The sequence below is a fragment of the Arvicanthis niloticus genome, chromosome 8, assembly GCF_011762505.2.
Source record: "Arvicanthis niloticus isolate mArvNil1 chromosome 8, mArvNil1.pat.X, whole genome shotgun sequence".
Lineage (NCBI taxonomy): Eukaryota > Metazoa > Chordata > Mammalia > Rodentia > Muridae > Arvicanthis > Arvicanthis niloticus.
In genome coordinates this window covers 32,218,779-32,362,957 of record NC_047665.1, presented here as the reverse complement: position 1 = coordinate 32,362,957, position 144,179 = coordinate 32,218,779, and the positions used below count along the sequence as shown (strand labels likewise).

At 43.3% G+C, this 144,179-nt stretch overlaps 1 protein-coding gene, 1 long non-coding RNA gene and 2 pseudogenes across 5 annotated transcripts; 2 read left to right on the top strand and 2 right to left on the bottom strand.

Moving 5' to 3' along the window:
* The first annotated feature begins 35,063 nt into the window (after window positions 1–35,063).
* Window positions 35,064–138,085, top strand: Mboat1 (membrane bound glycerophospholipid O-acyltransferase 1). Of its 4 annotated transcripts, none has more exons than XM_076939211.1 (14): window positions 35,064–35,329; window positions 88,057–88,202; window positions 89,228–89,305; window positions 95,706–95,801; window positions 109,402–109,457; window positions 113,656–113,710; window positions 115,297–115,480; window positions 116,987–117,179; window positions 122,736–122,839; window positions 126,783–126,847; window positions 129,546–129,678; window positions 132,736–132,887; window positions 136,561–136,652; window positions 136,758–138,085. In XM_076939211.1, the coding sequence occupies exons 1-14, from the start codon at window positions 35,234–35,236 to the stop codon at window positions 136,793–136,795; spliced, it is 1,488 nt and encodes a 495-aa protein (XP_076795326.1). In that variant the 5' UTR covers window positions 35,064–35,233; the 3' UTR covers window positions 136,796–138,085. The 4 variants fall into 4 exon arrangements, with proteins under 4 accessions (XP_076795326.1, XP_034366528.1, XP_076795327.1 ...); XM_076939212.1 differs by lacking the exon at window positions 35,064–35,329 and adding an exon at window positions 41,635–41,775; XM_076939213.1 differs by lacking the exon at window positions 35,064–35,329 and adding an exon at window positions 41,949–41,965.
* On the bottom strand, window positions 47,851–48,027 carry LOC117714469 (U2 spliceosomal RNA; annotated as a pseudogene).
* LOC117714034 (non-POU domain-containing octamer-binding protein pseudogene) lies at window positions 79,129–80,390 on the top strand (annotated as a pseudogene).
* On the bottom strand, window positions 106,445–126,277 carry LOC143443326 (uncharacterized). Its single transcript, XR_013112200.1, has 3 exons — window positions 126,197–126,277; window positions 122,003–122,160; window positions 106,445–108,739 (listed from the first exon to the last, which is right to left on the bottom strand). It is a non-coding gene; the product is annotated as an uncharacterized LOC143443326 (long non-coding RNA).
* Window positions 138,086–144,179: the final 6,094 nt, after the last annotated feature.

Sequence of the window (144,179 nt, the reverse complement as noted above, 5' to 3'; positions counted from 1 at the left end):
GGTAGACCAGGCTGGCCTTGAACTCAGAGATTCACATGCCTATCTTCTGAGTGCTGAGATTAAAGGCATGTGCTACCACACTCAGCTCAGATTGGAGTCTTAGATCTACCTCTTAGACAGTCGCTGGGGCTGGGTAGTTAGCCCATATTAAAAATATTTATTGTGACTCCACTAGCATAGGTGTCCCTAAAATAACAACATAAAGACAACTCACTCAGTAAGGACAGGTTTCATGCCGCCTTATACGCACTCCATTTTCCTCATTGTCCGTTGCTCAGGAAACACTGTCTCCACTCCCTGACAGGTGCTACCACTTGGCTTCTGCCCAAACCTGGGTGTCTTTCTCCTTTTATGATCTCAAGCAATTTTGTTCCTGAATTACTTTTCTCCTCACTGTGATAAAGTGCCTGGAAGAAGCAACTTAAAGGAAGGATGCTTCCTTTTAGCTCACGTTTGGGGAGGGTACAGTCCATCATGGCGGAGAAGGCAGAGTGTGTTCAATGGTATTGCTGTCTTTGGCCTGGGAACACAAGGCTGCTTGCGTACATCCCAGGAAGCAGAGAGCTTATGAGGAAGATAGTCTGGTCTATAATATACCTTAGTGCTAGTTGCTAGCTGACTCATTTCCTCCAGTTGGACTCCACCTTCTAAAGGTTCCACAACCTTCCTAAGCCAGCACCGTCAACAGAAACCAAGCGTTCAATCACACGAGCCTACGAGCAGCATTTCCTATTAAACCATAATATTCTTCAAAGTCAAGGTTCTTTCAGGACTTCAGAGGGACAGCCAAACTTACCGCATACAATGAATGAAGTGTAGCAGGCTTGATTGGACAGGTCTGTCTGTCTGTCTGTCTGACACACACACACACACACACACACACACACACACACACACACCCCTCCCTACAGCAATGGCTCCTCATCACTCTGGTGACTTTAAGTCCATCCTCCTTTACATGTCACATAGTCCAGTCATCCCTATGTTATAAAACTTTCCATTCCGAGTGCCTGTGTCCTTTACCTTTTTTTTTGTTAAGATTTGTTTTCTCTTTGCTTTACTACACAAGATGCTTCCATCTTGATCCAGCTCAATTCAACAAATGCTACCTGAGGTTCTACTATATCCCGATATTATGCTTCATATTATTCCTTCTCTCTCCATCCTTCTTCAGTCTCCTGGTCTCTCTTTTCTAAAGATTTCCTCCACAGAGAGAGTGACAGCCCTCAAGTACACTCATATACTTGAAACAGAATTCTCCTGCTGAAAAAAAGTATTTCAAAATAAACCTTTTCCTTTGATGTGAAGGGATGTCAGCTGGGGTCGGGGTATGTAGATCAGACTCTGTGTCTGCAGACAATATGCTCTACACTGTAATTTCATAGTGTGGGTTCTTTATTCCCAGTTGAACTTTTTGTTCCTAGCTTTTGAAGACATACTTTCAAATACCTTTTGTGAGAATAGCTAGGTCAGGCTGTTCTACCAACTTTTATGCTTCCTTTCATGGAGAAGAGCACAGAAAGATTGTAAGAGCCAGAGGTTGGGGAGGATGGAGTGTAACTGTCGGGACATTTCAGGAGCCCTGTACTCATGAACTCACAGCAGTGTGGCTGCCTGCACAAGTGCAAGCCAGTCAATGTTTCAGCAAGGAGCAGGAGGGCTCCTGAGATCCATCCCTAGCAGAGAAGCTATTATGGATGGCGACTGGATCAGGAGGCTGTTTTCTTTAAGAGAAAGGCTCCTGGTAAGTTGACCATGCTCCAGTGATTGGCCCCAAAACCCATGAATATATGGGCAGCACGAATTGAACTAGGTTGGTTATTTAAAACAAATGGGTGGGTATAGTAGCACATACTTTTAATTCTAGCACCCAGAAGACAGAAGCAGTTAGATCTCTGAATTTGGAGGCAGACAGGTCTACATAGAGAGACTATATCTAAAACAACAACAACAACAACAAACCAAGACATAAAGTTGAGAGAAGAGGGGGTGGGAAATTGGGGGTATCTGGGAGAGGCTAGGAGAAAGAAAAGGAGGGGAATACAGTAAACATATATTGAATGCATGTATCAAATTCTTGAAGAGTTAATAGAGATATTTTAAAAACATTGCTAGGGGTCCTGGTGGTAGTGGCACACACCTTTAATCCCAGTACTGAGAGGCAGATCTCCGAGTTCCAGGCAAGCCATGTCTACATAAGTGAGTTCCAGGACATCTAGGGCTATACAGAAAAATCCTGTCTCTAAAACCCCAAACAAACAAACACAAAACAAAACCTAAACAACTCCCTTCACCAAAAATCCCAAACATTTATGGTCTCTACTTGGTTTCCAAAGGTGGGGGAATCCAGTAATAACAAGTGGATGCCTCACAAGGAATCATTCCTGCCCAAACATGACATCTACACTTCAATGACTCTTAAGTGGCAATAATAATCTTCTAGACTAGAAAGAAACAGGTCAGTTAGATGGAGGTAAAACTATTTATGTTGCTATGTAGCTAAAGAAAGTCATGATTATTAAGTAACTTTTTATATAGACAGAATCACTGGGAAGACAAGGATCTACAAATCATACATTTGTAGAAATGCTCTATTTTATTGTCTCCATATCTATATCACAAATATTATACACACACTCATTTTTCAATCTTTAGTCAAGCATCTTCTATGTGACATGTACCATGCTCTGAGCTGAAGAATCAACAACACAGTGATATCTCAATCCCACAGCACCACACAGACACACAAAACACTTTTTGGTCACTGATACAATTGTTTACCTTTTTATGAGGAGTAATCTTGTTTGTCAACTTGACTATGTCTTGAATCAACTGAAAGCCAAGCAATTGGGTATACCAGTAAGAGATTGTCTTGATTGGATCATCAAGGTATGAAGACCCACCCTAAATCTACTAGCACCCCACATTTAAGGGCATGGACAAAGGAGCATCTGCTTTGTTGCCTGCTTGTCCTGACTCTCAGTGACAAGGTCATAGATCCTGCTGATGAGCCATTTCTTGGCTGGTATTAGAACCTCTTTCTTTGGGGGCTCCAACATGGATAAAGACCAACTGAGACCTCCATCCTCACAGATGGAACAATTATGAGAACCTTGGTCTTTCTTTTGAGAGAAGGTATATTGTTGGACAAGTCAGACCATAGCCTGTAAGCCACCACTCTAATAAATCTTCTTTAATTATATAAATATTTATACCATCAGTTCTTTTCTTGAGAACCCCACTAATATACCTCCCAGTCGTAAGAATTAATTTACTTTTACAGTGTTTATCTTTTGAGAGTCTACTATGTCTTAGACACTGCTGTAGGCACAATGTTTTTATGCAGTGTATAAAGATTATCCTTGTATTATTTAAATGCTGATTTCTCTGCTCCCATATCTTGTGGCAATCTGGACATGGCATGGTAATGCTTATTCTAAGTATCTCTTGTTTCAAGTTTATGTAAATATTGTTCCCCGTTTATTCTCTGACTTGTCAATAAAAGCTGATTAGCCAGTGGCTCGGCAGAAAAGAGAATAGGGTTGGACTTCCCATCCTAGCCTGGGAAGGAGTAGAGAGAAGAGGAAGAGAGGGCTCACCACAGAAAGTCAAGAGGAGGTACCTGGAGGGGACAGAGCCAGATCATTATTGAAATGCAAATATCTTGGGGATTTTGGCTGGGAGATAGCCAGATTATCTCAGAGGATTAGAATAGATCAAAGACTGCCCAGTTATTGTGCCATAATGCTTGATTAAATACGTCTTATAGTCTCTGTCTCATTTATTTGGGAGCTAGCCTGCATAGAGAAAAATTATAACTTTGAATATTGTTTTTACACACAGCAGACAGAGAAACAAACAAGGCTGGTGTCTGAGTCACTGTTCTATTGCTATGAAGACATGCCACAACCACAGCAACTCAAGTAAGGATGGTGTCTCAGTCAGTATTCTAGCATTGTGAAGAGACACCATGACCATGGCAATTCTTATAAAAAATGTATTTAAATGGGACTAGCTTACAGTTTTACAGGTTTAGTCCATTATCTTCATGGTGGGGAGCATGATAGCACACAGGCAGACATGGTAGCTGAGAGTTCTACATCTGGATTCACAAGCAACAAGAAGAGACCTGTGTCTGGCTGGTTTTTGAAACTCCAAAGGCAACCCCAGTGACACACTTCCCCAACAAGGCCACACCTCCTAATCCCTCTTAAGTAGCACCATTCCCTAATGACCAAGCATTCAAATATAGGAGCCCATGGGGCCATTCTTATTCAAACCACCACAGAGAGCAAGGTCTGTGCCCCATGGAAGTTCATTACTTCCAATATAGGAATGCATCCAGAAATCTATGCATCCTTAAGTGGTGTGTAAGGAGGTGGTGAGACGCCTCAACAAGTGATGGCACTTTCAACCAAACCTAACAACCTGAGGTCAATGCCTAGAACCCACATAATGGAAGGAGGCAACTGACTCCTTCCCATAAGGACACACACACACACACACACACACCACACCACACACCACACCACACACATGCACCGATCAATAAATGTAAGAGTAAAAAGGCATGTGAGTGGACTCCGACTTATAGGCAAATGTTTATCACACAGGCATGAGGATCTGAGTTTAATCTCCACCTTTCACATAAAAACCTGAGTGCGTTAGCACATGCTTGGGAGCGCTAGGAGATGGAGATAAGTTGAGTCTTGGATTTATCAGTGAGCCTCAGGTCTCCTCTCTCAAAAAGAGAGGTAGATGGAACTGAGGAACAGCCCCTGAGGTTGGCTTCTGGCTTCCACATACATATGCACATATGTGCACATACATACATACATACATACATACATACATACAAAGTTGTGTGAGATGGATAGCTTAAGGCTATACCTGGATGGAATTTAGCTTTGTGTTCAGAATACAGTTGACTATGTGGTCTTTCCTCTTACTGTTGCCCAACTGCAGAACCTGGGGCATACCAAGCTGACTCTTTGGATCTTAACATGCACAGAAGCCTCTTCCCAGAATGCCTCTGCTCACTTCCCCCTCAGTGCTGGCTATCAAGGCTGAGTTAAAGCATGAATTTTCAAAACCCTCCTAACACTCCCACAGTTTGATTAGGTATATTTTTTTTTTAAAATTCTAAACACTTCTCTGAGCCCTGAGTACAGTTCTATCATAAAACTTGTCAAGTAAAAACACTGTAGTTATGAATTTAGTTGCCTTTTTCAGCCTTAGCTGCCTGGGCCTAGGTACTGCATCTTCTCACGGATGATGTCAAAGGCTCCTTGTGAAAACGAATTTATAAACAGTCATAACAATTATGCAAATACTTTCTGTGGCCTCGAAGAACAAGTCCCATCTACTCAGAACAATAAAGTTATTCAACTTGCCTTGGTCAGTCTGATTTTACTCAGACAAAAATTAATTCTGAGGGCTGGAAAGATGGCTCTGTGGTTAAATGGACTTGCTGTGCAATCTCACGGACCAGAGCACAGATCCCAGCACCCACATAACAATCTAGTAAACACACACACACACACACACACACACACACACACACACACACACACACACACCCCTGAAACCCCAGCGCCAAGGAGGATGGGGACAGGAGGACCAGGCGGGCTCGATAGCTTCCATCCTAGTCAGGAAAACGGGAACTCCAGAACCAAGGAGAGATTCTGCCTCAAGTGAATACTAGGCTGAGGATGACAGTGGACACCTGGAGCTTTCTTCCAGCCTCTACATGTACACAGGCATGTGTTTAACTATGCATACACATATGAAGATTCTCTTTCTTACACACATAATTATATAAAACGATTTTTAAAAGAAAAGACAATCTGTATACAATCACCTGTTAACCTAAATGCTGGAAAAAGTTAGAGTCAAGCCTTGATAGAGGATAAAACTTGATCATGTAGTTAACCACAGCTTTATTGGAATAAGAATTAGAGGAGTCTGAGAAGCTCTGTTAGTTTTTAAAAAAATAACAATGTTTTATTTTTAAGTGTGTGCATGCACATGTGTGTGTGTGTGTGTGTTGGGGTGTATGTGTGAGGTTGTGTGTGACGGTGCATGCGTGCATGTGTATGTGCGTGTGTGCATGCCTACGTGTGTGTATGTGTACGTGTGTGTATGTGTGTGTGCATGCATGCATGTGTGTGTATGTTCGTGTGCATGCCTGTGTGTGTATGTGTGTGTGTATGTGTACGTGTGTGCATGCCTGAGTGTGTGTGTGTGTGTTAGGGTGTACGTGGTATGTGTATGTGAGTTCAGGTGCCTGTGAAAAGCTGGAAAAGGGTCCTCTGCAAGAACAGTATTCACTCTAATGGCTGGGCCATTTCTCCAGCCCTGTAAGCATCCCTCTTCTGCACAGCATCCTTTCACTCCGTTTTATGTAGCCAGTTCTCTTGCTATCATCTTCAGCCCTAGCCAAGCTCAGAGAAGAGGCAATGGGGTCACATACAGCTGTGGCTCTTAACCAGGGGGAGATGGCTTCCAGAGTAGAGAGCTTAGGCTGTTCCCCATGCTGTACCCAGGCAGAAGTGTTCCTCCCCCTCCTACCCTAGTTCTAGTTTTGAGTAGGCACATTCAATGTGGAGCCAAGGCCTAACATGCAGCCTACCCACTCAGCGCAATTTGCCTATGCCTTGGGAGCTTTGGGCGTCTGAGACTAGAGCCTGTTTCAAGTGGTGAGTGGGTTTCTCATTGACTATAATGAGATTGTGAGGCTGGGAAGACAAAAAGGCTCTTGAAAGGAAGATGATTTTACATAAAGAATTTGTGTACGATTGTCCTGAACTTCCTCCCCCCACCCCCCAACCTCAGTGCCAAGATAATTGAACCTATGGCCCTGTACATGGTAGGGCAGTGCTCTAACACTGAGCTACAGCCCAAGTCTAAACTTCTGAAGCTTTACTCAGTTAAGGAACTTCTACAGAACTCTCAGAATGCTGTGGGACTTAGTTCTAGAGATACACACATCTTACAGTGCTGTGAACAACAACAAAAAAATACAAGAAAAGAAGACAAGAGTGATTATGACCTTGTGGTCTTATGAATGAGTGTCTTGGACAAGATGATACTCCACCCTGGCAGTCAGAGGAAATGAATGGAAATGTGCAGCCCTTCTGACAGAACCATAAAATGTTGCCTTAAGTCCAAAGACAGCATGATATCTACCCACTGTCCAGCTAGACCTGGTTTCCAAGGTTCTCCAAGGAGCTAGTGCTGCAAAAACAAGGAGCTCCTGTGCTGGTAAAACCAATGATGACAGGCAAGGGTGAGTGCCAGGGGTGTGATTGTCAGGAGTGCAGATGTGTTGTATCTGTGGAAGGAGTCAAATCGGAGACAGCCTGTTTGCTATTTATGAAGGCTGCAAATTGGGCTGTGGGTATTTGTGGAAGTTAGAATAGGTATGACCTTCATGGACTCATGTGTTTGAATGCTTAGGCCATAGGGAGTGACACTATTAGGAGGTGTGGCCTTGTTGGAGGAAGTGTGTCACTGTAGAGGTGGACTTTGAGGTCTCACATATAAGCCCAAGTTATGCCCAGTGAGGACGAGAGTCTCCTCCTGGCTGCCTACAGATCAAGGTGTAGAACTCTCAGCTCCTCCAACACCATGTCTGCCTGCATGTTGCCATGCTTCCTGCCATGATGATAATGGACTAAACCTCTGAAACTGTACACCAGTCCCAGTTAAATGTTTGCCTTTGTAAGATTTGTCTTGGTCATGGTATCCCTTCACAGCAACAGAACACTCACGAAGACAGTATTTAAACAGTAAAAGGAGAAATTTTGATTCATTGTCCCTCATCTGTAAAGTGAATGGATTCATTCTCGCCAGGCCATTTTTAACCATCATGCCACGCATGACCAACAGCAGAACATGTTGTCCACCTCAGAATCACCAAATGAACAAAGGAAGTTCAAGTAAATATGTTTGATGAAGCTAAAAAGAGGGGAAGTTATCAGGATCACATACTTTGTTTTTGAATAGTTTCACATAGTCTGGGCTAGCCTCCAACTCCTTAGGTAGCCGAGGATGCCCTTGAACTTCAGGTCTTCTTGCCTATATCTCCTAAGTGCTGAGATCATAGACATTCTCCACCAAGCCTACTTCATGCAGTGTTGGGGCTCAATCCCAGGGCTTCCTGCATGCTAGGTGGTTACTCTACCCACTCAGCTTCATCTCCAGTATCATCAGATAACTCTCCTGTGTCATCTAAACAGGCTTTGAAGATACTTTTATTCACCATAACTGGCAGTTTGTGGTGATGCTCTTTCTGTGTGTTCACTGGGGGCTCCAGAGACATGCCTTTGATAACGAGGTTCCTTGGCAACGAACCCCCTTCCACAGTGTTGGCGTCAGGCTGTGTAATGGATTTCTGTACTGTGTCACGGAGCATTTAAAAAGCCTTTGGTATTGCTTTGCTATCCTGAGGGTTTGTAGAGCAGTAAAGAAAGCTACCTTAGCATCCCTGGGTGTTTCTATAGTAATAACTAGAGTAAAATTTGAGCTCCAATAGAATATTTATAGAATTAAAGTTGTTTAAATATTTTGATAGTGCTTTCTCTAAAATAGACCAAAACACAGGAAACTCATTAATTTGCTAAATATTGAATTTTACAGAGTCCTTTGTTAAAGAAACCTGGGAAGAGTAGCTAGAAATTTAAAGCAGATGAGGTTAGAGACATTGGAAAACAAATCTAACCTGACACCTCCATTTTTTTTCTATCAAAGACTACAGCCCCTTTTTTTCTATTGTCATGAATTATTGACACCAGGTTAGATATATCTTTGCTAGGGAAAGCATAATAATCTCCTTGAAAGACTGAGAAAATGCTATGGGTCAAAGAGGCAACTCCTCAGTGTTGACCAAATCTAAATTACTGGGAAAGCCATAAATAGCCAACGTTGTATGGAAACACATAGTGTGTCCATCCACTTCCACCATGTTCAAGCAAGAGTACAAACATGATAGGTCTAAAAGTTGTAAACCAACTTAACAAATTGTTAGATAAAATAGAGGCTTCTCTCCTGCCTTCCTTCTTACGTACCCAGCCTCCTCCCCTCCTTCCCTCCTCCCCTCCTCCCCTCCTTCCCTCCTTTCTTCTTTCTTTCCTTCCTTCCTCTTCTTCCTCTTCCTTTTCTTCCTCCTCCTTCTCCCCATGTTCCCCTTCTGCTCTCTGGTAATTTGAATAAGAATGCTCCACCCTTCCATAGGCTCATATATTTGAATTCTCAGTCACTAGGAAGTGGCACTACTTGAAAGGATTACAATGATTAGGACGTCTGTCTTAAGGTTTTATTGCTGTGAAGAGACACCATGACAACAGCAACTCTTATAAAGAAAACCATTTAATTGGGACTGGCTTACAGTTTCCATTATCACTGTGGCAGGGAGCATAGCAGCATGTAGACATGGATGGTGCTGGAGAAGGAGCTGAGAGTTCTTCATCTAGATTCTAAGGGAGCAGAAGACTTAGCTTCCAACAAGGCTATACCTCCAAATACCGCCACTCCTTATGGGCAAAGCATTCAAACACATGAGTCTGTGGGGACTATTCTTATTCAAGCCACCACCAGGTGTGTCCCTAGGTGGATTTGAGGTTTCAAAAGCTCACACCAGTACCAGTCTCTCAGGATGGGGCTCCCAGCTACTGCTCCAGTATCACATGTGCCACCAGGGTGATAATGGACTAAACTTCGGAAACTGTAAGCAATCCCCCAGTTGAATTCTTCCTTTTACAAGAGTTGCCTTGATCGTGGTGTCTCCTCGTAGCAATGGAACAGTGACTAAGACCCACCTCCCCCCTTTTCTTTTTCTGTGGTGAGACAGGACCTCATGTTGCTTAGGCTGTCCTCAAATTTGCTGTATAGTTAAGGATAACCTTGAACTCCTGATTCTTCTGTGTCAGCTTCCTGAGGGTTGGGAATGTAGTTATGAGTCATGATGCCTAGTTTATGGGGCACAGGAAATGGAATCCAAGGTTTTATGCATAGTAAGCAAACACTCCACCAAGTACCCAAATCCGGATTACCTTCTATTGATAAGAATGCTTTCTTGACAACTGAAAGGTAAAGTCTGATTTTACATTTTGAAATTACTTAATGGGGCTGCCCATGGGTTTGTGGTCATCGGGGGATAGGTGATACAGTTCCCTGCTACTCCAGTACTCAAGAGGCTCTGTGGCACCTGGGATCTATAGAAACACCCCAGCCTCACATATAAAGTTCCACCCACCTGCTAACAGCTGCTCACAGACACCTATACCTTACATGTTGGGGTGGATACTCCAGTTAGACACAGAGAAGACACTAGTGTAAAGTTGAACCAGAAGAGGGCTCAGGGCCATTTGAGAAGAAGAATCTTGGGTAGCTGGAGTAAGATTTAGAAGTAAGAATACTTGGTGTGTGTGTGCAAAGAGGAGGTAGAGTTAATTCTCTAAAGCATGTGGTCATGGCTCTGACATCTTACCCATACCATAGGTCAGGGACCAGAAGTCTCCATGAGCTAACACTAAGGACTGAAACCATCCTCCCCATGCTGAACTGTTATCTTTTTTCCAGAGTGAACTGTTTGCTTTTCTAGCTTGACTACTTTTATGGGCTTCTGGATGTGCCATCAACCATGGTGAAATAGGCAGCAAAAGGCGAAAGGGTTCCTAGGAAGGTGCCAGATGTTACCAGAAGCTTGGGTTGCAGAGAAAATACTAAAAGCAGGGCCCCAAGACCAGACTTTTCTTCTAGGATGTTTTCAAACCAACTATTACTTCCTTATTTGATTCTGAACCCTTTGCCAAGGATGCCCATAACTTCTGTTCCTCTGCCTCCTTTCCCCATTTAAAGGATTCCAGCAGGGCCAGCTGAGATAGATTCATCTCCTCTCTAGTGGTGATCCATCTATCCATGCATCCATCCACCCATCCATCCACTCACCCATCCATCTACCCACCCATCCACCCACCCATCCACCCATCCATCCACCCATTCACCCACCCACCCACCCACCCATTCATCCACTCATCCACCTACCCACCCACCCATTCATCCACCCATCCACCCACCCACCCACCCACCCATTCATCCACCCATCCACCTACCCACCCACCCATTCATCCACCCATCCACCCATCCACCCACCCACCCACCCACCCACCCACCCATCCATCCACCCACCCACCCACTCATCTATTCATACATCCATCTCTCCCCATCTGATGTTAATGATTTTGTGTTTTAGTGTGGGTGGGCTCAAGGATGGATCCCTCTCTGCTAACCTCTGTATAGTGACTCATCTGGGGGTGGAGTGGGAGGTGAGCCACACCTGAGAAATGTGCTTTTGGAATACTGGAGATTGAATTACTCTGTACTTTGCACTTGATTTAACTATTTCAAACATGGTAACTGGGGTAATGAGAGTGAAACTGCTGTTGACATTTCCTCATGTCACACTAGGAACTTAGAAGAGGCTCCTCCCCCCTCCTCTCCCAAGCCTCTCCCTTCCACTCAGTCTATGTTCCTTAGCTCATTTCCTGCAGGGGGATTTCAGGTTCAACCTGTTTTTAAGTTTATGAATCATATCAGTGACTCAAGGCCAATCTGGGTGAAAAAAAAAAAAAAGGTTAGCTTCTATAAGACACCAAACCTAGAAAGGAATGTGGGCTATTATTCTCAGAACCTTTGGCAAACACCCACTAAAGCATTATTCATCTATTGATTCAGCAAAACTATGCTGTGGGCACACTCAATGGCACTATATAGAAAGGCAATTAAAAGCTTTTATCTGAATGGCACTAGGTTGTCTTTAAAGATATATATTAAATAAATATAAATAATATATAGTGAATACATATGTATATATAAATATAAATTATATATACACAGAGCGGGAACCATACTGTATATTATAAACCAGTTAAGAGAGGGCCAGGCATGATGATGTATGCCTTTAATCTCAGCACCTAGGTGGTGCAGAGGCAGAGGCAGAGGCAGAGGCAGAGGCAGAGGCAGAGGCAGAGGCAGAGGCAGAGGCAGAGGCAGAGGCAGAGGCAGAGGCAGAGGCAGAGGCAGAGGCAGAGGCAGAGGCAGAGGCAGAGGCAGAGGCAGAGGCAGAGGCAGAGGCAGAGGCAGAGGCAGAGGCAGGAGTCTCTGTGACTTTGAGGCTAGTCTGGTCTCACCCGAAGTTCCAGGCCAGACATCCTACTTCACAGATCCTTGCTCAGCCATATTCATTGCTGCTCTAATCACAATAGATAGGAAATGAAAAATAACCCAAATATAAATATACTTCAAGTGGTGAATGGATATACCCTGTGGAATGCTGTTCAGTTTTAAAGAAAAATGAAATCATGGATGGATTTAGAAAAAATTATCCCAAGTGAGGTAAGCCAGACTTGGAAAGACAAATATGGTATCAAATATGGCATGCTTTCCCTTATCTAGGACTGGAAGATCAGGCAGAGAAGAGGCTGGAACTGGGGGATCAAATGGAAAAGAGGGGCCTGGGAAGAAATATGGGAGAGACAGTTAAAATTAAGGTCTGTTTGAGGGATTGCATGGAAATTTAATACAGTAAAAGCTTCACAAAACAAATGCACATGTGAAGGTAATGTAAATGAAATTGCCAAATAAAGGAGGAAACACAGCCCCAGCTGGACATCTCTTGCAACCAAATGAAGCTTCCAGTGCTAGGAATTGGTTACATCTAATTGAATTGTTGGCCAAAGGGGTCCCATGGGACTCCCTGAACAGCCAGGCTGTGCCAAGGCTATAGGTTGTTTTATACAAACTGATGGCAAGGTTGTGTTGCTGCAGACAGCACTTACACAATTTCCTGAACACAGAGAAATCAAGCTGGTGCCTACCTAGAACCTTCGTCTCTATTGTTAGGTGTCCTTGGTATTTGAAGAAACTCTGCACACTACCAAAGGAGAAAAGTAAACATCAACCACAAACCCTTCCATCTAAAAGGGCGTTCTGCCTAGCAGATATGCTAGTGCAACGGTGGCACAAAGCCTGTAGGAGTGACCAACCAACATCTGATGTGACTTAAGGCTCACTGCACGAATTGGGATATATACCCAATGCTGCTTGAATAACCAAGAACATGAGACCAGATAGATAGCCCAGGGACCTAGAGCAAAACCAAATCTACTGTTCCACTAAAAGAACCTAACAATAGAATGACTCCTAATGACATTCTGCTGTACTCACAGAGTCAAGCCTTAAGCTCAGTCATCATCAGAGAAGCTTCCTCCTGCAGCAGATGGGAGCGAATATCCACAACCAGACAATATGCTAAGACCGTGGAACACTCTGACCTAAGCAGGATGTCTCTATCAGATCCCTCCCACCCCCCTTCAGGGCTCAGTGAACCCTGCAGAAGAGGAGGCCAGAGGGAATGGAGAGCCCCCAGGAAACAAGACCTTACAAACACAGCAGGACCAGCACACCCATAGCTCACAGAGACTGAGGCAGCATGTGCAGGGCCTGCTGTTACCTGCACCAGATGGGGGTCCTAGAGCTGAGACGAGAAGTAGACACACACACTTATCCTTTACCCAGAAGCTATGTCCAGTTGATAGCCACTTGCAAATGAAAGTTTACTATTCTCCAAGGGACGCTTACTGGGGAAGCAGACTACTCTTAAGGGTAGGCCACATGTCCAGCAGGAGATACCAGCAAAAAATGAAGTCAATGGCTTCTTTGGTGGTTCCTTGTCTTATAATGTCATGTCAGAGCTTTTAAAAATGTTTATGTTTTTGAATTTTTATTTTTATACAGGTCCTTTGCATATATATATTCTGGCTTTCAGTTTGGGGGTTAATAGTGCAAATAAGTGACTCTCTGTCTGTGCCTGTCTCTTGTGCCTTTTCTTTGCCTTCTCCTCCTGCTTGTTTTGGCCTATTCTGATGTGGTTTTTTTTTTCTTCTTTATCCTATTTATTTATTTATTTATTTATTATTTTTATTTATAGACAGGGTTTGTCTGTGTAGCCCTGGCTGTCCTTGAATTTTCTCTGTAGACCAGGCTGGCCTCGAATTCACAGAGATCCACCTATTTCTGCCTCCCATGTGCTGGGATTAAAGGCATAGGCCACCACTGTCCAGTGGTATTTGATTTTATTATTATCCCTTAAAAGTGTTTTTGTTTTCTAATGAGAGATAGAAGGTGGAGGGGGGGCTCTGAATGGGGGAGAAGAGGAGGAGGTTCGGGGAGGAGGAGAAACCATAAACAGGATATATTCTTTTAAAAAGAAATATTTTCAATAAAGGAAAAAAGAAAAATGAAATCATAAAATTTGCAGGGAAATAGATGGAACTAGACAAGATCAAACTGTGTGATGTAAACCAGAGCCAGAAAGACAGATGTCACATGTCCTCTCTCATCTGAGGCTCCTGGTTCCAAATCTTCAGATGTGAGTACATATCCTGGAGTAATTGTAGAAACCAGTGAAGTAAAAAGAGACCATTGCTAGAGTTGGGGGTGGGGCAACAGAGAAGGAGAAAACAAAAAACTCTACAGCGTGTCTAATTAGGGAGGGTCCAGGAAGAAGACAAATGCAGAAGAAAAAAGGGTAAAATAACAGTGAGAATGTCTAGAAAAGTTATTAAAAAACATCCTATTTCAATATCTACCTAAAATACCTATGATACATGTAAATCAGTGTATAAATGTATAAGTACAGTTTAGATGAAAATTTCACATCTGGGCTGACAATGCTGCCTTCAAGAGCTAAAGCCCATCTAACAAAAACCCAACACCAGACATGAGAAGCCCTCTTTTGAGCTATTGATCAGGATGTCCAGAAGACCCCCCAAATCATTACAGGATATTGTTGCTGCCCTTGGTTGGCCCCTAGAGGTGGAAGCTAAGTCCCTATTGCTAAAGACACCATGCACTTCAGACACAGGGCCTAGAGGCCCCTGAGCTGGAACTGACCTGAGAGCCAGCCCTGAGGTCTAGCTTTCATGGTACCAGAAGGGCCATGCAAGGCTCCAAAGGAGGGAAGCATCCAGTAGTCCTACCCAGCCATGATGCCTACGAAGTACAGCAGTGACCAGCATGGCATAGTAACCCGACAGGTGCAATAATGGCATAGTGGTTCACATATCTTAGTGTTAACCAACAACTCTCTTATTGAACTTAAGACTGGCTGCAAAGGAGGGAAATCTACTCAACTACCCAGGGCTAGTGAATCACTGATCATGGAGGAAAGCCTACAACTTCTGTTTTACAAAATCAGCATAGCCTCTAACTACATTCTAAATATTCATTCTCATACTCCCCCGGTAACTGTACTCCTCATCCCACACCAAGGAAACTTTTCTTTGCAACAGATGGAGACCGCTACCGAAAACCAGGACCAATAAAAATGCAGAGTTGTGGAACTCTGTCCAAACCAGTCCGTCTACAATATGACTCCTGCATGTATGGCTGAGAGGTCACTGTGGAAGAGGGAGGCAGAAAGATTGTAAGTGCCAAAGGAACAGCGAGTTTGCTGTCGGATTGTGTCTCATAGGCCAGAAGTTACACTTAGAAGTCGCACCAAAATGACTGCCTGAACTTGAGGTGAACAATGTCAATGTGGAGTCCACAAGGACCCAACCCTTCCGTAAGAGTTGCAGTCTACTAAGGAATGCTGAGATAGGAAGAAAACAGGCGTACCCAAGGGAACAGCACTTCAGGTTGTTATCACATATCAAATACCAGATGCCCAGGCCTCAAAACATATACATACAAGTAACTAAGCAGGTTGTATTTAGGAGTGTGTGTGTGTGTGTGTGTGTGTGTGTGTGTATGTGTGTGCGCACACACACACACACATGCACACACACACATGTATATATTAATCACTAATGGTAAGGAGGCCGTGAATTGGAAAGAGAGCAGGGGGACGGTATGTGGGAAAGAGGAGAACTGTTGTGCTTCAAGTTTATAGAGAAAAACAAGAGAGAGAACACAGCTTTCCAACCCAAATATGGTTTGGTGGTGAACTGACTGCTAAACTTTATTTTCTAAGCCACAGATCAGGCAGAGATCCTAGGCAGACCTGGGAAGGACTGGCACGGGGTTGCACAATGGCTCAGTGGTAGGAGAGCCGAAGCCTGGAGTCACATCTCTGATCTTTCTGTGAGCAAGTGCCTGCTCCAGGTGCAATCGTGATAGCTGTGAAAAATGTCATTTTTATATATTATGAAGGCAAAGCATCATAGATACTTTTAAATTTATTCTTTAAGAGTTTCTACACATACACAATGTATTTTGAGCATAACCCGCCTGTTGCCCCCTCCAACCCAACTCCCTTACCATGTCCTCCTTCCAACTTGTCTTTTTTATTTTAACAAATGAATCCAACTAGTGCTGCTCTATGTGCATGGACACTTTTTGAAATGCCACACTACTATATATATATATATATATATATATATATATATATATATCACACTACTTAATCCATATATATGTGTGTGTGTATACAAATATATATATGTGTGTATATATATACATATATATACAAATATATATACAAATATATATATTTGGAGAAATAGATATCAAAACTCTGAGACAAGCCTTTAAAACAAAACTTTCCTGATTGTCCCTGTCCCAAGGATGATTGTACAAGGCAAGAATCTGATCCCTGGGGACTGGGGAGATGGCTCTGCTGGTGAAGTCCTGCTGCTGAAGCCCGAGGCCTGAGTTCAGATCCCAAGGCCCCATCATAAAAGCCAGGCATAGTGGGGGCATCTGGGACCTTAGTGCTGGGAGGGCAGGGATGGGCAGACCTTTGCATTTCAGAGGACAGTCTAACCAGCTGGTGATGTTTGTATGTAGTGAGAAACACAGTTTCAAAAAAACAAAGCAGGAAGTGATAGAAAACACTTCTGGCTTTCACATGTACACACACACACACACACACACACACACACACACGGGCATACATGCACACACGCATGTGTCCTCGCACCCCGCACACGATTTGATCCCAAGATCAAAACATGTACCACCCACTCCCACCCTTTTATCTCACCCTATGAGTACACTGATGTGCTTGCAGTCAGGGGCACTTGAGGCTGGATAAGAATCTGCCCCAGGTTAATGTTTGCCATTCAAACTTTCTTTGATTCATTTTCTTCTGTGCAAAATATTCAGTTATGCCTTGAAGAATTTGGGGTTGCCATCCCAGTCAGAACTCTGACTCATAATTGTTCCTGTTTGAAAGAACTGCAGGAATGGAAATGGAGAGAAGCCTGAGGGGGAAAAAAAAAGGTCCAGTGACAGATACAAAGTGGGATCCAGCTCAAGGAGAGGCCTCAAGGCCTGACACTATTACTGAGGCTGTGGAGCCCTCACAGAAAGGGACCTATCATGACTGCCCTCTGAAAAACCCAACAAGCTGCTGAAAGAGTCAGATACAGATATTTGCACCCAATCAATGGACAGAAACTGCTGACCCCTGTGGTTGAATTAGGGAAAAGCTGGAAGAATCTGAGGAAGAGGGTGACCCTGAAGGAGGACCAACACTCTCAATTAACCTGGACTCCTGAGATCTCTCAAACACTAGACCACCAAAAAGGCAGCATACACCAGCTAATATGAGGCCCCCAACAGAGGACTGCCAGGTCTGGATTCAGAAGATGTACCTAACCCTTAAGAGACTGGAGGCCCCAGGGAGTTTAAAGGTCTGGTGGGGTGGGTGTGGGGGGTGGGGACATCCTCGTGGAGACAGGGGTGAGGAGAGGAGGTATGGGATGTGGAACAGCTAGAGGGTGGACCGGGGAGGGAATAAAATCTGGAGTGTAAAATAAATAAATTAATAAAAGGTTAGAAAAAAATAAAGAAAAAGAAGTAGGCATCCCTTCTGGTACTCAGTATCCAAGGATGACTAAGGGCTTGCTCCCTTACAGAAGATACACTGCGGCAACAGAAGAAGTAGGAAGTGCTGCAGGGTGCAGTGTTAGAAAAGTAGAAACAGGTTGTATAATTTAGAAGCTTTCAGAGCTCTGGGGAGGATACATATTAAAAAGATTATGGGTTATTTTTTTCCTTTGGCATTTGTGTGATTTTTCTCTGTAGAGAGAGGCTGTAATGGTTTGTCAAATAATAATTTGTTGTAAAATTTATATGTATAATGTGAAACGACTAAATCAAGCAAACTAGCGTATGTATCACCAAAAGTACCTATCATTTTCTGTGGTTAGGACGTCTGAATTTTACTCAGTTAGCCATTTTGAATATTAACTACAGTACTGTTAACTAGTGTTACCCCTTATATAATTAATCTTGAAACTTATTTCTGTTTCTTTGGGCTAACTAACATTCTGTCCCCTTTGACCAGCATTCTCCCATCCGTCCTGTCTACACTCTCCTGTGAGCTTGCTTTTTAAGATTCCATGTGTACGTGAGGAAGTCCAGTTCTTATACACAATACCTGGTAGTCTGGATATTGACATTTTCTCCACAGTTCACCTGTGTTGCAATTATTAAAACCAATGGAGGAAACAAATTTACCCTTCCCGGGAAACCATTAACTGCCAGCATTCCTCAAGGAGAAGTGGGGGTCTTATGAGTGGTTCCCCCAACTCTCATGAAGATTGATGGGCTCCACCTTGTGCAGGTTACTTCAGATGCTGAGTTCATAAGGGCAGGAGACATATTGTGTCCTGAAGACAACATTTCACAGCAGCCTTCCCAAACTCTGATTCTTTTCTTCTTCTTCTTCTTCTTCTTCTTCTTCTTCTTCTTCTTCTTCTTCTTCTTCTTCTTCTTCTTCTTCTTCTTCTTCTTCTTCTTCTTCTTCTTCTTCTTCTTCTTCTTCTTCTTCTTCTGTCATGTTCCTAGGTCTTGGAGGGTATGAGAGAAAGAGGCTCCATTTAGTGCCCAGTGCTTGGGAGTTACTCGTTCTTAGCCCTCGTTTTGGTTTGGTTTGCTCTCCCCGACCTCTCTCTATCACTGTCTCTGTCTCTCTGTCTCTCTGTCTCTCTCTACCTCTCTGTCTCTATCTATCTATCTATCTATCTATCTATCTATCTATCTCACACTAAATTCTATCTTGCTACAGGTCTAACTTTCATTTTCATACTAATATATGATTTTGAGAAAGTTTTCATAAAAACCAACTATTCATTGTTTTCTTTTAAGCAATATCTATTTAGGGGATTTGCTCATGTTTTTTCTTAAAAAAAAATCAGTTTATTTATTTTTCTTACTATTGAGAAATTTCAGTTCTGCATCCATTTTAGACATTGACTCTTTACCAGCCGTGTGACTCAGAGAAATCTCCTATCTGCCAGTTTCCTCTTTCCTGTCCTTTGTCATACAGCTGCTTTCCAGCGTGTTGCAAATGTGTGTCTGTTTTTCTTCTGTTGCCTAAGCTTTGAGGTCAGATTAAAAATTCTTTGCTTGAATCAATGTTGGGTAATTTCCCCTGTTTCCTTCTAGTAATGTTATACTTTCATATCTCATGTTTAAACTTAAAATCAATTTTTTATTAATCTATTAACACTGTTGGCTTTGTTTTGAGGAAGAGTCTCTATGTGATGCTGGCTGTCCTGGAACACTGTGTGTGTTCCACTGTGGCACTGATGTGTGGCACTGGCCTTGGATTCACAGATCTGCCTGCCTCTGTGTCCCAAATGCTAGGGTCCAAGGCATACACCAGTATACCCAGCTTTAACTTTGTATTATTTTTCGTATGGTATAAGATTGAGGTTCGATTTCATCCTTACATGTATATCTGGTTTTCCTCATTCTCTCATAGAGACCATTCTTATTCCATTATGCTAATTGACCATGAACGTGAGGGTTCATTTCTTAGCAATTTGTAGTGTTCCACTGGCTGTAGTCACTGTAGTTATTGGCTCTGTCAGCACTGTGTTATTTTAATTATTATAACTTTGTAGATAGTTTGAAGTGAGAAAGTAAGATATCTTTAGCTTTGTTCTTTTTGCTCAAGATTTCCTTGAGCTAAGTTTTGCTGATAGCAAAGTATTAACTATGTTTTATGTTTTCCAGGTAAATTTTGGGATCATTGTTTATATTTCTGTAAAAAAATAAAATATTATTGGAATTTTGTTAGGGTTTGCACTGTATCTGTAGATTGCTTCGGTTAGCATAAATTTCTTAATATTAACTGTTATATAGGTTAATATATAGTTTATTTTTCTATTTATTTGAGTTTTCATCTATTTCTAGTGCTAAAATTTTACTATTTTGAGTGGATAAGTCTTTTATTGCTCCAGTTAAAATAATTTCTAATTGCTGTGGTAAATGAGATTACTTTCTTGACTTTTAAAAATTCTTTGTATATACCATATAGACCACATGTATATATGGTATTTTGGTTCATTTTAATTGCCTATCACCCCTTCCCAGTACCTTCCATGGTGTTTCATGTGTCTCAGGGGGTCTCTTTGTGTGCACTATTTTGTTTGCTTTCAAACTACACTTAAATACAACTTCTTCCTTATTTAAATAACAATAAAATAACATTCATCATAGCTCTTGTTTTGAGCCCCGAGTACACACACACACACACACACACACACACACACACACACACACACTTCAAATTGTCTGATATGGTTACATAGAAAATAATTTGAGTCAAGATTTGAAGGTTGTAAGTCTGATGGCATAGGTCGTGCTGTTTGAAGGCAGCCCATACCATGCTTTCCCATAGTTTTCAGGGTCATTTTCCCTCACAGGTCTGTGTGCTAAAAGTTTGGTCCCTGGAGTGGTCCAACTGGGAGGTGGTAGAACCTGTCTTCTCCATCTCTGCTTTCTATACTTCCACTTCTCTCCTCTTCCTCCCCGTTCCCTCCCTGATTTCTACTTCCTTATTTTTTATTCTTCTTCACCCTTCTCTTCCTCTTCCTTCTCCCTCTCCTTTTTCTCTTCATTCTTCCTGTTTCCTTTCTTTCTCCTCTTCTTCCTCATCCCATGTTATTTTTTTCCTCTTTCTCCTCCTCTTCCTAGACAATGAAGTGTACAGTTTGCTCTGCTATGTACCTTTTTAACTCTTTACAGTCGTGGGCTGCTGTATCAGCAGACATCCCTCATGAAATCATTGAGTCACTCAAGTCCCTTATAGAACTTAGCCCTGTGTGTCCTTTCTCTTACTTGGTAAATATATACTTCTATATATTATATATAATTATATAATTATGTATATAAATAAAAATTATATATGAAAGTACATATACATATATATGTGTATATATATGTGTATATGATATATGTATATACATATATATACATATAAACATATATGCATATTATATATTCATAAAATATATGAAAGCATATATGTATATATACTTATATATGTATGTATATATTTATATATAATATGTGACTATAAGTATATATACTTATATACTTTCATATATAAGTATATATACATATATATGTATATATACATATGCACACACACATATATCCTTATATCCTTTTATATAAACTGGTAATGGTTGCTATAGCGTTATCATAAATTTTATGGGCCTTCTAGGAACCATTCAGTATGAGGATGGGGCCAGGGAAACTCAGACTGACAGCCAGTGACTCTCAAGTTCAGTTTCCAGCACCCACACAGGGGAGCTCAAAACTGCCCATAACTCCAACTCCAGTGGGTCTCTCTCCCTCTTCTGGCCTTTGGGAGCACTGCACTCATGTGTGCATACCTCCCCACAGACACACATAATTAAAAATAAACTAAAATCCTTTCAAGAAAAGAAAGAAAATTGAAAGAGCAGGTGTATCTAAGAAAATGGGCCACATAATGAAACTAGTTAATTAACTAATTTGTAAATGTTTATATGCTTTGATGTATGTGCAGAGGTCAGAGGACAACTTATAAGAATTCTTTCTTTCTACCATGTGGGGCTTGGGAATCAAATACAGGTCTTCAGGCTTGGCAGCAAGCACATTTCCCTGTGAGCAGTCTCACTCACCCTGTGATGCGAGATATAAACATTGGGAAGGTTGGGATACAGGTAGGAAAAAGTGCCCCTCACCTGAAGTCTGAGTGAGACTTTCACCATCTCAGAGGTAGAACTGCAGCCCAGCAAATCCTTGCTGTGAAGGCTGGCACATGTGGACAATCTCCTTTTATATGGATTTTCAAATAAGACTGTTTAAATAGCAATGAGTCAAGCTTAAGGCCTGGGCATGCATGGCTCTTTCCCTTCTCCAGCAGTAAACCTGATAATTTCTAGGAATTTTCTAAGGACCCCCGTTTACGGTAAAGGACACATTTTATCTCTTTGTCCAACCTTTGTATCTCATGATTTCACAGTGTCATATTGTAAGTCCATCTAAGGCAGAGCTATTCTATAATCCCATTCATCAAAAACTGGAACAAAAGGAGATAAAAGAGAAGGAGTTTTTTAGAAAGTCTTTTAAAATATAGACTCAAAATTCCTATTCCAGCTAAGGCACTAAGAGCAGCCCTCTCTTGAGAAGCCACACCCACAAAGTTGGGTTGTATTTTATTGTTTCTTTGAGTATCTCTTTCTTAATCCCCTTGCTTGGATCCATGCTAAAATCTCTTCTTAAGAAATTGTAACTCCTTTCTTTTGTACAGACAGTTCCCCAAATCCTTTTTGGTGGTGCAGTCAAGAATCCAGTCTTCACCTGGGGAGGGGCCTGTGAAAAGCAAGTCTCAGGCTGCTCAGTCGGCAGCACGAAGCTGTGTTTGTAGCCCACGTGGCCATGTGATACTAAATGTCTCATTTCAGACAAGCCATTAATGAGAATTTTTGTTTTGTTTTGTTTTGTTTTGTTTTTCGAGACAGGGTTTCTCTGTGTAGCCCTGGCTGTCCTGGAACTCACGCTGTAGACCAGGCCGGCCTCGAACTCAGAAATCTGCCTGCCTCTGCCTCCCAAGTGCTGGGATTAAAGGCGTGCGCCACAACTGCCCAGCCTAATGGGAATGTTTCAGATCCGATCTGTTGGTAGAAGACGGGAATCTTCTGAAGGTCAAGGACTATTTATATTGTCCCATTCTTTTGAGATAAGAATGTGCTTTCTGCGAGTGAGCAAATAGATGAAGTGGGTTGGGGGCTTCCTTCAGTTCTGCAGCCTGCAAAGCTGAGAGGAGGATGTCCAGCACATGGGCCAAGGCCTTATTTTCTTTTTATACACATCATGCCATGTTTCATGATGTGGACTCAGATAATGGAGTTGTGCATTTGCTGCTACACGATATACACTGTGTTCGCTACTTTTCCCATCACTGTCACGAGCTCAATGTCATAATGTCATTTTGTCAGGTACGACAAAATACCCAACAGAAGCAGTTTAAGAGAGGAAGGTTCATTTTGGTAGGGAAGGCATGGTGGCTGCAGTAACTCTCTTCACAGCAGTAGAGACATGATGCAGTTAGTCGTATGGTGGTAGACAAGAGGCAGAGAGAGCTTGGACTGAAAGCAGGCTCAGCTGTGACCTTCATGACTTCTGTGGGCCACGCTTCCTACCCCAGGGGTTCCCCAACCACTCCAAATAGCTGGAGATGAAGTGTTTTAGTTCATGAACCTGGGGAGTACATTTCACATTTCAAATTAACACACACACACACAGACACACACACATACACACTCATGCACGCACACACACATATGCACCCATACATATGCATTTGATTTCACAGGTCTTGTTTGATTAATGAGTTTTTTTTAAAAAATCTGAATTATGGGCCAGTGAGATGGCTCAGTAGTTAAAGGCTCTTTCCCTGTAAACTAGATGACCTGGCTTCCACTGGGACCCACATAGTTGACAAGAGCCCCAATTCCCACAATTTTCTTCCTTCCTCCACATGTCCACTACGGCAAGTGTGTGCCCACATACATAGACAAGTGTGTGCCCACATACATAGACACAGAAAATAAATGTAATAAAAACATTTGATAGCGGAATCACAAAAAGCCTGTACTTTAAATCTATTTCTGTCTCTTTAGTCGTCATCTTCTTTCACCCTTGTGGGGTCATGTATAATTATTAAATCAGATTTTTTTTTTCCTCCTGAGTACTTTCCGAGAGTCCTTCGCATCTATAAGAGTTTGCTCGGTAATTGATCTGAGGTATTTATTGCTAGAATTTAATTTAGGCGTTCTTGGGGAGCTGGTATAAACTTTACAGCCACAAGAATGTTAATTTCATCACTGCTTTCTGTTGGACTACATTTCAAAGTCTCCCTCTCTTCACTCACTTAACGTGTATATCAAAAATGAGTGAATTAAGAATGGAAATAGCCTTGGTAATTATTTTACCTTCTTCTTCATGCTACAGTGAGTAAATTAATTCAAAGAGGGTAACTAATTTAGTCAAAACCAGAGAGGGAGCTCTTGAAGATACTAACAGAATCAGGAGAGGAATTAATACATATAAAATTCAGAGCTGAAGTAGATGTCTGTTTTTATAAAAAGCTTGCTGTTTGTTTCCTGTATGTTGATTGCAGAGCCCTGTTTACTACCCCTTCTCTACTTTCAGTCCAAAAGGATCCAGTTCTATCTTCAGCCCCATAGAAGGGTATATATGGTACAAATTAGAGTGGTACAGCCATTCCTTGGTTCAGAGGTCGGCACGTGACCCACCCAGGGCCAATGAGAGTCCATCCTGGGATTTCACCTGGTATGACAGAACAAGTCTAATTCCTGAGTGTCCTGGTTAGTTTAACTGCCAACTTAACAGTCTAGAGTCATGTGAGAGGAACTGTCTAAGCCAGCTTGGCTTGTGGGCATGTCTGTGGGGAGGACAGGGAGTGTCTTGATTGTTAATTCATGTAGGGGGATCCAGCCCAATGTGGGTAGTACTATTCCCTGGGCAAGTGGCCCTGGACTATGCCAGAAAGTAAGTTAAGTATAAGCCAGTCTGTGATCCAGTTAGCAACCAGAAGCTATAGTTCCCTGTGAAGTGAGTTCTGTGGTGCATTACAGAGTAATCCTGTGTGGAATATGGAGCAGTCTGCCTTTAACTTCCTGTTCAGATTTCTGCCTTGACTTTCTTCACTGGCAGACCATAACATGTAGGATGAAGTAAATGTTTTTATCCCCTAAGTTGGTATGGATCAGAATGTTTTATCCTAGCCCCAGAAATCAAACTATGAAAGAATGTTAGGCAATCTTGTCAGCTGAAAGGGGGTAGATAGGAGACAGTGTGAGAAAGAAACATTCACAGAAGACTTCAGTATTAAAGATGGTTGATGGCTAATCCTTAAAACACAGAGACTGTGGGTGGAGCTTTGTCTTTTATGGAGCTTCTGGGGACTGAACTCAGGACACCAGGCTTACATAGCAATCTCTTTACTCACTGAGAGGCCTTGCTACCTCTGAAATTAGTTATTTTTTGGATTTCTGTGACAAAATACTTGACAAGAGACACTTGAGGAAGGAAGGGTTTGTTTTGGCTCCTAGCTTTATGTTAGAGTCTATTATGATGGAGAAAGATGGAGCTGAAGGCAGGTGGTCATATTGCACCTAGCACTGTGAAGTGGAGAGACAAATGCTGGTGGGTAACTCACTTTCTTCTTTTACTTCAGTCCTGAATCCATGGGATAATGCCGACCACAGTCAGGATGGATCATCTCTCCTCAGACTCTTTGAGAATACACAGGTACACCTGAGGTGTGTTTCTTAGGTGATTCAAATTCAGCCAAGTTGACAGTGAAGAAGAACCATTATGACCACACTTTCCTCCCCCATCATTATTCCTGTGTTTTACTTAAGGAAATAGTGTTCAAAGAGGATGCAGTCTTTGGGTATGAGAACCTGCCACCGAAGGTAAGGAATATCAAAGGGCCAAAGACAGAGGTGGTAGAACCAGGGTCACACTCGTCAATTTTATGAGGGACTTATGTACAGAACTGAGACATGAGTCCCAGAACTCCAAGGCAGGAGGAAGTGGTCTATATGCTGAATTAGACAGATGATCAAAACTAGTTGGAATGTGACCTTTCTAAAACACTGAGCATTTCCAAGGTCCATTAAAAAACTGTTCAGACATCAGTGGCCAGCACACTACACCAGGCTGGCTGCTTAACAATGTTGACCTAAAGGGCTTGTGACACACACCAAGGTCACGTGACATGCAAAATGAAGGTTATAGCCAAGATGGCAACAGTCATACCAAGTTAGATGGTTCTAGACACACAGCTTATAGCCTCTGTTTTTGTTTTCTATAGTTTTTCTCTTTAATGTAGTAGCTGAAATGGTTAATATTGTTGTGAAACTGACAGGATCTAGAGCCACCAAGGAGACAAACCTCTGAGCATGTCTGTAAGAGGATTTCTAGATTGGGTTACCCAAGGTGGAAAAGTAACACCAAACTGTGGAAAATCCAGAGGCTGGGGCCCAAGATTGAATAAGTAGAAGAACGTGAGTTGAGCCCCAGCGCTCTTCTCTCTCAGACCAGAGGTACAGTGTAGCCAGCTGTCCTGAGCTTCTGCCACCAGGCCTTCCCCACCATCATGGACTGTTAAATCAAACTATAATCTAAAAGAAACCCTTCCTTCTTTGAGCTGCTTTTGGCCAGCAGTTTGTCACAGCAGTCAGAAAGGGTAAAGGAAAAAGCCAGCTGAGCAACAGTGTTCCCTTTCTCAGCCTCCTTATCATGGACCAATGTGACTACATCACCAGCTGTCTCATATACTGAGAAAAAGAAGAGAAATCTGCCTGGTCAGTCATTTCCTTCCTACAGGTCTTGTTCATTTGGACCAGTGGTAACTACTCTGCTAAACACTGCCATGTATATGTGATTTGAAGTTCACAGGGGAAAAGCCCCACCCATGTTAGAGATGCTCCAAGGCTGACTAAGAATCACATTGCTGTGGAGAGTTGGAAGGCTGCAATCAAAGTTGTCCTGAAGTTGAACCAAGTTGTCCTGGGCCATCTGTACCCCCATCATAGCCACTCATTGTCTACCTCTACGTCAGATCTAATACCTTCATGACTTCCATGTGACACCTTTTTGGACATACGAACTTACTGGACCGCTGGCTTCCATCAGAATGACATCTGATAGCATCAGAGGCCAGAGCAGAGTTTTACTCTTAGCTATTGGCTGTTGGCCTGATGGTTCTACCACCATTTTGAGGAAGAGCTTTGATTTATGACTTTCTCTTGTCGTACAATTGTAAAAACTGTAAAACCTTCATGAAACGTAACACATTAGAGCAGGGTACACGGGCTGACTGTAATCTGTTTTCATTCATAGGCTGTGATCACTCAGACTCAGCTCTAGAATGAGCTCTCCCTTTATTCTTTGGTGGTTAGAGCTGTTTTTGCATTGACCCATGTAACCCACCAAACCCTCTTCATGCTATAATTTTTCTTTTTTTCTATATACTTATCACTGTCTGGTAAGTAGCACTGATTTTCAGTGGTTTGTTGGCTGTTTGGAGATGGCATTAGGGGATGGATTTTTTTTGGGGGGGGGGGTAGGAGCTGCTTCCTGTGAATCTGTGGCCCAGAGAACAGAGCTTTACAAATCATAGCCCTGCCCTGATTAGTGGCATAAGCCTTTAATCCCAGTACTCAGCACATGGAGAAAGGCAACTCTGTGAGTTGGAGGCTGGCCTGATCTACACAGTAGGTTCCAGGTTGGATAGGGCTATACTGTAAGACCTTACCTTAAAAACAAACAAACCCATCAAAACCAACCAACCAAGCAACAACAACAACAAACCAGAGCCTCTTAAAATAAGTATTTGCTGAATATAGAATCAGTGTTCATAAAAGGAGGCAGGACTCTCCAAGTGTGATATGTGGGATGTGCATCAGGAGGCAAGTCATGCAGACAAAGCTGTGGTTGGATCGTTTTGAAGGCGCTTCTTGAAAACAGACACAAGAAGTATTCCCTGGTATCTCCCATGATGTAGGCCTATACTCCCAACACTTGGGAAAGAGGAGGCAGGAGGATGGTGATCTAAAGTTTAGCCTGGGTCACATAGTGAAACCCTGTTACAAACAGAACCAAATATAACAACCACTAAAACCAACAATAACGGACAAAGCTAGATAGTTAGAATATCGATTGATGTTTGAATGATCGAAAACATCTAAAATAAAATGCAAGGTTAAGATATGGTACATTAGGTGTACATGAAAAGAGCCAGTGGTTGGGGTATATGAGTGCCAGTCCTATAGACATGCAGTGTCTGTGCTGGCCACTCTAATGTGCTGACTGACCACATACAGTAGTAGAACAATGAGTTAGGTCAGGAGGATTATAGAGAACAATAGAAGAGACAGACATGAGTCTGGTTGGCTATGTTGATTGCCAGGAAGCATCCATTGATTTGTATCGCAACACTGCCATGCTTGGTTCTAACATTGGCTCTGAAGAGTGAGGTTGCTGAGCAGAGAATGAAGAATAGAGTAAAATCTAAGAGTCAAAAGCGATTCTGAATAACCCCTAAGAACACAGTCTGGGGTTGAAGGACTTATTCTACAGAGCTCTGTGAAGCTGAAGACAACAGTGGTTTCACCACCAACACCCCTGGAGGGGTGGGAAGGCAGTAAGAATGAGACATGTCAGGTCCAAGCATCTTAGGATATTCCAAAGCTTCAGGGATTTTAGTGAAACCTAGATGCTTTGTGAAGATGAACCTAAGCCATGAATAGTGGTTCATGTTTGTAATCATTACACCTTGGAAGTCTGATGCAGGGGGATTATAAATAGTTCATTGTCAGCCTAGGGCATATAGCAAGATCCTGTGTGAATCCTTCCTTTAAACAACCACCACCACCACCACCACCACCACCACCACCACCACCACCACCACCACTCCAACAAGAATGCCCCGTCAAAACCAGTAAAACAAAACCAAAACCCAGCTCTTCCCCATAGCCTACCTCAGATTTTGGCTATATCAGTTTCTATTTCTAGATTCTGAAGCATTGTGTAAAATAGCATTTTACTATTCACAGGATTTTTTTTTAAAAAAAAACAAAAATTATCTGGGACTCTGACAAAGCATCAGTTATGTGACACAGGACAGGGTGGAGTTAATCTTGAGATGAAATACTTTCTCCAATAACCCACTGGGTGCTCTGCCAATGCTTGCTACTTTGTGGTGATCTGTAGGGTTCCCCAGACCCAAAAGAGCAGGTAGGTGACAACTGAAGACTGAGGGAAAACGCTGATGAGTCTCTGATGAAGTCAACAGAGAGCAGAGGTGTTGTTGAGAGTACTGACCACCCTGGGCCAGTTAGTGCAAAAACAAACGTAACAAGTCACTGGTTGCCAATCTCCCTGGACCGAAGGCTGAGTTTTTCTTCACAGCAATAACCAACTTGGTAATGATAATTCAGTTATGGTCACTAGCTCTATTTAAGTATGAGAAAGCATGAGAAACAACTCTTTGTCCTCAAAGACTAAAAAATAGCAGAAGTTAGTTCTGAGGGCTGGTGAGATGGTTCAGTGGCTAAGAGTACTGACTGTTCTTCCAGAGGACATGGATTTGATTCCCAGCACCCACCTGGTGACTCACAACCACCTGTAACTCCAGTTTCAGGAAACACAGTGCCCTCTTATGATCTTGTAAACATCAGGTATGCATGTGGTACATAGACACACATGTAGGTAAGACATCCATGTACATTAATTACATTAAAAAAAAAGTTCACCAAGGGCACCAACTAAGCAGGGTTAATATTGAACAATTATCACTCGACATGTTATTTTACATAACTTTTCCCTCACTTCTCATCCCAGACATGATAGGTCTTCATCTTAGGGGTGTGTGTGTGTGTGTGTGTGTGTGTGTGTGTGTACACGCATATGGAAATCAGAGAACACGCTCAATTGTTGTTTCTCAGGTACTGTTTCCCTTTACTCTTTTTGAGACAAGGTGTCTCATTAGCCTGGAACTCTCCAAGTGGGCTTGGCTGACTGGCCAGTGAGCTCCAGTGATCTGCCTGTCTCTGCTTTCCTGGTGGTAGCGTTGTAAGCATGCGCAGCTTAGTTTATGTGGGTTCTGGGGACTCAGGTTCTTGGGTTTGCAAGGCAAGCACTTTATCAACATACACTTTCCCAGCTCTCTTTCCCTTCTCTTCCTTCTTCCCTTCCCTTTCTTTCCTTTCTTCTTTCACTCCTTCCTTCATTCCTTTCTTCCCCTCCCCTCCCCTCCCCTCCCCTCCCCTCCCCTCCCCTCCCCTCCCCTCCCCTCCCCTCCCCTCCCCTCCCCTCCCCTCCCCTCCCCTCCCCTCCCCTCCCCTTTCTTTCCTCTCCTCCTTTTTCAGAAAACATCTCTCTATGTAGCCCAGGCTGGCCTGGTACTTGCAGTTCCCCTGCTCTGCCTTCCCTAGCTCTGGCGTTGTAGGTCTATGCCACCACATTGGGCAAAAGCATTGTTCTAATGCTGACTTTGTAATGAAGGAAGCTGAGGCTTGAAACGTGGATGGCTCAAAGTCACCATAGGGGGTGAGGGTGGGGGGAAGTTGAACCTCCCCACTAGCCCTTCAGGATAGAGGGATTTCATTACCTGCCTTCTATAGTATATTTGGGCTCATATGATGACTACTCAGATACACAGAATTATATCTTAAAACATAGTTCTGTATATTCTAATGAAGAGTGTTTTTTTTTTTTTTTTAAATTAAGGCTTGCTCTCAGCATTTGTCTTTTGCTTTGCATTTCTCATGACTGAGTTTCTTGACCTTATTATAGATTCTGTTGTCTTTGGTTTTATCAGTATCTCCTGGGTGTCGGAGGCTAGCTCACTGAAATAACTGGTGTTGCTATATCTCAAATGCCGACATGTACAACGTATTCTTAAGGAGAAAAAAATGTGGTAACTATGGTAGAAGTACATTGGATAGCGTTTTAGTTTTATTAGTTTCTTCCATTTTCGAACATGTGAAAACAGAAAAGGGGTGTTATCTTTGATCTCCAGCCTGGAAAACTATGCTTGGCCAGCAGACGATAAAAGTCTAAGCACACACCTATCAGTTGTGCTAAAACATGAAGAAACAGGAGCACGGGTTGCAAAATTCAAGTTCCTTGCAGCTTTGTAGGTAATGTTGAAACCACTCAAAGTCCAAAGACAGTGCTCATGTGGGGGGTCTCCACCCTCTCCAGATGACTCCTCTCCGGTTTAACATCACAGGCAAACAGTATCTGCTTTTTCCTGAAGGTGGACTCCTAGCATAATAAAAAGATCTCTAGATAATTAAAAGTTGAAATGAGATCATAGATTTTATTTGCATCTTTGCATGTACTAGCTGAATAAGCCTGGAGACATCTGCAAGTCACCAGTAACTTGGTATTCTTAAGAATAAAAACAGAGATGACATGGTAATAGAAGTGTGACCATCCTAGAGTCACTGGGAGGATCAAAAAAACCATAACAAAACAAAATCAAAACCAAAAAGCCTAAAACCCCATACAAATGCTAGCGCTCTGTAACTCCGTGCTAGCATTGTATAGACACATCAAGAGGTTTAGCTTGACACAGGATGTGAAAATAGTTTTCATTGTCTTTTTAGGGGGTTGTATCTTTGAAAACATTGAAGATGGCCTTAAACTCTGTTGTCCTTTGATTACTTCAGGCTAGGTAGGACAAGTGTAAAACTGGTGTTATTTCTGTATGTGTGTGGGGGAGGGTGGGGGAGAGGGTGGAGAGGAGGGAAGACAGTGGGACTTGCTCTGTAGCCCCATGTGGCCTAGAACTCATAATCCTCTTCTGTTTTAGCCCACTGGATGTTGGGATTACAGTCCAGCGCCACTGATGTGGTCCCTCCAACAGCGGTAGCATGGACCTTTCATGAACAGGTTACAATCTTTATCAGAGCCTTTTGTACCTGACCTTTAGTTTTTATCTTCATGTGCTGTGGTAGATTCATGGAGCTCCCCCCACCCCCTCACCTTCTCCTCTTCCTCCTCCTTTAGTTCTCTTGTTTGTTTGCTTATGATTTTGAGTGCGTGTGCCCTTGGAGGCCAGAAGATTAGATTCCCTGGAGCTGGAGCGACAGGCAGTTGTGAACTGTTGACCTGGGTGTCGGGAAACCAACTCAGGACTTCAGGTACTCTGGAAGTACAGCAAGCGCTCTGAATGACTGAGCCACCTTTCTTGCTAGAGGACAATTGCTACAAGTTCAAGGAACCTACCTAACCTTATTTATGGAAAATATTTGCTTGAGAACACGAAGCCAAGGTCTACTTCTGTCTGTTCTTATCTAAAATTTTCCCCCCTTTCTTTAGACAAGGTCTAGATATATCCTAGGCTGTCTCCAGACTTCTGGGCTCAAGGATGATCCTGCTCAGGTAAGGTGAGTGTTATTTCAGGTTGGCTATCTTCCAGGGTTGCTGCTTGGTGACTCTGACTTGCCTCGTTAGCTTCCAGCATATTCCTGTGTGTCTCCTTCTCTGTGTATGTATGTGCATATATGTGTGTTTATGTGTATGCATGTGCACTTATGTGTGTACAGGTATGTGTGTGAATGGCCTGTGTTATGAGTCTGCTTGAGAGTAGCATAGTGTAAACTTTCCCCCTTGTTCCTTGGCAGAGGACATGGGTCTAAAACCTGTGGGCTATCAGATTAGTGTTGGCTATGGTTTTCTAGAAATGGTATTTCTAAACATCAACAGTAAAGCCTAACGTCTCTGGGAGGAAGTTGTTAGTGTTTTACGGGGAATCCATTTCATTTGAAACCTGAGTCCACACTCATAAAATCTACCTAAAGTCACTGACTACATCTCTGGTTGGATATTTCTGCCAGCCAATCCTTGACTGGCAGCTTCCAGGAGCTTCACTTGGGCCCACAAAGCCCATTTCTCCATTGGCTTTCTATACATCAGCCCAGTGCCCTGCGGTCCTGAAAGTCTCTTTTAACATTTAGTGTTTCCTGGAAAGGGTGTTTATTATTATTATTTTTTAATGGAGTCTCAGGATATTGCCCAAGCTGGTCACCAACTTCAGGCTCAAATAATCCTGTGGCCTCAGCCTTTCACATAGCAAGGACTACAGGTGTGTGACAGCATGTCAGGCTTAGAGTGTTCATGTTTCTCTATTTTCACATTTTACTCTCATATTAGGTGGAGAAAGGAGCCATCAGCAGTGAAAGTGCACAATTCTGCAGTTCTTTAGAAAACAACAGTGTTTCTGTTGTCTCCATTGCAGGTCTGGATGGGCACAGAGCATTGCTTGGGCTTTCCTGGGCCAAAGGCAGGAAACAGGTATGGAACTTCCCATGGAAGACTCATGTTTCATGGCTCACTCCAGGGTGCTAGATGACCCCCTCATGATGATGGATCATGGGTGATGGGGGTCACTGGAACTTCATAAACGGAGCAGAGATGTTATAGTCCTGAAGCAGGTACAGAGGTTGGAGGGACACAGGCTGGAGGGACACGGAGGCTGCAGGGACACACATGTGGCAGGAACACTGGAGGCGGAGGTCATATGGGGGGTATGAGGTCAGCAGTGTCATCACACACAGGGGTGTCCACATCCCAGGATTTGGCTCACATCTCTCCAGAGGACAAAGCACTGGTTTACTCCATAGTCTTTCATTCGCTGCATGATTAGTAGAGTGGAGCTCCTGTCAGCTCACAGGCACATGGCAACATCTCCAGTTCATCATCAGCATCATCTTGTAAAGATGCTGAGAAATAGCTTCAGCCTCAGTGTGGATCTTCTCTTCTCTGAGACAGACTTCATGCTCAACTACTTCCCACTCCTACAGAAAGGCTCTGAGTTCCAGTCACTCCACGGCCTAAGCAAAGGGCTGCAGGGGCTGATAAGATGGCTCAGTGGTTAAGAATGTTTCCAGCTCTCCCAGAGGACTGGACTTCAGATGCCAGCACCCACGATGAACTGCTCACTACTGCTGTAACTTCAGGTCTGACTCTCTCTTCACACACACACACACACACACACACACACACACACACACACACACATCTTTTAAAAGGTGTGCATGTACAGAGGGATCTCTTGATTTCTGACTTCCTTTCCCTGGGTGTTTCTCAAACTTCCCATGTGAACAGCTACTTTGACATTGGGGTTAGATGCAGCAGAGACCTCTGGGGTGCTGGAAGGGTCTTTCTGATGTTTTAAAATGTCTATTAGGGAGCTGAAAAGGATTTTCCAAGCAATAGTGATACAGAGCTGTTGCAGCAAGTGAAAGACGTGTCACTACGTGCATAGTAAACAGTAAACAGAGCTTACTGGAGAGAAACAGATCAGATTAACATGAGACAAGTCACAGAAGCTGTGTGTCTGCAGTATCTGCTTGAAGGAAGCAGGGGTAATGAGTTGGGGTGCTTGAAACTGAGGCTTAACCAGACAAGGTTAAGAAAGACAACCTTGGGTGCTGGAGAGATAGCTCAGGACTTGAGAGCCATTTCCCTTGCTGCAGAGGACCTGAGTTCTAATTCCAGCACCCACATGGTGACTCAATCACCTGTAACTCCATGGTCTCTTCCAGTCTCCAGTGGCATCCACTCACAAGTACATATATACATGTAAAGAGAGAGAGAGAGAGAGAGAGAGAGAGAGAGAGAGAGAGAGAGAGAGAGAGAGAGAGAGAGAGAGAGAGAGAGAGAGGAGGATCAGGAATGCAGAACACAATCAAACAACAACACACAGAGACACAGAGAGAAACAGGGAAGGAGGGAGAAAGGGAAGGAGAAGGAGAAAAGAGAAGGGGAGAAGAATAATCTGGAGTGGAGTTTTATGGTTGATGCACACCTGCAATTCGAATATTTGGGAGTTTAGGGACAGTCTGGGCTACAGGAGATTCTACCTCTAAATAAATCTGTAAAATGTGAGCAGAATGGCGGTGTTGCCTAACTCTAAGGTCTCTTCTGGCTTCTGGAGTAGCATCAGGAGCCGGGTTTGAAAAAAGAGCACAGGACACCTCGGCCGCCTGGGAGGAAGGTGAGCCGGCTTCGGAGGAATCCGGATCGGCCCGCTGAGCGCCGGGGAAAGGCTGGGGAGCGGGCAGGGCGTCTCCCGGCCGCCCGGGGCCGGCCTCCTGGGGATCCGCGCCCCTCTCTGCTCGGCTCCTCCTCTGGGGCGTCCCCGGCCGCTGGCCAATGGGCGGCAGGCGGCGCGGAGCGGGAAGCAGAACGCGGGGGCCCTGCCCTCCCAGGCGCGGGGTCCCGCAGCGCCAGGTCCGCGCCCTGGAGTCAGCGCCAGGTTCCCGCGAGGTCCTCAGGAGCCCTCAAGGTGGCCAGTGTGCAGCTCCCGGGCGACAGAGCACCCTGAAGATGCAGAATGGCAGCGCGGCCGCCCGCCAGCCTCTCCTACCGCACCACGGGCTCCACCTGCCTGCACCCGCTCAGCCAGCTCCTCGGCATCCCGCTAGATCAGGTAACAGCGTCCCACCCGCTACCCAGACCCTCTGTCTGGGGACAGGATTGTGACTAGGTCTTCGCTCACAGCCCAGTTTATGGTTATGAACCCTACACATGCGAGGGCTTTTTCTTTCTTTTTTCTTTTTCTTCTCTGAGTTGGTTGCTTTTTCTGTGTGAAAACTATCTGTCCACCTAAGCTAGCAAGTTGGACTGGACTTAAGTTTTGGTCTGTGATTGAATTCTTTAGTGGCGTGATTCATGAATCTAGCATTTTCCCCCACCAGTGTAGTCTTTGTGATTTTTAAATTTAGGCCATCCTACTTTAAGAATAAGTCTGATCAAGCTGGGTGTGGTGGATCACGCCTTTAATCCCAGTTCTTCAGAGCCCGGGGCAGGAAAATTGCAGCGAGTTCCAATCTTCTCTAAGATGCTGAGTGAGACGCCTCAATCCCCAAACCAAACCAAAAGTAAAAAGCCTGACTAACCAGATGTGTAGCTATAGAGTATAGCATATTGTGATGACGTTTTTTTGTTTCGTTTGTTGTGATAGCATCTGACCCTGTAGCCAAGACTGTCTTGGCACTCACTCTGAAGTTCAGGCTGGCATCGAAGTCTCTATTTTGTCTAGACTGGGTTAGAACTTGTGGTGATCCTCCCTCCCCAGTGTTGAGATGCTTCTCAGAGAGCCTTTGTTACTCAGTCCTCATTCATCCCTGCTGTGTGAAGCTGGTGTGTGTGTGTGTGTGTGTGTGTGTGGGGTGGTCCTGGGAGGAGAGAGGTTGTAGGGAAGTATTTGGAACTGTTCAGGAATTGCCTGCTACATTACAGGTGAAACTGGCAACAGTAACCTGGTAAAGAATCTTGTAAAAGACAGCTGGAGTGCAGTTCAGTAGTGGAGTTTGTAGTATCCTGGAGGGTCTGGTCTGGCTATTGGCCTCAGTATTTTCCTGAGGTGTTTGCAGTCTTGCTTTATTTCTTTCAGTGCCTCAGGCTATGTCCCCTGTGTAGGACGCCTAATGGTTTAAATGGAATCAGGCAGGACAGGTTGAGCAGTGAGACCCACTGCTCTCCTTACTAATCTGTTTCCGATGAGTTTCCCCAGTTTAGTTTCCCTTCCTTTGCTGGGTATAGAGGTGCATGCTTGTATTTCCAGTACTAGCGAGACAGGCAGGAAGATTGCTTCAAGTTGGAGACCTGCCTAGGCCATGCGGAGAGTACCAAGCCATCCTAGGCTACATAGTAAAATCCTGGCTCAAAGAATGCAAAGCAAAACAAAAATTGTCCTGTTTTCTTAGAGCTGTTTCCATCTTTCCTTTTCTCCTTCCTTCCTTCCCTCCTTCCTTCCTTCCTTTTCATACTAGGGCTACCTGTACCTGAAGCCTCTTCTGTTTGCATTCTTTTGACAATGAGGAAGTGGGCCCTGTCTGTTTGCCTTGCTCATCCTAACTCTTGGGTTCTGACTGCTGCCTTAACATCAGTTGCAAAACCTCGAGAATCAGGAACTTGGTAGAAGTGTCAGATATTAAGTCAATTACTCATCACTTTGTAGTCAAGGCTGGGAGTCCCAGGGACCCCGGCGGGGGTGGGGGGGCAGCACAAGAGCGAATCCTTTCATTCAGAAACTAAATGTATTTGTGTATTTGCTGAATTCCCATAGGATGAGTTCATCTTGCATTGACTCTGTAATTACTACTAGAACCTATAGTCACTGCATTTTCTTTTGTATAATAATCTATTTTACAAAAATAGAAAGTATTACAACAATCTATTTTACAGGGTGGGCTTTCCCGCCCCTCCCCTCCCCCCAGCCCCCATATGGAAGTAAATGTACTGATGATGGATGAGAAGCTGAGTGGGGAGGTGCTGGTGTGGCATTAAGCCTCTGGCTACATCTATCTCTGTCCCCAATCTCCAGAGGTTTTGTAAAAGTTACCTTGGTTTTTAGAAGAAACTTACTACTTTACATTGTGTGTGTGTGTCCATGTGTGGGTATGTACATGAGTGTCCACCAAGGTCAGAAGAGGGTCTTGGATCCCCTGAAGCTAAAGTTACAAGCCTTTGTGAGCTGCTGGATGTGGGTGCTGGGAATTGAACTGGGACCTCTGAAAGAGCGGTCTTTGTTTTTAATCTCTGAGCCCTCAAAGTAGCCCTGGTTTTAGTGTATGAAAATGAAGAAAAGATTTAATCCCAGCACTTGGGAGGCAGAGACAGGCAGATTTCTGAGTTCGAGGCCAGCCTGGTCTACAGAGTGAGTTCCAGGACAGCCAGGGCTACACAGAGAAACCCTGTCTCAAAAAACCAAAAAAAGAAAGAAAAAAAAAAAAAGAAAGAAAGAAAAGAATACTCCAGATATGATGGATTTTAGTTCATTCCATAAGTGAATTCAGATTATCATGGGATGGATGGAAAATCATAAGGACCACTTGGTGTCTCTGAGATCCTGGGTCAGTCTGAGCAATTTGATAGAAGTGTTAATCATATGACACCCCAAATCACTTGTTTTCAGTCTGGGGAAAATCCCAAGCCATAAATAGTATGATTTGGGGGCAAACTGTAGCAGTAGGTTTGTCTTTGAAGCCTTTTCCCAGTGTCTTAAGATTTCATGTTCCTAACTGGAACAGGGCCTGTCCCAAAAGCTGTTGCCTGCCTGTGGGATAGGCTCTTCTAGCTGGGCTGCCTTGTCTGGCCTCAGTGGGAGAGGAAGTGCCTAGCCTCCTAGAGACTTGAAATGCCAGGGTTGGGGTATACCAAGGAGGAACCTCACTCAGAGGAGGAGAGGGGGGAGGGGAAGGAGGAAGGGGTACGGAGGGAGGAGGCAGTGAGCAGGATGTAAAGAGAATAAGTAAAAGATTAAATAAAAAGAGATTTCATGTTCTTGTTTGTAACTTCTAGGAAATTGCCATTTCTACGATTGCCTTCAGTCTCTGGGATTCTCTGCATCGAGAACTTTATTACTGGGGTTGAAGAGATAGCTGAGCAGTTGCCAGTGCTTGCTGCTCTCCCAGAGAACCAGACTTTGGTTTCCTTCAACTGTACCAGACAACTCACTAAGTCCAGCTCTAGAGGATCCCATACTCTCTGTTCCATGGTCACCCACGTGCATGAGTCTGCACACGTCCACATACGGATCTCCATACCTCCATTTACAGGAACACACACACACACACACACACACACACACACACACACACTAGTCAAAAGAAAAGAAATCTTTTTAGTTTCTTATCTGCAGCCTCCTGGACTATGCTCTGTGTTCTGGCTTGTGAGAGAATCTCTTTGTTGCTGCTCACCAGTGTGACTGTGTACCTATTCCTCTGGGCAGTGTGAATTAGGAATGCTGTGTGCAGTTATGTCTGTGATGGAAGTCTATAGCTTTTTCCTCTGGGGACTTGGCTAGCCTGACAAGATCCTGAGGCTGATACGTGTAAAACTCTTATTTAAGAAGAGACACTGCAATTCAAATGAAGTACAGGAACTGGGGATGTCTCAGGGTTTCCAGAGTGTGCATCTGCTGGCTGAAAACTGTATTATAGGGTCCAGACAGATGGCTCAGTGTGGGTAAAGGCACTTGAGGCTAGTCTGATGGCTTGAGCTTCATCTCAGGAACTCATCTGATGAGAGGAGAAAACTGACTTCTCAAAGTATTCTCTTGTATACACACTTGCATTTAATATAAATGAAGACAATCTGAAACTGTGATTTTAAATGAGCCTTTGTGTGGACATAGGATTATCTAGACACCAAGCTTCACCGACTCAGGAAATGATTCTGAGACTAAAGTAGCCAGGGCTTAAGGGTTTAAGTTAGGCCTGTAAACGAGGACTCATGAGGCTGGAGAGATGACTCAGCGGTTAAGAGTGCTTGCTACTCTAGCCGAGGATCTGGGTTCTGTTCCACCCCCCATGCAGTGGCTCACAACTACCTTGTAACTCTAGTTACAGGGGATTCTGACCTTCTCTTCTGACCTCTGAGGGTACAGGGCATGCATGTGCTGTATGTAGGCACATGCAGGCAAAACACTCATACACATGAAAATAATATTGTTGTTATTATTATTATTTTGCAAGTGCACTCATGAAGACCAACCAGCCTTGGAGACCTGGCACTAGACTTATGGTGACACAGCAGAAAATTATTACGCTGAGATCTGTGACTTTATGTTTCCTGCAGCTTTCGGTCACCTGATTGAAGTCCTTGGGTATGCTTGGAAAATGCAGCCTTCGGTTCTGTTCTTATCTAAGTCTTGCCCTGCGTTAAAAATCTTGGCTCAAATTCCACAGCCATTGTTAAATCCATTAAATATTTATTTAATCCTGTTAGTACCAGGTACTTGGCTGTGTGTCGAAATCTAATTGAAGTCCCCATTCCAGAAGAGTATACACCAGCAGAGGAGAGGCCCACAGGACTAAACAGGCGGAGTGGATTACAAAGATTGCAGTTGGTACCTCAGGGGAGCAGGAAGGGAATTGCCCAGGACACATTTGACTCCTGTAAGATTTACTGTGTACAATCAAGGCACTGGGTGATAGTCACCTTATATTGTGACCTTGCTAAGAGTTTGTAGTCTTGATTTCATAGTCTAGTCTTCTCATGAGTTTAGATTTTGCCCTTCCTCCAAGGGATTTTAGATGTCCAACAAGTGTCTGTTGTTCATAACAGTAGATGCCAATGTTGTCATTAAAGTCCCATGCAGAACACAGTGTTTTGATTTTGTGATTTTTTGGTCCGGGAGACTAAACGCAGGGCCTAGAAAACACTAGGGCCCAGTCTCCACCAAAGAGACATTCCCAGCCTAGGGACCGTATATTTAAAGGGGACAGAGGTTGGTTGGCTTTCTGGAAGAAGGTGCCTCATTCTAACACAGCTGTTATCTGCAGCCTCCAAACTGTGACCTGGGTTTGTTTCAGTTCACCTCAGCTCAGGATGGGTGTGAGGACCGAGGGCTTCCCACCCCCAGCTCCCCTCCTCTCCATCCTTCCTTCTCTTTTTCATGATTCTTCTTTGGCTTCAGTCATTTTTTTTTTCTAAGTCAGATCTCTTCCCAGTTAATTTTCCTGTCACTGGCGGATGTCAAAAATGACAGGGTTACAGGAGGAAATTAATCTAGGTAGACCACAGACCACGCCCTTCAAGTTTCTGCTGTGTTCTGAGGGTTTCCAGAGTCATGGGAGGCAGTGATTCAAGCCTGAGCAAAATGATGCTAACCCTAAAAGTTCATTTTGGGTGAGGCGGGGATGCATTTCCTGGGTGCCACCTGGACTAACAGAGCCCTCCTCAGGCTTGTTAGACAGGTGTGGCAGCTCACATCTGTAATTTTACCAGTTAGAGGCTAAGGCAGGAGGATTTCTGAGACTCCCAAGTCCATCTGGTCTATGGAGGAAATCCGAGGGAAGTCATGGAAGGGCTTAAAGTATGAAAAGATGGCCATATTATCAATGACACAGGAGATCATTGCTGGAGGAAGCAAGAACGCAGGGCGGAGCAAGGGCTTTGAGGGCGGCGAAGGTTTGCAGAGATCGTTAAGGGGCTGTATTCCTTACCATTCTCATCTCTGTGATTAAATACCTGAAAAGAAGCAACTTGTGTGAGGAAGGACTTGCGTGAAGGTATAGTCTATCATGGCAGGGAAGGGAGGTGACAAAAGAGACTTAGTGGAAACATTAGATCCAGTCCATCAAGGCAGGGAAGGCAGATGGTGGGAGAGACTCTGTGGAAAGAGGAGCTTGTGATAGTTGCTTCTTCACATCCACAGGGATGGGGAAAACAGACAACAAGAAACGATGTCAGACTGTCAACTTCAGGGCCTGCCACTCAGCACCCCATTTTCTCTAGTGATACTTCACCTCCCTAAGGTTTCAAACCAGTACCACCTTCTGGGGACCAAGCATTCAATCATAGGAACCTGTGGGGGGACATTACACAGCCAAACCACAACAAGGGGATTAGAGGAAGAGGTCAATTTAGTGGGCATTAATCAACTTGCTGGGAATTAAATTTTAAGTTGCTTACTATATCTGTGTGTATACGTACATGTGTGCAGGCCAACCTGCGTGTGCGTGCATGCGTGTGAATGTGTGTGTGTGTTCAGAGGCATAAATGTGTCTGTGGAAGCCAGAGCACACCTCCAGTGTCATTCTCAGGGTCACCATGCATGAGACTGGGGCTTTCACTGGCTTAGAGCGCACCAATTAAGCTGGGTCGAATGACCAGCCAGCCTCTCCTGTCTCTGCGTCACCAAGGCTGCATGCGGAACTTATAAGTGTGCCGCCACTTCAGGTCCTAATGCTTCTAAGGAATGCGTTTTACTGACTGAGCCATTTTGTCTGGCCATGCGGCTTTTAGAGCATGAATCACACGTTTGTGTCTCTTTCAGCAGCTCCTTCCGGGAGCAATATGGATCAGATGAGGTTTTCAGAGAAGGCTATTGCAGAGTTCAGCAGGGATGTTGAAGGCCGTTGACAGGTAAACAGTGAAGAGGGAGAGAGAGCCATGAAGGACTTGAAGGACTAGGTGCAGGGCAAGCTAGAGCGGGATGTGTACATGGGGGTCAGGGTAAAAATCAGGTCGGCTCCGCAAGCCGGAGGTACTGGGGTGCTTCACGGTTGAAGTTGCTCATTCGTACTTGGGGCTTTGAGATGGAGAAGATCCTGAGGTATGTAAACTCTCCGGAGTGGTGAAGGTTTAAGGTAGCAGAAGAAAGACTAGAGGAGGATATATAACCCACTCGGCCAGCCTCCCTGCGTTCATTATCTCATAGCAGTGGGAGGACTCTGAAAGGAGGAGGGGCTTTGCAGAATGCGGAAGAAAAATGATCTCAGGCAGCCGTGGGGGTTTTGGAAAAGCACTGACCTGGTTCTCTAGACATTGACTTTTCAGTTTTAATGGTATTTGGGAGCAAAGTGAGGTTAGCAGTGGGTTGGAGGAGGGAGGAGGGAGGCGGAAGGATGAGTCACGGAGGAGGAGGTCAGGAACTCCGCACTGGTGAAAGTTGAGAACTGGAGCTCCCATGCCCTGTCTGGTGTTAGAGTAATGGCTTGCATCTAGAAAGGTGCAGGTGTCTCCCTGAAACCTCAGAATCCAGTGAGTCCAGTGATCTACCACTGAGGTTGCAGTCTTTCTTAGAGCAGTACTTGACTGTGGTGGAAAGTCCCCAGTGGGGAGGTAGAAGGTGGCTTTGGGGAGCAGCTAGACCATCCTGTGGGCGTATTGTGACCACAGAGGTATAAGCTTTCTGTTCCATGCGGTTGGAGAGGACAAGGCTGGTGGGGTGAGGATACCCTCCCCACCCCCATTCTAGCCCTCTCCCTTTAGACAAGGACCCTGTACCCATGGAACAGAACAGGAGGATGAATTGTCTCCATCCTAGGGTCTCCAGGATGTCCCTCGTGCAGAATATTGATTTATATCACAGTGTAGTGGTCTGAAGGTAGGCCCTGGCATTTTAAGCAGTGACCCTGGGATTTTAACTTTCCTGTTGTGAATAAGAGATAGTCTTTAAGTCTTAGCTTCTGCTTACCTGTTTGGCTTAAGGACACTCCTCAACTCCACATATTAAAGGTTTATGTCATTGACATCTAGCCAACTGTTCTGGATCCATGTACTCAACTGATATGCAAAACTAAATAACCAGAAGTCAGGGGCTGGGAAGACAGCTCGTTTGGTAAAAGTGCTTGCTGTGCATGCAGACATCAGGACCTGTGCTAGAGGCCATGAACTCCTGTAAAAGCTGGGCACACTTGTAATTTCAGTGTTAGAGAGCTGGGGAGAGGCAGATGTCTGGGGCTCACTGGCTAGCCAGCCTAGCCCACTTGGCAAGCCCTAGGGCCTAGCAAGAGACCCATTTTCAATAACCTAAATAGTCCTAAGGGATAATACCCAGAGTTGACTCTTGGCCTTCTCATGCACACCTGTATGTGTACACATTAGTATGACACTTGCAAACATATGTACACACACACACACACACCACAGACACACACTCACACTATTCAGAGGTATTTCCCATATTTCAAACCAAACCTAGGATTTGTGGGGCTTATCTGTAGTTCTTCAGGAAGAAAAGAGAGGGGCAGGGTTTGAACCCAGCACTGTGGCTAAAGGCTCTGTGTCCTCACCACATGGTGTCCCAGCCACACTGAGCCATCCTCTCTCCACAGTGGATGGTTGATATCCTGTCCCTCCAATGTCTTCTCAGCTTTCTGCCTCTGTGCACACACTTCCCCCACCCCCAACGTTATTCCTTGTCTGTGCCTTCCTGTCTACTACCTCCCTTCCCCCGTTCTCCTGTACCCCAAGGCCTGGAAGAGCTCTTGGTTTTTCCTGAGGTTCTTTTTGTGACTGTCATGATTATTATATTTCAAAATTTATACAGATACCTGAGGATTGCTCAGCTGGGCACAGCATCTTGGAATTTGAAACCAGCTAAGTTTGAATGAGAATATAGTCACTGGACTAGAAAAAGGACTAAAACAGAGGATGTCATCCTGTATAAATGGCTGCATTCATGCCTAAGGCACATTTGGTTTTCTAATAAGAAAATCATGCAGGGTATGGTGTCACATGCCTTTAATCTCAGCATGAGGCAGAGGCAGCGTCAGAGGAGCAGAGGAGGGCAGAGGCAGAGGGGCAGAGAGGGAGGGGCAGAGGGGCAGAGAGAGGGAGGGGCAGAGGGGGTGGGGCAGAGAGGCAGGGAGTCAGAGAAGCAGAGGATCTCTGTGAATTTGTGGTTAACCTGGTTTACAAAGTGAGTTCCAGGACAGCCAGGGCTATAGAGAGAGATGTTTCCCTCAAGTGTCAAAAAAACAACCAACCAACCAACCAACCAATGAATGAATGAATGAACAACAACAACAAAAAAATCCAAAACCAAAATAACAAAACCAAAAATTATAATCTTGCCTCTGGTTTATATTTTATTGGCATTCACAATGAATGGCAGATACTATTGCAGCTGATTTGCTTTTTTATTGTAGTTTATATAATACAATAGCAATAAGCACCAAGCAACGTTTCCTTCAAAAATTTCAACTTATAAAATATAGTCAGTTATTTTTTTTTTTCTGTGCTGAGAATTGAACCCATGGCCTAGCCACACCTCTAAGCCCTCACTCTTGGTTCTTCAGACACCCTTTTTCTTATTATTGGGCCACTTCCCTCATGTCTTAGGTATGCATTTATTATTCAGTGTTTTCTGCCCTGCCCAACACTGACAGGCTTACTTGCAAAGTTATGCACTGAGTACCCTAAGTGCTCCGTGTCCAAGTACACCTCGGCCTGGTGTGAGGTACAGAGATTAAGGTGATCTGTGCCCTCCAGTAGGACCTGCAGATGCTTGTTGAACTGCTCTCATGGTGTGTCAAAGTATTTAGTATGTGTGTGCTCCCTAGGCAGCCCAGGGCTAGAAGGAATGCTCTAGGAGAAGGCGAGAGGAAAGAAGAATTTGTGGGGGAGATCTGGGCTAGGTGGGATTAGCAGAATATTCAGAAAGAAGCTCTTTCAGCACAGGCCTGGAGACTTCAGAAAGAGTCACATTCTTTGTGGGTTGTGATCGCCGTCACAGAGTAGAATGTCAGCAAACTGAGTTTAAAAACCCGATTGTCTTTTATTAGTAGTTTAGAAATCTGAGTTGTACAGAGGGGGTGGCTTTACAGACAGAAAAACCAAGGGAAGCAGAAACAAGAAACAAAAACAGGCCTATCATATCAGGGGAAACTTTTCAGGCTCAGTGAGATGGAGCAGCAGGTAAAGGTGCTTGCCACCAAGCCTGACTGTAAACACACACACACACACACACACACACACACACACACACTACACAAATTAAAAAAACCAATAGTAAACTCAAAAAAATTACTTTACATACAAGGTTAAATAAAGGAAGGTTAAATAAAGGCAGGACTTTCTTGCCAAGTAGCTTAGATTTCCTGAATTGGGAGGTCTGGTTTTTTTTTTTTTTTTTTTGAAGCACAAGGTGGTTGCTAGAAATTGAACCCAGGGCTTCATGCGTGTTAGTCAAGTATCCTCGGAGACCTATGTAAGCATTGCTTGCTGCAAGCCCTCCTTAAACAAACAAACAAACAAACAAACAGCCACCAGTCTGCTGTGATGTTGGTATTTGCATGTGCCTTCTCACACCGGTGGCCCTCATCTGGTTTATAAGATGTGGAGCTAATGTTCAACAAAGGCCTCGGTAAATATTTTAAGTAACATCAGTGAGAGCGAGTGTGAGGTGCTGTGTGCTTACAGCAAAGTAGGACCTAACCTATGACGGAATTTTATTTACATTCTTGGTCTGGAATGAATGACTAAGTTGGGATAAATTTGGGAAGCAGGTTTGGTGTTTGGTTTGGTTTTTTTTTTTTTTTCAAGGACATTAGGCTAGAACCTGAATTTCATTCTAATTAGATCCATCTCTGGTTTCTGGCCTGGTTACTAGTAATTTGTGCTTAGTTTTAACACCGTCCGTTCCTGCTCTCAGTGTGTGCAGTTGAAGTACCACACCTGGATAGCACTGTTGGTTTCTGTGCTGTTTCTGGATAAGTTGTCTCTGATTTATGTTGTCCTATGTGTAATGCTTTTCTTTTCTGTCTGGGGTCAAATCACACCTAAAATATATGTCTCAAATATTCTATGACATGGTCCTTGATCGAACACTATAAGCAAAATTGCAGGGAGAGATAATGCTTGAAGACACAGAATCTGGAAATAGCTTTGGTGACAGCAACTTGTATACATTCAGTGTGTGTCATTCAGAAAAGTGGTTATGGATTTTGGAGGTCTCCTGTTTATTCACGTTAGGCCTCGGAGAAGATAAGATATAGGAAAACTTCCATCATTTTAATGACAGTTTCTAAAAATTTTGCCAGGAGCACAAGACTAGGCTTCGAGTAAAAATGTGTTTCATTACAAGATTGCCATCCCCCAGGCTGTACTTCGACTGTGCCGACGACTGGACTCATTAACCCATTTCTAATGTGCTTTTTAGTTCTCTTTAAAAAAAAAAAAAATGTGAGCTTGGTGAATCATTGACCAGCTTCCTTGTAATACCAGTGCTTGAGCTCAGTTTGTTAGCGTTAACTTTTCGGTGGTTAATATTCTTTTATGTGATTGTGATTCTGTCTGACTTAGATATGGATTTGAAGTCCACGGTAGCTTTAACACAGCTTAAAATACTTGAGTTCAGATGTCTGGGCTGAGGACCTCCCATGGCTGACACTACTGTCTCCCGCTTTCTAAAACAACACAGGACTCTGAACTCAGCTTCTGGTCCAGTTTGGAAAAGCAAGGGACAAAGGATATGATGCTTTCTGCTCTGTCCAGACTCTCATTTCACACCAGGGGTTGAGGTTAAAAATGCTCTCAGGCTTTTCTCTCTTTTTCCTTCTCTGCTTGGTCCTTCTTGATCATTTTGCAGTTCCAACCTGTGGCAAATGACTCAGCAGCAGAATGAGTCAGCTGAGGTGCTCAGAGAGGGGCTGCAAAGAGGCACTGGCCCCATTCTAAGTCACTTGTCCCAGTCAAAACTCCTTTGTTCCTAAGATTTTTATTTTATTATTATTAGTTTATTAAAAGTATTAGTTTTATTCTTTTTCTTATTTACGGAAGCCAGTGAGAATCTACTATGTATTTTTCTCGTATGTTAAATGCTTTATCACTAATTTTGTTGTTGCAGATGAAATTTGAAAATTCACCTTTCAGTAGAGCATGGTTACTCATGAGTATTATCCCAACACTCTAGGGGCTGAGGCCGCAGGATCGCTAACAGTTTGATGCCAGCCTGAATTACATAGTTGAGCTCTAGGCCAGCCTTGGTATAGAGACAGCATCTCAATTAAAAAAAAAAGCAATTAAACAAAACCTTAGCCTTTATACTGGTAGCCTATACTCTTGGTATCAAATGCATGGGCAGAGAAGGATGGATAATGAAGGCCAGTCTTTGTACTGGCCCATTTCCTAGACTGCTCTTCCTCCTGTGTCTCCTTCCAGAGGTAGTCTGTATCTGCATGCGTCCTGGATCATTTTTTTTTTGTCTGCTTTCTGCACACAGGACTGCGCACACATGATGGCCTACTGTTCTTCAGCTTGCTTTTTCTCTCTACTTCCACTTTGTGCTTCTCTGTTCTTACCCTATTTCTTAGAAACTGATTCATATCAGCACATGGAGCTTTGAAGATACCTGACCTCCTTTCTGCTCTTTCTGTCCCATTTCTAGTCTTCCAGGAACAGCTCTGTCTGTCCTTTTGTATATACCGAGCTGCTCTTGTTTGAAGGGTAAGAGGGCTGGGCAGGGTCTCTGATTACTAGACCCAGGAATATGGAGAGTCCCTGATCGCCTCCTCATGCTGGAGCTATGAGAGGAGTGACTGTTTTCACTGTCCCCTCAGATAGATGAGAACAGTGTGAAATATGATTAACGACAAGGATTCAAGCAGTCCTGTGTGTCGGACTGAAAACCTCTCTACTAGCCTACTGACTACCTTACTTGCTTGGAATTGTTGAACATCCACTGGAAATGATAGTCTTTACAATTGTTATTTGATGATGTGCGTCATTCTCGGAGGCACTATAGTGGATGCATGGAGCAGACCGAGAAGAATTTTTGTTTCAAAAAAAAAAATCCATTTAATGTATTGTAGTCAGATAAAGGACACACCAGATATTAAACTGATAAGAACACATGCTACACTTGATTTTAGCCCAAAGATGAGAAGCTAGAAACTAGCCTCTCTTGGATCCACTTAGCTGTGTGATTCCAGTGCCTTTGATGGTATTAAGGATGGGCTGGCTTTAGGTTATAAAGGAGGACCTTTTAGAGTCAGGACCACAAACTAAGAACCTTCATTGTCATTTCTACTTGTCAGTGGTCTTGGCTTAAAGGTTGTAGCAGTATATTTGACAGTTTTTATTATTTTTCCAAATGAAGGGGGTTCATTTTGGTGTGTGTTGGCCAGAATGGATTGACCTTTTGTGATTCTAGAATCTTCTCCCTGCTAGAGTAAAGGCAAAATGTCTTAGGAACTTGCATTCGTCTCTAGGAAGAGTTCATGCAAAGAGAACAGCTGTTCACTCTTGTGTGTCAAGGGTGAGATTTTTTAGCCTCACTCCATTTGAAAGGAACCCTGGCCTTGTCTCCTAATGGTAACTGTCAGTTTACCTATAGGTTATTTAACAAGAGGGAAGCAAACGCATGTGGGTAGCTTGTGTAGGGAAAGTAAAATTAAATCTTTTTCTTATTTTTTTTAATTGTGTGGGACATGGGGTGGTGAACTTTACAAAGGTCGCAGAAGCCAACCTTACATGCTCTTCCTTTCAGCCTTGTAAACATTTTGCAGAGTCTAGTGTTTTTGACAGAGCCTCATGTTTCCTAAGCTGGCCTCAAACTCCATATGTGTGGGGAAGATGGCCTTGAACTTCTGATCTTCCTGTCTCCACCTCCCCAGTTCTGAGATTACAGCATGCCACGCCTCACTTGCTTTCTGTGATGCCGAGGCTCCAAATCAGAGCCTTGCGTGTGGTAGGCGAGCAGTCTGTCAACCAAGCAAGCTATGCCCCTAGTCCATATTCTCAGTTTTATGGTTAATTTTCTACTTTACAAAACTTAATTTGCTGTATTTGTCATCTTTCCACTTAAGCACTCAGAGTGTCTTAAGAGATGGCTCTGTTTGATGGCTTGGCTTTCGTTGTCGTAGTTTATAGGATAATGAGGTTGTAAATGAAAAATAATCATTTCATCAAGGTGGGGCCCTGACTCATGGTAGTGAATAATGAGTTATGATTGTGTGCCTTAGTTTGTTGAAATTGTAGAGAAAATTTGACAGGAAGCAGTGGGTGATAAAGCAATTTAGAAATAAACTACTCATGGTTTATCAGAGCTGTAAAGCCACATTCTGTGTACAAGGCGACCTTCAAACACCTTTGGAGTATTATGTGCCTAGGTTTGGTTCCATATGGTGGTTTCTAGAAGAGTGGGAGGAGTTAGAAAAGAGCAAGGGAGATGGCTCTAAGAAAACCAGGCTGGCCAAAGACTAAAGGGAGCAACTGAAGTAAGGAGATGGGTTGACTAAGCAGGGTGCAAAGCTGTATGATCAGGAAGACCTCAAGAAGGTCAGGCTCAGGAAGACCTCAGCATGCCGCTTAGGCTGCTGGGTAGGATGGCTGCCATCAGTGTAGCAGGGTGTGGTATCAGTGGGGTAGGGTGTGGTATCAGTGGGGTAGGATGGGATATCATTAGTGGGGCAGGTAGAGTACCAGTGAGACTCATTTCTGAAGAGGACCTTGCACATGGAGGCAGCTTCTTTGTTCCACTAAGGAGCTCTCTACAGCTCCTGAGGAAATTCTGTCATCATTGCTGTATTTACAAAAACTAAACCCACCAACGTTATGATGTAACTATTAAATAACAGCAGAGTTTTTGATTTTTTGCAAATTTTCTCTATTATCCTTTCGGTGTTAGTATTTCATACCTCATGATTCACCTATTTTATGTATTTTTAATGTATTTATAAAGTTGCCCCACGATTATTGCAATCTAATGAAACTCATACATGACAGTTGTAAGACAAACAGTCTCAGGAGCTGGTTGAAATTGAAGAATCCTGGAGCAAAGTGAGCAACTAATAAAGAAACAGACTGTTCCGTTCCTCATCCTGGTACATCCTACCTCTTCCTTTCCTCTCCGCTAGCCCAGGCAGCCCTGTTCTTCATGCCGACATAATTGCCTGCTGTGGTCACTGCCTCTGAATGGACTTCTGCTGTATATGAACCTTGGTGACTGGCACTGCGCACCCAGGGTCTTTGGTGATTTTTGAGTGGGTCATTATGCTCTGCTTGAGTTCTTCTATGGGAATGTTTTGAGACTGAGGCTTACAGGGCAAACCTTTTGACATAATTTGCCTTTATTCTTGCCAGATACTCAGGGAATTTCTTAGAACTGGCTCATTTAAGCAGCATTTCCTACATGTGACCCGAACTGTCATTCTCAGGGGAGTCTGCATTGTTGTCTCTGCCCAGAACCAAGGCTTGCATGTGCAACATGTGGGAGCTAGTTTTCTTCTTCCACCATGTGGGTCCTGGAGATCGAAATAAGGTCATCGGGCCTGGTGGCAAGTGTCTTTATCCACTGAGCCATCTCACTGGCCCTAAGAATTCTCTTTTTCACTAGATCAGGTGTACATGGAAACGACCAATCTGTCACTGTACACCCATGCTTAGCTTAATATAAATACAGAACTTTACAAAGAGAAATATCGATATTTGAAGGTTCAAAGGTTAGCACACACACTTATAGTTCTTTAGTTTGTCAGCTGAGCAGTCTGTAAGAATAAAACTATCAGCAGCGAGTATTCCTCAGCTTAGATCAGCTTTCTAATGCCCTTCTTCATCGCAAGGAACTGGAGTCCTTAGAGAAATACTTGTAGGGCTCAAGGGTGCAATCAGTAATATGAACCTGGATTTTTTTTCTTTTCTGTCATTTTTTTTTTTGTATTTCTACAAAGTATAGAAGTACTCCAAATCAAAACCAAATCAATCAATCAATCAATCAATAAAGGAAATTCATACATGGCAGTCGGAAGTCAGATAGCCTCAGGGGCTGGTTGAAAATGAGGGATCCTGGAGCAAAGTGAGCAGCTAATAAGGGGAGGATATATTAAGAAAGATTACAACATTGCCTACTTAGGGATGATATGCATTCTGCAATATAACTTACGGTGTAAACTAAATGTTCTGTAAGTTCACACCAGGAAGTGAGGCTGCCGAGATCAATGGCTGCTTAGAAAAATAAGCAGAGGGAAGCTAAGGAGTAAGGTCCTCTCAGAAGAGACGTGGAGGTATAGAGTACCATGTATTTTACACAGAACATCTCGAACCTTCTATAGGATACTAGTTAATTTATACTCTTTCCCCATTACCGCTCTGAATAGCATAGTGTGGGAACAAGCTGGGACAAATAATCTTACAGTGGAGCCAGGTAGGCGTCACTTCTGCAAGTGCTCATACTGGGAGAGGGGGCCGTGCCCACAGCAGGTTACCCTGAAAGTGTGCAAGTGGCATTTACTGCTCTGACCTTCCTTCTTCCTTGCAGAAACCCATAATCCTGAAAGCCTGTGAGATTATAAACAAAGCGTCAGACAGATACAAGTTTGAGTTTCTAGTGTCCTTTTATTTTTTGAGAAAGAGCCTCATGTCGCTGTGGCTGACCTCAGACTCCTATGCAGCTGGGGCTGTTCGCTACAGGTCTTCCTGTCTCTCTCTAGCTGCTACGTGCTGGGATTACAGGGGCACAATCACACCTAAGTGAGTTGAGAGTTCCTACAAAGATTTTCCAAAGCTCTCTGGGGCAAACAACTAATATATTATATATTTCAAAGTGGGAAGAGGTTTTTGATATTCATAGTGTGCTGGAATGTTAAATGTGAGGTGACAGATACGCTAATTACTCAGATTTAATTGTTATATATAGAATACCTATATGGGAACATCTGCTGTGTACTATGGATATGTATACTTATTGTCTGTAAGTTCAGACTAAAACCTAAGAGCACTGTTTAACCAAGAGTTAATTCCTTGGTTTTGAAAATGGTCAGGTAAGGTGTTAGTTTCAGGGGATGTGGATAAAGCACAGGTGGGAATTGACTGGCCAATTCTCTGCAAAAAAAAAAAAAAAAAAAAAAAAAAAAAAAAGTTTCAGAATGAAAGAGTTAAGTAAGCTTTACCTTGAGAAAGGGACAGAGACCATGGACTATTCCAGCACCCTACAGTGTGTACCTCCAGCTCTGGACTTTCAAGATCTGAACAAAGTGAGCCTGTGGTGTATAGTGTGTTTGTGCTAAACTTAACACATGGGGTTGTGTGTAGTGTACATGCAGTAACCCCAGCACATGGGGCGGCGTGCCGTGTACATGTACTAAACTTAGCATTGAGGGCCCTGCGTAGTATACATGAATAACACACCAGGCAGTGTGTAGTGTTTTAAACTTAACCTACAGGGCGGTGGGTAGTGTGTGGGTAATAAACCTAACAGACAGGTGACCAAAACTGCCAGAGTCATCAAAATCAAGGAAACTCAGGTACTGTCGCAGTAGAGGAGGCTAAAATGACACATAACTATAATGTAGCAGTTTGTAATCCTGAAGCAGAGAAGAAACAGTGAGAAAACCAGGAATCTGAACAAAGCTCGAATCTTAGTTACTAATGCAAAAGGCTCCTGCTACATCAATTTAAAGAGAATAATTGGTTTTCTCTTCTTTTTGTTCTTTTAAAGTCATTTGGTATTTTGTTTCCTTAAAACTCTCTCCCTCTCCCTCTGCCTCCCTCTCTCTCTTTCTCCCTCCTTTTCTCCCTCCCTCCCTCCCTCCCTCCCTCCCTCCCTCCCTCCCTCCTTCCCTCCCTCCTTCTTTCTCTCTTTCTCTCCCTTTCCATCATGTACCATCTATCTACCTACCTATCATCTACCTACCTAACTGCCTACCAACTATCTACCAATCTACCTTTCTGTCATCTATCATCTATCTATAATCTCTTATGTTTATTTAATAATCTACCAGTCTTCCCTCTACCTCTGTAAGTATCTACTTATTTTTGGTTTTATTTTCAATTGTAGAATGAGTCAACCTCTCATTCCATAAAACTGAATAAGAAACCCTATGATCTGGGAAAAAGATCTTGATTTGTTAGGCAGTGCTCTTAGACCATGCAGAAACAAAACCAAAACCGTGGTTGGTCACTTTAGCACTTCTCCTGTGAGACAGGGTCCATGAGAGGATGTTGGTCTGCTTACCATTGCTTTGTCAAACTATCTGAGACTTTCAACTTATAGAACAGAAAGGTTGTTATGTTATATCTTGCTTTCAGAGGATTCAAGTTCCCTGGTCTTATTGCTTTGGGGGTATGGTGTAATAGAACACCTCACTGGGCATATGGCAGAGGAGTGTCTGCCTCATGGTGGCCAAGAAGCAGAGAGACAGGAAAGGTCCTAGGTCTTCATATTTGCTTCAAGGGTATACCTCCAATGATTTAACTTCCCTCCAGTAGGCCCCACCTCTTAAGACTCAACCATCTTTCCATAAAGCCATAGGCTATGGACCAGGTCTTCAACATATTTAAGATGGAAACCATAGAAGATAAAATACTAAGGAAATAGCTAATTAATTAGCATTAGGGTGTGTGTGTGTGTGTGTGTGTGTGTGTGTAAGGATTATGGTAGAGGGAATTTCATTAAGGTGCATCTTGGAACTGATGTGGAGTCAGATGGAGGAGCTCAGTGGTAGAGACCTCGCAAAGGTGACTCTGTTTTCAGCCTGTTCTATTTGGATCCAATGCAGGAGTCTAATCTAGACCAATGATCCCTGTTAACTTTCATCTAGTTGTAACTATGTGTCAAATCAGTTCTTTGGCTGCAGTAAGTACAGTAAACTAGTGGGAGATGTTGGTAGGGTGAGTGTGGGTATATTTCTTGTTATTCTGAGACTCTTACATCAAGCCCATGCTGATGTCTTTTAACTATAACCTAGGATTTTTAGTTTTATTATACTGACCAATTTCATATCTACTATATTGGCAGAAATGGAATTAGGACCAGTATTTTGGTGAGCTTTCTCTTTCTTCTCTTCTTTCCTTTCTTCTTTCCCTCCCTCCCCTCTTCTCCCTCCCCTTCTTGCTTCTTTATTTCGTTTCTTCTTCTATCTGCCTCTGTTTCTCTTCCTCTTCTCCCTTTCGTAATTTTCCTTGTGCTGGGGATGAAACTTGGGGCACACACTGGGTAGTGCTCTTCAACTGAGCTATATCCGCAGCCTCCACAGGATTTTCCAGTTAAAAGATGGGAACATTAATCTGCAATTGCATCAGTATGTAATTGTGCTTAGTTTTACTTTCATCTTACAGTTGGCTTTACTAAAATATTTGCCTACATCCTAAGTCATTTCTGTGATGATGAAAGAACCTCAGCTCATCTTAAACCTTCAGGCTCCTGATTGGGCAATCTTTGAGAATGAACAATTCTTAACTTCTTTTTCTCTAACCCTCAACCACAGAGACCCGCCCACACAGCCCTTCATGCATTTGGAATAGCTCACAAATCTCTCCTTAGGTTTTGACCTTGATAATAATCATAGAAAGTTGCCGCCGTCCCCTCTCCATTCAGTCTTGGAACTTTTAAGTGCGTGTTGTTCAAACAACAGGAGGCCCATGCTGGAATCTACTTGTAAGGAATGCAGGTTTCTGCCTTGAGATAATTACAGCCTTCTTAAGCACCATTAGGCCAGTCAGGCGACTTTGGCAAGTATTCCAACCCTTGTAGGATACAGTTGCTAAGATAGCTAAGAGTTTCAGTACAGCCATTGACACTGTCTCTTGACCGACACTGACATGTTGCTAATGTTTGAGAGACTAGCAATATGAGAGTTTGAGAGGTCAGAACATTCTGATTGACTTGAGCTCCCTTCTGGGTAGACTTGCATCTGAGCCCCTAACTCCCACTCTGGGGTTCAGGGATTCACCTGTCTATAAGTCTTTATTAAGAAATGCTGCTTGTGTAATCCTGGATTTGAGTGCTGCTTTTGGTCGCCGTTTTCTTTGGTCTCCTAGGACCTTCTGTGAGCCCCATGTGAGTGCAGGTGCCTGTGGAGACCAGAGGCATCAGATTCCTTTTGAGCTGGAGTTATGGGTAGCTATGAGATGCTGATAAGCACACAGTAACCAAACTCAGGTCCTCTCTAAAGGGCGGTATGCTCTTCGATGCTGAGCCATCTCTCAAGTTCCCGGATGTTCGGCTTCTGCCAGAGGTTGTCATATATGGGGACTCTGTTTTTTCTTCTAATGCAAGGGGTTTGGAGTAGCAAGCTGAAGGAATGAAAACCGACAAAACTTCAGAGCTAGGTTGGGTGATAGACTTTTGGGTTTCCTGTTGAGGTCTGTCTGTGACCTTACCTTGCTCAGCCATGGCAGTTGTAACAAGAATTGGTTTATGGAGAGTTCCTTCTAGACGTAGAGCTAATATTTATTAGCTCAAGCCAGTTAAACGTTCAGGGCCTTATCTCTGTAACATATGATAAGTACATTAAGGGCCGACTGTGACGTCAGACGGTGTGGCCAGCTCTTGGGAAAGCTTTAGTTTAGTAAATGTTTGGTTAGCATATATTATCTGTTCCATGGTTTTGAAACTCAGAAAAAGTCTTAGTTTTAAAAAGACTTAAGAAAAAGTCTTAAAAATACATAGGCAATGAGTTATCTCTCAAGAATTGTCTTGGGTTATTTTGGTGCTTCTTGGGGTCTGAACCCTGGGCTCTGTGCATGCTGGATAAATGCTCTACCATTGAGCTCCACCTACCATCTTAGGTGCTTACTTCTCAATAGTCTAAGATAGACAACTCTATCATACCATCTTAGATTTCAGCTGGTCCTTGAAGCTTCCTTCGTGAGTGTCTGGGATGCAAGGACAGAAAGGCAGTGTGAGAGGTGTTTGGGTAGTTTCTAGAAACTCAAGTTAGGGTTAATGACTGGATAAAGGGATATAAGGTCCTTTAAGTCAGGAAAAAAGGGGGTGTGGTGGGGGAAACAGGAGAAGGCACAAGGAAAGGAATATGAATGACAGATTGGAAGAAAAAAGGTTTGATCGTAGTGAAATCAGAGCATAGAATTATGATCAGAAATCAAGGAAGTTTGATGTATTCAGGAAGGGCCAACGCCTTTCAAAGGCATGGCTCTTGTTGTCAGATAGACTTTTTTTTTTTTATCTCTGAGATACTGGGGTCGTGAGTGTGGTGAGTTCATGGTTCTTACCACCCAAGTGGCTCTGCCTGTGCAAATTCCTTCCTCTTTCTTCTGAAATAGACGCTGAGCCATGGCGCCACCAGGTTTATGTTCTCTCTAGCCATCTGGATACATAATAAGATGTAATTTCTGCCTCTTCTAATGAAAAAAAAAATGGACTGATTTTAGTCTGTTTAGCTAGGGTCTTACTGCGTAGCCTCTACCAGCCTGGAGTGCTTGTATGGCTTGGCTTGACCTTGATCCCTAAACATTGAGGTGGGTCTCAGCCTGCCAGGTTCTGGGACTTTAGGGACCGGCTACCATGCCCAGGTCTGGAAATAATGTTTACTTCCTGAAAAGGTCTGGCCTGAGGTATCCTTATTTGTTGCATTACACAGGAGTATGTTGCCTTCCAGCTTCTGGTTATATTGCTAACAGAGCTGTGAGTAAGACTTTCAGGTTGGGGACTTCCTTTATCACCATATTACTTCTTTTAAGCCTCAGAGCATCTTTAGGTGGTAAGAAATTGCATTCCTCAACAAAAGCCCCATTGGGTAAGTGACTTGTGTTGATTCCATGGCTGGCCAGCAGTGAAGTCTGAATTTTGACCCAGGCCATTTGAATTCCAAACCTCCATTCTTATCTATTCATTGATGTTTATGCTTCAAAGCAGGGATGACGTGAGAATATTTGGGTAAGCGTGCAAACACAGCAGATCCTCGGCTGCTTGGTAACTGGCTGGTCGGGTTTGGGCAATGACCAGGGGACTCGTTCTCCACTATTGTCCCTTACATGTGATACAGTAGCTGGGCAGGTGGGTCACACACAGTGTTTTGCTCTGTGCAAGTCAAGTCATGTGCCTCTGTAGGTGGTTATGGGGTTTTTGGAAGGACATTAGCACACTAAGTTGTGGCTGAGGGAAAGTGAACAGGAAAGCATTCGACCTTGAAGCCTTCGATCTTTGAGCAGGCATTGCCAGAGCAATGGAGGATCCCTAAGAGAGACAGCAGCCCAGAGGCCATTTAGCAAGGAAATGGTGTTGCAGGCCTGCAGGAGGAGGGGGGATGTTAAAATTTCCTAAGAAGAAAGCTGGGGTGAGTGAAGAAGGGAGTTTTGTGAGGATAGCTAATTGCTAAGTTCAGGAGGGGCTGAGGAGAGAGGAAGTGACTATACGTATAGTGGACTGATCACAGGTAAGGCTCATAGCTTCAAAGAAGCGAGGTGAAGATGGCAGGAAGGGCAAGAGAGCTTTGCTTAATGTTTTTTAAAGAGAGAAAGGAATTGGCTATATTGGAAGACAGATGTGAAGAAACTACAAAACCTGAGAAGCTGTAAGAGACAAAGTGAAGTTAACGTGAAGAAGGGTGGATTCAGAGTATGGTGGACTGAACTCACCGGCAGGGGATTAGGGCCTGTGTTGAGTTAGAGTCACTTCCGGGTACACACCGGAAGAGCACTAATGTGCTTGGTTTTTGTTGTTGTTGTTTGTTTGTTTTTTGTTTCGCATATATTTTTATATGTTTCTTTAAGAAAGAATCAAATAGATGGAAATAGTCAAATGGTTGGGAGGGGCCCAAAGCCAGAACGGATGTGGGTCTTTCGGGGTCTGAATGTTTCTACGGTGTGACGTCCAGTCATCGATGTTTCTCATCACCACAGTCATCCTGGGCCTTCTCACACTGCTGTCGGCTTCTCATCTTTCTGAGAGTCTTAGAAGCTGCCTGGGGTGCTCTGAGGGGCAGTTCGAGGAAGCAGGATTTTCCAGGTCACAGCCGAAGTCTGAGCTTTGTACAAAGGGTTACTTGAGTTTTACCCCTGTAGGGGTTTGGTCTACATTTTTACTCCCTTGGAAATTTCCTGTCTGCCACAGTAATCAGGCAGCTTACTATTTTCAAGGCTGAAGCGGTCCCTGAGTTGTAGGTCTGTTTGGTTTTCTTTACGGTTCTCAGCTTACCATTAGTCTGTGTACACTCTTGAGTGTCCTCCTCTAGATCTTATGGGTTCATTCACATACTTCCCTGGCCTACCTACAACATGTCAGCTCCTTCCTCCACTCCTTTCCCGTTTCTCCTATTTCTCTTCTTCTTTTGTTTCTTTTCTTTTCGACAGTGTTTCGTGTAGTCCAGGCTGACTTCAGACTTGCTATGTAGCTGAGGCTGGCTCTCATTTCCTGTCCTTCCTGCCTTCACATCCCAAGTGCTGGGATCACAGACTTGTGCCACTACACTTGGTTCGGTGTTCCGGTTTCCATTTGTAGGTAGAAAACCCACGGGCATTATTCTTTTAATATTTCTTTCATAAATGAGCCCAGCGACCTAGTAATCCATATTATGACCCCCCCTTCACTGTTGAAAGCAGAGCCTGCTGAATTATTTGTTATTGTACTTTTTAAAAATATTTTTAAAAAGTTTGAGATTACGTGTATGTGTCCTGTGTCTTTGCTGGGGTGCTTGCATGTGGGTTGTCTTTGGAGGTCACAAGAGGGAATTTTGTTCCCTAGAACTGGACTTGCAGGTGGTTGTGAGCTCCCTGATATAGATACGGGGAGGTGACTACAGTTCGTCTGTAAGGGCAGCAAGCAGTCTTAATCACCAAGTCACCTCTTCAGCTTGGCAAATTGTTTTCAGTCTACAGAACCAGAATTTGAATCTCTTCAGAAGGGGTATGGAAAGAAGTATGTGAATGCTTTGGGACCCCAGCATGCTTGTCTTGGTGACCACACCTCATTTAGTTTGTAGTGGATGGGCCATTTAGGTGCCTGTGATATGTTTTGTTTGTTTTTGATTAGGAAGTTTAAAAACTACCACACCTATAATCTTGTTCCTTTCCTTACTTTATTGTTGATAAGACCCAGGCACATTGTAATTTGATACATTGCCCAAGGACACGGAGCTTTTTCTTTTCTTTTTTCTTTTTTTTTTTTTTTAACATAAGTCTTGCTGGGCGGTGGTGGTGCACGCCTTTAATCCCAGCACTTGGGAGGCAGAGGCAGGCGGATTTCTGAGTTCGAGGCCAGCCTGGTCTACAGAGTGAGTTCCAGGACAGTCGGGGCTACACAGAGAAACCCTGTCTCGAAAAACCAAAAAAAAAAAAAAAAAACCAAAAACCAAAAAAAAAACCCCATAAGTCTTAGTCTTTCAATTTTGCATTCTTTCTATTCTTTTCCTCTCTTCAGAATCAGTAAAATATAACCACATTAAGAAGGCTAGGCCTGGGGTAGGGTAGGGAACTGTACACACCATTAAACTCAGCACTGCCAGGGCAGAGGCAGGAGGATCAATGTCAGTTTGAGGTTAGCCCGATCTACACCTTGAGTTCCAGGTCAGCCAATGAGATTCTATTTCGAATGAATGAATGAATGAATGAGTGAATGAATGAAAAGTTTTAAAAAAAGAAAATAAAAGAGAAGGCTAAATATCCAAACTAGGTTCCTGCAAATGCAGTTGTTGATTGGTGTTTAAACATTCCAAGCCGCTTAGGAATTCCCTCTGGTGTTCTTGGGAAGACTTTGTTAATATCTGAATGAACGAGCTGTGGGAGTCAAGGAATAGATATGCAAAGCTATTTTTATCCTAACGATGTTTAAATCTGTCATAAGCATTTCTTGACCAACTTGGTTTATAACTGTGTTTACGAGCTTTGAGCTTTTGCTCAACGCTGAACAGGTCACCATGCCAACACCTTCTGCTTGGCTCTTTGGAAGGCAGAGAGTGGACCTGTTAAACGAACTAGAACCAGTCATTGTGACTGACCCCAGGTTCTGTGGTGTGGATTTCCTTCTGAATTTCTGGTCAGTTTAATTTATTTTGGAAGTCTATATTTCTTGTGCAGCTGTCCTAAATCCCACGGCAAGACACGGTTTTCACCTCTTTACATTGTGACCCCAACATGTACCATGTCTTGAAGGGTTTCTCAGGGGCTCTACCAGTAAGTGATGGAATTTCAGGCTGGCCTTCTGTGGACTCTACTGATTCAGAGCTTCACAGCCAGTCACAATCCCAAGTCATTCACTTTAAGCCACCAGCCTCCCGTTCTACCTAGGACCATGTTTGGCTTTTCTTTCTGTTTCTCAAGCTCTCATCTTTGGCTGTAGGAAAGATGAGTTGTGTGGATCTTGAAGGGCTGGGACCTGGAGAGTAGAGGCAGAGCACCCATGCAGTGAGTGGGCTTGCCAGATGCATCAGTTGTGGTAATGTGGAGAGACAAAAGTAGAGGAAGCTGTATCCTCCTTGTCCGTGCATGGAGCATGCAAGCAGGTTTGTGCCAGCAGTGAATTTGAGTCTGTTTCCTCTTGCCTAATCACATATTGATCTGAGGCTTCGAGTCAGAAGCAACTGGAAGTGTAGCAGAACCGGTGAGGCTTTAGGCATCTGGTCAGTCCTTACATTTTAGCCTTCATCTTTTCAAAGAAGATGACAGGTAGGTTCAGGTGGTGGCCTGAAAAAATGGTGAAAGTCCTTGGATCTTACAGAATGAAATTAATGTGTCAAGAACATTTTTATTTACTTATTTTTATTGTTTATGTACTAGCTGAATGTATGTAAATGTACCACGTGCCTGCCTACAGGTGCCTGTAAAGGTCAGAAAAGCCACCTGCCACCTATGTGGGTAGTGCTGGGAGCTGATGTTTTTGTTTATTTGTTTTGTTTTGAGATAGCCTTTTGTAGCCCTGGCTAGCTTAGAAGTTGCTTGGTAGCCCGGGACTGGCCTCAAATTCAATAGAGATGACCTGCCTTTGCCTCCTGGGTGCTGTGACTAAAGGCTTGTGCCACCATACTGGCTCAACAGCAAGTAATCTTAATCACTGAGCCATCTTGAAAGTAAAATTAATTTGTGTTGCTTTGCATGCTGTGACTTGTATTAGAGTGAGTCAGTGAGATTTTGTAAATATTCCTATAGCTGATTGTCTGCCCATTTCTCCATCTCTCCATCTGGGTTTATTTTAAAGGACTGGGTCATATGATGTGGAGGTCTGGTTAGTCCAAAAATTTACAGACAGGCTGGCAGGCAGGCTGGAGACCCTGGAAGGCTGCAGCTCAAGTTCAAACAAGGACTTCTTGCTGGTAGAAACTTCTTTTCTACTTGGTGGATGAGGTCCATTTCTTTAAGAAAAAAAGTTTTTTTTTTTTAATAGTCTAATTTCAATAATGCACACTGTTTCATTCCATTCATTTATGTTAATCTTGTCTAAAATATACCTTCATAGAAACATCTAAATAACACTTGAGTACTTGGGTCTAGGTCTAGACAAATTGGCATATAAAATGAACTACCACATTTACAAAGATGAATAAAACTTGTTCCCTGCCTAAACACACACACACACACACACACACACACACACACACACACACACACACACACGGGTGGGGGAAGAAGAATACATGAATGTAAATATACACACAGGCATACAGAGATAAGACAAGCAGACATTCGGCCCAGCAGGTGTTGCCTGGGGATCAGGAAGGCAGCAAGATGATGGCAGTTTCCCTCTGTAGGGAGTGGGGAGGTACCTGAAAGGCTTTCAGCCAGGGAGAGAACACACCAGTGGCTTGGTGTGTTCTGTCGTCCACTTGGTAGAAGATGGTGTGGGAGCAGGCAGACTAACGACTGTGGAAGCTGTAGACACTCATAGAGACGTAGCGGGAGTCAGCCTTCAAGTCAGCCTCAAGCCTAACCCTCAGCCTTGCCGGAGGAACCAGAGCTCCACTGAGTCGTTTCAGAGCTTTGCTGAGAGCCATTTCTTTGTCTCTTGAATACTTAAGGCCCAGTGTGGGCTTCCAGCACAGTCACACTGGGTTAATTACCTACTCATCTCTGTCCACTGATTATCATGTTACATTGCCTTAGATAGGACCATCCTCTCCCTTACCTCATCCTCTAATGCCAGGATGTAGTTGGCTCAGTTCTTTATGGCTTCTGTTCAACTTCTGAGTGTGTGTACGTATACACACACACACACACACACACACACACACACACACACACACACAAACACGGCATCTTCACCTAGTATGCTGTTTTTCTTTTAGTACCAGGTGTTGTAAAACCATTTTCCTCTGAATTGAAGATGCACTCCTTGCTGGAGGGAGGGGGGGCTCTCACAAAGTTACAGGATTCACAGGTCCCTCCCCAAGATTATATAAGTAGTAAACAGTTGGAGAAGAGGAGAGTCCCCAACAGGAGCTGCCTGCAGGATGGGTCCTGAGTACCAGAGAGCTTTAAAAAGCTGTCACTCATGCTGGTGTCAGCATAAAGGCTTAGCAGCAAGTCATCGTTATCCATTGAGCTGTGTGTGTGTGGTGTTTATGTGTGTGTCTGTATGCCTGTGTGCAATAGGAAGGTGACAGCAGCCTGTGGGCTGGAAGCAGGAGAGAAGGTCAAAGGATGAGTCCGTGGTACACTGGTCTTTCCAGAGGAAGGAAGAGTGTTCTCATATCAGTTTTTCCTCTCCCTCAGGCAAGGTAACTGAGGACAGGGAGAGAGGTAGAAGGTCACTTTCCAGTGTTCTAGGAATGGAACAGCCCTGATAATGTAAGGACCCAGGTGGAAAGATGACAGACAGCCTGCTTGATTTTGCTGGTGGAATGCTTGGGTCTTCTCTGTTATTATAGTGAAACCACATGACCAATGCAGTGGTATTAACAGAGGGCTGCTCTCTTGAAGATAATTCATGTCCCTGTAAAAAGGAGTGGAAGGGACTCCTGCCAAGTATAGGAGGCACCGTCTAGAAGACACAAAGTCTATTGGCAACTTGACCTGGGACTTTCCAGCCTCTGGAACTATTTTTGTTGTTTACAAATTACCTAGCACAAAAACACCAAGATAGTTGTCAGGCACTTTCCAAATAATTATTTCTACAACTCTGGGATATTTATACTTCTATGTCATCATCATCATCATCATCATCATCATCATCATCATTATCATTTTTTTTTGGCAAAGTCTCTCTGTATTTTTGTCAGTCCTGGAATTTACTGTTTAGATCAGGCTAGCCTCAACCTTCCTCTGCTGGGGTTATATGTGTATGTGTCACCACACACGACTTCTGTTTTATAGCTAAGGAATTTGAGCAATGTGTTTTGAGTCACTGGCTATTTATGTAGGTGAACAAGGATTTAACCCAAGTACTTCTGTCTAGCATAGGTTGTCTTGTGATAGCGTGCTGCCTATGAAAATGATGTGTGTTGGTATGTACTCCTTAAATTCACTGGAGATGTGGGGTAGTTGTCAGTCATTTGAGGCATTAGACCTCAACTGTACACAACTTTCCTTAGTGCTTGCTGTTGGAAGCACAGTCTTACTTTTCCATTGCTCCAGTAAGACACCATGACCAAAAACAATTTATTAGAAGAAGGCTTTATTAGGAACCTATGGTTCCAGAGGGTTAGTCTATGACCATCATGTCAGGGAGCGTGGCAGCAGGCATGGCGCTAGAGGGGTAGCAGAGAGCTTACATCCCACTCTACAAATACACACACACACACACACACACACACACACACACACACACACACACGGGGGGGGGGGGCGCAAGGGAATTAGGAGACACGTTGGCCTTTGAAATCTCAAATCTAGCCCCAGAGACACAGCTTCTTCAAGGCTACATCTTCTAATCCTTACCAAACAGTTCCAGTTCCACCAACTAGTTAGACTGTATGCTCACCATTCTCATTCACACTACTACACAGAGTCTTCATTTTAAGCAATTCTTCTTTTATCATTGCATCTCCATGCAGACATGAACTCTGGATGTCGCATGGGTTGGACCTTATGTGATGGGCACTGAGGATGTGTCCTGTTCGTGGTTTATAGTGTGCATAGAATCCCTTCTTCTAGAAGGTGGTACTCAAGCTCCTGCCATTTATAACGTGTACAGCATGTGCTGAACCCCAAGCTGGGTTAGGTGGGATCCCAAATTAATTCAGTAGATCTATGTTTACTCTTCTTTCATTTTAGGTTTTAAGAAAGAAGAAAACAGGCTGTGGAGATGGCTCAGGTAGTAAAAAGTTAGCTGCTCAAGTTGAAGACCTGAGTTCAGATCCTGTCTTAGTTAGGGTTTCTATTGCTGTGAAGAGACACTATGACCATAGCAACTCTTATAAAGGGAAATGTTCAATTGGGCTGTCTTACAGTTTTAGAAGTTTAGTCCAGTATCATCATGGTGGGAAACATTATATGCAGTCAGTCATGGTGCTGGAGAAGGAGCTGAGATTTTTTTCATCTTGATCTGCAGGCAGCTGAAGGAGACCGAGTGCCACACTGGCCATAGCGACACACTTCCTCAAACAAGGTCACAACTACCCCAACAATGTGACACCTCCTAATAATGCCAATCTCTATGGGCCAAACATTCAAACACTGAGTCTATGGGGGGGGTCATACCTATTCAAAACTTCATAGATCCCCAACATTCATCTATAAAACTGGTACAGTAGTACCTGTCTGTAATCCCAGCACTGGGTAGTGCAGAGACAGGCTGATCCCTGGAGTTTCCTGGCCCCCAGCCTAACTGAATTGATGAACCCCAACCAAGTTCAGTGAGAACATTTCAAGTCGATGGCATATCTATTTTAATTACATGTCCCATTAAAGTCAGTTTGGGCTACATCCAACCTCTTTGTGGTTAGCTCATTTTCTTTTGTTCCCAATTTTCAAATTCTAATTAAGCTTTTGTATACCCCCAGTTTAAAGCAGTTTGCAAGTTTCCTTAAGAGAGGCCAGTTACTAAATGGAAATTTTAATCAAATTTATTTACGCATGGATAAATGATCTGTTTGAATTAGAGAAAAGTCACAAGCAATTGGTATTTAACTGGCAGAAGGAAGAGTTGGGGTCACATTTAAAGGTCAGAATTCTGTTTCAAAGTACAGCAGTTCCAGTGATGCCAAGAGCCGGGCAAGGTGGATTTTCACTGGCAGCTTTCTAAATGGTGACGGGTCTTGAGCTTAGTTAGCAGAATATTGGAGCAGCCATTTCTGGAAGACTCAGAAAGTAGGATTTGAGGCAGCCTGAGCTGGGGGACTCACTGGCATCAGCTGCCAGAAGATAGCTCACTGGGGCTACTCTTAAGAAGAGGTTGCGGGGTATTGAAGACTTGGCAAGCTGTGGGCTGGAAAACAAGGGAAGTGGCATTGGAGAATGTATGGTGTGGTGAGGTCAGGGTAAGTGGGGGTTGTTGGAGAAAGGAGACACTAGGGAAAGAGGGGGGAGATAAAGGTGTCTTGCAGTTCCTGTAAAAAGCCCATGAAAGCAACAGTCTGTATTAGCCCATGATGATGTAGCCTGTATTAGTGACTTCTATGATGCTGTGACAAAAGTACCTTAGAGAGGCAGCTTAAGGAAAGGAGAAAAGAGGATTTTATTTTTCCTTTTTGTCTACAGTGTAAAAAGGGTATAGTCAGTGTGTGTGTTTGTATGTGTGTCTGTGTGTCTCTGTGTGTGTCTATGTCTCTCTGTGTGTATATGTATGTATTTCTGTGTGTGTCTGTTTCTGTGTGTCTCTGTGTCTTTGTGTGTATGTGTGTGTGTATGTGTCTATGTCTCTGTGTGTATATATGTTTGTGTGTCTGTTTCTGTGTGTCTCTGTCTCTGCCTCTCTCTCTTTCTGTGTGTGTGTGTTATCTGTCTGCTTCGCTCTGTCTCTCTCTTTCTGTATGTGTTTGTGTGTGTGTCTGTGCTGTGTCTGTGTATGTGTGTCTCAGTGTGTGTGCATATGTTCATGGTGGAGTTCATGTTGGCGGGAGTTGAGTACTGAGACTCCTCATATCATGATGGATCAGGAAGTAGAGGGAGCAAACCAGCACCCAGCAGGCTTTTTCCATTTCCTCTTTTTATTTAGTCTGGGACCCTTGTCCATGGAAGAGTGCCACCCACATTCACAGTGGATCTTCCCTCTTCAGTTAGTCCTCTCTGAAAAAGCTCCCACAGACACACCCCAAAATGTGTCTCATTAATGCTTATTAATTAAACCTCATTAATGCTCTACATGATTATCAATCCAGTCAGGCTGACAATCAAAATTAACCATCACACAATCTGTTAGTGGAGGTGCTTAATGTCCCAGACTGGATGTCACAGGCACAATAAAATTGGCATATGTAAATGATAGCAGTCATCAAAAGCAGGCAAAGGCTGGATACTTTCCTCTCTCCCAAAGCTGGTATGGAAATTTCTATTTCATTTGTCTTTCTGCTAGGAATTCCCACGTGTTAGATACTGCTGGCATGATCATGGCTGGAGAGAAAAAGGTGTTTGGTGAGCTGGCATTGTTCTTCCCTGATGGAGTGTGCATACAGCATACCTGATAGTTTACTGATTGTCTCACCAATGGCAACTTTATGTGCAGGGAAGCAGCTCATCATTTGTTGTCAGAGAGTGGCCAGGAACCCACTCTCCTAGGATAAGTCACGTTATCGTAGCAAAATTACTAAACATTTTTATAGGAAGATTTTAGGCCAATAGGAACCCTATAGATCATTCATCTGAGATCCTGATTTTCCTATTCAGAGCATTTTAAGACTGCAGGGTAAGATGGGGAGAGGGAAACACTCAGTTTTGACCTCCTTTGGAGGTCAAGTACAACTTACTTAAGGCAGCATTATTACACCTGTGTCCTTAGCATCTCCTTAAAGGTTCTCTAGTGAAATTTATACCAGAGGTTGACAGCAATCCTTCATGCTCCTGTCACAGAGCTAGTTAGTGGCTGTCACAGGACCAGGGAACCAATGTCTCCAATGTAACACCAGGTATGCTTGGAAGGACGATCATGTTTAAGATAGTAGTAACTTTAAAAAAATATTTATTTTATGTGTATGTGCATGAGTATATGTATACCATGTGTGTGCAGTTGCCTGTGGAGACCAGAAGATGGCACCAGGCCAGAGTAAGAGACAACTGAGAGCTGCCTAATATTGGAGTTGGAAACAGAACTGGGCTCCTTCCTAGAGCAGCAAGTGCCCTTAACTGCTAAGCCAGACCCCAGTAGCAACTCTTAATTTTAACGTGGTGCATTTCCAGGCTATTTGATAAGGATTGTGTTGATGAGTCTTCATCTCACTTGGCAGCTCTAACAAGTCTAGCATATGCTCAGAAGAAAGTGGTATCCTTGGGAAGGGGCAGGGCTCGTTCCAAACAAAATTACAGGGACTTTCATGTCCCGTTTCCTTGTATGCAGGAGCCTCCCTGCCCAACACCACCCTCCTGTCCCTAGAATTTTCGTTCCTGGAAGCTAGCTAGTAGCAGCAGGTCACAGCTTGTTTACTGGGTGGAATGATCCAGTTCAAATGTGAAACAGAAAGAGAAGAACTCCCAGAGGAGACAGGAAGTTTCATGTGGGCTTAGAAGAGTTTTGTGGGTGTGAGATAGCATCTCGCCATTGTAGCCCCTGAGCTCAACATGTAGAGGGTTGGCCTTATACAGGCCCTCCTCCTGTCTCAGACTCTGAGTGCAGGATTATAGGTGTGCGCCATTACACTTGGTGAGAGTAGCCTTAGTGTTAATTTAGTTCAAGAACCTGTTAGACAGACTAAGGACGTGAGTCTCTCGAGTGCCGCTCAGTTCTGCCACCAGGACTTGGTGGAGCTGTCCTAGAGGTAAAGGGAGGAGGGAGGTGAAGCTCTTAGGGGTGGAGCCATAGCTTGAGACTTGGGGAAAGTAACTGAAAGGAGAAAAGAAGAAGAAGAAAATTCAGACAAAGCTGGACATTTCCTCTTAGGAAATGTCTCTTAACAAACCCGCCAGAGTCTAGGAGGCATCAGGATGCCCGCTGCACTCGGGGTGCATCGCTGCACTTCTTGGAGGGTTTTTAAAAATAGTCATATTTGTTATCACAGCATCTCCAGGTAGATCAGAGGCCTTTTGTTTGCTGCTTAAGAAACAGGAACAGATGAAACTTCCTGAAGATCAAAGATCAGATTGTTGGCAGTAAATGCCTAGCATCAGCCCGGTTTTCACTGCTGAACCTCCTCCCCAGCAAGGTCCTTGTTACTGTGTTCTGAGTTATGAGAATAGCTAGTCATTCTTGATGGGCGAGTTAGACTGTTAAGGAACGTGGGCATCCTTCTCTGTGTGGAGTACCTTGTAAGGGGGTTAGGTTCTGCTCATAATTATAATTGTAATTATGAGCCGACACCTCTCTATAGTCTTTGAAATGGAATTAAAAAGAAATGAGTACTTTTGGTCATCTTCTGCCCAGTATCATATAATGGACCTGTTTAAAGGAACAGCTGTAGGGGCTGGTGAGATGGCTCAGCAGGCAAAGGTGCTTGGCACAAACTCGACAGGTGGATTTGATCCCCAGTATTCACGTGGTGGAAAAAGAACTGACTGTCTCGGTTATCCTCTGACTTCCACACACAAATTAAAAATGTAATAAAAGGAAAATGAAAAAAGGGGGGGGGCTCAGCTTAAATCAGTTAGCTAGTTTTGAAATAAAATATCAGCATCTTCAATTAACAGAATCTTTGAGGGCACTGATATGAGTATTATGATTTCATGTATCTTAATGTGCTAAAACCTCTGAATGAGGTAGGGTGTGTGTCCATTTTATAGATGAAGGTAAAAAATAGTGGGTGAGTACCAGACGAGGTTCAGGTACCTCCAGAGTCTGTGCTCATAGCCACAGTACTTCAGGTATTTTAAAACAGAGACAAAAACAAATGTGAGCCTCGGTGGTCAGATTCTCAGTAGCAAGCTCTTTGCAGACAACCATGAAAATGCCCCAGGGCTACATGACACACTGCAATTACTGTTTTCAACAGACAGTGTTATGCCTTCAGTTTCTCTTCAGGGAAAAAAAAAAAAGGATTTGTTTTGAGAACCTAAGTTCCTCTACTGTACTTAGAAAGCAATGTCTGTGCTAAAGGTGATTTGATTTCTTGAAGGTTTTCACAATATTTTTCTTCATATTTGTTTATGTGTGTGTGTGTATGTGCACACCCGGTGCATGCATGCACACGCATGCATGTTGAAGACAGATGACTATTATGGGCTCTGGGGATTGAACTCAGGACGCCATGTTTGGTAGCAGGCTCCCTTACTGACTCAACTGCCTCTATTTGTTTGGCTCACAGTTTTGGAGGGTAACCAGGTAGTCATATCTGTTGGCCTCTGGTGAGGAACATCCCTTTGTGTCACAACATTGCAGGAAGAAGGAAAAAAGAAGCAGCTGTTTGGAGAAGGTGGAGAGTGCTTGGCCTCACTTGATAACCTACTTCGTAAGGACTCTTGGGTCTCATGAGAACTGTATTAACCCTTTCTGAAGATGCTCCCCCCTCACCCCCTGCAATCTAACCATCTTCTGCCAGGTCCCACTTCTCAAAGGTCCAAATCTTCCTGATGTGGATGCACCGTGGTCCATGTGTCCAGTAAATGAGCCTTTGGAAACATATTGTATTCAAGTCACTATAACAAATGTATTATAAACTGCAGTTTTTCACTCTCAGAATAAACTGTGCACTACCTAGAAGGTGGGCATGGGGTGTCCCTGGCATCCATTTAAGTTTTATATATATTCATAGACATTCTCTTCAGACCCTAATGAATCTGTAACGTATCACTGGAACTGAGGTTAGTTCTAGATTGGTTTAGGTTACTGCCATTTTTAAGTTTCTTCAAACCCTTTTATTTGAAGCACATAAATTCTTCAGAAGACCCAACAGTTATTACCCTCATTTTTCATTTGAAGCTACAGGCTGTAAAACAGTGCCTGGCTTGTGTTATTGGCTTTTGTCATGTAGCGTGTAAACTTGGCCCTCGGAATTGTGTGGGGAGCTGCTTTCAGTCTCTGGTCTGCACTGGTCTGTGTGCTTCCCTGTGGCATGACTGAACCTTTGGGCGTTGTGAAGAGGGGAATGAGGTGGTGAGCCCTGAGCTCGGTTTCTCTTGCTTTTCATCTCTGAAGAAAACAAAAGCCACATAGTATTCTCCTTCGTGAAAGCAGAATGTCTGTCTGGCTGAGTACATGACTCACTGAAGGCAGCGTCCAGAAGGAAGAGGGTTTTGTTCTTGGAGTCACTAGTCATGGGAGTCATTGATACCTGTTGAGATCATCTTAATACTCTGACTTTTTTCTCCTGGATTTTCTTGAGCTTTCTTCTTCGTGAGAGCACGTAGCTCTAAAGAGTAACAACCTGCTAGGTTCCTATGAATGAGACTGTTGTGTGACTTTTACAAGAAGAAACAAACTAACATCTGTTCACCCAGATAGAGCAGCTGTGACAGAACAAAGCATCCACATCCAGCATGGTGAACCAGTGGGGTTGTTGGAAGTACTCACAGGAGCATGCATGGGTGGGTAGTTACTTACAGGAGTTTGGATCACTCAAAGGTAGCTGCATTACTGAAAAGCTCACTGTATGGCTAACAAAAGTCACATCCCTGAAGCTCCCTTCCCAAATCCCTGCGTCTCAGGCAGCCGTGACAGAAACTCTCCTGTCTCCAGCAGTGGTCCATGGCTTTTGTAGCCTTGGGATGGAATGTTGTGGATCCCGAAGTGTTCATGGGTTTTCCGAACTTCAGACGTCTCATTAGTTTTCTGAGTCGTATGAGCCCCCACCCTCCCTCCAGGAGGAAGCAATTAGGTTTAGAGGGAATGGCCGCTCAGTGGAGCCCCTCCTGCTGTACCTGGGGTGTGCTTGGGCGTTGTGGAGGTTTTTTTTTTTATTGTTTTCAGTTGTGGAGTTTTTATTGTTTTCATCATTCTGTCAATGTCAGGGTTTCAACTGAGCTTTGCAACTGTCTTGAGAAGATGGATGGCTTCCACGTCCTTTTCGTTACTCTGCTTTTTATGTATTTTTTCTTCCCAAACATTTACATCTTTCCACCCTCCATCCTTTAAACTCCATATTCCCAAATATTTACTTGCATGGCTCAAGCCTACATTCAGTTCTCGGAGTTTGAAAAGTTGTCTGATCTCTGGTCTACCTCTTCGTCAGCCAAACACATTCAAGCTCTCCTTTGTGTTCTGGTTTGCAAGCTGCCAAGTGCATTTCGACTCACTTTTGGGTATTTTTTTCAGCATGATTGATTCATCATTTCTGAGGAAAGATTCCCATTAGATTGTGGTATCTTTTAAAACCTGTTTAACCTATGAGTATCTTGTGGAAGTTTGAGATTCAAATCCTAGCTTTACTGTTGGAAGCTTTTTCCCTTTATGGAAGCAGGGGCCTAGAAATGCCAGTTTCCCAGGACTCTTAGACAATCGTGTGTTTCTACTCTCTTGTATTTAACCACCACTTTGCTGCTTTGGTGTTGTCTGTTATAATGAAACATAATTTACTGTGTTTATAGTTTTATTTAGTATGAACTATGCTATTGCTATTAATTATGCTATTAATTGATAAATATACTCATGATACATAAGGTAAATATTATATATGCATGAAATTATTTTATATTTTCACATTTACATGGTTTATCGTTGTAGTTATTTTTAAAAATATTTATTAATTTATTTTATGTATATGAATACACTGTGGCTGTCTTCAGACACACCAGAAGAGGGCATTAGCTCCCATTACAGATGATTGTGAGCCACCATGTAGTTGCTGGGACTTAAACTCAAGACCTCTGGAAGAACTGTCAGTGTTCTTAACCAATGAGCAGTATTTCCAGCCCCCCCTTAACATTTTATTTATTTATGTATATAGCATTCTGCTGCCTGCAGGCCATGAGAGGGCACCAGATCTCATTACACATGCTTATGAACCACCATGTAGTTGCTGGGAATTGAACTCAAGACCTTTGGAAGAGCAGTCGGTGCTCTTAACATCTGAGCCATCTCTCCAGCCCCATCATTGTAGTTCTTGTTGGCATTTTCTTTGCAAAATTGCATATAAGGCCTTTGGTAACTACAGACTTGAGAGGGCAAAATTTTGACTTTATGTATTTATTTTTATTTTATGTGTACAGATTTTTGCTTGTGTGTATGTCTATCCACTGTGTGTATGTGTGTGTGTGTGTATGTGTGTGTGTGTGTCAGTGTGCAGTGCCTACAGAGATCAGAAGAGGGTGTCATATTCTCTGGAAGTAGAGTTACAGATTGTTGTGAGCTGCCTCCCATGTAGGTGCTAAGAACCTAAACCTGAGTCCTCTGTAAGAGCAAAAGGTGCCCTTAACAGTCAAGTCACCTGCCCAACTACACTGCTTAGCTTTGAAAACAAGAGTTGAGGAGACAAGGCTGCAGACCCTTCATTGGCTTGATAAGTATAGTGTGAAAAACTTTAACCTCCATGAGAGTTGGTTTTCATAGCACTGTTCTTCTGGAATATGCAAAAACTTCTCTTATATTTTCTTTTTTTAAAGTGATCTACTCCTTGGTTGGATCAGTAGGATTAATTATAATGTCTCCCTTTCAAGTTGGGAGTGAAGATTTGACCTGAACAAGATAGTTTTGCTAACACAAAACCATCTCCTGACTCTCAAAGGGTCACACCTTTGATGAACTTACCAGTGGTTCTAGAACATACATGGTCACACATCACACTTGTGACAAAGATTTTCTGAGTGTCTGTCCCAGGCTAGACTAAGCTGACATTGTCTGTCCAGGCTATAGGCCTTGAATTGCCAGTTCTCCACTCTGTTTCCCTTTATCTATTTTTTGAACCAACCCCCTCCCCCCACATGCTCACCCCTGCTTTTGCTTCCTAGCCTAACCTTCATTCATTGTCTTCTTCCTTCCTTCGTTAATAGTATTACAAGCCTAATGGAGATGGTAGACACTATGGACCCAGTTATGTAGCTGTTTCTTAGGAATTGAAACATTCCTGCTTGGAGGGAGAGGGAAGTTCATAAAATAGGAAACTTACTAAACTTATAATGCCACCAAAATTCATGAAAGTTACAAAATTCACAGTGCTCTTTCCCAAGGTCGTCAAGGTCATAAGCAATTGCTGGATCGAGGATACTTTCTGGTGGTGCTGCCTGCAAATTGGGAAGGGAGCTAAGGGTGCAACTTTCATGAACTGGTACCCGAGTCAGTGTAAGCTCTTTGGGGATGCAACAGCCTGAGCGTCAGCCCTGGCCCTTGTTTCTGTAAGTCACCTCAGTAATCTCACTAAGTTTTCAAGCTAGATTTGGGTAGAGTTGTTCCTCTGGTTGGCTATTGGTGTCCATGTGAAGTGAACAGACATTTGCTGAGTCTAGAACAACAGTCACATGACAGCCACACCGAGGACGCCGGGCCTCCGCCTCCTTGGAGGTTTTACGCTTAGGTAAAGAAAGAGATGACTAGAGAAGAATGTGTCTTCTGTACTGGACGCTGAGGGTACTACCCAGCAGCAGCAGCATGTCTGTTATCTTGGAACTTGATGAGCAAAAGCTTCTGGCAGGAGGTGACTTGAAACAGATCAGGACTAAGGAGGAGAAATGGACAAAGCCAGGGTTGGAGGTCAGTTAGACGGTTACTGGAATTATTGTAAGTTACTGCTATGATATAAAGGTTGGACAGAAGGACAATAGGTATAGGGAGGGAAGTGAGGGATTTAAGATGGGCAAGATAGGCAGAGGAGGCACAGTATATTATACAGTGTGAGCAGACTGCATCTTTTTAGGTGGGTCTAAGACAGAGTGAGGCTGCTTTGGTAAATGGTGTTTTCCTTAGAGCACTGGTTCTCAACCTGTGGGTCACAACCCCTTTGGCAAACCTCTGTCTCCAAAGATATTTACATTACGCTTCATAATGGTAGCAAAATTACAGTTATGAAGTAGCAACAAAAATAATTTTATGGTCGAGGTGTCACCACAACATGAGAACTGTATTAAAGGGTTGCAGCGTAGGAAGGTTGAGAAGCACTGCCTTAGATAAATAGTAGAGCTGAATAAACAGGAGGAAAATTGTGAGCTGTTATAGGCAGACTGGCAGTGGGTGGAAGGACAGGAGGGTCTATGCTTGGGAATTCAGGAGAGACATCTGGGCTGAGAAGAGAACTCGACAGTAACAACTGGGTTTGGGTGGCATAGAAGTGATTGGTGACCTCACTTTTATAATATGGCAGAAGAAAAGCCAGGCATGGGTCCTGGGAGGCAGCATCCTCAAAGGAGAGGAGATAGCAGTGACCAGAAGGGCAAGAGACGAGGGGCAGGAGAGCATGGCTGCCATGTCAAGAAGAAAGAGCAGAGCCCTATGGGTAGGTGATGCTGAGAGACCATCTGCTCACTGGCTTTGGTCAAGTAGGAGAATCTAGGCCTTGGTCAGAGCACCTATGTGCTCTGTGGTTTGTGTGCCCCGTGGTCTGAATGTTCTGAAGTTTGTGAATGAAAGCTGGGAGCCAACAATGAAGTTTGATTTTAAAAATGGAAATCCACAGTGAGTGTGGTGCCCCATGCCTCTAGCCCTGGCATTTGGTAGGCTGAGACAGGAAGATTGGAAGTTCTAGTCCAGTCTGAGTGGTTACCTAGATCCTGTCACAAAAAAACCAAACAAAACTACAAATAATTTCATTTTTCCTGTGACTCCTATACAGAATTGGAAAATTAATGCACCATAAAGAAAAGCTTGCCCACTATTGAAAATCAACTTAATCTATAGCCGGTAATTGTGCCTTTGTACCTAAGGAAGGGGTGACTCTTAGGGACAGGCAGTTGTTTTGCCTCTTGGTCCGTGTTGATTTCCTTTTTATTGTACACAAATATTTTGGAGAAAGAGATGGTGTAATGAGAGCTCAGAATAGCCTAGGTCCCAGGGAATACGCTGTCACAGCAGCCTCTTCTGACAGCCAGCCTCCTCCATTCCACCATGGCCACCAAGCCTTTTGTCCCTCCACTTTTGGAGATGTGACACTTGTGCTGTATTCCACCTGGTCCCACGGGAGCTTTGTTTAATCAAAACTAAGTGGCAATGTATTTTATTTTCAAATTAAGACAAATTAAAATTAATTTTGTTTGGGGAATTTTGAGAATTTCACAACATATCCTGAGATAATTGGTTTTGCTCCCCGGGTATTGCATAAGCCAGCAGCTCTCCCTCTGCTTTTACCTTTGTCCCTAAAGGTCTCACTCATGGTAAGATCTTAAACAGAAACAATAATAATAATTATAGTTATGATAATAATTATTATTGATGGGTATGACTGTAGAGAAACTTACTTTGGAGTAAAACCATTTATCTTAAGGTCACCAGGAAAAAGATTGTCCATGGTTAGTCTCCTTTGTTTAGGAGACAACATAGGTTATGGGACAAAGAAGCCACTTGGGAGCTTGTCTTTTTTGTTTTGTTTTTGTCTTTACCTTATTTAACCTTCAATTTACCCAGTGGGAAAACACTGATGATAGTTATACTGACTGCCTTGTTAGCGACAGGAAACAGCTAAACACTCTCCTCTGTATGTGTCTGTGTGTGTGTGGGGGTTGTGGGTACTGTTTTTTAGAGAGCACTATCTTATTACATTGATATTGGTTGGACTCATTTTTTAAGTTAATTTATGCATTTAAAATGTGAATATAAATATTTAAAAGTTTAAAAGAGGAGATTGGGAATTGAGTTGTGAATGTTGTCTCTTTAAAGCACACTTTTGAACTGGAACGTCATTTGGGAAAGCTGGCGGGCCATCCGATTGCCTTTTTACACATAGGCCATGCTGGTTCCTAAACTGTGTAGGAGTTTATTATTTTTTAGGTAGGTAGGAGTTGTGACTTGGGGGAGTTCTCTTCATCTTATACATGATTTCTACTAAGGTTGTTTAGAGGAACTGATGGCCTCTAAGTAGTGCCTCTGAGTGTCTCTCCTGTTCTGTGTCAGAAAAACAGTTCAAAGGTACAAAAAAAGAGGCCAGTTGTAACATCTAAAGTGTGCTGCAGCCTTAATGCTGTGGTAGGTGCTAGGTTCATCACCTGACATGTATTAACTCAATTCTGGGAGAGCAGCTACACTAGCCCCACTTCTGTGTATGTATTTTATGTGCGTACATTTATTCGTTTATCTGTGTATGTGTGTTTGCATGTGTGGGTCCCGGGGATTAGAACTCAGGTTTGGCCCCAAGCGTCTTTACCTGCTGAGCCATCTTGCCAGCCCTAGTCTCACCTGATAGAGACACAGGCTGCATGATTTAGCTGAGGTTATACCAGGGGACAAGGTGGCTTCTGTTTCACAAAGTCAGTTTTACACTTGTGCCATTGTTTACTGTCGCCTAGTTTCTGCACATCGAGGGACTGTGTTCAGTTCATCTGGGTGATGCTCCCGCTCTTCAGCGAATGTTTGAGGATGTTAGTCTAGTGACCACGGAACTCCCAGGCTGAAGGCCAGTAAGGCAGGGAAATGGGCTCAATTACTAATCAGGATATTGGAAGTAGCGCCCCTCAGTTTCTCGCCACCTGATTGAAAACTCCTGGGCAGATTCCTCCATCCAATGCCAACAGCAGGAGGGGCGTGGCATGGGAGAAGGGGCGTGGCAGGAGAGAAGCGGTCTCACTAGTAGCAGTTGAGACTGGAAAACAGAAGTAATAGGACTTTGAATTTTGAATAACTATGTCATTGGGCAGAGCTAGGACTTTATCTTACAGCCACGAATTCACCAGTGAGTAACTATATGTAGGAAAGGTTTCTGTATGGCACAGCTTGTAACAACAGAAGCCGTAAGCAAATGAGAAACTGTAGAACCATTGTGCAGACGCTGCCAGGCACATAGCATCCTGGACACTCGATATATACGGTATGCTTGCTTTTTCTCCTAGATATAGGACCAGTTTAGAAATAAGACCCAAGCGACTATTACCGGTGATTGAAGTATTACTTTAATAGTGATGGAATTCTTGGACCACAAAGGGTTTACTGTCTATGTATCATTTATTAATGACTATTACTGGTGGAGGATTGAAGGTTAATCCCAGGGCCTCATGCATGCTGTGCTAGAGGTCTTATCATTGAACTCTACATCCAGCCCACCTCTTTCTTCGATTTTTATTTGCAAATTTATATTTTTCCAAGTGCCTCAGGCTAGCCTTGTGTTCACTGTGTAGTTCAGGCATGCCTCGAACACATGATCCTTTTGCCTCTGCACCATCAGGCCTTGCCATATGTCTTTACTCTTGAATGGAACTGACTTCTTGTCCCTACAAATTGGTGCTGCTGAGCAGGAAGACTGCTGCGTGGGATAATGTGCAGGGAGCACAGGGTTGGAAATGCTTCCTGTAGACAGGCTGGTTCTCCATGAAGGAACCTCTTGGGGCCTGAACTGGGCATGCTCAGTGCTTCCCTTTAACTGTTTTTTAAGTCACTCCCCCTTCTCTGGTGACTCCTCAGGGTGGACAGGAAGTGGAATGCATCTTCCTTGTTATGGTTTGGATCTTAAACATTCTCCAAAGGCCATGGTGTTGAGGGATTGGTTGCCAGCCATTGGCACTGTTGGGTAGAGCCTTCTGTAAGACTGAGGACTAGTTAAAGGGTTGGGGGTTGTAGCATTGAAGGGCAAATGGAGACCTTGGCCCTTCCTCTCTCCAACTTTGCTTCCCAGCATTCATTAGGTGAACAAAGTTCCTTCGTCAAGCGTATTTCACCATGGTGTTCTGCCCAGCAACAAGAACACTGCTTATGGGACCAAGTGGCCATGGATGGAAACCTGTGTAACTGTGAGCCATTAAAACCTTTGTGGCTTGGTTTGCCCCCAAAATATTTTGTCACACAAATCAAAAATACCTGGTTTACCCCAAGTCTTTTGGCACAGCAACCCAAAGCTGACTGATATACCTTCCCAGGAAATGAACTGAAGATGACAGGCTATCTGTAAAAATCTAAGGATGGAGGAATGTTCATTCACCTTCGACCACCCCATACTGTGACATACTCTGCAGCTTTAAAAAACTACAGGTTAACGGGAGATGAGTGAATTTGGTGTGTTAGTTGCTTTTCTCACAGCTGCTGTGCTGTAGAGGAATTACTTAAGGAAGGGAAGCTTACTCAGGTTCACAGTGCAGGAGATACAGTTCATCCTGGAGGGGAAGCCATGGTTGTGGAACCTGAATTTGGCGGAAAACTGATTGCCCATATCATGGTGGATCAGGAAGCAAAGATAGGGGAATCCAGTGGTCAACTGACTTCCCCTTTCTCTTTTTATTCAGTCAGGATCCCAGTGTGTGGCATGGTGCCATACATTCAGGATAGGCCTTTCCCTCCCAGCCAGTGTTCTTTGGAAACACCCTCACAGGCATACCCAGAAGAGTGCTTGGCTAATGCCCTAGGCATTTACTAATGCAATCAAGTTGACAGAGCTAATCAACACACTGAGAAAGATGCCCGCCTTCATAGTTGAATGGAAAACCACATCACAGGGTTGTCATTACACCACGATTGTATGAAGCCAAAGGAGAAACCAGTGCCTGCGGACAGAAACCACTTTTTATATTGAAATTAAATACAGAAGACTTATTAAGGAATGTTCTCTGATCTAGAAGGAAGGAAGGTGGATGAAGAGATATTCTCTTCATTTAATGTTGTACATCTTCTATTGAAAATAGATTACTGTCACTTTTTATTTAAAGTGAGCATTTATTAATTTTATAATAAAATAAAATCAGTGAAAATTCAGATGGCATTTTATGATGGACTTCATTTAAATGTGATTTTATTTGATGCCTGGAATCACCACAGAATTTTTATTCAGTCCTGGAAAGCAGGGCAGTGATTTAACTTGTCTGAATGGCTTTATACACTCCATATGGACCAGTTTTTTTTTTGTGTGTGTGTGTGTGTGTGCGTGTGTGCATGTGTATGTGCGTGTGTGTTTTGCATGGGTTTAGAGGTGAAAAGACAACTTGCTGGAAGTGGTTCTCACTATCCACCACATGGGGCCTGGGAATTGAACTCAGATCATCAGGCTTGATGGTTAAGTGCATTTACCTGATGAGCCATCTCTGGCCCAAATATCAGTTGTTTTCAATCTTGTTTTGGTAGGAATTTTAAATCTTTAAATTAAAAATGTTTTTTTTTTTTTTTCATTTGGCTTTTTCTTGGGATGGTGGAGGCCGTGCAGTGTGGCCCTTACTCTGAGCAAAGAACTGTGGGCAGAGGCAGTGGGGTTAGAGAGGACTGGGAGGCAGACACTTTGCTATGTTCAAATCAAAGTCAAGGGTGCAAAAATGCAGAGCAATAAAACCTTTAACTTGAAGAAGCAGAATCATACCCCAAGGAAGCACCATTAACATCAGCAGCGGCGGCGGCGGCGGCAGCAGCAACCACCCCCACCAATACCTGCAAATGGACAACCCGCCAGCAGCCAGAACGAAGGCTTGACTATTGATCTGAAGAATTTCAGGAAACCAGGAGAGAAGACCTTTACCCAATGTAGCCGTCTCTTTGTGGGCAATCTTTCTCCTGTCGTCACTGAGGAGGAAATGAGGAAACTTTTTGAGAAATATGGAAAAGCAGGCGAAGTTTTCATACATAATGATAAAGCCTTTGGCTTTATTTGCTTGGAAATGCGAACCCTAGCGGAAATTGCTGAAGTGACGCTGGACAATATGCCACTCTGTGGAAAGCAGCTGCGCAAGTGCGCTTTGCCTGTCGGGGTGCATCCCTTACAGACTGCTGGAAGAAGCCTTTTCAGTGATTCGCTAGGTGGAGTGAGATCTCAGGGAAGCCAGCTGCTCGGAAAGCTCTGGACAGATGCCGTGAAGGCTACTTCTCGCTAACCGTATTTCCTCGGCCTGTGACTGTGGAGCCTATGAACCAGTTAGATGATGAAGAGGGACTTCCAGAGAAGCTGGTTATTAAAAACCAACAATTTCACAAGGAGAGAGAACAGCCACCCAGATTTGCACAACCTGGGTCCTTTGAGTATGAGTTAGACATGCGCTGGAAGGCACTCACTGAGATGGAGAAGCAACAACAGGATCAAGTGTACCGGAACATCAAGGAAGCTTGTGAGAAGCTAGGAATGGAGATGGAGGCAGTTTATGCTAATGAGGCAGAAGAGCCTCGGAGAATGGAGGAGCTGCATAACCAAGAGGTTTCAGAAACCAAAGCAGTTAGAGCTCAGGCAGGAAGAGGAATGCAGGCGTAGGAGGTAGGAGCCGTGGGATGCGGTGATAACAAGATGTGAAGGATTCAAGGGAACCTTCCCTGATGCGAGAGAACAAGAGATACAGGTGGGCCAAATGGTTATGGGAGGTGCTATGGGCATAAACGATAGGGGTGCCATGCCCCCTGCTCCTGTGCCACCTGGTACTCCAGCTCCTCCAGGACCTTCCGCTCTGATGCCAGATGGAACCTTGGGATTGACCCCACCACCAACTGAATGATTTGGCCAAGTGGAAGGAATTGGAGAAATTGGTGGACTGGAGCATCTAACTGTCCAGCTCCAGGAGCTGAATTTACTCCAAATAAACGCCGCCGATTTTAGGGGAAAAAAACTCCTTTGATTCTAGTGGTCAATTGAGAGTATCTCAGGGTGGTCTTGTTAGGCAGTCACTTTAAAGTTTTTGTTTTTGTTTGGTTTGGTTTTTAGTTTTTCAGGACAAGGTTTCTCTATGTAGCTCTGGCTGTCCTGGAACTCATGATGTAGACCAGGCTGACCTCACACTCACAGAGATCCATCTGCCTCTGCCTCCCAAGTGCTGGGATTAAAGGCAAAGGCGTGTGCCAACACTGCCCAGCTAACTTTGCAGTTTGTAGCTCAGCTAATTCATGTGGCATTTTATAGCTTAGAAAGTGCTAGCACATCCCACTGAATGTCCACTACAACCCTGTGGGTAGATGCTGTTTTTTCATATAACCGAGAACACGGTGGCAATTCTTTGCTGGATGTTATATTTTATTTTTCAATAAGATTGAGAGAAGTTGATTACAACCTCAGCTGGGTGGAACTGAGTCACATGGAAAATGTCAGGTTTCAAAAAATATATACTACACATAAGTATACATTTTATACAATATATGTATACATGTACATTTTATATTAATATATACATAATCTTAATGTCTTATATTAGCCATGTAGACATTATACATATGTATATTACCTATATGCACTGCGCATGCGTGCGTACACACACACACACACACACACACACACACACACACACACACACAACCCTGCTAGTGGTAGGGCTATTTTTCTATATGTCATTGATCTAGATACATTGAAGCTAATAACATCATCCACAAATGTTCTACATGGTCTTCCAGGCCTCGTCAGCAGCTCTTACTTCCTCTAGAAGCCCAGAGTTCTTTGAGAAGACCCTAGAGAATGTTGAGTTCAGTGTGCACATTGGCGGGCTCAGGAGCCAGACTCCCTGAGTTGCTTTCCTTTAAGACAAGGCTTTTCTGTAACTCAGGCTGGCCTCAAACTTGCTATGTACCCGAGGATAGTGTCGAGCCCAGGGCTCTGTGCAGGCACTGTATCCAATAAGCCACACTCTCAGCCTTAGACTCCCTGGATTCAAATCCAGTTGTTGATACTGACTTTCTGGTATGTGAACTTTTGATAAATTTCTTAACCCTTTTGTGACTTAATTTTTTCCGTCTACCACATACTTCACATATCCTCAGAGTTGTGAAGATGACTTATTTAGACAGAAAAGAGGATGTAGCCAAGATCTGGCCATGTGCCTGCTACCAGAAATGCTAGCCACACCATCATTATTACTAGCTCTTTATACTGGATAACAGAGGCAGGGAATTTTGTTTTCAGAGGGGGTGGATGAGAGTGTGCTCGAAGATAAATCCTCCATGGTCCTGAATTTTATTTATTCTTCCTTGTCTACTAAGCCAAGGGTTATAAACAGGACTCCTGGGTAGGTTATCCTTGTCCTGGATAAAGAGACATGATGGCCATTTGCACCCACTGTATCAGTTTTTAAAGGGTTTTGTTCTGAGTTGTAACTAATACAATGCTATACCATATTTTCAGGACGCAGCAAGCCAGAAGTCTTCCAGTGAAATTTAAACTATAACCAAGTATGTGTGGATTGTTTCTCTGGGAATTAAGAGGGATAATCTCATCTTACTCAGAACTGCTGAAGGAGACTTGGTATGTGAGAATACAAGCTCTGGAGACTTGGAGAGTTTCACTCAAAAAACAGTCATTGGCAAGGAGTTTTAGTCCTGGTAGTATTACTGCAAATTCTCCATGGACAGCACTGGGGTCTTGCCAGGTGATTAGGAGCCTCAGTTTAACTCAGAGCGCTACTATACAGCTGAGTGTTTTAAGGAATTGGTATTTTCATTTCCTTGGCAGTTATTGACAGTCTTTGAAATGATTAGATAATAAATATGAGTCACTTTGAATGACAACTGACAGCAGTTGAGCCCCTGACATGTGACATGCTCCAACAAATGCTGATTGCCAGGTTGGGGATATGTCTCAGTAGGTAGATTGCTTGCTACATCAGCACGCAGAGCTGGGTTCGGTCTTCAAGAAGCCATTTAAGACACGTGAGTCGTACCCACCTATGGTCTCAGTGCTGGGGGGCTGAGACAGGTAAATCCCTGGGATTGCTGGCTAGACAGCTCAGGCAAATTGGTGAGTTCCAGGTCCAGTGTGAGACTCTGTCTGACAAGGTTAGGTGGGCGTGACAGAGGAAGACACTAGAGGTGGGTACCAGTACTCGTATACACACACGAATTCATGCATCTTTAAAAAGTGCTTTTTGTCACTGTTTTTGAGCTTCTGTGTTTGAAACAGAGGCCAAAGGACAGTAACCTTTTCAATATGTACAAACCTAGAATAAACTATCAAGTTTTAGACAGGGATAGTAGCGTCCAAGCAGGGCCAGCAGCTGGGTGGCCCCATTGGTGGTCATTTTTGTTGTAGCCTCTAGGTAGCTAGTTATGATGAGACCCATAGCATCCCGTGAAGCCTTGGCTTTGGGCTCTGCCTGCTTTCTGCCTTCTGGGGTAAGAACAGTGATGTTAACATAACTCATGGGTTTGAGAAGAGGGTTTTTATTAGACAGTGTTACAGGTTAGATTCACATGCTGAAGTCGTAACTGCTCCGTGTCTGAGAATGTAATCATGTTTGGAGATGGTCTTTAAAAGAGGTGGTGATGAGGATGGACCATATGGGATCTAATATAGATGCTGTTCTTATATGGAAAAATCAAGACACTGATACACAGAGAGAAGATTATGTGAGGACACAGAGCCAGATAGTAAAGCTAAGGAGAGAGGTTCCAGAGGAGCCAGTCTCTCTCACATCCTGGTCTCAGCCTTCCAACTTCCAGAATCGAGATGATCCATCTCTGTTGTGTAACTGGTTTGTGGTACTTTGTTATGGCAGCACCAGAAACTACTATAGGCAGCCAGCAAAGTTTCTTGAGTAGTATGCTTGGCAGAGAGTTCTAGGAACTGAGAGGATGAGTGGTGTGTGACCTCTGTGGACTATGCTGTGACCTTAGCCATTGGACTTCACAGTGTTCTTCCTAATCGTCTCCCTGTGTCTAGGGAAGCAGGCTAGCGAGTAAAGCTGTCAGAATCCTTAGCGTGGTAGTCAAAATCATTGTCCTCCACCCGTTGCAATGACTCAATAAAAGACATTCATGTTCAGGATGAGAGGAGATATCAATTGAAAGTTTGCTGGGTTGTAAAATTATGCACATTGATTATCCATCTTTAATAACATTTGCTTATCCACGGTCAGTGGAGAAAAATGGGCTCTTAGAGATTTAAAACCATGTCTTGCTGACATTCCAAGACGCTGGGAATAAGGATCTCTTTGAAAGTGGAAAGTAGCTAAAGGGTGTGGGACAGACACTTTTTGTTCTGTGGAACAGAAGGGAATCACAATTTGAGTTCCCTTCTTCGTTCTTCCCCTTTGGGAGGTGGGGATGCTGTGCAAGGCAAGAGAGCATCGTTGGTGGGAAAATGACTTTCCTTTGAGCCAGGTCCCCTTCAGTCACGTTGGTTTTGTCTTGGTGTGTATTAAGCCGTGCTGCCGAGGAAAGCTGGTCTGCCCTCTCACCTGCCCCTCCTTGGCACACCACTGGAGGAGGGGAAATCGTTTTGGTCTGTTGATACTTGCTATCTGTTAAAAATAGTGTGTTTGACTCTCTTCAGTTAGGAGGAAGGCAATATTTCTAGGTTCTGACACAGTTTGTTTTTAGTTGGAAGCCATGAAGACCATGAGACAGAAATCCCCAAATAACAGCTTTCTAGCCGAGTGTGAGAGTAGTGGGAGTGGGGAGGGGTTATTTATGAGCCACATTTGAAAATCGCAGCACAGCACACCCTAGGCTGGAATAAAAGCACACACTTTGGGGGTGTGTTTGGTTTCCTCCCAGTGACTCCAAAATCTTGCAAAGGCTGTAGAGACTGAGCTTGTGCTGGATCTGACTCATGCCAGCTTAGCTTGTGTTTGGGAATCTGATCAACAAAACAGCTGGCCTCCACACTGTCTTTGTACAGTGGGGTCCACACAACACTGCAATTGTGGGGAGAGTGTTGTTAGAACTCAAGAATGAAACTGCAGCCCCTGGGATGCCTCTGTGGGCCACAGCACTGGAAAAGGAAATATCCTGCTAGTGTTCCTTGTAATTGTGAAGAATCTAATAAAGGATATCAGTGCATGCTGGCACATTGTCGTTATCTGTGCTTCCTCTAAGGGGTGGAGCTTAATCTTTGGGGGGATTTGGCATATGTTGAATCCTTTTCAAAAAGACAAGGTTTTTTTTTTGAATGAAAATTTAAAAAAACATAACAAAAGAAAATAACAACAACAAAAACCCTTTCTCCTTTCCAGTCCCCTTTTTGGAACTGCCTTGACTTTTAGGTTTGTCTCTGATGGAGATTTGTAAAACTCATCCTAGGAGCTGAAAACCCAGAGGCTGACTGGATTCAGGGCTATGTTGCTTCTTTGTGCAGAAGGAGCTTGGGCTACCATGTGAATGTTGGGTGGGAAAGAGACTGGGTACTGGGCCGCCAGGAGGAAGCTGGGGAGGTGAGTTTGAAACAGCCCACAGTAGTTGGTGAAATCATCCTGTCCTGAGCTCATGCACATGTTAATTTTGGTAGCGTAGACTAATAGAGATTGCACGCACTGCTTCAAGTGGTCATGTATACTTTAGCCTTTTTAGTCCAAAGACGACTTTAGTGAAACAGGGGACTGATCAAATACTAAGGGTGACAGGCAGGAAGGACGGAGTGTGGTTCTTGCTACAACTGGAGATGCATCTAGAAGATGCAGGAAGCTCAATGAAGTTTGGGCAAGCCAGGAACCTTTGTTAGTTCAGACAATACAGTCACTTTTAGGCTGTATTCTTTTTGTTTTGTTTTCTCTTGGTTTGGGTTTGAGATAAGGTCTTTCTATTCAGTTTGGCTGGTTCTAAAACATATTGCACAACCTAGGCTGGCTTCAAGGTTGTGCTAATCCTGCCTCTGCCTCCCAAGTGCTAGGATTATATATGTACACCATTATACCTGGCTAGCTTGTGTCACTGATTATTTAGCACACTGAAAGCTTTCTCACTCATACCAGTGTTTCAAAGTGGATTATGCTGGGGTAAAGGGGCACACAACCACATGTTACTGGATCCACCCATGAAGTGCTCTGACTCAGTAGATCTGGGGTGCCAGAGAAGGCACATTTTTAACTGGATTCCAGGCAGAGCTGTTGCTACTGTCCCGAGGGCTGTTCTTTAAAAACTGCTGTATTCCCTGAATCATTTCTCGTCTACAAATGCTCTGTGTTTCCTGGCCAAACAGAAGGAATGGAACACATTTCTCTGTGGGCACTTTCCTGAATAAATATGCCCTACTGTAGGCTGGTTGCTGGGCTGAGAGAAGAAAATCAATCTCTCTCTCTCTCTCTCTCTCTCTCTCTCTCTCTCTCTCACACACACACACACACACACACACACACACACACACAACTTTTCATTTGTTTACACAGGATCTTATTATGTACCCTGTGACTGGCCTTGAACTAGCTAGCAATCCTCCTGCCTCAGCTCCCCTCTGCTGGAGTTAGAAGAGTGCTCTCCCACTCCAGATTCTCACTATCGTGTGCCGGTTGTTGGTTGTTCATTTAGCCTAGATTAAAAGAAGGTCGAAGCTTACATAGAAGGCTTTTAAGTCCTTTTCTCTGGGTCTTTTAAGGTCCCAAGTAAAGGTGGAGTCTACCGGGAACAGGTGTGTTTGGGTGCCTGGTGAGATATAATCTTTTAAACAGAGAGGAAACAATATAGTCATCATCAAAGCCAGAACGGAAACTTGCTGAAAGTTCATTCTGTGTAAGGAGTCTAAAGTATTGTTGCTTTTTCTGGAGAAAACAAAGTGAACTCAAGTGGAGCTGATGCCCATCCTCCCTCTCCCCCTCCCTCTCCCCTCCCCCTCTCTTTCCCCCTCCCTCTCCCCCTCCCTCTCCTCCTCCCTCTCCCCCCTCTCCCTCCCTCTCCCCCTCCCTTTCCCCCTCCCTTTCCCCCTCCCTCTCCCCCTCCCTCTCCCCCTCCCTCTCCCCTCCCTCTCTCCCTCCTTCCCCTCCTCCCTCTCCTCCTTCCTCTCCCCCTCCCTCTCCCTCTCCCTCTCCTCCTTCCTCTCCCCCTCACTCTCCCCTCCTCCCCTCCCTATTCTCCTCCCTGTCCCCCTCCTGCTGCTCCCTTGGTGCTCAGCTAATGAACATCAGTAACAGCTGCTCCTCTTTGTGGCTTGGGAAAGGGCTGATAAAATCCTGTGGTTTTATTTGTGACTTAAATCTTTTTTTTTTTTTTTTAACTCTTTGCTTTCTAAAAATGACTTGGTACTGATTTTCATCCTTAATACTTTGAAGAGTGTACATTGCTTTTCCAGCTTTTGATAATGGTCAAACCACTCAACATGTTTGGAATTTGTATTTGCCTTTCTTAAGTTTAAACTACAAAAATACATGTTAGTTCTTTTTCAAAAAGTAGCTGATTTTCCCCATGGGTTTTAAGAAATTGTTTTTTTATGTTTTTTTTCTTTTTCCTTCCCTCTTTTTTTTCCCCTCTTGGCTTGTATGGAGAGCCCAGGCTGTCCTTGATCTCATATGTACAACCAGGGATGATGACCTTCAACTCCTGATCTTTCTGCTTTGACCCCTTAGTGCTGAGGTTAGAGGTGTGGCCGCCGTACCCAGCTTTTAATGTTTGAGGTAAAATCCTGTCTCTTCTTCTGTCTTTGGTTCGTCCTCCTCTTGTTCCTCTTCTTCCTGTCTGCCTTACTTTCATTTCCCTCACTGTCAACACTGGGGATCAAGTCTAGGACTTCACACACACAAGGTTACTGCCCTACTGCTAAGCCATGTCCACACCCCTTACAAAAAAATACTCCTTTACATCAGCCTGTAGGGGGTGCTTTGCATTTAAACCACAGAACAAGGGCATAGCAGGTAATATACTCTTCCTCTTACAGAAGTGCCAGGGGGAGGTGGGAGAACCAAAACCAACCAGGCAACAGACTTCCTGTTCTTAGACCAGTGGTTCTCAACTCCCATGGGGATTGCCTACATATCAGATATCTATATTATGATTGTTACTTCATAACAGTAGCAAACTTATAGTTATGAAGTAGCAATAAGATACTTTTATGGTTAGGGGTCACCACAACATGAGGAGCTGTATTAAAGGGGTTGCAGCATTAGGAAGGTGGAGAGCTGTTACCTTAGATATGTCCTGCTGTGGGAAGGAGAGCATTTGAAGGTTTGGAGGGGCTGGAGAAGGGACTCCTGGGTTTACCATTTCATTTCAAATTTATTTATTTATTTATTTATGAATGAGTGTTTTGCCTGCATGACTGGTACCCAAGGAGGCTAGAAGAGTATCAGATCTCCTGGAAATGGAGTTTCTGGTGATTCTGAGCTTCCATCTTCCAACCTGTGTGTGTTGGGAACTGGTCAATGAGAATTGTTAACCTCCCAGCTTCTGCTCCAGCCTGGTCTTTTTATACCATGTGAAGGCTGCATTCTTCTGTTGCTCATCCCTCCTCCAAACAGACACTCAGCGAGAGGGGAAAAAACATAACTTTCAAGATGTACCTTGTATAGATACCTGAAAAACCAAAAGTAGATTTACACATAGCAAAAAAACTGAAAAAGTCTTATTCTCTGTCTCCACAGGTTAACTTTGTGGCTTGCCAGCTCTTCTCCTTGTCCGCTGCTTTCTGGTTCAGACTCTACTTACATCCTGGTAAAGCCAGCCCTGAGATCCGGCACACCTTGGCCACCCTTTTGGGCATCTATTTTGTTGTGTTTTGTTTTGGTTGGTGAGTATAAGACTCATAAATTCTAATTATTGTTTGGATGTTTTGTGATGTTATTCTTGGTAAGAAATCTGTGACATTGTAAAATACCTCATGTATTGAAAAGATTGATGAGACTGTGAATGTTGAAGAAACATTACTGTAAACTAATGGGGATATTGTAGGAGCCTTCACTCATGTTAAAGACTGGGACCAGCAGTGAGGCTAAGTGTTGAAAGTCTGCTCTTTTTTTTTTTTTTTTTTTTTTTAAATTCTTAAGACTAGATCTCTACAGACCTCCTTGAGTCATATAGATGGAATGCTATAAGGTTTAATTCTTCATAACAGGGGACCCTCCCTAATGTTTGCAGATGGTGTGTTTCTTGTCTTCCTGTTAGAGACTTGGTGTTAGTCCAAAGGTTTCAGTGCAGGTATTAGGGCTATGAGTCGTTCTCTAACAGATGTGAGATTTAACTTCGTGTAGACACCTGCTAACACCGGAAGATTGCAAATACCTAGGCAGTGACACTTCTTAGGGTACATTCTTTAGACACTAACATTTCTAGAAGTAACTCTTCAAGGAAACTGTGAATTTGGCGAAGGTACCAGAGTAATGCCACAAACCACTGGGAAAAGATGCATATTTCGAATCAGCCACTGTGTAAAAAAAAACCCTGGTATAACGGGAGTGGGATTTTGCTCCTGATACTTTGAAACTTAGAAAAGCAGCTTTCAGACTTAAAAACATGAAATCCACCCAAAAGAATTCTCTGTGGGTTTTCAATTTTATATGGATGTAAAACAGCTGTAAACATCCCCACTTACTGATTCCAGACATTCCCAGGGCTGTAACTGTAAACTGTATCCAGGTTTCCTGGTGTCTTTTTGAGATACAGTGTTCTGATTTTATAGAACAATAATTTGACTTATATTCTCTTGTGAGTTAATTGCTTGCTCTTTGGAATGGATGGATGGGAGTAGGGTATCCAGTAGGTCGGTCAGTATGTTTTTAGCATCTTTCCTTCCCTTTGTTTTTATATATCTTAAAGGTATGCTGTACATCTCTTTGTGCTGGTGTTGATGTGTTATGGGGTCATGGTCACTGCAAGTGTATCCAACATTCACAGGTAAGATCCTGGGATTGAGCAGTGTACTGGAAGAATTTTGGGATCTTCTGGGGGAAATGTTTTTTGCTTGTTCCCCGTAAGTAATGTGTGTCTGTGAGTCTCTAGGATGTAAGATAATGGGGAAGATAGGAATTTTCAGGGAAAAGGATATGGGAAAAAGATAAAAATCTTTACGTAAAAAAAAAGATACAAAGTGGGATTCAGTTGGAAGAAGGTTTATCTGTTTATCAAGCAGCCTCAAAGTGGGTCCATCTTAGACAGTCACCACACCAGAGTACTATACAGCTGTGGAAAGAAGTATACAGAGGAGGTACCGAATGACATGCTTGCATCTTAAAATGAATGTGTTGAATGAAGCCACCCTACTGTGTTTTAGAAAACACAAAGTAATCTATGATGGTAAGAGAATCAGAAGTTACCTGTCGTGGAGTGATGCTGGGCGATGGAGGAAAGGTCAGGAAAAGAAGTGTGCAGGGGTGATGGGAGGCAAAGTCCCGTCTCAGATTTGGGTACCATTTTCTGAGTGTTTGCATATATCAAAACTCATTAATGGTATTTTTTGAATATGGAAATGTATAACATATAGAAAAACCATTCAACAAGAAAGAATGAGGTTATGCTGTGATGTTTGCTTTTAAGGCACAGAAGTAGTTTAGTTCTTCCTTGAAGTCTGTAGGATCCCATGATCAGCAGATAGACTGGTGGTATGTTTTTTTTTTACAGTGTCTGTCTTTCCTGTGGTCTGTCTGAAATCTCAGTGTTGATTTTGCCTCTTGAGGACCCTAGAATATTACATTTGTTTGTTTTTTTCTTTTATTAATAAAATGTATTTGGGGGGGCTGGAGAGAAGCTTCACCCAAGTTCAGTCCCTATTATCCATGTGTGGTGCTCACACCTGCCTGTGACTCCACTTTCTGAGAAGCCAGCTTCCCCTTCTGGCCTCCATGGGCACCTGCATTCACATGCACACACAATTAAAAATGGAGTCACTCATTAAAGATTTATTTTTATTTATATTGTGTATGTGCATGTTTGAGTTTATGTATCCCACGTGCACATAGGTACCCGAGGAGGGCACAGGATCCCTGGGAACCGGGATTACAGGAGGTTACAAGCCCCATGATGCAGATTCTGGGAATCACACCTGGGTCTTCTGTCAGAGCAGCAAGAAATCTTAGTTGCTGAGTCGACACGTCAGCCTCTAGTGTATTTTGTAAACATAAAGACTTTTATCTTTTGCTTATGATGCATTTTCAGTGTTTAGAAAGATTCTTGGCACAGGCAAGAGTGAAGGCTCAGTAAGTATTTATGGAGGACATGGCCTGGGTGCTTTGAAAAGATACTTTCAGGCCATGTGCATTGTGCATTGGCATAGGCCTTTAATCCCGGTACTGGGGAGGCAGAAGCAGGTAGATTTCTGTGAGTTTGAGACCAGCCTGGTTTACATTATGAGTTCAAGACAGGGAGGGCTATGGAGGGAGGGAGGGAGGGAGGGAGAGAGAGAGAGAGAGAGAGAGAGAGAGAGAGAGAGAGAATGCTTGCACTTAATGTTTCTTTGTTCATGGCTTCCCTGAAAAGCTCCTTGATTAGTGAGGCCAACACCACACTTGTTAAAAACTATAATTTTGTAGTTATGAAAAATTTTTGGTTTTGGAGGAAAGTCTTTTATTTTTTAAGTAGACTTTTAAACTTCATAGTCTTCCAACTTTGTACCCAGATGAGCTGTTGGCAATGTGACTTCCAATCTCCCTTTCCTCAGGGCCTCTCCTTGAAAAGATAGTATCCTTCTTTCTGGAGGAATGTTAGGAAGTCCATTTTTTTTTTTTTTTTTAATTTGAGAAGGAAGAATTTGATAATTTCTTTATACAATATGTATAATGCTTACAAGAGCCTTAAAAAGAGTCGTGCTGTGGTGTGCGTGTGTTTGTGTGCGTGTGCGCACATGCATGTGCAAATGATTGCTGTCTTTTCTTAGACATGCTTTTAAATGACTAATGATGATATTACATTTTATAGGACATATTTTTTCCTTTACCTTTTTCCAATGTCACATTGTTTTTTCTTTTATTATTTTTTTTATCTCTAAACATTTTGGTGCAACATACTTTGGTCATATTGTTCCCCTGTCCCAGCTCCGCCCAGATCTCTGCTCCCACATCTTTACTTGATATTCTTTCCCTTAAACAGTCAAACAAAGCAGGAACCAAACCAAACCAAAACCAAAACCAAAACCAAACAAACAGAAGACCACATGGATTCCGTTTTGTGTTAGCTATTACTGGTATTCCTGAGCACACAGCCTGCCGCCCTAAGCATGTGGTTGATATACCAGTGTCTCCCACCAGTCATCAACTGCAGACAGCTTCTTGCTTAGGGGTGGCACTTTGCCAGTTACCTATCTGTGATAATCTGTCAGCTTTTCCTCATACTTACATGACACTGGTGGGGTGTGCTCTGGTTTTGAAAGAGTCAAAAACCTTATCTGAGCCCTTGTTCCATGGCAAGCCTAGGTTTCCATATTCCATTCCAGAGTCTGGGAATGGGGTGTTCTACCCTAGGTGGAGCTGAGCCGTTCACAGACAGCGACTTTCACCACAGCAGTGTTGTGGTAGCAGAAAGCTCTGCATTAGAGTGAAATGAGAGATGCCCAAACCCGTTCTTCCTCTTTCTGTTTGCTTGAATGGTTGCCAGTTTGCAGAAGTAGGGAGTGGTCCAGTTCCCAAAGGAAGAACTCTGTGAAGCTCTAAAATGTGTCCCAAAGTTGTTTCCTCTGAGTTGTTGCAGGGAGAGAACAAGAGGTTGGGGTTAGGAAATGTGAGATCAGGGTGGACAGGGGAGCCTCCCTTAGAGAGGGAAGCCTCCCTTAGAGAGGGGAGCCTCCCTTAGAGAGGGGAGCCTCCCTGTGGATTAGCTTTCCCTTACTCCCACGAGGGGTGGGGTCTGTAAAAGAGTGAATGATGGTTCCTTTTTTTCTTTTTAATTAAAAACAGTTTGTGATTATTTCTGTATGGTTATGGATAACTCTTGGTGTGTGTGTGTGTGTGTGTGGTGTGTAGGTGTATGTGTGTGATACATGCACAAGTGTTCATGCATGCATGGACCAGAGCAGAATATCAGGTATCTTCCTCTGGTTCTAGACACTTGAGACACTGTCTCTCACTGAAACTGGGAGCTCACTATTTTTTGTCTAGCCTCTCCTTCCCTCAGGCTTCCAGGATCTGCCTGTCTCTGCCTACAACTGCTAGGTTACAGTCAAGAACAGCCATGACCAGCTTTTTACATGGGAGCTGGGGTTTGAACTCAGGTCCATATGCTTGTACAGCAAGCGTCTTACCACACTGAGCCATCTTCTCAAGTCCCTTGAATGAGAATTCTGAGGACTATGAGTTTATGAACTGAATTGTTCTCCTTTTCATGTCCAGTGCTGAGAGTTCTATTTTGTGGTTGAGAAGAGATTCGGAGAGGTAGTATTGGCTGCTATCTGCAATGAACTCATTTCTGGCCTAGCTGTTACCCAGGGTGTTTTGAGACAGTTCTCAGGGTACAACCTCTGTTTCCATCCCAAGTTACAGTATTAGGCTAGAAACACAGGTGTCAACTTGTTCTTCTGGGACCAGCTTAAGCAGATCTTGTTTGTATCTTCCAGGATGCAGACCTTGGGTACTGGTGATATAGTTAATTGATTCTGGAGCCCTTGCTTTCTGCTACATCTTAGGCTAAGCCTTTTTTTAGTGTGCTGCATTATTCTTAGTACATAGTGATTAATATATCAGTTGATGCTTGATTTCATTGCTAACACAGTCCATCTAAAACAAGTGTGTAGGATATAGATTTTCTTTTATTGTTTGAATTGAGGAAATTAATGCTTATGTAAAGAAGTGCAGGTTGATTTTATATGTGTGTGTGTGTGTGTGTGTGTGTGTGTGTGTGTGTGTGTGTGTGTGTGTGTGTGTGTGTGTGTGTGTGTGTGTGTGTGTGTGTGTATGTGTATGACACCCAGCCAGGTCAACATGAGAACACTACCAACTGTCTTGCCCCAATCTCTGTCACACTCCTCTTTCCAAAAATAGCCACCCTGGCAGTTTCTCATACCACAGATTACTTTTATGAGTGCTGGGGTTTGCTCTCTTATTATTTGTGTTCACAAAATGTCTTTTCTGCACCACAGAGGATTCAGGTCCAGCCAGGGCAAGAATGCCCTGCCCTGGTTTGTTAGGATTCAGTACTGATGCCTGTTTTTGACAGCTGTGCTTTAATTACAACCACTGCATTGAATCTGTTTACCTTGTAAGCCAGGGAAAAAACAGGCTTACAGTGTGACTATAGTTGACCTGGTTCTAGAAGAGTCTATTGCCTTATGAATCTGCTTTCTACTTCTGTCTTGTGACCATGAACTCTCTAGAATGGAAAGGAATGGAAGCCAGGCGCAATGAGGGCTTCCTTCCTCTCTTCCTGCTCTAGCTGCTTTTGCCCTTGGGCATTGTCTTTGTTGACTGTCTTCATGCTTAGAAGGGATGTAGGATGGATCCAAGGTAAGGAAAGCCTTTTTGTATGGACTAGGTGGACTATTCTTTATCTAATGTGTTTTGGAAAGGAGTGTTTCCAGTTTTGAAGGCTTTAAGGTTTTGGATGACGAGCATAGAGCTCAATGGTTTGACTCTCGGAATCTGAAACCTCAAGGTTGGGAATATTTTGCAATCTGAATGTTTTTGAGGACCAACGTGACACTCATTCTTTTTTATTCTCTCTTTTATTGAGGAACATTTTTCATTCGAGAACATTTTGGATCTTGAAGTTTTTGGTTAAGGCTATTCGACACTTACTGTTTTCCTTTCTTCTTTCTGGTGATGCAGAGTGGCAGGCTCAGGTCTTTGTGCACAGTTGGCAAATGCCCAACCACTGCTTTTCAGCTGGAGCATCGTCCTCCGTAACTAGGATGGAAGAGAACCTAATGTTGTGTAATGCTTTATAGGACTCTTTGTGCTCACTATCTGGGTATACTCCTTTCTTTACTACTCCCTGGGTTGACCTAGAATTCATGAGTTATTTTAATGTGAACATGTGAATTTCAGTACAATTTAATGTCAGAATATTCATCTTCCCTGGTTTATGACATATGTTAGAAGTTAAAGCTTTTGGATTTATGTCTCTCTATCTGTTGGGTTCCTGAGACATTTAAAATGGTAAACGTATTCATTTCTACAATAGTCACTGATACCCTCCCTGCCCCCAATCCATGTGTCAGGCTGAGGGCTGAGATGCTTAAAATTCCAGTGAGTTTGGGAAGCAGACATCCATGTGGATGACTTTAATTTATTAGTGTTCTGTATTAGCAGAATTCAAACAGCTAAGCAGTGACTTGTGCTGGGCTCGGGGAACAGGTGTGGTGTGAGAGGGTGGATGCTCTAGAAAAGCGAGGCCATTAGAATATGCATACATATCCAGACATGATGGTGTATGATTTTAATCCCAGCACTTGGAAGGCAGAGGCAGAAGCAAGTGGCTCTCTGTGAGTTCCAGGCCAATCTGGTATACATAGAATGAGTTCCAGGCCAGTTACAGTTACAAAGTTACATGGTGAGACACTGTGCAAACACACACACACACACACACACACACACACACACAAGAGGGGGAGGGGAAAGAGAGCAGAGAGAGAGACAAAGACAGAGACATAGAGACACAGAGAGACAGAAAGAGACACAGACAGACAGACATAACATGTAACAAAGGGGCTTTATTAGATTGGCTTACATGATAGAAGCTGAGTACGACAATAGCTGTCTGTAGAAAGTCAGAACCCTGTAGTTCCTTAGTCCAGGAATTTTGACATCTCAGTAGTCATTATCTGGCACTAAAGCCTGGAGCTCTTTGGGTACTGAGCCCACATTGGAAGGCTGAAGAAGCTAGAGTCTGATGATAACTGCCCATGCTCAGAAGTAGGACTGGAGAGATGGCCCAGCAGTTAAGATCACCGGCTGCTTTTCCAGAGGACCCAGGTTCAATTCCCAGCACTTCCATGGTGGCTCACAACTGCCTGTAATGCTAGTTCCAGAGAATCTGATGCTGTCTTTTGTTCTGAGTGGACACTGTACACACTTGGTGCACAGATCTTTTTGCTGCTAAAGCTGTAGTCTGGGTAAGAAAAGACAAAGGGCTCAGTGGAGTGGGAGGAAGGGGAGGGAGATGGGATAGACAAGGATGTGGCTGGACCATTCAAGACTTTGTGAGCAATCATTTGCAGAGGGTGTGTGTGTGTGTGTGTGTGTGTGTGTGTGTGTGAGAGAGAGAGAGAGAGAGAGAGAGAGAGAGAGAGAGAGAGAGAGAGAGAACAAAGAGCATTTACTGAGCACCTTACTGTCTTGCACATTAATCCGGTCCCTTGTGTTTTGGATTTCAGGTATTCCTTTTTTGTAGCAATGGGCTACCTTACGATATGCCACATCAGCCGCATATACATCTTCCACTATGGAATTCTCACTACAGATTTTTCTGGGTGAGTATCTTAATTGGGAGGGGGGTGTGTTTGACTGAAGACCTTGACTAGGTCTCTCCGGGTCTATAAACACCAAGTACACATTAAGGATAATCATGCCCCGCTAAATCACAGCGAGACACTGCGGTAATGAAGGTGAGGTTGAAAATGTACTTGTTCTATACTGTTAACTTCGTACAGTCATAAGCAGGTCACAGAAGGAAGCAAGAAGGTCCAACCCAGGAGCCTCAGAGCCCTCCCATTTCCCTTTTCAGTCTTATTGGAACAGAGTTAGGCACGTGATTATGCCTTGTCTGCAGTCTCTTTTGTTAATACAGTGGCAGGGTGGAGTAGTTGTACATATGGCCTGCAAACACTAAAGCCTATACTGTGCTTCTGGTCTTAGTGTTTCTATTGCTGCAGTGAAACACCATGACCAGAAAGCAGGTTATTGAGGAAAAGGTTTGTTTGGCTTACACTTCCAAATCACAGTTCATCCTCAGAGAAAGTCAGGACAGGAACTCAAGCAGGATAGGAACCTGGAGACAGGAGCTCTGATGTACAGGTCATGGAGGGGGTGCTGCTTACTGGGTACTCACTATGATTTTCTCAGCCTCCTTTCTTATAGAAGCAGGGCCACCAGCTCAGGGATGGTATCACCCATAATGGACTGGGCCCTCTTCCATCAGTCACTAAATCAGTATGACTGGGGACTGGAATGTGACTCACTAGTGGGCTCAATGAGAAGCCCATACAGAGGTATACCTGTGAGTGCCAGGCATGCAATTATCTGCAAAGGTGTGGAAAGCCTGCAGCCTGGAGCAAGCGTGCTGTCTTTTGAATAATTTGAGGATCTCGAGTGTATGGATGGTACAGCTTTCATGAATACATGCAGTTCAAGCATAGATGCTAGGTCAGCTGGGTGATGATGCCTGGAATACAGTCCTGTAACACATTGCAGCTCATTCCCGGGAACTTGTAAGTTGGGTCACAAAGTTGTCCCAACACAAGCAGGCTCTGGAAGGCAAATGTGCCTTGTTTAAGGAACTGCTATATTTAAATCTCCAGGATCACCATCTTGTCACAGACTCTCTGTTCATTGGATCTTCCTACCTCTGCGCCCCCGACAACTTTCTGCTTCCCGCTTCACCTGTGCGTGTCTGTCTTGTCCTCAAACCATGAAATGCTTCCTCAATTATCCTGAAACCAGTTCACACCCTTACTTTTACTTTTTAATGATGTGTGTTGTTTGTAAACTATGGAAAATAAAGGAGCAACGAAGACAATAAAATAGCCAGGATGTTTCGGCATTAAAAGTAGCCTTTAAGGACTGGAGAGATGGCTCAGTGGTTAAGAGCACTGACTGCTCTTTCAGAAGACCAGGCACACACAGTTGATTCCTGCCACCCACACAGCAGCTAGCAAATATTTATAACTGCTGTTCCAGTGGATCTGATGCCCTCTTCTGGCCCCATAGGCCATCAGACACATACATGGTATACAGATATACACACAAGCAAAACATCCATCTATATAAAAAATAAAAATAAATAAATATGTTTTAAAATTAGGCTTTTAGTGGGAACACAACTGCTTGTAGAGTTTATTCATGTTTTGGTTTCACTGGGGCGTCCTACTAAGATGGGTTCTAGGCACTTAATATGTGCTTCACAAATGAACGTACAAAATATTTCAGCTCAGGCTGGAGAGACAGCTCAGCAGTTAAGTACACTGGCTGTACTTCCAGAGGACCTGGGTATGATTCCCAGCACCCAGCCACACAGCAGCTCACACATATGGAACTCCAGTCTCGGGGGGATCATATGCTCTACTCTGGACTCCTTGGGCACCAGGCTTGCACCTGGTACATGGAAATACATGCAAGAAAAGCATCATATATATATAATAATAATAATAGAAAACCCTTCAGCCCATTTTCCAATGTTTTTAGGAGACTAGTAGATAGCCCCATTATATATAGCAGTTGGGATATTAACCAAATATCATGAGTACAGCTTTGTTTTTCCTCTGCCCCTTCCAGTTGCCCGCAGCCTCCCCTCTGATCCAGACCCATCCTCTCCCTGTCTCACACTAGAAAACAAACAGGCTTCTAACGGATAACAACAATGCAACATAACATATAAGATAAAACAAAACAAAACCCAACACATTAGAACTGCAAACAAACAGAAGGAAAAGAACCCAAGAGAAGACGCATAAATAGAGATCCACTCGTTCACACACTCAGGAATCCTATTAAAACATGAAACCATAAGCCATAATGTTCTGCAAAGGACGTTCTTTCTGTCTCCTCTTCCACAGTATTTCCTGGGTCCTGACGATTTGATAGAGAAATTCCACTTAGGGTTGAGTGTTGAACAAATAGTTTTTACTTCAAAATATATATCACATATTTCTTGTATATATCTTTTAAGGCAGAAGTGTCCATACCTTGATGTATGCAGCAATTTAGTGCTACCAACAGGGCAGGCACAGTGTCAGCAGCCTGGACATTACCAAACTCACTAAATTGTCATTATACTGGGCCATGCCAGGTCTGAGATTCCTTGCAAGGCTGGGTACCTTGCAAGTCTCTGTCTATTCTTGCCAGAGGGATGGTCTACGAAGTGGGTAGTGACCCAGAATTGTCACACTCTTCTCTCCCTTGGTGTCATCTCCTACCCATATTATGTGGTTAATAAAAGTTTAGGGTCTGCACTTGCTGGTTTAGTTCAGTCCTTCAGGCTTGGACTAATCCTTTAGCCTTGAAACTTGGTTATTACAAAATACCTAACAAAAGACCACTTTGTCACTTCCATGCCCTGATGGCCACCCTCTATAGCTTCTCCATTTGACCCCTGACCCCTGTCCCTGTCATGCAGTAGTCTGGGTAGCAAGAGAATTGTCGCCTAGGTGTCACTGGCTGGGGTTGCCATTGCTTGTTAATCATATTATACCAAGTCCATTTATATAGACAGCAAGTTCTATAGCTGATAGCTGTGGGCACTTTTATCAGTTATGAGTGTCTGTAAAAGAAGTTGTAAATTCTTGCTAGCCTGTATAAGAGACACACAGTCCAGGTATTTTAGTTACAAGCTGTAAGCCTAGATTGGGCAGATTTTGTAGCTCTTCTAGTTTACATCCCAGCTGTATGTCCCTTGATATTTGCTGTTTCTCCTGGCCATGTGCTCATGGTCCATCTCCTTTTATGGTGGCTTCCTCCTCATTTTTTCTCTCTCTCTCTCCCTCCCCTCCCTACCTGCAATGCGCAGCCAGAAAACTGAAAATGTGCCTACCTCTATTTACTGCCCAATCAGAGGCTTTAGCCTTTTATTGATCAATTAACTTGGGAAGCAAGGAATGTACTATCATTTGGTGTACATGAGGATCTCCTGATCAGTGGGCAACCAGATCTTGAGGGTCAGTATTTAGCATTTGAACACATAGACGTACCAGACCAACCCCCTACATGTGTCTTCTGTGATTTCTACCCTGCTTTATTCCAGTTGTGTTTATGTATGTTAGAGCTCTCCAGGGAAACTGAACAACAGGGGATAACTATGTGTTTGTGACTGTGTGTGTGTGCATGTGTGCATTGGTGTGTGTGTGTGTGTATGAGCATACACATGCATACACACATATATTAAGGGATTTATTAAGATAATTGTCTCATGTTATTGTGAAGACCAAGAAGTCGCACCTGAAGTTGTAAGTCCCAGGCTGAGGCTGATGGTAGTCAGGCTCAGGGGCTGCTGCTGTATCTCAGAGCCTGTGCAGGCTAGTTTATGTCAACTTGACCCAAGCTGGAGTCAGTGGAGAGGAGAAAGGCTCAACTGAGAAAGTGCCTCTGTAAGATCAGGCTGTAGGCAGGCTGTAGAGCAGTTTCTTAATACATGATTGATGTGGGAGAGTCCAGCTAATTGTGGGTGGAGACACCTTTGGGAAGATCATCTTGGCTTCTATAACAAAGCAGGCTGGACAAGCTATGGAGAGCAAGCCAGTAAGCTGCACCCCTCCGTGGCCTCTGCATCAGCTCCTGCCTCCAGGTTCCTGCTCTACTTGAGTTCCTGTGCTGACTTCCTTTGATGATGAACATCAATATGGAAATGTAAGCCAAATAAACCCTTTCCTCCACTAGTTGGTTTTGGTGTCTTATCATAGCAATAGAATCCCTGACTGAGTCAGAGACTAAGGCCCAAGAGCTTGGAGTTCAGATGTCTGAAGGAAGAAGATGGATGTTGCAGCACAGAATTAGAAGGAGAATTCACACCTGACTCTCCTGGCTAGGCCTTCCGTTTCCTTGACAATTTCACTAGGGATCCTAGTGAGGGTAGGGCTTCTTCACTTACACTTCTGATTCTCAACACCCTCATACACATATCCAAAAGGAAGATCATCCTTTAATGTAATCAAGTTGGCACCTAAAATGAACTATCTCAGTTTACATAGAAGCTGAGTATATATACACTCATATATAAATATGTGTGTATATGTGTAAATGAAAATAAATAAATGTGGATATATTGATATGAAACCAGAGATAGTAGTTTGTTTGAAACCAGCTTTGGGACTTTGGAAAGCCACCGAAGGAAGTTTAGTACATTAAAGATAATGACTGTTGAATTTAATGTGGACGAGGCTGTTTGGGAGCATTGGAGAATGCTGCAAATATCAAGGGTTCTTTGTTCAGATTACTTTGCAAACACCCTTTATTTTAAACCTCCCTCTAGCATGATTTTATGCTAGAGGAAATGACCCTAGAGATATCAGGTGGGGTTTATGCAAGAGCTGCCATTGTGCAGGAGAGCTACAAGCCAAGGAAAGGCCTTGGTCCTACATCAAAGGCTCCTTCATTCAGTATTCAGCAGACATAGACTGGGAAGTCTGTGTATAGCAGGCACAGATGAGACACAGAAATGGGCACAGCTGCAGAATGACTGTGCTCTCATAATCCAGACCATGTAGAAATCTAACATGTAGCCATGTCCAGATCGCATGTGTCCTTCCCAAACTCCTGTCCACTCCGCCTCGGGCTCCATCCTCATTTCCAAATAGCATCTTTGTAGATGTGACCAATCAAGATGGGGTGACCATGAGTTAATGCTGCTTTAGATGCAGTCTGGCTGGTGCCTTGGTAAGAGGGTCTGGGTAGGTAGACCCAGTCACACACAGAGGGGAGATGACGGTGTGAAGGTGGAGGTAGAAACCAGAGGTGTAGCCTGAGTCCCAGCGAGGGTGAGAATTGTTGTCAACCAGCAGAAGTCAGGAAGAAGTTTGGGGCAGATTGCCCTGCTGAGCCTCCAGAAAGTGCCACCACTGTGCGCATCTGGTTAGCTTTTGTTGAGAAGCATGAATTTAAAAATTGGAACCCAAGTTTTGTTTTTGTAAACCATCCGGCGTGTGACAATTTGTCCTAGCAGCTTTAAGCAACTCATATGCATTGACTCATGGTTCTTTAGCTTTTGATGGATCAACACACATCTCCTGTCAATTCACTTCACCATTGACTGGGATGTTCTTATGCCTCCTCCCTCATTTGTCTTGTTAGCATCCTAAATTTTTCTCCTTTTCTTTTTCTTTCTCTGCCCCGCCCTATCCCACCCCAGACAGTCTTGCTGTGTATTCCAGGTTGGTTTCTTCTCCATAGCATAAACTGGGCTTGAACTCTCAGATATATGTTGGGTTTATGGGTATGCATCATACATTCGGCATCATTTGCTTTATTTTTAGTATGGTCAAATCATGGAAAGTTACTAGAAGAGGAAGTTTAAGGGCATTTGGGGAAAATAGTCACGGGCTTACACCACAGGGCTGATGCTGTGTTTGCTTACAAGGAAGGTGCAAATTAGCTCCTGCCTCTTTCTGCAGGCAGAGTCTTGGTGAATTTCCTTAAGTGGTGTGTATTTTGTGGCTTCTTTTCTTTTCTTTTTTTAAAATTTCCTGTAAGAAATCTCTGAAGGTTACACACAAAACTGGCGAGTGTTCAGCATGCAGGTAAATGCTTAGGAAGCAGAAACAGAGGGCGTGCCTCCTGTTTGGAGGTTGTCCCTGACTTGGTTTTCTGATGGCTAAGTAGCAATGCTGTCTACTACATGGAGGTTTGTTTGTTTCTATTTTTCGTTTGTTTATTTATTTTGAGAAATTTTCTTTGTATCCCTGGCTGTCCTGGAACTCATTCAGTAAGACCAGGGTGGCCTCAAACTCAGAGAGTCACCTGCCTCTGCCTTCCAAGTGCTGGGATTAAAGGTGTACACAACCATTCTGTCTTGTTAACATTTATTTATTCATATTTTCCTTTTCCTTTTAAAATGAAAATGGCAGTTATAAACCTATCTTCCTGGCTAATGTCCATCAACATAAATGGAGAAGTACTCCCCATCCTGAAATTGACAAAGGGTTTCAATCACAAATTGACAATTACAGGGAATCTTTACCAATGTTAATTCTTTTTAAAAATGATCAACATTATTACTTTTTAAATATTAAAAATATTTTGTACTTATTTAGGTTGTGTGTGTGTGTGTGTGTGTGTGTGTGTGTGCATTTGTACATGTACAGGGCACAGCACCTGTGTTGGAGGTCAGAGGATATGCTGTGTGAGTCCTGAGGAATGAACTCAGGTCCTCAGGCTTGGTGGCAGTCACTTTACTGGATGAACCATCTCACTGGCCCAGAATGCTGGTTCTTACTGTAAATATGTGGCAGCCACAAGCTTCCTTTTACAACGGAGTTGACTTAACCTTGCTATTTCTTTCAGTTGAAATATGGTGTTTCAGACTTGGTCATGAGATAAAGTTTCAGATCTTCGTCGCAAAGCAGCTGGCTGTGAGAGCATCTGTCTAGTGAGCAGGACTCCTAGTGCTTAGCTCTCTTTATTGTACCATTAGTGTAAGAGGACAGACAGGCATTTAGTGAGATTGGATGTGATTAGTGTCAGAACGTATATGGATATCTTTAATTTGGGTGAACATATGCACTTAGACTTTAGGTTATTTCAAGACTTGAGAATTTGTTTATCATTCAAAAGTAATCAAGTCGCTGTGGGCTGAACCTGGAAAGAAAACACACATGATGGACGATGTACTTCGTCAGGGCTGCTAATGGAATTTAAATCGATACATGTGTTAATAGCTGTGAATATCTTCATGTTTTCTCTGTGAATGTGGCTACAGAAGGCATTAGAATATACACCCCTCTCCCTGGGGGAGCTCTGCAATTGTAGAAAAGCTGATGTTTTTAAAGCTTATTGTAGTGAATTGATTCTTCATTTTGCTCTCACAGAAGGGTGCAAAGGAAGTTATTTTTTTCTGAGGGCAGCAGCCAGAAGAACTCTTACTTCTTTTTTCCAGTCCAGGCTAGATCCAGGCAGATAATTTCCCCCCTCATGTTGGCAATTCAGGTCGCCCAAAGTGTTTTTGAAAACATGGAATGTGAACTCTCTCACACTGCCGGTGGGAATATAAATACATCTAACACTTCTGGAAGGCAAGTTTCAAAAAAGAATTTCCTTTGAAGTTCATATTCTATAATAGGCGAAATTAATAGGAATTGAATTACGGTAAGGAAATACATTTATTCAGGAGTTTTAGCTATTTTCATTAATAGGGAAAAACTGGTAGTATCTTAAATGGTCTAAAAAAATCTGAACAATTAAATCAGAGAGCTAATTAATGCTGCCATTGGTAATGAGGTTTTAAAGCTAGGTATAATGGCTCACCTCAGCAGTCCCAGCTCTCAGGAGGTTAAGGCAGGAGGATTATCCTGAGTTGGAGGGCAGAGTTGGCTACAGAGTGAGACACTATCTCACCCCCCTCTCCCCAAAAGAAGCAGAGGAAGAAGAAAATGTTTATTAAAGCATGTAAGATGAATCTTTTTCTTTCTCTGAACCTGGGTATCTGTAGAGAGGCAATGGGAAGAAATGGCAAACATGAGACGGCCTCTTCCTAGAGGGCCCATTACTAGTGATGTTATAATTGTTTTATTAGTAGTATCATAATGGCAGCTCCTGGATGTTATTTAAATATATTTAAATGCATATTACCAGATCACGGAGATTCATGGTTAACATTTGAAATATGCACCATTTGTGTTCTTGAGTGCACATTAGAACTATGACTTCAGTCCCCTCCTACTGGTGGACACTCACCCCATTGTCCCTGGGTGGTATTTTCCTCTATTGCTTTATGATGTTTGGCCACCCACCTGATGGCCAGCCCGATGTCCACGTAATTGGGTTCTATATGGAACGAGAACACATGTGCTAAGAGATTCGAAGGATAGCTTTTCATCACATCCTTCCCCCTTCAGGCTACTGCAAGGTGTTTGGTCTTTAGCACAGTCACATAGAGCTTAATTCTGCAGACAGAAGTCATGCTGTTCCATTTGTTCAGTGCCCCATTGAAATGAGAAGTTCTTGGTCAGGGCCAAAGAATAGAGGTTAAATCTTTGAAATGAGGTGTGAGTGTGTGTGAATGTGTGTGTTTTGGCTATCATTGTTGTGGGTGGTTGTGATTGGGGATTATCACTGCTTGTCTGTTTGCCCCAGACTAATATTCATCTGCCTGGTTTTCCTTACTTCATTTCTGTGCTTATATTTCCTTTTTCCTCCTCACTTATATTTCTTTATTCAAATTACAAATCACCTCAAGTGCAAGAATAAAAAGTATGATTTTTGTTGTTTATTGTTTTAATCGAGGGGTGAGGATGGCACAGAGGGAGACGGCTCTTCTCCCCATGCTGGCCTGTCCCCTTTGGTTTCAGAGGCGTCCACAGGACCCAGGGCACAGCCTGAGATCCATGAGCATGGAAATCTAAGGGTGTGGCTGAGGACGGATGGTAAAAAGTAAGAGCACAGCTCAAGCTCACAAGGCTCCCTGTGAGAAGACACGCTTCAGCTGCCTGAGGGAACCGGCTGTGAATCTTTGCCTTTCTTCTTGTGCTTCCATTGTGAGTTCAGGATAGTCCCTCACAGGCATGCCAGAGGCTAGCCTCATGTAGAAAACCCCTCATAGGTGCTCCTGGAGGCTAGCCTAATCTAGAATGTACCTCACAGGTGTGTCTAGAGGGTAATGGAATCTATAAAATCCTTTACAGATGCTCCCAGAGGCAAGCTTAATATACAGAACCTCTCACTGCTGCTCCCAAAGGCTAGCCTAATCTACAGAATATCTCACAGATGCTCTCAGAGGCTAGTCCAATCTACAGAATCCTTCACAGGTGCTCCCAGAGGCTAGCCTAATCTGCACAAGCCCACACTGGTGTTCCCAGAGGCTAGCCTAATCTACAAAATCCCCCACAGGTGCTCAATGAGGCTATCTTATCTAGAATATTTCTGACAGGTGTGTCTAGAGGCTTTCCTAATCTACAAAATCCCACATAGGTGCTCCTAAAGGCTGGCCTGATCTTTGACTCCCTTACTGGTGCTCCTAGAGGCTTGTCTTACTGGTGAGCTTAGATCCTGTCAGTTGATAATAGCTACCACATTTTGTATGTTGAGCTTTACAATTTTGGCAAAAAATGAGCATGGTTAAGAATAATAAGCCAACAGATGTATTTTAGATTGTTTCATTTTATTGAAATATATGTGGCAATTACATTTTTTAGTCAAAGTATTTAATTCTCAAGTCTGATGACCTCATACAACCTCTCTATTTATACTTGGTAGATCCCAGTGCACATTTAGAGACACTCATAACTAGAGAACAGTGAGTGTCTAATAGTTCTGTGAAGGAAAATTTGGTGCTGTCCTGTCATGCTGGCAGATTCAAGTCTCCAGGGTTCAGGACCACTTTTCCTTTTGGTAGACAGCTTCTGGTTCTAGCTTGTGGATTTTAGATACATAAACACATGACTTCTCTGTGAATTGTTTACTTTCTTGTATGTAGTGTGCATACATCTGTGAATGTGTATATATATGTGGGTGCACACATGTTTGAAGATGGGGTTACACAACTGTGTGTATGTTGGGTGTCTTCCTTGATCATATTTCTACCTTAGATGTTGAGGCTCGATGTGAGCCAAGAGCTTCCCAATTTGGCTAGCATAGCTAACTAGCTTGCCCCAGGGCTCCTATCTCTGCCTTCTAAGTACCAGGATTATAGGCAGGTCATCACATCCACCTAACATTTATGTGTGTACTGGGACCGGTACTCTGGTTTTTGTACTCACACAGAAAGTGCTTCACCTGGTGAGCCACGTTGTTTCTTTTTGTGTAAATTGTTAGAAACTTCTTTAGATATTTCAAATGTAAGCAACAGCTGTTGAAAGTACAAGTTAGATAGTGAATAATATCATTACATGTACATACTACTGGATAACATTTCACCCACAGATGCTATTGCTTCTTGTTCTTGTTCTTTTTCTCCATTTTCTTCTTGTTCTTGTTCTTCTTGTTCTTCCTTTTCTTGTTCTGTTGTTGTTGTTGTTGTTGTTGTTGTTGTTGTTGTTGTTGTTCTTCTTCTTCTTCTTCTTCTTCTTCTTCTTCTTCTTCTTCTTCTTCTTCTTCTTCTTCTTCTTCTTCTTCTTCCTCTTCTTCCTGTGTTTTTGTTCTTCTTCTTTTTCCTCTTCCTATTCCTCCTCCTCCTCCTCTTCTTCTTTCTCCTCCTCCAAACAATGTCTTCTCTAAGGCTTGACAACAATGTGGGTTTTTTTTTTTTACATATATATATATTTTTTTTTTTACATATTTTGGTGGTAGAGATTTCATGTTGAGTAGTTAGTATTTATTGACTTTGTTGACTGTATTAGTCTGCATACTTTGAGAAGCCAATACTCAAATTGAAATACATGTATAGAAGATTTCTTGAGTGAAACATTTTTGGGGATAGATAAGGTCTCAAATAAGACAGATACTTAAGCCAGGCCTATCAGTACAAGTCTATAATTGTAGCTGTTCAGGAGACTGAGGCAGGAGTGTCATCGGTTCAAGGCCTGCCTGAGCTTCATGGTAAGTTCAAAGCAAACCTGGGCAACTCAATGAAACTCTTAAGAAAGAACTGAGGATATAGCTCAGAATAGAGTATGTCTCTAGCATAATGAGACCCTGGGTTTAATCCTTGGTAATATGAGGGAGTGGGAGAGAGATGTTTGTGCATAGTAGACTATTAAATGTTTGTGCAATGGAGTACATTTAATGTAGCCCTTGGAAGATGAAAACAAATGTATTTTTTACAGAGATGGAATTCTAGGCTAATTTCATGATATTTTATCATGTCGTAGATGTAACTGTGTTCAGACACTATGGCAAAGGTATGAGTTAAATGTGAAGTCTTCCGTGGTTTTCAGATAGCATGGTCACCAAAGAATGTGGCACGGATTTAAAAATATATGCTGGGATTTGCATAGGATTTGATTCTTAGCATTTCCAGGTTTTAAGAATAAAGGAAAGGAACATAGAAAAGCTTTGGAAAGAAAATGATGATGCTTTAAAGGCCATATTTAAAAACTACCTTGAATGCAGTGCCTATATATAGTAAACCTCTTTTAAGAAAAATAGCTCTTAGCTTTTGTTGTACATTGTGGGTCAGAGGTCTTCCTGAACATCAAGAGGGTGAGCTACAAAGATACATGGATCTGTATGACCAAATTGGTCTTCCAGAAGCTCTGAGGTAACCCTTATTATTACAAGGACTAAAACCATGGTGTTCAATTATTTTTCAACATAAAAGAGCATGGCGTGGCTTGCTACCCTAGAGTGCCTGACCTGGTTACCTCCTTGTTGGCTGTTAAGGATTCTTATGTGTTCTGGCAGCGCACAGATGTCCTCCCTTCAAGGCAGACCTACATTTTTTTTTTTTTTTTTTTAAGCACAGCATTATGTTGTATTAAGTCCTGCCTATCGGATATTAGGTTTCTGCAAACACGATGTTATATGTGGGAAGATTTCAAAGAGTAGTTAGTATTTTTTCTGAGCCATCTCTCTAGCTCTACCCCCTTTTATTCAGTCTGGTACTCTAGCCTGTGGCATAATGCTGTCTGCACTTAGGGTGAATCTCTCGTTAGGTAAACCTCTCAAAATGCACTCATAGACACAGTCGAAAGTATGCTTCATTAATTTCCTATGTGTTTCTTAATCAAGTCAAGTTGATGATCAAAATTAACCATCACATGCTCTCAGCAGCAGTGTACAAGGGTGCTGATTTCTCTGCATTTCTGCAAACACTTGTCATTTTGATTACAGCAGTTCTGGTGCTTGGGAATGGTACCTCACGGTAGTTCCCACTTGAATTTCTGTGACTGCTAATTACTAACTGCCATCTTTTCATGTGCTTTTTATCCATTAATACACATACACATACACACACACACACACACACACGAGAGTTACTCCCTGAGATTTTTATGGCTACTTTTAAATTAAACTGTCTGTTAAAAAGTTATAAAATCATATGATTTATAAATATGTTCATGTTCTTTACTTTGAAGCATAAATGTTTTGTGTCTTTCTAGGTAGCCCAGGTTAGCCCCCGACTTCTGATCCTCCTCCCTCATTACAGGCAGGTGATACATATATAGCCAAAAGTTAAAATGGTGATCCTTCTCATCATCCAATTATCCTAGCTTCTTTTTTCTCTGGTGAATTTTCATTTTATGCTATTGTGAAAGTGTATCCTCTGTGCGTGACATGGCCATTGCTGTTTTAAAATCAGGATAGTTACAATTAGTCCCACAAGTCCTGCGCATGATAGGACCCACTGACAAGGCATGTGAGGCTCCTCACAAAATGGTTCTTCAAGTCCTGGGGGTCTTGCATGTCCTGTAGGGTATACAAGCTGTTGATATTTGCTGGGGCACATGGGGACGAGAAAGAGCTCTCTTCAGTACAGTAGCTGCCCATAAGTTGCCTATGTTCCTGCTGATGACTCTTCATCCACGAACTTGTGTAACACGAGTTAAACTCACTGGGTCAGCAAGCAAGACTTGAGAGAATCCATTTCTTTTGTCTTTCATTGGTGCCCTGTCTGGGATGAATGGAAGTTTGTTCATGTCCCCCATAAAAGATCTCACAACAATGGTTGGCTTTACCAAGTTAAGGTTTTTGTTTACAAATGGCTTATTTATAGACAGCTTCTTTTAAAAATATATCTTATTACGTATACGTACAAGCTTCCCTTTAACAGATTTCAATAGATGCCAACAATAGGCCCATATCTCTTAATATTGAGAGCATGAATTGTGAAAGGTGTCATTTTGTTATTATTTGAACATTCCAGAGTGCACTCGTACAGACACAACAGTCTAGTCTTTCATTCATCTAAACTATATGGGCTAACTCTTAGGCTAGAAACATGGAAAAGAACTTTCCATCTTGCTGGCCCTCCTTTACCCTTCCCATGATGCAGTGTTTATTGGCCTGTGTGAAGGTCTCATGTGGCCATGTGAAGATCTATCCCTGACTGACTTTGATGGCAAAGGCTATCTCAACACCTGAGAACAGAGTGCCACAGCAAGTACTGTTATGTATGCATATGTAAAGCAATTTGCAAGGGGGATAAAAATGGATTATTTTGGATTCATCGTTTCTGCCTTTAACCTAGTAAACCTCAAGGTGAAAACCATCCACGCAAAGAAATAGAAGTTTCTTTTTTTATGAAAAAATTTTCATTTTCTGTCCTTTCTCCAGGCCTCTGATGATTGTCACTCAGAAGATCACAACCTTGGCTTTCCAAATTCATGACGGTGAGAAAACAATTTTCCTTTTGGTTCTCAGAGCCAGACAGGCATCTGGAGCTTCTGTACATGTATTTTACACACAGGCCTTTGCTATGTGAGTTCTGCAGGTCTTGCTCTCCCCTGTTCAATGTTCCCAGGCCTCCTTAGTCACACCCCCCACTCTCCCAGCCTGCACTCCCCAGTTCCTTATAGAATCCACAGCCTTCACTTGCTAAAATGTTTGCTCCAAGAACAGAGTCTTTGTTTACATTTTAAGGTTAATTCTTGATGCCCACCAGCCTTTCCCCAAATTTATTAAGACAGTAGCTTCCTTTTTGCTTTGATTTCATCTCTGAAAAACTTAGAGGCTAATAAAATATTTGACAGCATTGGTTTTTAATGCTGGGTTTTTAGCCTCGTTGGGGTAGGTATGTGCTTAGAAAAACCATCTGATAAGATTAGCCTGTCCTATAAAAATCTGGGAGAAGGAAGAGTCTTTTGCATGTGTGAAACTGAACATTCTTTTCTCCACCTAGATTCTTGCTAACAATGGCCAGAATAGGTGATTTACATCCTTAGAGTGGTTTTCCAGAGAAGGGAGGAGGACTTTGAGCCAGGTGGAAGATTCCAGTACAGGGTTAAGAGGTGCAGTGGGCAGGTGCCCAGAAGGTTTGAGCTGCTCTGAGTATGACATCAACTGTTGACATGCCTTTATAGTAGACATGTTGAGATGCTTTCTCTCCAGCAGCTGGTTTCTGTGTTTCTCCTAAAGCATAGGAACAGACTGCGTTTCACTTGACCCAGAGCATTTCATTCATACTCGGGGCTTTAGCTACTCTGCAAAGAGCTGGGTCATTCCATAGCAAGAATGGGGTGTCCTCCATAGCAAGAATGGGGTGTCCTCCATAGCTAGAATGGGGTGTCCTCCATAGCTAGAGTGGGGTGTCCTCCATAGCTAGAGTGGGGTGTCCTCCATAGCTAGAGTGGGGTGTCCTCCATAGCAAGAATGGGGTGTCCTCCATAGCTAGAATGGGGTGTCTTCTATAGCAAGAATGGGGTGTCCTCCATAGCTAGAATGAGGTGTCCTCCATAGGTAGAATGAATGGGGTGTCCTCCATAGCTAGAGTGGGGTGTCCTCCATAGCTAGAGTGGGGTGTCCTCCATAGCTAGAGTGGGGTGTCCTCCATAGCTAGAGTGGGGTGTCCTCCATAGCTAGAGTGGGGTGTCCTCCATAGCAAGAGTGGGGTGTCCTCCATAGCTAGAGTGGGGTGTCCTCTATAGCTAGAGTGGGGTGTCCTCTATAGCTAGAATGGGGTGTCCTCCATAGCTAGAATGAGGTGTCCTCCATAGCTAGAGTGGGGTGTCCTCCATAGCTAGAGTGGGGTGTCCTCCATAGCTAGAGTGGGGTGTCCTCCATAGCTAGAGTGGGGTGTCCTCCATAGCTAGAATGGGGTGTCTTCTATAGCTAGAGTGGGGTGTCCTCTATAGCTAGAATGAGGTGTCCTCCATAGCTAGAATGGGGTGTCCTCCATAGCTAGAATGGGGTGTCCTCCATAGCTAGAGTGGGGTGTCCTCCATAGCTAGAGTGGGGTGTCCTCCATAGCTAGAGTGGGGTGTCCTCCATAGCTAGAATGAGGTGTCCTCCATAGCTAGAGTGGGGTGTCCTCTATAGCTAGAATGAGGTGTCCTCCATAGCTAGAATGGGGTGTCTTCTATAGCTAGAGTGGGGTGTCCTCCATAGCAAGAATGGGGTGTCCTCCATAGCAAGAATGGGGTGTCCTCCATAGCTAGAATGGGGTGTCCTCCATAGCTAGAGTGGGGTGTCCTCCATAGCAAGAATGGGGTGTCCTCCATAGCTAGAGTGGGGTGTCCTCCATAGCTAGAGTGGGGTGTCCTCCATAGCAAGAATGGGGTGTCCTCCATAGCTAGAATGAGGTGTCCTCCATAGCTAGAGTGTGGTGTCCTCCATAGCTAGAATGGGGTGTCCTCCATAGCTAGAGTGGGGTGTCCTCCATAGCTAGAGTGGGGTGTCCTCCATAGCTAGAGTGGGGTGTCCTCCATAGCAAGAATGGGGTGTCCTCCATAGCTAGAATGGGGTGTCTTCTATAGGTAGAGTGGGGTGTCCTCCATAGCTAGAATGAGATGTTTATAGTGTCACCAACCATCCTGATTTGCTCAGGGCTCAGACACATCCCAAAATATGACTTTCATTGTTACAGAAAGTCCCAGGAAAATGGAAACCTTGCTTGGCAGTGGCTACCAGAAATGTCTAAATGATGGCCCATGGTCCTGAGGAAGCTCAGGACAGCTTTGAAGATAGCCCTACCCCAAATTATAAACTTGTGTAAAACATTATAAGATTTTGGGGGAGGGTAGAGGTGGGGTGGGGTTAACTATGCTGTTCTGTTCTTGAGTATAAACTATATACATGACAATTTTGGGTCACCCTGTCAAAAGGTTGGGCTTGCCTACCAGTGTAGACTCCAAGAGTAACACAACCAATAGTCAAAGTCAGTTCAGTTCTGCAAATTGCAATTGATATGTTCCTTATTGAGCTCTCAAGAAAAAAGTGAACTGGGTTTAATTGGGCTCTCTCTCTCTCTCTCTCTCTCTCTCTCTCTCTCTCTCTCTCTCTCTCGTGCTTCCATGTGTATCACAGCTTACTTTTGAATTTGCAACGCCTTTCTCTTTCTCTTCCATTTTCTCTCCCTTTCCCCCCTTTCTCCTCCTTCTCCTTCTTTTTTTTTTTTTCTTTAAATTTTGAAATAGACTTCGGGCCTAAATTTACATTTTAAAGTACTCCCCCTTTACCACATTTCCTGGAGTATTCCTAGCATGGAGTAATCTGTTTATTTGCTTTTCCCCCCTGTGTGTGGGATGAATGAGGGAATTCCAGAAACATTCTGTCTTTTCTTTTGACAGGATCTTATTATGTCTCCTAGCTGGCCTAACTGGCCTGAAATTCGATCCTCCTGTCTCTGCCTTCCATGTGCTATGATTACAGGCTTGAGCGACCACACATAGTTTAAGTGCACTGTGGAATTGCCTTCATGGTTGCTAGGCAGATTTATTCTCTTATGTTGCTTATTGTACATTGGAGCCAATGTGTGGCTCATTTCTGTACTCCCAGCACTTGAACAACACACACAGGAGGGCTGCAGATTCAAGGCCAGCCTGGGCAAAATAGTGAGACCTTATTTCACAAAAACAAGACAGCAGAAAAGCAAACGAAGATTCTACTTTGGTTTCTTTGACTCCAAGGTAGTTGCATGCACATTTACAGGAAACAAACGTTGCTTCCTGTTGGAAGTTTGCTCTGGATGAGTCTGAAGAAAGAAGAAAATTTGATAATTCTTTGTGCTTTCCCTGCAGTTAGGGCTGTATTCCTTCTGCTGTTTGGAGGTCCCTGCTGCTTCCCCCACTGTATCTTATCCCACTATGACAAAATACTCTGACCGAAGCAACTTAAGGCATTTTGGCTCACATTTGGGGGTACAGTCCTTCACGTCTGGGAAAGCATGGCGGCAGGTTCATGTTTGCATTGTCGCATTGCATTTGAAGTCAGGAGGCAGAGAGGGATGCATGGTGGTGCCCAGCTCACTTTTATTAAGCCCCAGAACCCAGCCCTTGGAGTGCTGCTGCCTATGTGAAGGTGGGTTTCCCACCTCACTCAACCATTGCAGGATAATCCCTCCCAGGCACGCCCAGAAGCTGGTCTCCTAGGTGATTCTAGGTCCTGTTCATTGACAGTCACTGTTAATCATCATCACACTGTGTTTCCCACTGGGCACCATGAGGGAGACATTTGAATTGGTTCAGCTGACAAAAGGCACTCTTACAGCTCCTAGAGCAAGGGAATCCTGCCGTGTGGTAAGGAAAGGGCAGGGTTCTTTGGAGCTAATGTCCTACTAGGCAAATTGAATAAAGTAACCTTGAGTGTTCCCTTGTTCATTCAAACCTATGGGGATACTCCCTCTTCACATGGACTCATGGATAACTGATCCAGGATAACTTTACACCTGTCATAAGGACGGAATCCAGAGCCTTGTGTGTGCTCAGCTCACTGCCTTCCTCCCACAGGACTTTTGAAAATGAAAACCAGGGACTCTTTATAGCAAAGAAATAATCGGCTTTTTCCAAATGAGTTTGGGAAGCCTCTCTTAGGATCAGTTTCTTATTTCACTTTAAATACCTTACTCCTGATTTCCTAATTTCGTTTTTGTAGGGTTAGGTCGAAAAGCTGAAGACCTTTCTGCTGAGCAACACCGACTTGCTGTGAAGTAAGTTAGCAATTAGCAGTACATTCTCAAGCCACTTGCGTGTGTCCAGAGCAGTGCTACTCAATTCTCCCAACACTGTGACCCTTGAAGACAGTTCCTTGTGTTGTGGTGACTCCTGACCGTAAAGTTATTTTCATTCCTACTTCATAATTGTAATTTTGCTGTTACAAATTATAATGTAGGTATCTGATATGCAGAATATCTGATGTGCAGCTCCCCAAATTCATGATCCACAGGTTGAGAACCATTGTTCTAGAGTTTCCTAATTTTAATAAATACTCACATATCAATTCCATTAAGTGGGTATGATAGCACTATTGAATCTGCTATTGATGGCACTTCTCTGTCTACTAATCCTCGTCTTTGCACATTACTAAGCAATGGCTGACTTTGGATATAGATAATTTCTGTGTATGTTTGGGTCTCCTGTAGGGCAGAGGTCAAAGGCAGATGGACCTCAAATCTAATTTTGTCAGTCCCGTGAGATTCTTCTTTCCCAGGGTGTGTGTTTACTTCAGAATTATTTTGAATGGATTTGTGTCTGGGACCTTTGGGAAATTGTAATTACCAACTCATCTAGTGTGTTTAGGTCTCTAGCACAGGGAAAGCTAGGAAGTAGGCCAGAAGAGAACCAGGTTGGGGAGTTAGTGGGATTCTGAAGTTGGTCTTTGGCTAGTGTGGATTGACAGGGTAACGGGAATGGTGTTGGAGAAAAGGGTGGGGGCACCCTAAAGAATCAGGAGAAAAACACTGATGGGGATAAAAACACCATTGGAGTGGCTCACTAAGAGCCGCCACAGTGGCAGGATATGATCCTGCTAGAGGGTACCTAGAGCTTGCTGGCATCCCTAGTCCCCTTCACAACAGAACTGAGACTTGGAAACAGTTGTGCAGGAAGAACTGGAGGGTTCTAATACATCCAGTCTCTGGCTCAGTGCGGTATGGCTATTCACAGCTACAGGCACAGTCTGACCAACGAATAGTGCTGGTGTTTCAAGTGCCCCCTCCCTACAATGATACCCTACTAGAGTATCCAGGGAACTACATGTTCTTGAAGCATCCAGCAGAGCCGTGCACTCCCAAGTTTTCCCTGCTCTCATTTTTAGGACCTAGGCACCAAAGCAGACAACAGATTGCACAGTTGATTTTGTGTGGCTTCCAAGTGGAAACTGGTCAGGTCCTCCCACCATTTCCTTTGTATTTATGTTGGCAGTCGGGAGAGAATTTCCCCTGTCTGGAGCATCTCAGCAAATGACATTAGGTCAAATTCTCACCCTGCCTTTGTTTGTACCTCTGTTTTGTGATGCAAGCAGACAAAGGTGATGAGAAAAGAGCCTCAGAATAACCTTTGCCTGAGATGCCTCCCTCAGAGTTCATGGTCCTCGTAATGTGAAACTGTGACCATCTCAATTACCTCTCTTATCCATGGTTCCTGTCTTAAAGATGTCTCTCTTAGCTGGATCTTATAGGAGACAGAAGTGAAAGATCTTGCCTGAAAAATAACGGTGTCAGCAATATGGTCATGTTCTGAAGGAGAACTGAACATGGATGAGTAGTCCAGTTTTACACCTTGCTTCTGTTCACAGAGTGAAGCCCTCGCTTTTAGAATACTTAAGCTACCATCTCAACTTTATGAGTGTCATAGCTGGCCCTTGTAACAATTTCAAGGACTACGTAGCCTTCATTGAAGGGAGACATATACACATGAAGTTGTTGGGAGTGAACGGGAAGCAAGGAGGTTTCCACAGTCTGCCCGGACCTTCTCCCACTGTAAGTTTTTAGTACTCAGCATGTTTCTGAGGGGTTTCAGAGAATGGGTTTCACTTTCAGGCCTGACCCTTGCTAATAGTCATTTTAATTAAGAAGTTGTGGCTGGCAGTGTTGCTTGGTGATAGAGCCCTGGCTTTAGCATGCACAAGTTACTAGGTTTGATCCCCAGAACAGAAAAAAGAAAATGGGCTGGAGAGATGGCTCAGAGGTTAAGAGCACTGGCTGTTCCAGAGGTTCTGAGTTACATCCCCAGCAACCACATGGCAGTGGGTGCATAACCATCTATAATGAGATATGGTGCCCTCTTCTGGTGATCAGTCATATGTGCAGGCAGAACACTGTATACACAATAAATCTTTGAAATAAAGTAAACAGTAACAACCAAATGTCAAACAACTTAGTAGAGAGCATGAGCAGTCACCCACCCTCTTTGCTTAAAGTCAAATATAGGCAATTACTTAGGCTGTTCTCTGTAAGTCACCAAGTTAAGAGACAGTCTCTGTTCTCAGTTCTTTATCATGTCCATTCACTTAAGCCCCAGTCCCTTTCAGGTAGGATGCCATTGCTCAGCCATATTACCAAGGGCACCCATTCTTAGCTGGAAATTACAGACATGTTGGATGACATTTCCTGGGAAGTCAGAGGAGCTGGGCAAAATGACTGAGTCCTGATTAAAACTCAGCCCATCTTAACTCTGGAAGTTCTAGTTTATGTCTCTGTTGCTGTCATAAAACCATGATCAAAACCATCTGGAGGAGAAAGGGGCTTATTTAGCTCACAGGTTATAGGCCTGTGAGAAGCCAGAGCAGAAGCTGTAGGCAAAAAAAATGAAGAACTGCTTAGTGGCTTGCTGGTAGGCTCATGCTTAGCTACCTTTCTTCTGCAGTCCAGCCCAACTGCCCAGTGGCCCTCCTACACCAATCAGCAATTAGGAAAATGCCCCATAGACATGCCATAGGGCAATCTGGTGGAAGCATTTCATCAACTGAGCTTCCTTCTTCCCTGGTGACTGTAGGTTTGTGTCAAAGTGACAGCTGAAGCTAATAATGATATCAGATTTAACATTTGAGTCATCTTCAGCTGCTAACGTCATCTGCCCAGGTGTTCTGTCTCAGGTGTTCAATTACTCGCACAGGATCCATTATACCAGAAGTCTCTCCCTCCTGCCTGGTGACTCAAGTGTGGTTCTCTGGTGATGGTACTCTGTAATGGTAGCCATTTCCCTTATGTTTTGAACAACAGCCCTACCTAACTTATGTTGGTAGGAGTACTGAAAACACATTCAGATATGTCCGATGTTTACAGAGAAAACTTCCAGTTCTCAAGGGTTATATGCGTGTTCTACTTATAAATACCCCACCTAGCCTAATCCTGTCAGATTTGTGTCTCGAGGAAGGAAATCTACACCCATTGCCTTCCTTCTAGGGAAGTAATTGATAACAATGTTCTTTAGGTTTCTCATACCTGAGCAGTTACATGGGTTTCTCCCCTCACCCCCATTTCTAGGGAGCTGTGATACAGAAGTTGTGCCTGACCTTGATGTCTCTCCTGTTGTTTTTGACACTCTCTAAGTCTTTTCCCGTCACCTTCCTTATTGATGACTGGTTTGTACATAAAGCCAACTTTCTGAGTCGTCTCTGGTACTTATATGTCGTCATGCAAGCCGCAAAGCCCAAGTATTACTTTGCATGGACATTAGGTAAGTTTGATGAAGTGGCCCCAAATGAATGAGGAATGTCGCATGTCGCGGTCCTCCATAGACGGTTTAGCCAGAATATCATTTATATCATTGACTCATTATAAAGTCCGATCCATCGCCAGTGGCAGGGAACCCAGTGCCAATTTCAGTCTTCAGTGTTTTTGCTTCTCTCTTCCACCCACCATAAACTCAGTTATCACTGAGAGACGATATCTGGGCTGTTGTTTAAGCACAATGTTTGTAACAGCTTTCAACCATTGAACTTGACCATTGCATGCTGTGCAAAGTTGAGAGAAAATTCCGGTACAGTCTGGCTTGCTTTCCATTTTTCTGGGTTGTAATGTATGTAGGATGAATTTTCCTCGCACATAATCCAGTTTAGGTTGCTGGTGGAGACAGGAATGCTGGTTGAGCCTGTGGCTTGGGGAGGATGCTGAGTTCAAGTTTTCCTCTTTATGGGGCAAAGTTCAGCTTCATTTTTTTTAAATCATGCTTCTTTTTTTCCTTTGGGGAGTGTTGGCCAATCTCAAGGTTTTATATCTTGAAAAAGTTTTAGATGGAGTTGTATAAAGCTTTTCTAAGAGCCTGACCTCTGCACTTACCGAGGCTGGTGAAGAATTTTGAATCTAGACTGCAGATTAAGGAATATCGGATCACACACATCCTCTTCTTAGTTTGTGCCTTGGGTTTTAAGTTCCAAATTAAACTTGGCACATGCAAAATTCTTTCTTTATTCAAATACTTTCTTTATTCAGAATTGCTTTATTCAAATATCAAAAATTACTTTATTCAAATTATTTTTTTATTCATATTGGTAATATGAAATAGACTATTTTCGCTATGTAGGCTTGGAGAACAGTATTGGCAGGTTTTTCATGACAATATGTTAATGCTGAGAGCCAGACACTTTTTATTGCCTCAGGCATAAAAATTGTATGCATTAAACAATTTCTCCCAGGGCCATGTTATTTTTACTGCAAAAATGTATGGATAAGTTCAGCCCAAATGCATTATTTCCCTAATGATTGGCCAGAAACAACAGACATAGAGCTTTTGTTTTGTTTTGTTTTGTTTTGTTTTGTTTGAGACAGAATCTTAACTATGTAGTGCTACCTAGCCTGGACTCATTCTGTAGACTAGGCTGGCTCAAACTCAGAGATTTGCCTGCCTCTGCTGGGACTTAGAGACTGAGCTACCACACCAGCATTAGAGCTGTTTTAGAATGTATGATGTGCTGGGTTTTGTTCCGATTTCTGTTCAGTTTAATTTAGTGGTGTTTGTTGAGTACCAGGCTTTGCCCTAGGAAATATTTTCTGCATCTCAAGACTGTGAAATTTTGTGGGAATTTAGACCTCTCCATCAACTGGGCAAGAGGCATCAGGAGCTGCCCCAGTGGCCATAATATAGAGGAAAAAAAATGTGTTTTAAAAGTCTGTTCTCTTCCTTCCTGATTCTGCTGTTGCTTTGCTAGTTAGAAATTCTGCCTTCTTTATTTCTGCAGTAGCTAGGCAGTTCTATCTCAAGTAGCTGGGAATCAGTTTGGATCCTTGCATATACATTTGTTTCCCATGAAAAGTAGTTAATGCTTTCACTTTGTTCTAATCTGAGTAAGAATGTGTGCAGCTGTTCATTCGTACTGTGCATGCGCGCACGCTTCCTCGAGTGTGTGCATGTGTGCGTGCATTCATGTGTGCATGCTTACCTGTGTGCATGCCTACGTGTGTGTTTATGGAGAGAGGATGAGAGAGAGTTGGGAAGTCTTTTTCTGTTAACTGCATTCTCTATTTTCACCTGTTTGCTTTCTCTCTTTCTCCCTACCTTTTCTGCTCCCACATTTTGTACCTCAGGGCTTAAGGGTTGGCTTTGAACTAAATCAGCTCCAGATTTAAGGAGGAAAAAAGGCCATTCCGTGGCCTCATGGGGACAGTCTGACACAAGGTGGGTTGTGCTGACAAGGTCTGGGTGGGAGGATGACAGGGAACAGGATGTCATTCTGTCCTTCGGAGAACTCCCCAGACTGGAATGTAGGTATGATTTTTCAGGACAGCTTTCCCCGTGCACTGAGATGTTTATCTCTCATGCCCTCTGCCCCATCCTCTGTTTTTCTGGTTGCATAGTAGAAACACTTTATTAGTTTGCATAGCTCCGATTTGAAGTTTTTTTTCAGTTTAGATTACATGGGCTAGTCTGAAATTAACCTTTGTAGTATTTATGAATAAAGAAGTAATGGATAGTCCGTCAGGGAATATTTAAATTGCTTAAGGGAATAATTGTTTTATCCAGCTCTTTAAAGTGCCATTTACATATAATTGATGTACTAATTATAAATTATTATAAATTGAACCCTTAAAGCTGGCTGCTCATGGATCTCAGCTGCACTGCACTATGTTAGGCTCGCTCTCGTTACTGTTTATATTAAATTAGTAAAACTATTTTCTTTGGACTTAACATCCAATTCTGATTCTCTACAACTAATTGGCACTAATTAGGGAGGCTCAACTGCAGTGTAGGCTATGTTCTAAGGGCCACAAACTCCAAGGAAAGGATATCCAAACAAGTTTGTCTGCCACAGTAAGTTACGCCATGCATGGAGAAAGGAAAGCTGGTTTGGGGTGATGAGTCAGAACCTCACACTGTCTGCTCTGGGCCACGATGGAATCTCAGATAAACTTCTGCAGAAAGCACTGTGCAGAACAGGGAATCCCGGCTGTCCAAATAGGGTGATTCTGGGAACCAGTCATCTTGAGAAGAAGCTCTTAACACTTTAGGATGTGGAATCAGTGGAATTTAGATTCAGTGCTGCCTACACTGGAGTGGTCTGCACATTGAACAAGCATCTCTGGTCTCAGTTTCCTTTGCATCCTCATTAGCAGAGGCCATTACAATAAAAATGGCCACCACCATCTCTTGAGTGCTCCCTCGGATGGGCCCTGTACTGTGTACTTTATGCACACTTCAACAGCTCTTTAACCTGGGTACCACTGTTATATCCATTTAACTCTCAGGTTTCTGGAAGTTAGTCGCTTCCTCTATCTTTTGTATTCCTATGCTGCTGAGCCCACCCTTATTGTCCCTCCTAACACAGCTGTGAGAGTAAATAAGAAATGCCTGTAAGATGTTGGGTACCGAGATCCAGAAGGGTGTGTGATATTGTATCTTGATGGCCAGCTTGCTGGCATTGAGAAGCACATAGGCTACTGGTAAAGCACACTTCTAGATGTGAACATAAGGGAATTTCCAGAGACAGTTAGCCTAGAGGAAATTCCAGTCCTGCATGCCAGGAGCACCACACATTAGCTGAGGGCTCCAGGATGGGAGAGAATGAGGGAGAAGGAGAAAGACTGAGACACAGGCATTCTTGCTCTTTCCGCTTCCTGCATGCCGTGATGTGACATGCTCTGACCCTCCACAAACATACACACACACACACACCCTTCCCTATAGTGGTGGATTGCACCATCTGGCGCTGAGCTGAAGTAAACCGGTCCCTGCCTTAAGTGACTTTCTTCAGGTGTCTTGTGAAAGTCTGATTATCACAGGTGATGCCCACGGAACACGTGCATTCTGTGCATGGTCATTGCTTGGTTCTTTCAGCTCTGTGTGGTGGGCACAAAGTCGAAGGACATGGGAAGCTGTGAACTGCTGCGCTGGCCTTGCCATGGGCTGTCCCCTAGTTGACATCGGTCATTTCTAGATTTGGTCTCACATATGAACTATGAGGCTCCTTTTTGGGCATCTGCTTTCTTTGTTTTCTTCTTTTTCTTCACTGAGTTTCCCTCTAGAGAAGAGAGGATGACATAGGGCTCTGTTCTTTTAAATCCTTCTTCTCTGAGAAACCAGATAGTTTTCAACTGAAGCCAAGTCTAAGATAAGCATCATTAAATCATCAACTATGCTAAAAATAGAGGAGATAAACATAGAACTGTGTTCTCTCTCTATCTATCTCACTCTCTCCTTCTCCCTCTCTCTCCCTCTCTCCAGTTTTGGGGATGGCATCCATGGTAAGCACTAGACAAGTGCTGGACCACTAAGCTCATAGCCACCCTGGAGCAGGCTGCCTCCTTTGGAGTGGCTGTTCTGAAGCTGGGCTCCTTTCCAGTAGGTTTGGAAGGCGGGCTACATTTGGACTTGAACTTCTATGGCATGATCCTCTAAGATCTCCTTCAGATGTAGAACTCTGAAGCACTGTGATTTAATTAGTGTGAGTCACTAATGAGCACGTTCTTGAAGAGCATAATCTAGCAGAATTTGGACGATGATGAAGGAGGAAATTAGTCTATTGGTCTTCATCATAACCGTAGGAGCTTGCCAGGACTCTAGTTGGTTACAAAACACCTCATTAAGGCATTTTGAGGCAAATTGTTCCTTTGGGGACCATTTTCTTATAGTTTAGTTAAGTAAATAAAGATGGAAGCGGGGCTTTCAGAATGACTCTGGGGAGAAGATAGCTTGCTATTTTCTTTTCTTTGTTTTTATCTTTTCTTTCTTTCTGAGACAAAATTTTTCTGTGTAGTTCAAGCCTTAATACTTGCTGTGTAGCCCAGAATAATCTTGTACTCTTAATCCTTCTATCTCTGCCTCCTAAGCTCTGTTATCACAGTGTGCCACCACACACTGTGAAGGGTGTTGATCCCTGTGTACTGGTGTGGCATCCATTGTGGCCAGTTCCCACTTCCCAACTTGGCTTCTCTATCTTGTTGTGGGTTTAAAACTTTCCTTAATTGTATCTTGTGTTAGCTTATCAGCCCCTTGTCTGTAACATGTCCAGGATAAGGTCCTGGTTTGTTTCTAGTACTGGGTCCCTCCTGACATAGTACACTTACCTTATAGCACCTGAGATGGCTACTGTTGACAGTCAACATGGGGGGTTGCAGATAACCTTTTGCACAGGCCTCTGAGCATTCCTGAAGTTATTTCCAGAGAGGTTTATCTGAGGTGGGAGGGCCCACGCTGAGTGTGAGTGGCACCATGGTCTGGGGTCCTGGATTGGAAACAATGGAGAAAGTGAATGGAAGGCTGGCATTCCTCTATCTCCTCAGTGAGGGTGCTGTGTGAACAGCTGCCTCATACCCCTACTGCCATGCCTTCCCTACTGTGAGCAAAAATAAGCCCTTTCTTCCTTAAACTGCCTTCGTCACAAGTCTTCCATCTTTAGTGATAACTCTTGGCCCTCTACCACGTCCCCTACTGACCTCTGTGTCTAAACAGTAGTGTGTTGTGGCCTCTTCTCTTCCTCTCACATCCTGAAGCCCTTGAATCCTGCTGCCAACATCTTTATCTCATTTTTTCACCCCTCCTTGATGCTCCTCTGTCCATCTGATGCTCCTCCAGTCTTGTGCCATACAGCAAGCACTCACTTAAAGGCTGCAGTACAAATGAGTGAAAACCAAGGCCACCAAACAGCCCAGTTCATAACGAGGCCAGATCCTTTGTGTGTTTTTAGGCTCATTTTCCAAGAAACTACAGAATAGGCTTCCAGGGTTGGAATTAGACAAATGTTTGCACTCCTTTAAAGACCTCTCCCTGGATCCTGATGCTTTACCTTAAAAACCCTAGCGGACGCGGTGCACAATGCAGCTGGCTTTGGCTTCAGTGGCATGGATGCGGATGGGAATTCTCGTTGGGATCTACTGTCTAACCTGAACATCTGGAAGATTGAGGTGAGAATATTGTGTTTATGGAACAAATGGCCACAGTGCATACAGCAAGCAGTTGCTGTGAGTGTGGGATTCCCAAAGTCCTTCATCAGGGTGTCTGGGGAAGCCTCATACCGTCCTCACCATCTGTATCTTCCACTCTTCCCTTTCCCCATCTTGCTTCTGCAGAATATCATCATCTTGTTTTCAGGATACCCACTTTCTTGACACTTGCCATGATTCAAGGAAAAATGACATCATAAAATTGAAAAACAGCTAGGAAAAACTTTCTGTTGTTTAATTCTTGTTCTACCAACTAGAGAGTGAAAATGTCATTTTCTCTTGTTTGCATTTGACTTGGATCCCAGTTCAGAATGTAGACCAGAGGCTTACGGCTTTAGAATTATGCATACCCGGCTGTCTGTTTTATTGTTGTTATTGTTGTTTTGTTTGTTTTTGTTTTGTTGTTACTGCTGTTTTGTTTTTTGGAAACAATTTTAATTTGTTGGATTTCTGGAGAGGAACTGCCTCAGGGCTCGCCTTTTAGCCACTAGGAGTGTGTCTGCTCTTCAGTCTTTATCCTAGGATGACAGTTCTCTTCCTGTCTTTAGAGATAGCCATGGTTCCCTCTGGACCACATCATCCCAGTTTGCTTTGCCTTACTTACACTAACTAGTACTGACAGGACTACCAGGTCACAGAGCCTTTCATTCCACAGCAGGGAGGAAGACTAAGCTTTGCACAATGCAGGAACACCCAGGCAGCTGCTCAGGGTGGCTGGTAGTTTTTGATTGCCATCTACAGTGAAGCAGACGGTGAGAGCAGGAAGCCTGGGGGATCGACCATCTTCCACCCACATTTAGTGGAAAGCTGATCAAAATGAGTCTGAGAAAAACCTCCACCTTCTTCCATCTGAGCTCTTTCACATTTGAAAGGCCTCCAGAGGGAAGGCGGCTTGCCTTCCACCTATCAGAAAGTTGTGAGGAATGTGTTAGATTCCCCTCCTCCTCCTCCTCCTCCTCCTCCTCCTCCTCCTCCTCCTCCTCCTCCTCCTCCTTCTTTTCCTCCTCCTCCTCTTCCTTCTCCTCTTCCTCCTTCTCTTCCTCTTCTTCCTTCTCCTCTTCCTCTTCTTCCTCCTCCTCTTCCTCTTTTTCATCCTCTCTTTCCTCCTCTTCTTTCTTCTCTTCCCCTCCCCTCCTCCCCTCTTCTTCCTTTTCTTCTCTCTCTTGCCTTCCTTCTCTTCCTCTTCCCTTTTTGCCTCTTTTGCTTCCTCCTTCTCTTTTCCCCATCTCCTCTCCTTCCCCTTCTTCCCACCCCTTTTCTCGCTTCCTCATCCTCTCTCTCCTCTTCTCTCCTCCATCTCTTTTTTCTCCCATCCTCCTTTCTACTGTTACTTCAGAAGGTAAATGGGAAGAGTGAAACGAAAGCACATTGTACCTGTTAACTAACCAAATTGCATCATATTTTCAATTTAAATTCATGGTGCTATTTGATGCCTCAGGCTGACCAGATTGCATCAACAGTCTCCAGTATGGGATAAATGCTAATATTTGGATTCTAGAGAATCTGAGGGCTCTTTGGGTCAGAAGACCCTGGTAAGTATGGTTTAAAAAAAATGGCTCAAATTTAGAACTGGTTCTGAGTGAGCGGTGACACTTTGCCGAATTATAGTATACCACTCCTCCTCCGGAAAGTCTCCAGACAGCATAACCACCTGTTCCATTCTCAGAAAGCCTTGAGAAGACTGCATGCCTACCTTTAATATGCAGATGTTAGGCAAGGCCTTGGAATTTAGGGACTTCATTCCCTTGGAAAACTGTTCTTCAGAGCTGACCCTGTTTGCTTTTGGCTGCCCGTGAATATATATACCCCATATATACCCCCACTGTGTACCAAAGACAGAACCCTTTCACTATGGGTCTGTGCTTGGGGGTCAAAGGCTGATACTAAGTTAGATAGTTATTCTAAGAGAAGATGAGAATGTCATTTCCATTGTACTTGGTATGAGGCAAGAACAAAGGAACAAGGAAGTCCGGTCTTGTTACAGTGTTTCAAGGCCATGTTAAAAGCGTTCTACTAGCTGTGTAAACAGAAACAAACTGGATTTAGAAAGACCCAATAAATAATAGATCTCTTGGCAATATTACATCATCTGTTACCTCTCTCCCATTTACGTTCCATCCGTCATATGTGTATCTGTTTTCCTCTTGTCGTTTAGTCTGTTATCTGTCATTTCTTTAATTATCATCTATCCGTATCTGTTTACCTGTCTTAGAGTTTCTCTTGCTTCGATAAAACTCCATGACCAAAGGAAGCCTGGGGAGGAAATGGTTTATTTCAGCATACACTTCTGCACCACAGCCCATTACTGAGGGAAGTCAGGGCAGGAACTCAAACTCGGCAGGAACCCTGAGGCAGCTGAGACTGAGGCCATAGAGGAGTGCTGCATACTGGCTTGGCCACTGGTAACTTTTTCACCCTGCTTTCTTATTCATCTCAGGACCACTTGCCCTGGGCACTGCCCACGGTGGGCTGGGCCCTCCGACACCAATCCTTAATGGAAAAAGTGATCTATAGACTTACCTACAGATAATCTGCTGGGGGCATTTCTCAATTGAAGATCTTCTTCCCAAATAACTCTAACTTGTTTCAAGATGACAAAAACCTGAGAAGCAGACTACCTATGAATAGTGTCCGTCGTCTCTCTGTTGTCATTTGTCTATCCAGACTGTGTTCCTTGTCATCTGTCTGTCATCTGTATTGCCTATCAAATACCTGTCAGGCCATCTTCCATCGCTCTTCTTGTTCTATTGCTCCATGCTCTCCTTTCAAGCATATTACATCAGGCAGGTATGTGGCCTGAACAGGATTTACTGTCTTCCTTCCTTCCTTCCTTCCTTCCTTCCTTCCTTCCTTCCTTCCTTCCTTTTTTCTTTTCTTCTTTTCCCCATTCCCTTCCTTCTTTCCCTTTCTTCTTTCTTTTACTTTTTTCTTTCTTTTTTCCTTTCCCTTCCCTCCTTCCCTCCCTCCCTCCCTTCCTCCCTCCTTCCATATGTATGTGTGTGTGCATGTGTATGTATATATATAATTTCATTCTTCTCTCACATATTACATCCCTACTACAGTTTTCACTCCTCTCCCTCCCCTCCCTCCCCTCCCTCCCCTCCCTCCCCTCCTTCTCTTCCTTCCCTTCCTTCCCCTCCCTCCCATGCCTCCTCTGCCTCCCCTCCTTCCCCTCCTTCCCCTCTTTCCCATAAACAAGTTTTCTTATGGCTGAAGGTTTTCCACAGGGAAAAGCCGCACTTCTTGTTACCCTTTGAATGAGAGACCACAGCTCATGGCTTTTTTGTGCTGCCTTCTTTTGGCAGTTGACTGACTTACCCTGTTTCCTGGTGGGTGACACTTCTTTATTTTCTTTTCTGTATTGTGATCCCTTCATGCATGAAGGCTCTTACTATTCCAGGCAAAACTGGATGCAGTTGGGAGTGTGCCGCTATTTATAGAAAAGACTGTAAGAGACTGACCTAGTTTGCGCATGGTTACATAGTACAAAGATAACAATTTCATGTAACTTGTCCTGAAAGCTCTACAATCAGATGATTGAACTTTCTGTGTGGTAAATCCCATTTTAGAATAGTTTTAAGTCATTTGACTTCGTTTTTTAGGAAATCAGAGTGGGAGGGGAATGGACAGAACACCCCTTCAGTTTTGCTCTGATGTAAAAATAAGTTTCGAGCAGACTCAAGTTTCCAAGCCAAAGTTTAACTGCAAAGCACATCTTATAAATGCCAGAAAATGTTACTGCCTGTGGCAGAACAGCTGATTGACGGAACTGTGAGTAATCTCGCTTGGAATCCACCACACCTCTGAGCAAGGGAGGTCTGGGCAGGACTTGCCGTTGCTTGGCTATTTTCCGTTGCTTGGATATTTTTAAAGCTAATGATAGGTGTTATTTTCTTGTTTTTAGACTGCCACGAGTTTCAAAATGTACTTGGAAAACTGGAATATTCAGACATCTGCATGGCTGAAATGGTAAGGAATGCAAGAAGGACTTGATTGTTCCTGGCAGGGATGTGCTTAGGGGCTTCCTCAGTGAGCAACAGCTGTCCACCAGTCATGCAGCTGCTGACCTGCATGCAGTATGACATTAACGTGCACCTCTTGTAAATAAAAGAAGTAGGCATAGGGGCTTAAGAAGAACCCTGTCTGAGCCCATTGCATCCCATAATGCTCATCACTACGTTCCACACACTTCTCCTGGCAATCCCGTGAGACACCATTAGTTGTATTACCCCTTTTAGTAGCTACATGGCATGCTCAAAGTCACAGAGCTTTGAGTGACAGATACAGGGCCAAAGGTCTGTTCCAAGAACCAGACTTTTGGCCTCTCTGCTGTAAGGCCTGATGCTCAGGAAAAGTCTAGCTTTTAGATATTAGGAAGTCAGTGTGATGTCAAGTGTCCGATGACGGCTGACGGCTGCTACTGTTCCCAGAGGCAAGAGCTTTGTGGTTCCCTCATGCCTGCATTTGTGTTGACATCTCTCTGACCTGTTTCTATGTGTTATAAATTTAGAAGCATTACTTGTTGGCAAACTCTGAATATAGTATCTTTGGAACACCAAGTCCCAACTAGTGAATGTACTTGAAATCAGTACAGAGGATGAGAACATCGAGTACTGAGGCAGAGCTGAGGAGATGGTTCGGAGATTAAGTGTGTGCTGTTCTCACAGAGGACCCACGTTCAGTTCCTATCACCTACACAGGGGTATCTCACAACCACCTGTAACTCTAGCTTTCTTGGGGGTTGGGGGGGTCTATTGTTTTCTTCTGGTCTTCAAGGCACATTAAGTTCATTCATGTATACAAACCCCCACACAAACACAAAATATCTTTCAAACTATTTTAAGACAATTGTTATTTAAATTTTTATTTAAGAAATAAGAAAAGTTATTTAAAATAAATAAATCTTTCAAACTATTGAAGCAAAGGAGACACAATATAGCAATTCTTCAAGTAAAGCTTTTGTGATGCCGTCTGAAGAGTGCCTGTTTCTGCAGTTTATAAATTCTGATATGAACATGATTTTTTAAAATTAATATTGCAAGCAATTTTAACACTGGCATTTATTTCTGGATGCTGAGTAGTTCCAACATGCCTAGAGTCATACAGTCTCCATTAGGAGTATACAGCCCAAGATGATTAAGAATGAAACATGCTAGAGATAAAAGTTTTCACTCATGCAAAATGATGCAAAGAATCTTTTTAAATGCACGTGCCTAGCCCTCATGTTAAAAAGAAATCTTACTGAGAATAGAGTTCCAATCCTGTGTTTTTAATCTCAGTTATATTTCTTTTTCTCTAATGAAAAAGGAAATGGATCCCTGAATCTAAGTGTGTATCAGTTGTGGTGGCTCACACCTTTGATCCCAGAGTCCGGAGGCAGAGAGGGGCAGATCTCTGATTTTGAGGCCATCCTGGTCTACAGAGCTAGCCCCAGGATAGCCAGGGATACATAGAGAAACCCTGTCTTAAAACAACAACAACAACAATAATAACAATTTAAAAATCAATTACTTTTGAACCATTGGTGATGAATCTATGATAATTGCTTGAATTTTCGGCTTCACTTTCTATTAGGACACTGTCACTTTTTGCAGTGTATAGTGGCCACCTTTGGCTGCCATTGGCAGTGCATAGACTTGAGTTTTAGGGAGAAAGCCCCCATCACTTCCTATCAGTTATTTTAATAATCAATAGGAGCCAGAGATCTCAAGGCAATCAGCTAACTTTTGTAGCTTTCCATGGAGCAGTTCCCAAGTTGAACATCTTAGATCTGAAAACATGAAGTGACAAATGTCCCCATATCTGAAGCTTTTGGACACTAGCATGATGCCTTAAGTGGAACATTCCACCCACCTCTGACCTCACATGACAGATGGCAGTCAGAACATACATGGTGCAGTATTGGGTGAAGCTGCATTCCAGCTGTGTATGGAAAGTGTTCATGAAATACAGATGAGCTTTGTGGTTTAGATTTGGGTCTTATCCCCAAGTTAACGCATGTATATGCAAACACTCTGAACTCTGTCAAAAAAAAAAAAGTCTGAAATTGAAAAGGCTTGTCTCAGGCATATGGGGTCAGGGCTGCTCAATGTCTATCTTGGTCATTTAAAATCTGTTAGGCTTTGAGCAGGTCCTCTAACTGGAACACTAATTTCTCCCTGGAGTTCCAAGATGAAAATGTTGATTAGTCAGATGGCATAAGGGCTTGCTGGAAAGATGAATTAATGTTGGCTAAGTGAAGATAATTTCCAAAGATGCTCATATGGAGTCCAGGTGTTTTAATGCCATTGATACAGATAATAGTACCCTTAGTGGATGTGCCCTTTGGTGGAACCTGCTTCTGTAAGGCAGGAGGAACTTGTGTTGAGTTGAAAGAGACCAGCCAGACCTTTGTGATAATAGCCCACGTGATAGGGTCCAGACCATTTAGTCTATTGAGGTTATGATTTATAGTGGAGCCAGGAAGTGCATGTCCAATAGTGCTCAAAGATGCCAAAAAAAGCACAGGCTCCTTGAATTTTATTTTAAGCTCCTGCTAAGAGTCAGGCATGCATCTTTCAGACTGGATCTAGGGACTTTCATGTGGTCTGCCCCGAAGAGATGCAGGTGTCCCTGGAAATGTGCAGTGTTTTCACCAGGGGCTTGCTGGTCCTTCCTCTCTTCACAGTGTGTGCTATGAGCGGGTTCCCTGGTACCCCACTGTGCTCACCTTCCTGCTGTCTGCTCTGTGGCATGGTGTCTACCCTGGATACTATTTTACATTCTTAACTGGAGTCCCCGTCACATTGGCAGCTAGAGCGGTAAGCTTCCATCAGGTGTTCGTTCTCTCTTTCGACCTAGTGTGTGTGTGTGTGTGTGTGTGTGTGTGTGTGTGTGTGGTGGCTGTTGCTCTGGTGAGTTGGAACGGTGGGGGTGTTGAGAGTGACTTTTTGATGCTGATTGATAACTTCCTCCCTGGAATAACTACTTTTGTTTTCTTGGAATAGTATTTGGAAAAAATCAAATAATATATAAAAAGTTGTCTTATTGCAAAAGTACTTCTATGTATAAGGACTTACCTTTGTAAAAGTGGTTAACTGATTGACTTGCAGAGAGTAAAACGGTAAGAATTTTGTGAGCCACAAATTACTCCCTTGAGAAAAATAGAGACATTTTTAATCGTTAAAGATGGAATGTGCATATAAAGATGATCATGTCTATTAACTAGGGTCGGTTCTATCAGACTTCAGTTCGCTGATACCCTGCTTAATGTCTCCCATCATTATTCTAAGTCAAGAAGTAATTCACCATGGCTCTGGCAGTCAGTGAGATAGTAGCTTGAGGAACTGAGTCTGCTGTAGATAGAGCTACCATCATCTGTCTAATCCAATCAAAGCATAAAATTATGTATGTTAAGCACAGACTTTTGTATTTGATTTGATTTTGTTCTTTGATCGTGATTATGGTCTTTCGTATTTCAGATTCCAAGAGGTTTTGATGACATTAGTTGCATTATATATAAATTTTGCTATTTATTCCTTTTGTGTAAGGTGTGTGTATGGTGCTGTGCGGGTTGGGGTGTGTAGGTGCACATATGTGTGTATGTGGAGAACAGAAGACAGCTTTGGATGTCATTTCTCAGATGCCACTCACTATTTTTTTTCCCTTTGAGACAAATCTCTCATTGGCCTGGAATTCAAAACCAGGCTAGGGTTACCTGTTAATGAGCCTCAGGGATCTGACTGTTTCCACTTACCCAGTGCCAGCACAAAAGTGGATGTCGCTATGCCTGGATTTTTTTGCCTTGATTTTTTTTTTAAGTGGGTTCCAGGTATTCAGTTCACAATCAGATTATCTTCCAAGGTCTTGCTATTTACTAATCCTTCAGTGTACTTTTCTATGAATATTCCAGTAGCCCTGCCACATGCCAGTCAGTGTATAGGTACCCAGATATCACAGTGGATAAGTCAAGAGCTCTCCCCTGAAGGCCCCTCTTCTACTTAGATGAAGTGTATCAGATTCTACCTAGGAACAAGGTAGAAAGTTGCTATTCAGGGTAATTTTAAAGATTCAAAAAATTAAACACATATTTGAACATGAGAAGCAGGGAAGAGCTTTTGTTTGTTCTTCTTATATATACCAACTCAGATTCTGAAACAAAACCAAAGAACAGATTGTCAGAACAAACTAAGAAATAAAGGTCAGCGCTTTGCTCTGTTGATGTATTCAGCGTATCACTCCTTAAAATATCTATACCCCGGTGGCCTCTCCTGGCACAGGCTTTGATTTATGTAGATCTGTCTACTGCAGCCTTGGAAACAGTTTTTCAGAAGGAAGTTAGTGAACGAGTGGAAAGAGAGGGATTGATGGAACAGAATTTCCTTTTTTTTTTTTTTCTAGCAAGAGCATGAACTCAGCAGTCATGAAAGTTTGGCTTCTGGATGTTAACTCCTTAGCTATTAAAATTTCATAGCTGTTGCCTAGCATTTCTGAACGGATGGAACATAAACTATTCTTGAGGAGATGAGAGCAGATGAAAAGGATCATTGCTTTTGCTGGCAGGGGGTTTGTTTTGGCGTATTGTTGTCATAAGACAGAATCTCATGTAGCACAGGCTATCCCAGATCCAAAAAAAAAAAATGTATCCAAAACATGTATTCAAAAAAGTATGTATCCAAAACATGTATGTATCCAAAAAATGTATCTAAAGTAACTCTGAGCTTCTGATCCTCCTGCCTCTGCCTCTAGACCACTTGAGTGCTGGGATCATAGGCTTATGCCATTGTGCCTGGTTTTAAGAGGTTCTGGGGAGTGAGCCCAGACTTTTGTGTGCCATAGACAAGTTTTTACCAACTAGACACATCCTGTCTTAGGGTTTCATTGCTATGAAGAGACACCCTGACCAAGACAACTCTTGTAAAGAATAACATTTAATTGGGGCTATCTTACAGTTTCAGAGGTTCAATCCATTATAATCATAGCAGGAAGGATGGCAGTATCCAGGCAGGCAGATATGACACTGGAGGAGATGAGACTTTTCCATCTTGTTCTGAAGGCAAACAAGACTGGCAAAACCTACTCCCACAATGGCACACTGCCTCTAACAAGGCCACTCCTACCCCAACAAGGCCACACCTCCTAATTGTACCACTCCCTGGGCCAAGCATATTCTAACCACCACACATCCCCAGCCTGAAAAAGGTATTTGTTTCACCAGGCAGTGCTGGTGGTTTGCTAGAAGACTCAACAGATATGATTTGTGTAAAGCATTAGCACAGATATGGTGCACAGTAAGCACCCGTAAATGGCAGTTGCTTTTAGTTGTGGTGACAATTGACACATGTACTACCATAGCCATGGAAACAGGGCAGAGTGTAGAGACTTACCAGTAAGAGCATGAACCATAAAACTGTAACAGCAAGACAAGGGCCTGGCAGACAAGCTAAGTCTCCCCCAATTACCATAAATTACATTGAGGATTAATATTCATGTACATGGCAAAATGTCTATTAACAGATTGCATCAAAAAATCTCAAATAGGCTAAAGAAATAGACTAGTGCCATTAAGAATATAAATGTAGATATATGTAAATAGGAAAGGTTTTGGAAGGCTCTGTGACATGTTCTTAAAATTTTGGGGGGGTGAGGAATGGTTACAAAAGGATATCATATAGTATATATGTATGTATATGCATATTATATATATATATATATGTAATAAAAAAAGGGGCAGAGGCTTTTTTGGTTGAAAGTACAACTCAAAGGGTTGGTCATGTTCTTCAGTCTGTGTTCTTCCCTTTGGTTTTACGTCTTGTGACTGAGTGAAAATTATTTCAGTTCTCACTCCCGCCTCCTACTTCTGCCTTCCTGGTTTGCAGGTGAGGAACAACTACAGACACCACTTTCTGTCTTCCAAAGCGTTAAAGGTTGCCTATGACGTGGTTACTTGGGCTGTCACTCAGTTGGCTGTCTCTTACACGGCAGCGCCCTTTGTCATGTTGGCCGTTGAGCCAACCATCAGTTTATACAAGTAAGTCTCCTTTGTCCTCAGCTGTTGCCTGATTTACCTTTTCTTGACTTAAGAATTGGTAAATGGAACCAACATACTAAGGGATTATGCTAAGAACTGTTAAATGAGACTTGGCTCTGAAAGTGCCCTAGAAGCTTTAAGATGAAATAACTGTCCCAAAGATGCCAACACGTGAGCATCAGTACCTGTGGTGATGATTTACAAGCATCGTTCCTAGTGTGTGAAGGGCTCTGGCAGTGAATTCAGAAGGGATAAATACAGAACACAAGCACAAAGGATTCTCTGGACAAGGTAGTGAACATACATCTATCATCCCAGCATTCGGGAAATAGAGGCAGGAGAATCTTGAGCTTGAGACTGTCTATTCTTCCAGCCATATTTTGGCCAGGCTTGGTGGCCGGCAAGCCTGAGTGATCATCCTGATTCTGCCCCTGGCATCCTTCCCCCGACCCCAAACCTGCCACCAGTACTCAGAAAACAGGCACATAAGGCCATACCCACATGCCCAGATTTAAAAAATATATATATATGTTTGTTGGGGATCTAAGCTCAGGTCCTCATGCTTGTACAGCTAACCCCTCTCCAGCTCTGACTCACTCTTAAGAGAGCCATTAAATCTAGCAAAAGGAAATTCAAACGCCACAGCCATTTACAGAAGGTGACTGTAGCTGCCTTGCAGATCGGTAGCTTATTTGGGGATAAGTTTAGTGGCCAGCAATGAAGCAGTGAAGGCCAGCTGTATACAAACTCATTTCTCAGATGGTCTCCATCTTTCACATTTACATTTCTGGTATGGTCCATGTGAGAAAACCAAACGTTATAAAAGAGGAAGAAAAAGAAACCTATGAAATTGTTTGGAAAAAACAATACTCATTCACTCACTTATTTTTAAGCAACGCTCTTTTAAATTCAATATGTGAAGATGTTAGAATTTGCCTCAGAGTAGCTCAGTCAATAAAGCACTTGCCTAGTAAGCTTAGGACCTGAGTTTGACCCCCAGCACCTACTTAAGAAGCAGGATGTGGCAGGACAGCTGTAATCCCAGCACCGGGAGGCAGAGACAACAGGATCCCTGGGGCTTGCTGGTTAGCCAGCCTAGCCTAGTTGGAGAGTACCAGGCTAACCAATGAAAGACTCTGTCTCAGAGGAAATGAGCAGTGTTCTTGAACAACAACAGCTGAGCTCTGGCTTCCACACACAGATGCACACATAAGCATCACACAAAGCAAGCACACGCACACGTTTAAAAAAGATGGTTTAGCATTTTTAAATAGCTGTTGTAGATAGCCAGCTCTCTGAGAACAGATGCTGTTTCTATCTAGAGTCCCAAAGTCAGTACTGAGTATGCTCAGAAGATGGTAGACAACTTGAGACTTTCTGTAAGAGAAAGATGGAACATTCCATAAAGTTTTAGAGGAGATACGGACTGTCAGGAAAGGTCACTTAGCCTTACCAGAACACTGAAGTTTGCTTTTCTTGATTGTGTACTGGGATTTAATTTAACACAATGGCCACATGTTCCATGGGGAAGGAGTCAAAGTAAAGGAACAAAGAATCTTAGGTGTGTTCACCTAAGAGTCAGAGTTTAGTATAGCCTTGACTCTAACCCCCTAGATTCCAGTCTGTGCCCAGGATTTTCCTTAAGAGGCCCCTTTGATCGCAGTGCTCTTTACTCATTTAAGTCGGGCAGTCAGTCACTACTTCTTTGCTGCTTAAATGGCAGTTCATCATACACAGTCCACCCTCCGATCCATGAGCCGAGAATATATTTAAGATGCTGTGGTGTCTGTATTGATGTCTCTCATGACTTTCCTTGAAAGACATAAACATCTGCACCCCAGATAGAAAAGAAGCTAACAGATCAAAGAAAGACCCTCAAGTCCAGATGGGGAGAAAGTGAATTTATTGGGGTTATTTACAAGACCATCAACCATGTGCATGCTGACCTTAGCACTGAAAAGCAAAAGCCCCTTCAGTGTGCACATCTTATATACCGTGCCCAGTTGGCATGGACGGAGGGGTGATTAGAATCTCAGGGAAGCATCATGTGAGACACCGTCTTCCTCTCCAGGAGGAAGGATAAACAGACCCCTTATCCTTTGCATGGCTTTGTTTTCTCTTGTATAGTTCAGTTTATTCACTGCCATGACTGTGGCTGAGAGTCTTCTGTAGGTTGCTTCATGCATTCTGCTTGAAGATGGCACTACTCCTGTCAAGTCCAGAGGAAACTGGTTCTATGGTGAAAAAACATGTACAGAGCTTTTGTCTTGCTTTTCTTCTCTAGCCATTGACAGTAAATTTGGTTTTCTAAGTATACCACAGGTGGTTAAAAGCATAGGAAGGATTCTTTAGATTTCATGTAAGTATTGTACCATTTTGTACAATAGACAACATGGAGTGTCTAGCGATTTGGCATGAGCAGAGGTCCTGGGACTGGTTCCTTGGTGGGTACCAGTGGACCACTGTGCCTTTCCTGTTGCTGTTCTTCCAGGGGACAGGGCAGAAACTCATGCTCTTCTGGAAATCCCAGTTTAGTACTTTTTTTTTTTCAATGTTAAGATGTAAAGACAGGCTCCACGCATGACAACACGCATTCCACCACTCAGTTATATCCTGGCACTGTGTTTCTGCCACCGTAAGCAGTTAGTGTTTAAGGGACTAAAGAGCAAGTGAAGAGATGGTGGCACTCATGACTGCTCCATACACATTTTCAGGGAACCATTCCTCTTGCTAAAGGGAAAGGAGCTTAGGGCAGACCTGAGATATTTGGCCTTGTCATTACTGAGGAATGGATCCTTTGTCTTTAACCTGTTTTTCTTTAGATTTTAGAGAGCATTGCAGTGATTGGGGATACAGGAAAACAGCTCAGTGATGGGATGTTTGCCTAATACACAAATTCCCCAGTTCAATCCTTAGCATCAAGAGAAGGAGAGAGGCACACACAGAGAGACACATGGAGAGAGAGAGAGAGAGAAAGAGAGAGAGAGAGAGAGAGAGAGAGAGAGAGAGAGAGAGAGAGAGAGAGAGAGAGAGGTTCAGGGAGTTGGATTAAAGTATTAATTTAACCTTCCCAGTAGATCTGGAACAGTTATGCTAACAAATGCAATTTCTATTTACATGTGTTCATTAGCAGGTTGTGCCCACTGTTTATCTGACATTTATATTGTGACAGTGGCACCCAACACTTCTCAAGAGTAAAATTTGGTTCTTATTTAGTTTGGGTGAAAGTTATTTTTAAGGCTCTAAATGGAGTTTTCAAAATCCGGATCCTGGACCAATAAAATGGTTTAGCCACTAAAAGCACTTGGTGTGCAAGTCTGACAGCCTGCGTTCAGTCCCTGGAGCCCGTGCTAGAACTGACTCCTGAAAGTTATCCTCTGACCATACATACACTATGGCACCTCTTTGCAAGCCTCTCCAGTGAATCATAAAATAAGAGCTTTTAAAAAATCAGGATCCTTCCAGTTCCTGAAGCAATCAAAAACTCCTTAACCTGGAGAAACACGTGGGAGACCAGGCTGTGCTTGTGCTTAGAGGACAGAGTGAGCCTCAGTGTGCTCTGTGCATCCCCGGCTTTTGATCAGCCGAAATGTCTGGTTTCACACAGTTAATTATCTTGGTCTGATCATGTCAGTGGAACGGTGCCGTGTCTGTCTGTCTCTTCCTCACCCAGCTTTGTTGTTCCACCCATCCCTGGCCTGCTTGCCCACCAGAGCAAGGAGTACATGGCAAGTGAGTCACTGGAACTTGCTGCTTCCGCCACTGGTGAGCACAGGGAGCCTCCTCTGACCCCGTTGAAGATGATGTCTTCATATCTGTTTTCTGTTCATGTTCTTCTTTGAAAGGCAACTCTTGTGTTTTTACTTCTAGGTCCATGTTCTTTTTCTTACATATCATATGTCTGCTGATAATCCTTTTCCTGCCAATCAGACCATGCCAGCCTCAAAGGCAGTCTCAGAGTCCAAATTCTGCAAAGAAGAAGGCAGACTGATACCCACAGAGAAACGATGAACAACAGAATTGCGGGACATTGGAAAGACATAACGGACAGGCTCAAGGGTTCTCCAGTGACTTGGAGGAGATGTTTACATGTATTTTTTTTTCACTGCAGGGAATATTTTTATAAGTCTTTTTTTGTACTGTTAAATCATTTCTAGCGTTGTCTGCATACTTTACAGGGCCTTTTAGCAACACAGTGTAGAGAAGAGGCCACTAGGTAGGCTCTTCTGAAGTCATTTGCACCTACTGAAATCTGGAAGCATGAATCCAGCCATTGCCTCCAACACTTAGGAGGTGTCTGCTGAGATGACTTGTCTAGATTTTGGAAATCAGAACATTCCCAGGCATGATTTTCTCTTGGCAACTTCAGACCTTTGGGTGTGTGACTTACCAGTCTCTAGACACAACTCTTATGCTCAAAAGCCCTTGGAAGAAAAAGATTGTGGAGGGAAGTTTTCAGGGTATAGAAAAAACCTCCCAAAACTGGGAAGATTAACCCTGAATTCTTGAATGGATAGGTGTGCCTTCAAACCGGCTTCATATCACCCCCAACCCTGCCAGGAATGTACCATTCCCATTTTTTCCTTCTGAATTGAGCCAAGAATGGACATCAGAAAGCTGCCTGCAGGCCTCGGGAACTGGGGAGGGGAGTGGGGGCTACTGGTGTCCATTTCCCGTGCTTTGATCTGCTTGACTTGTATTGGCCCTGAGAAGGCACCCAGATACCAACACTGTCAAAGGTGACCAAATGTCTTTTCAAGAAATGCTTTCAGCATGCAGAGGCTCTCTTTCCTCTCTGCATATCATGGAAGTGTCAATGACCACGGCCAACGTGTAGACACTAGGTAACGTTTGTGAAGGATTAAATCCAGCTTTAGTTTGGGTGAACTGTCACGTTGGGAAGCTGTAAGCGAACGGCAGTGCTCTACTCTGTCTTTATTATGAATGTGCTATGGCTCCTTTGGGGGATTTCTACTGGATAAAATAGTCTATGTGAAAGAAGGAAACGTAATATTTAAAATGTGGGAAATAATAATAATAATAATAATAATAATAATAATAATAATAATAAATAATGAATATATGCTTCAATGATGTGCCTCAATCAAATGGCCTGGGAGGTGAAAATTTGTTCTGACCAGATGATAAAAAAAAATTAGTTTCTCACTGAATAAATAATATATTTCTATTTTAAGAAATGATTCTTTATAAAAAAATTATTTTTCGTTTGTATCAAGATGTGTGTGTTTTCACAAGTATATAAAAAGCTGAAGTTTTCTTCATTTTAAGTTCTAGAATGTGGTCAATACTCACCATGTAAGTCGGGAATGGGGATTGGCTTCTTCACCTGGTTTCTTATCTCCATTCACAGCTCTGTAGGGACGGCTTATCTCCTCCACAGAGGAAGGCATTGTGGATACAGACATTTGGAGTGATCCCGTGTTGCAGAATTATTGAGACTTAAGGCCAGGGCACTTTGTGAGCTACTACCCATGGGTTTTTTCATGACGCCCCCTTCAGGTGTGTCTTAAGATGGTGAAATGAGGAAGTCTTTACCTTGACTTTTAAATATTTTATCCAGTCTTGGTGCTGCATAAGAGATCAGAGGGGGAGGGTACAAAAAGCAGTGGCAATCTGCCTTGCAGGCTTCTGCTAAGCGGCAAGGGGCAGACTATCCTGGCCTTCTAGATCCTCCATGGTTAAGTAGTATAAACCCAGCACACATGGCTCACTCAGATTTAACCAGGAACTCAAGCCTGCCCAAGAACTCCAGAACAGTGTTTGTGGTAGATCAACAGTTCTCAATCTGTGGGTCACAAGCCCTCAGGCTCACATATCAGATATCCTACATATCATATTTACATTCCGATTCCTAACAGCAAAATTACAGTTCTGAAGCAGCAATGAAATAATTGTATGGTTGGGGTGTGTGGTCACCACAACCTGAGGAACTGTATTAAAGGTTGCAGCGTCAGGAAGCTTGAGAACCTCTGTGCTAGAGGATGGGATACGGGTGCCTGAAATGTCCCCGAGCCTCCAGCAGGAATGTCCTAAGGTACAAATGTGGAAAAGATTTTACACGGGAGAGCACGGCAACAATCAGGATTAGCATGAAGCATGAGCAGTCCATACTGCAGAGATGTTCTTTCTTACCCGGCTTCCCTGCATCCCCACTCCTTAAAGAAGAACCTTGGTGATGGGAGGAGAGGTGGCTGCTGGGCCACCATCTTGTTTCCGTGAGACTTTTCACAAGCTCTAAAGGAACAGCACCTAGAAGGGGAGGTCGGACTTATTCCATTAGGTAGAACTATAGTTGTTGTCTTAGATTTCTAGGCTGGCTGAAGTAGAATGCGTGTTTAGTAAAAATGGGTTGGATGGGGAGTTTGGGGTTAAAATCAATACATTGTCTGCTTTTCTTTTTTAATTAAACATTTTTGTATGTATGAGTATTTGCCTCTATGTATGTATATGCACCATGTGTGTGTGCCTGTTGTCCTCAGATGCCAGGAGAGGGCATGGATTTCCTGGAACTGGAATTACTGATGGTTGGTGAGTCCTACCTAGAGATTAACCTGGGTCCTCTTCAAGAACAGCAATTCTTTCCAGCTCCTGGCTTTCTTTCTTTCTTTCTTTCTTTCTTTCTTTCTTTCTTTCTTTCTTTCAAGAAAAATGTAAAATATTCTATTTTTGTGGCTTGGGTTTTGTACTTGCTTTTTTTTTTAAAAAAAAAAAAAAAAAAAAAAAAAAGGCTATCTCAACTCAGAGATTCACCTGCCTCTGTTTCCTGAGTGCTGAGATTAAAGGCATGTACCCCCGCCAGCCCTGTACTTATTTGGTAGTTGAGAGAAGCAGTAAGAAACTTCATTCTGAGATTTCAACTAGTTAAGAGAGAAGGCAGCAGTTGGTGGTCTAGAAACTTCATCTTTTTTCTTCCGTTGTCTCTGGCACTTGGCATAGCGCCTGCTGTGTAATGAAGATTTAGTAAGTGTTTGTTGAGTGAACGAAGAATTGAATGGATTAGTTTAATGCGTCATTGCTCTTGACAGTTTTGATTGAGCTGTGTTTGCACTGGGAAATGTTCCTGCTTTTCAAAATTAGTTTCTGAGGTAAAGGCCTGTGCTTGCAGAGAACACTGGAAGCATGTTATGAGATGGGAGGGGGGAGATCACTGTAACAACTGCTTTACATAGTATGAAACTGCCTGCTCCATCCGTTCAATAATTAATGCATTTACTTATGATATGTGTCATATTTGGTGTAGGCTTGATGCTTTTAGACATTGTAAGTAAAAGATGCTGGAGACACATCTCTGACTTATACAATGATCTTATAAAGATGTAGATTAGACTGCAGGCATGCCCTGGGGACCTGCAGCACCGACACGTTAGAAAGCAGTTGGGTTGACAGCCTTATCCTTGCTTTCTTGCAAATTTAGAGCAGCTATTTCTTAGGGACAATTCTGTACCAGGGCCCAGCCTACTGTCCAGAAAAGTTAAGTCTGACCTTGTCTGAAGACACTTTGACCTAGAGCAAACAGGGCATCAACCATACCAAGAAGCAGGCTCCACATTCATGGCTGCCCACAGAATTAAGCTCCAGGTTCTGCAAGTGACTCAGTGGGGCTCACAAGGAAAGTTACTTTGTAGAAAAGTCCTAGCTCACATGAGCTTTGTCAAACTTTCTAACCTTGCCTATCTACTCCCGGCCGTGAAGAAGAGCAGAAATGTCCACAAACGGCTTCTTTTGTAACTTGCTTCCCCTCCTACAGTTCTGGGAACCTGGCAGTGGCCTTGTCTAGTAGAGGGAGAACCCAAGGCTCAGAGTCTACAGGTGTCAAGAGACAAAGTTAAGACAAACTCAGCTGCAGATCCATTGACTTTTATTAGTAGCATTCACCTGGCCCAGAGGTTTCCAGATGCAGGCTAGCTGGTCCTGCCACTTGGAAGTTTACTGGACATGCAAGGGGCAGAGAAATCCATGTGTGGTAGAAGTTTACGTAACCACTTCCACACTGGAGCAGGTCATTCAGGGCAGCATGATTCTGTGTCCTGGGACCACGGTCAGTCATCTGTGGCTCAGAATAATCTTTTTCATATTCCATTTAAGCCAAACGGTGTTTCGCAACAGTCGTTAATCCTCGACTCTGTTCCACAGGGCTTGGGAGCCGAGGATTACAGGAAGGTGGGCGCCAAGCCGGCCTGTTAGCTGATGTTAACGATATGGATTTTTGCCAACACCTTCGCTCCCAAAGGCCCTTTTGTTTAACATGGTCCTTGATGTATTTTGAGATACATAAAAGTTCAAAGGTTTCCCTGGACTCTGGATATGTGAAACCTGTCGTGAAAAGCAAGTTGCTTTTCTAGAAATGAATGCAGCTATGGGAGGGCTTATGTAGAGAACACCCAGGAACAGAACAAGGACCTGACAGAAGTTTGAAGTCCAAGGAGAAGGAGAATTCCTAGTATGTAGACTGCTCTAGTGACGTTTAAACACAAGAAGGTGTCTAGTTACCGAGTTGTTTGGCACATTTTTGCAGTGCTGGGACCTCATGCCTGTTAGGCAAGTAGTCATTCACTGAACCACACCTGCACACCCCTAGAAATGTTCCTAATCTCAGAAAAGGCTATGCCTCATTGCAGGTTTGCTTAACATTGGCAAGAGAAGGGAGAAAACACTGGATAAGATGGAGAACACAGAAGGAGCAAAAGATGGATCAAGATAGTCCTAGAGTCAGCTAAGGGTCCTGCAAGGATGCACAATTGTGCTGGCTGAGATGTCTGTGTATTTAAAGGTTTCTGTGTACCCATTGTTTACATTTTTCAAACATGTCTATAAGGCAAGAGATCTTGGGATATAAAGGTTAAGAATACCTGCCACATCCTTCATGGCTTGGTACTAGAAACCTGACAGGGATACTTGTGGATGAAGAAAGGACAGGCAGACAGAAAATCTGAGGTTGGATGGGCTGTGCTTGCTCTGACAGAAGGCTCCTACTTTACAACCTTGGAACCCAGCAAGCTTATTATCTACGGTACAAGGAGGAGGGGGAAGCTAGTCCCTGTGGAAGATCTCTGTAGGAGGTCAATCTCAGGCTATAAACATCTGGGAGGGGTATGTGTTGGTCAGAAAGGTTTGTATACTCTCAGCCAGCATTCATACAAGGACCAGATTAAGGCCTTGCCACATCCTAGAGTCTGACCTGGGAAAATCTTTTTCACTCCTGTGGGTCTGAGGAATTGCTGTCCTTGACATAGCCATGCTGATGTCAAGAAAACACATTTACTCAGGACTTCACCAGCTCTATAGGTGCCTTCACAGATTCTTGGTTCCAAGTATCCCAGAGTCTCACTCTGCAGATACCATGGTCAAGTGCATCTGGGGCTATACCAGAGTCAGTATTATTAGTTACTGTCTACATAATTCTGATATGGAACCAGATTCAGAATAATCTTAACAAAAGGATTACCTAAACAAGACCCATATCATGACATTCCAGTTAATATGCCAGTGTGGACTGGGGAGAACTCACAAGGTCTCACCCATAGATAAAGAGCTACAGACAGGCCATGGCTGCTGAGAGGGAGAATTGCTATAGCTACCCTGAGAAGTCATCTAATCCCCTTAAGCACACCTACATATGGGCAACATTAAATGGACTCAATAAAGTGTGTGTGTGTGTGTGTGTTGGTGAGACACTCAGGAGGTAGGGAGAAGGAAGGGTGGAAATTATGTAAACACAACATCATAGATAAAATCCTCAAAACACTTTTCAATTAATAAAAATTTTAAAATGAATATTATGGTTTGGCCTCAAATTATGCCAGGAAGTACAGTGAGAAAGACAGCCCGGTATTAAAACAGAGAGGCAGACCTATGAGACAGAAGTTAGGCTCTAAAAATAAACCATAAAGCTACGGAAACCTAATTTTTGACAAAATAACAAAGTCTAGGCACCAGATGAAGCTGGCAAAACAGGATCCTACCTGTTGAAGGGTGAAACCACATCCACGTCTTTCACCCTATACAAAAAAATCAACTTGAAGTGGACCAAGCCAAAAGTGTGAAACTGCTAGAAGCAACCAGGGGATGCTCTTTAAGATACCTGTTTGGGTAAGAATTCTCTGAACAGAACTGCAATAGCACAGGAGCTATCTCCAAGAGCCAACAGATGGGCTACATAAAATTAAAAAGTTTCTGCACAGCAAAAGAAACCATCAGCAGAACAAAGAGCCTACAGAGTGGTAGGAAGTCTTCACCAGTCAGACCTCAGGCAAGAGCTAATATCCAAAACCTACGAAGAACCCCAGAAATCAAACAGCCCTCATACAAAACTGCTCGTCAACCAATGAGCTAGGGAAACAAACTGTCTGGTTCTCAAAAGAAGAAACAAATGGCCAGTAAGTACTTATAAATGTTTTCAACATTCCCAGTCCCTGGGGAAATGCAAACTAAAACTATTTTGAGATACCACTTCACCCCAGTCAGAAAGACTATCACCAAGAAATCTGACAACACATGTTAGAACAGCTGTGGGAAAGAGGGTTCCTTAAACACTGCTGAGGTGTGTGTGTGTGTGTGTGTGTGTGTGTGCGCGCGCGAGCGCACGTGCACACACAAATTAATACAGCCATTCGGGAGATCAGTATGGAGGTTCCTCAGAAAAGTGAAAATATATCTACCATATGACCAGTTATCCTGCTCCTGTGCATACTCAAAGGACTGCATCTTACTGCAGAAACACTTGCACACCCATAGGTATTACTGCTGCATTTACAATAGAAAGAGTATCAGACCAACCTAGATGTCCCTCAACAGACGAATGTCTAGTGAAAGCATTGGTACAGACTAACCGATTATTACTCCGCTATGGGAAAAAATGAAATCATGGGGTTTTCAGGAAAATGGGTGGATGCAGAAGGCATAATATTAAACAAAGTGGCTCAAATTGAGGAAGACCGTATGTCTCCCTCACATGTGGCCCCTAGCCTGTAATGTATACACATAATCTATGTAAAGTCAAAATCTGGAAAGGAGACCAAGAGAGGGTGGTATTAGGTGATGAGGAAGAATGGAGGGTGGGCTAAGGACACATGGGACATTAACTGTGGAAAGAGCTGGGGTGGGGATGGGGCCAGGGGAAGGGAACAGAGAGTTGGAGGGATTGGGGAGGGGCAAAAATATCTCCCAGTGGTATCTACCACATTATATGCTTATTTGTAAAAATGGCATTTAAAAGGGAGTGTGGGGTCAGTGGGCTTGCATAAAGGGCTTTGTGTATCATCCCCTTAAGTC

What these genes read in the sequence shown, in the direction of transcription:
- Mboat1 (XM_076939211.1), top strand. Translation starts at nt 35,234, where the DNA reads ATGGCAGCGCGGCCGCCCGCCAGCCTCTCCTACCGCACCACGGGCTCC. An exon ending in GTTGTGTTTTGTTTTGGTTG is followed by an intron (nt 88,203 to 89,227) that starts GTGAGTATAAGA and finishes TATATCTTAAAG; the next exon opens with GTATGCTGTACATCTCTTTG. An exon ending in TGAACATCTGGAAGATTGAG is followed by an intron (nt 122,840 to 126,782) that starts GTGAGAATATTG and finishes TCTTGTTTTTAG; the next exon opens with ACTGCCACGAGTTTCAAAAT.